At 36.0% G+C, this 138667-nt stretch overlaps 2 protein-coding genes and 1 long non-coding RNA gene across 5 annotated transcripts; 1 reads left to right on the plus strand and 2 right to left on the minus strand.

Moving 5' to 3' along the window:
- The first annotated feature begins 43148 nt into the window (after window positions 1–43148).
- Window positions 43149–102588, plus strand: LOC129738834 (uncharacterized). 3 transcript variants are annotated; one of them, XM_055730140.1, is made up of 5 exons: window positions 43149–43269; window positions 92112–92262; window positions 101404–101562; window positions 101844–101990; window positions 102081–102588. In XM_055730140.1, the coding sequence occupies exons 2-5, from the start codon at window positions 92146–92148 to the stop codon at window positions 102153–102155; spliced, it is 498 nt and encodes a 165-aa protein (XP_055586115.1). In that variant the 5' UTR covers window positions 43149–43269; window positions 92112–92145; the 3' UTR covers window positions 102156–102588. The 3 variants fall into 3 exon arrangements, with proteins under 3 accessions (XP_055586115.1, XP_055586114.1, XP_055586113.1); XM_055730139.1 differs by lacking the exon at window positions 43149–43269 and adding an exon at window positions 77872–78022; XM_055730138.1 differs by lacking the exon at window positions 43149–43269 and adding an exon at window positions 78317–78958.
- Window positions 102589–110775: 8187 nt separating this feature from the next.
- On the minus strand, window positions 110776–120969 carry LOC129760776 (uncharacterized). The gene is made up of 4 exons (XM_055758442.1): window positions 120827–120969; window positions 120635–120738; window positions 111070–111175; window positions 110776–111006 (listed from the first exon to the last, which is right to left on the minus strand). Exons 1-4 carry the CDS (start codon window positions 120923–120925, stop codon window positions 110926–110928), a joined length of 390 nt encoding a protein of 129 aa, XP_055614417.1. The 5' UTR covers window positions 120926–120969; the 3' UTR covers window positions 110776–110925.
- Window positions 120970–134719: 13750 nt separating this feature from the next.
- On the minus strand, window positions 134720–135098 carry LOC129752010 (uncharacterized). Its single transcript, XR_008738840.1, has 2 exons — window positions 134970–135098; window positions 134720–134841 (listed from the first exon to the last, which is right to left on the minus strand). It is a non-coding gene; the product is annotated as an uncharacterized LOC129752010 (long non-coding RNA).
- Window positions 135099–138667: the final 3569 nt, after the last annotated feature.

Raw genomic sequence — 138667 nt, forward strand, 5'->3', positions numbered from 1 at the left:
ATATCATCAAGACATTTTATGAAATTCAAGAGAAAAATGTGTGAAATGATTGAGTAATCATGAGAAACATTTTTTTGGCAAACCAACACCAGCTTTGTTGAATTTATACTCATTAATGGGTAAAAAATACCCATTTACATGATATTTTTAGCTTTATTTGACTATAACTCAAAAAACGGTGCTTTAAGGTGCCTGGAATCTCTTTCATTGTATTTTTAGGACTTTAAACTAGATCTTGATAATGAAAAAAGTATGGGGAAATGCGGGGATTTTTTTTGGCAAGGCTTTAAAGTTTTAGACTTTTGAAAAAAACAATAATTTACTCATTTTTATCATAGATCAATTGAGTTTGTAAAAATTTTGAATGGTTTCAAATGATAGCTTATATAGGTAATGCAATTTTTTTTCTTCATCATATAAATTTTTCAATTTTTCAAAGTCTGATGTCTGTGGTGCGTTCAGTATTCAAGATAATGAGTTGAAAAACTGGGTTATTAACTAAGTTATTAACTAGTAAAAATAAAAAAAAGCGATCCGATAAAGTTGAGTTTTTGACTTTTTGCTGCCTCAAACCCCATAGTGACTTCGCGAGGGTCCAGCAGTGATGTCAATTGAATTTATTGTTTATCAATGCGAAAAGACACACCTCTGTTAAACTGCTAATAACTTATTTGCCTAATAAGATACGAAGTGGAGATCTTCAACAAAGTTGTTCAGCGGAAAATTTTTTTTAGGAATTTTATAAATTGGCACAAAAACCACCAGCTGGCTCGGTTCCACAGAAGAAACAAAAATGATGATGATTTTTCAGTACAAAATATTCAATTTTTCCATACAAACCTAAAAGTTCAAATTTACTCATGTAAACGTTACTCAAAAATTGTTCAAAAAATCATGGTTGAGTTTTGGACCAATACGAAGCTTTTTAGACCCCAGGGTTTGAGAAATTCAAAAATGACCCCAAATCGACTCAGTCTAATATCCCATTGCAATTATCCCAAATATTTAACAGATTGAATTGATTAGGGTCCACCAGTATCTCGGGATTGCTCAAAGCCGATCGGTTTTTTTTAAATCTTTTAGGAAAATACATAAACTTGTTATACTTATATCTCCAAACAAACGGATACCTGAGTTGATATTTGCTAACGCTAAGTTTGTCTGCCAGAACACTGACCTTCCTCTTAATAGTAATCAGTCCAGAGTTGCTAAACCCCATGCCCTAATGTTCCTCCAACTCATCAGTGAACCGGTAATGGTGAGCAAATATAAACAATAATTTAACACCTACCATGACCAGCTCAACAAAATCAAGTTCAACAGAGTCGCTGGCACTTCATAATTGCTAACGATGTTTAAAGCTGAAGATAATGGAGATGAAAGGAAAATATTCAAACAGAGAGAAAAAAAGAATTGTACCACATTGATTCATGCGTTGTTGTGCAACGAGCTCTGTCAGACGTTCCACATTTCCGCCAGCTCGTCAACCTCAAAAGTGGCAGCGCACCTGCAATTTGGGTTTTGTTTTAAGCTTGGTAAACATAAATAGCTGAGATTGATTTGCTTGGATGCTTCAAGCTTCCCACGCATTTTGAGGACGGTGTGATTTTTTTCCCAACTTAATCCTACATTGCAAGAAAACTGATGGATAAGGTGAATGAATATCCAATTATTCAAAGCTTTGGTGGTTTGTCTATAAGCAATTTGGTGACCGCAACCGCATGCTGCTGGTGGATGAGACTTTTAAATTCAATAATCGATCAACGAATTGACAAATATTTTATTCAAAGTTCGATGAGTTTAGATATCGTGTGATGTGCTTGTATTCACTTCTATCAAAATGTTTCTACTTTTATGCGCAAATTTGTCTATAACCAAGTAACAAATTAAACCAGCTTGCTTTAGAATGTTTGACTATGGCATTTTTTTGCACAGTCTGAAAATAAGGAACTCATCCTACGGGCATAATTAATGCAAGAGAAGCGTCAAAATTTTCACTTTCTGAAGTGCTCTCATGAAATTGCCATAAAAGTATTAAGATTCCAGATGCCAATTTCGTCACTAAATACCTACTTTAATTTCGATGCTTAAATTACTATCGCCATGCGGATATCCAAATCGAAGGGCAAAAATATAAGCGAGGTTGATGAATTTCAGAATGGGAAAATTCCGATCCGGCTTGGTTGCCCGGATTTCGTTGAAAATTGCCGGATTTGTTCACTTTACTTGAAAATCAAACTACTTTGCTCAGATAAACCATTATCTTTTTTTTAATTTCTTCGATCAAAAACGAAAATTTTTTGATCAAAATTTATAAAAATAAACATATTCGGTTTTTTGGAAGTCCACCCAAGCAACCAAAAGTCCCATAAAACCGGTACAAAAATGCTTACTCAGCCCCATAATTGATATGAAGTACGTTCTATGCAGCTAAAAATTTAAGTTCTTATTGATACTTTCAAGTTCCAAAACAAGTCTTAATGATCTTCTATTCAGCTTCCAGCGGCCTCTTAATTCAGCTTCAATAAAATCGCAAAATGAGCAAAAAATCTCTCTCTATCTCAACTTAACCCTTGGCTTCGGTTCATATCACCTTCTCTTGATTATTTACTGTGTTCTGTACCGGTGATGCCACGCGCCGGATTCCAAACTCGAAAAATTGCTCAATTGCTTATTTCCTACATTTTCTCCATATATCCCATCAGAATGGTCATTCAATTACTAAATTACTTATTGAAAAAAAAAACTTGCCCGTCTTGGGGGTCGAACCCCGACCTTCGTGGTGAGAATCGAACACGCTACCACAAGACCACGCCTAGATGTTTTTCTAACTGAATCTAAAACTCGAAGTGGTGATTTGATTTTGAAAGCACATCAATGCACTTTTATCTTATCATATCCCGTTTTGAGCACTTTTGTGACCTATATGTGACTTACCAAATCCTGTTTTGAGCACTTTTGTGCCCTTTATGTGACTTAAGTCCCGTATAACGTACGTATAGATCACTTTTGCAACTTTTAAGTTCGATAATGAGTACATATAGTTCACTCATGGGATTTGGACAAAACAAGTCAAATACAACGTACATATTAATCACTTTTGCAACTTTCAAGTTCATTAATGAGTACGTAAAGTTCACAAAAGGGAATTAGGCAGTTGATTCTCTTTGTCAGTCAAAATGTAACTTTCAATGCCTATAAAGGGTGATACGGTCAAAATTTGGCCAATATCAACTTGACGTATTTCTTTCAATTTTACATTTGAAAATCCTGAACACCCCTCATTTTGAAGGTGTGTGTGTGTGTGTGTGTGTGTGTGTGTGTGTGTGTGTGTGTGTGTGTGTGTGTGTGTGTGTGTGTGTGTGTGTGTGTGTGTGTGTGTGTGTGTGTGTGTGTGTGTGTGTGTGTGTGTGTGTGTGTGTGTGTGTGTGTGTGTGTGTGTGTGTGTGTGTGTGTGTGTGTGTGTGTGTGTGTGTGTGTGTGTGTGTGTGTGTGTGTGTGTGTGTGTGTGTGTGTGTGTGTGTGTGTGTGTGTGTGTGTGTGTGTGTGTGTGTGTGTGTGTGTGTGTGTGTGTGTGTGTGTGTGTGTGTGTGTGTGTGTGTGTGTGTGTGTGTGTGTGTGTGTGTGTGTGTGTGTGTGTGTGTGTGTGTGTGTGTGTGTGTGTGTGTGTGTGTGTGTGTGTGTGTGTGTGTGTGTGTGTGTGTGTGTGTGTGTGTGTGTGTGTGTGTGTGTGTGTGTGTGTGTGTGTGTGTGTGTATGTGTGTGTGTGTGTGTGTGTGTGTGTGTGTGTGTGTGTGTGTGTGTGTGTGTGTGTGTGTGTGTGTGTGTGTGTGTGTGTGTGTGTGTGTGTGTGTGTGTGTGTGTGTGTGTGCGTGTGTGTGTGTGTGTGTGTGTGTGTGTGTGTGTATAGAATATTGCTCCTATTTTGATTTTGGAATTCACTCTTAAGTTGTCAAAATGTCACCCAAGGAAGAAGAGCAGTGTATCAAAATTTTGCTCGCGCATCGCGAAAATCCGAGCTACTCGCACGCCAAGCTGGCAAAATCGCTAAAAGTTGCCAATTCAACCGTTACAAATGTAATTAAAGTGTTTGGGGAACGTTTGTTGATAGCCAGGAAGTCTGGATCGGGGGAAAATCGAAAACCGGAAGCCGCTGAGACGACAAAGAGAGTTGCCGGTAGTTTCAAGCGAAGCCCTAACCTCTCTCCTGCATCCTACAACCGTGCATCGAGCCAAAAAACGAGCCGAACTATCGACTTACAAGACGGTAGTGACTCCAAATCGCGATGATAAACCAAATACGACAACCAAAGCGCGATCCCGGAGGCTGTACACGACGATGCTGACGAAGTTTTACTGCGTGGTAATGGACGACGAAACCTACGTCAAAGCCGACTACAACGAGCTCTCGGGACAGGAGTTTTATACGGCAAAAGGAAGGGCCTTTTCCCTTCCTTTTGCCGTATAAAACTCCTGTCCCGAGAGCTCGTTGTAGTCGGCTTTGACGTAGGTTTCGTAGCAGATATTTTCAAGCACATGAAACTGTCAAAGCTCGCGAAGAAATATCTGGTTTGGCAAGCCATCTGAACCTGTCGCTTGAAAAGCAGCATTTTTATAGCTTCCGGGACTGTCAACTAAGAAATTTACGTGAAAGAGTGTTTGAATAAACGTCTGCTGCCTTTCCTGAAGAAAAACGGTTGTTTCGTACTGTTTTGGCCGGATTTGGCATCTTGCCATTACGGTAAAAAGGCCATGGAGTGGTACGCCGCCAACAACGTGCAGGTGGTTCCCAAGGACAAGAACTCTCCCAACACGCCAGAGCTCCGCCCAATTGAGAAATAGAGAAATACTGGGCTATTTTCAAGCGGAACCTAAAGAAGACCGAAAAAACTGCTAAGGACGAGCAGCAGTTCAAGGCAAACTGGCGTTCTGCGGCGAAGAAGGTGGACAAGGTGGCTGTACAAAATCTGATGATAGGGGTTAAGCGTAAGGCCCGGCAATTCGGATTTGGAAAAGCGGAAGCCTAACTGAATATTTTTTCCTGATTTTATACTAATTAAACTTGAAAAAAAAAAAATTAATTTGATTTTTTAAATAAACGATTTCACCGATTTACACGCGTTTTCCCTTGACCAAATTTTGACCTTATAACCCTTTATTCAAGAAAATATGTGACTTTTGGTTGCTTGGGCAAAAGGTGAATTTTAGCTTGATTTTAGTTGAAAAATTCCTGAGTACTTGCCCGGATTAATAGGTGGAAATTTGGAAATCAAATCACCGGATTTCGCCAGGATTTCAAATGAAATAGCCATTCACCCGGCACCTACGAGGAAAGTTTTAGCAACCTTATGTTATACGTATATTAAAAATTGTTTATCGCGGAATTTTTTTATTATATTTTTCCTATCACCAAAATATATATTAAACAACCATATATTTATTCAAACGATATCTTTATTCTATTTCATGAACATTTTACTGAAAACTTGACTAGACAGTAGAAGTATTGCTCAGAATATAGTTTAACGATGGTTAATTATTTATGAAAGTTTTAAACAAGCTTTCAGGGAAGGTTTCTAGAGAAAGGCCAAGTATCCAGATATTCGCTTTTAAAAGATTTTTGGTGATACCTGGATGCGGAATTCCCAGAATTAGCAGATCTAGCAAATAATAAACCTCAAGAAAACTTCAATGATTTTTTTCTCAGAAGTCAAAGTACAATACGGTCTTTGGGAAAGTTGATCATTGAGTTGAATTCTTTTCAACATATTGATAATGTTCTTTTGATTTCCATAAAAGTGCACAAAATTGAATCGTTATTTTTTTCACCTATTTTTGACAGTGATCTCGAAAACAAGAGCTGGTAAAAATACAACTAAATTAATATTTGGAATCAGCGCCCCAAAATTAACCAGAATTATTTCTTATGTTGAATTTTTCGTTTTGTGAACCATCAACAAACAACACTTTTCAACTTTGGCTTTCAAAAAATTACCTATATCCACAGAAGTTTTTGCCCGTTAGAATTTCGGGAGTGTCAATTTGACAATCCTGACTAAAACCGCTGTATCTCTCTTGTTTCTCAACCGATTTGTAAAAAATTGAGAGTTTACTCGTTTCGTAGCTTAATTATGATTGTCAAACAATATTCAGCTGCAAATAATTTTAATTACATAAGCGATATTATACTTTGCAAAAATATGATAAAAAATGTGGAGTACATCGGAATAACAGCAAGCCAGCAATTTTTAGTAGACTACAAACAATCCTGTTTGACAGTCCCTCACAGTACCGATTCCGTTAATCACTGAACGGGACTTTCATGTAACATCTCTGCATACTTCTTAGTAAAACGTAAGTAACCGTTAGAATTTCTGGAGTGTCAATTTGTCACTCCTGACTAAAACAGCTGTATCTCTATTGTTTCTTAACCAAGTTGTACCAAATTAAGAGTTTCAGAAACCTCGTTACGTAACTCGAGTATAATTTTCAGACAATATTAAGCTGCAACTAATTTTAATTACATGAGCGATTTGATATTTTGCAGAAATATGATAAATAAAAATGTGGATCACCGTAAACTCGAAATTTTTGCAGATAATCATCATTAACTAAGTCTGAACTTAAAATATCAGAAAACTGGTTTCTACTTTTGAAAGCGTATAAATTGCAGTTGGAGATTTTTCATATAACTTTAAATCTCATTTTGAAGTTTTAAAATATTTGTTTTTTTTTTCGAAAACTTACAAACAAACACCTCTCTTGATAAAATGATAGCATTTAAAAGCAAATAGGTTGTTTTATATGAAAATTAAACATTTTCCTTTGTATATGTATAGTTTTTCAGTTATTTTTATGCTCATTCTATGATAATTGTTGTATATTTAAAAAAACGGACATTTTTTATAAGATAGGCTGTAGAGATGAAATGAAAACGGTTTAAAAAAGAATAAAGGAAGGGTGGGAGCACCTAGGGAACTGCATGAAGGTAAAATTTCATTTGTTTTGGAGGCCAAAAAATTTTGAGGAATTTTTTTCTCTCTCTCTCTCTCTCTCTCTCTCTCTCTTCTTGGGTATTCAAATCCACCATCAGATTTTACCGGAGCAACTTAGGGAACATCCATAAATGACGTAGCATTTGGAGGGGAGGGGGGGGGGGGGGTTCGACTTTGTGTGACGATGTGTGACGATGTGTGACGAGAGGGGGGTGGGGGTTCAAGTAAAGCTACGTAGCTTTAATTAAATATCGATCGAAAAAAAAAATCAAAATTGTTTTGAGTAATTTTCACTTGCACGCTCCCCTTGGTTGTGCGTTTTCCATACATACGCATACAGTCGCAGATTTTCTATTCTCTCCCTCTATTTTGGACGAAAACGTCAAGTCTGTCGTCGCCGTCGCCACGATCGACGCCCAACACGTGAGAGGCAAAAGAGAAGAAGTGAATGACGGTTTCGGTCTGAGCGATTAAATCAAAAACCGATTTTTAAAAATGGGCGGGGGGGGTGGTTATTAAAGCTACGTTATTATCTAGGGGGGGGTCTATGACTTTGTGACAAAATGCTACGAGGGGGAAGGGGGGGGTATAAAAACTAAAAAAAGCTACGTCATTTATGGATGCTCCCTTAAGTAGTGTGTTATTTGCCTTTTATAATCCAGCAAAAAAACAAGCAGATCATCGTGATAATGATTTTTAAAAAAAAGTTCTATAACATTTTTTTAACATTTTGTGTGATGCGAAAATTTCACAAATATTTTCAAAATGTTACGGAAGTAATAAGCTAAATTTCAATAAAAAAGTGAACAACTTTTGCATACATTAGTCGATCGATCTGAAGTCATCAGCGTTGTTTAACCCATTGTTAAGCTTTTATTTGATGTTCATTTTGTTCAAATTAATTTACGCTCAAGTGATATATGAAGCAATTATAGTTTTTTTTATAAGGTTGTATGAATCAACATATTTATTAAGTTATTTGGTGCAAACGATTGAAAAACATGTATTCTAAGTCAACTAAAAATATGGTTTCATTTATTGTTACTAGCTGATCCGGTGAGCTTTTCTACATCTTTCAAACTCAAATGATATTTTCAGAAATTATTAAAATTTTTCATTGTTTTATTGGCATTATTCTAATTCAAATAATGACATAATTCATAAGCAACCGCTATAAAATGAGAGCTGCAACTGAAGTTTCGAATTGCAACACAAAGATAATTTAAACTAATATTCTGAATCTTGTTCTATAAATTTGTGTTAATGATCTGATAATTTTAATCTGTTTCCTCAAGCTTTGCCCTAAAAAAGGAGGGTCTCAAATTAATCGTACGCAAACATTCTAACTTACATAATATGGTTGTTTTTGCTTGAATTGTTCTGGATTTATGCTGAAAAACTGATAAAAGACCTCTCTACTCTGTAGAGAATATAAGATATGAGTACGAAATATATAAATTTTATAGAAGAGCGATCAATAAAATTATCTATTACCTCATTAAATTTCTAAGATTTGTTATGAACAGCTTTCAGTAGCGCATTCTAAAGCGTGTATGAACGAGGAATTAAATACCAATTGAAAAGGTTCCTCTCAGAGAACGACCTTGGATTCTATTAAGGAATAACTACTACATAGGCCAGCAAACGACGCGACGGTTGCAAAAAAGAACGGTTTCTAAGTGTGCGTAAAAAAAGAGTTAGTGAAGCTTTCTGGAGAGAACAAAAAAGCTTTGAGATATGAGCAGATAGAATAGGAAACGAAAGGCAGTCAGTTAATAGAGAATTGTCGTGAAGAGCAGTTGTAGTGATAGTTCTGTGAAAAAGTGATTTTGTGAACTAAAAAATAAAAGATGTCTAGTGACGAATCCTCCGGACTCGACACTCCCCTGTCCTTCCTTTCACCTCCTGCTGAACTGAGATCGTGATCTTTAATGATCATACCCAATTTTTTTTTGTGCCCATAAATCCTCTTCTATTAAATATACATAGTTCCATTGGTTGATAAGTTATTAAGCTTTACAACAAAGTTTATATGGAGCCCCCTCCTTTCTTCCCCTCTCTACAATGTAAAACCATTAGTAAACCCTTAGTCTAGAACTATCGTAGAAACATATATCGTAACCAAGTACCTTTCCATGCCATTTTTGTTTCCATTTATTGGCTTCGTTATCATAAATTGAGAACTTATGCTATCCAAATTGTACTGGGCCCACCTCCCTCCTCCTATGTACCTACTCACTGAAAGGATTTTATTCTAATAAACAAAGGAGGATGGTGTGTCAGATAATCATAGAATCTTACCAAAATGATTTTACATGTTAAGTTTGGTCCATTTCTCAGATTTTGTAAAAAAAAATTAATGTAGTCTTTCCTTTTCTCTTCCTATATCCTCAATTCTATCCTCATACTGCTAGAAAGGAATTGTTTCATATAGTAAAAATTCTCGTATTGAAATACCATCCCACACCTAATTTGGTTTCACCTACGTAGTTATGCATAAACATGAAAGGAAGTATGTACCATCCCCCTTTCGTTCTCCCCATTGAATGGAGCGGTGAAAACTTAATATATGTACATAAAAGTATTATTCGTACTCAAATACTTTTTGATGCAAAATTAGGTTCATTTGCTCGATCAATTCTCGAGTTATGCATAATATTTATATTGAAGCCCCTCTTTCCCCCTTTATATCTTTCCGCTGAAAAAAGGTGGGGCTTCAATTTATAATAGGATCATTTCATGTATCCAAATACCCTCACATGCCAAATATGGTTCCATTTGCTCGATCAGCTCTCCAGTTAAACTGAAAATTGTAAGGGAGACCTCTCCTCCCCGTTTTCATCCCTCTCTAACAAGGAGTGAGGAATACCAAATATTCATAGAAGCATTTCTCGTACCCGAATGTCGTTCCATGCCATATTTGGTTCGATTTGCTGTTGTAGTTCTCGAATTATGCAGTAAAATTGTATGAAACTCCCTTCCCTCTTTCCTTGCTACCCGCTGAAAGAAGGAAAGGGTCTCAAACAATCATTAGATCATATCACGTTCCTTAATACCTGACCATGCCAAATTTAGTTCCATTTGCTTAATTAGATTTTAAATTATGTAAAAAATTATAAAAGAGGACCCCTCCCCCCTTTATATACTAAAATGAGGGAAGGGTCTCAAATAAGCATAGAAATATTTTTCGTATCCAATTACCCTCACATGCCAAATTTGGTTCCATTTGATTTATTAGTTTTTGAGTTATGTAAAAAAATATGGAAGAGGCCCCCTCCTCCTTTTAACTGGAAAGAGGGAGGGGTTTCAAATTATCATTGAAATATTTTTCATATATGAATACCTTTCCATGCCAAATTTGGTTCCAATATCTTGATTTCTTTTCGAGTTATATGAAAAATTGTAACGTACCCCCCCCCCCTCCCTCCTTCCTATCACCCAACTGAGAGGAGGGAGGGGTACCTAATATTTATAGAAATATTCCTCGTTCCCAAATTCCACCTCATGCCAAATTTGATAACATTCGCTTGATTGGTTCTCGAGTTATGCAAAAAATTGTCTTTTGTTTGGGAGGCCCCTCCCCCGCTTCATGAGAGAGAGATGGTACTCAAACCATAATAGAAACCATCCCCGGTCTTCAATACCTCTACCTGACAATTTTCAAGCAAGTCGGTTCAGTAGTTTTCGAGTCTATAGGGAACAGACAGACAGACAGAAATCCATTTTTATATATTTGTCATAATTTGGGCTTAGAGAAAAACTGTTTTCACAAGAAATCGGCCAAAGGAGTTGATGGAAAACTAGTTTTTCAAGTTTCAAACTTCAGGCTCGTTGAGCGACCCCTTTCCGTGATCCGATCTGGCCTAAATTTGGCATGAGATCTTGCAGTAGGCCTAGGATCAATTTTAGCTTGCAGCGCATAACATTTTACAGGTTCTGAATTTCTCATACTTATTTGGGGTAGTCTAGTGTGCACCATTCTATTCATATCGTCGTACCACTTTGTATTACATTCACGAACATTTAGCAGCAAGTTATATACCCTGATGGGGATGAGTGGTCTAAAATAAGTACCGTAAACTGCGGGAACTTTGATCACTTTTTTCATTTATTTTTGATTATTTTGGAAGGGTTTTCCGTAATACCTTTAAGTTTTAAAACACTTACTGAGGTGAGGCGTATTAAACATGATCATAGATTGCATTAAATTCAAACGACATTGGTGGTTATAATTAAATATTAGTTACAAAACCAGATTTCGAGTTTCGGAGTAACTTTGATTATTATCATTTTTATGGTACCTAAATATCTTCAAAACTACTTTTATGGTGCCATTTAGCATAGAAGGCATAATCATTAATTACAGTATTTTTTTAAGACTTAACTAATTTTTTCAAGGTTTTTTCAAAAAAAAATTATAGTTAAAAGATGAACAATGTTGCTGCATACATCTAGGGTTAAAAATTATAAACATTTCTCAATTTTTTGGCCATCATGCATTTTCTTAGGTCCTCGCATCGTCCCTTTGTTCTTTTTACCTTTAAATTGAATCATTTATTAGGGTTTTAGCCATATTTACTATACGGACTTTCTCATAGAAAATCACAATTTTTTCAATATCCAAAAATTATCAACAAATGACCATAAAAATATCATTTAACTAAACATAAGCAACGAAAAACGTTGAATTTTCACATAAAACAACCCATTTGGTCCTAAATGCCTAAATTGGATCAAGAGAGATGTTGATTGTGAGCCTTCGAAAAACCAGATATCTTAAGATTTAAAAATTGCATTTTAAGCAATATCAAAAATTTTCTAATAAAAACCAAATTTAGATTGTTTGTATCTCAATTTAAAGGCCATAAAACGTGTTTAAAAGTTTTCTGATATTTTTACTTTTTAGTTAGTTAATGATGAATATCTGCAAAAATTTCATCTTGATCAAAGTTACCTCGGTGATCAAAGTTCCCCCAGTTTACGGTACCTATGGAATTAAGTACAACCTATCTTCGACATGGGTCATAAAGCTATTATTAAAAAAAATTTTGGTTCATCGAGTTTAAAAACTAGTTTTTAAGTGTTAAATCATAAATGTGAACATGTTTGTAGTTGTTTAATTCATTACAGTTATATAGAAAACCTCTTGAAAGTTGGCGCCAATAATGGCACGTCCTCCTGAAATGGGCTTGATTCGATCCAACTGTGAAACTCTTTTTAAAAATTTTCTATTCCTTATCAGCTTATTTAAATGGAATGTTAGATATGATAAGAATAATAGCAAGGAGCTTTAACTAAATTACTATATACTTTAAATAAATCCGATACCCTACATAAGTCCGAACGGTAAATGCTCGAACGGCGCGTGAAGGTTAACAATTTTCTATACAGGGTATATCGAAAGCTCAACTGTGTAGTTTCGAATTTCTGAGCAAAAAAGCTTTCGATGGCTTGGAAAGCTTTTGGCTCCAACTCATTCCGGAAAGAAACATTCAGCAAAGCTCCAGCAATAAAGCTTTCTAGCAGCCATCGGAAGTTCCTCGGCAGCGCTTTCTCGATTCATGAGCACGCTCGCACCGGTCAAGCAAACTTAGATAGGTAAGTACCACTTCCAAGTTCTGACTCAGATACCTACTCACCTCCGCTGGCAGTTGGTAAATTAAAATTCATGATGCAACTCAGACGGGTTGGCTCCTTAAGCCAAGCTCGAAAAAAAAAACCCAACGCAAGTTCAGTTGGACCTGTTCGAGCAATCCAATGCATGATGATGACTTAGCGCAAGAATACCAGTTTCAAACCCGTAGCAGCAATAGGTAATGTCTGGTCGATTCGGAATAGATATGCTTGTGGCATATTCGGGCCAGCAGCTAGCGCTTAGAATGGCGGTGGCGTGAACCGGCTTACAGATTGTTTAATTTAAAAAAACAAATTCCTGCCGTTGCGGTTTTTTTTCATCGTCTTCTAACTCGTTGCAGCCTTTTCCCTTTAGTCGTTTGTGGTGGATGGTGGGTTTTTTCCCTTCTACCGACCAATAATGCTATCACGGTAATGTTATGATTGCGTTTTCGGTATGCCCTCAGCAGCGTTTTGATATGCCTTCACATGTGTACGATTTCGGCGCATTCGGGCAAGCTCGGGTTGTTGCCAGTTGCTAGTAGGTATCTACTCAGAGGCTTTAGCACGAGTGCTCAGTAAATGTGTTGCAGTTCCATTTACGGCTGTCCGAAGCCTGGCGCTTCAAGTCCTGCACCGTTGACTTCTCGCCAGTACGGCTAGGTAATTGATAGCGTCCAAGTCGTGTTTTTCCTTCAAGTTTCACTCACGTGTGCTGTGCGTTCTCGGTCGATTCGAGGTATTATCTGGGGGGCACACATCGCCGTCGTTGCTTTGCGTTGCTCTAGTGCCGTGCCGTTGGAAAGGTCAAATCTTGTCTGAAGCACAGCGGACTTCCTGAATAGCGGCGACCGTGAGAAGAAAACTTGTCCAAAGTGATAACTCAGAGGGCGCCAAACTGGATTCGTGGTGCCTCTTTTTTGTGTCTCTCTTTTGAGAATGTATGTGTCTGCAAGATGATAATGTAGCTATTGGTTGCGATTCTCTTGATTCGTGATGCTGTCCAAGTTTAATTGACACAAGTTTAATTGATGAATTATGTCCTGTGCTTTTGCAAAATCTTGAAAACAAGTTTCCCTAAAAAGACAGGTGATAACTCACCTTAACCTTGAAAAAAAAAAATCGAAATTCATACAACCAACTATTTCCAAAAGACTCACCGGCTTTAAATAAACCATTCATTGTTTACTGAATGTGTCCCCTCAAAAAAAGTAGGGATGGCAGTTGTTTCCAGTGACTTTCATTGTCTTTTTGGATATACCAAAATATCAACCCAACCAACTGAATCAAAATTTGATCAGTACTAAACTTAACTACCAACCTCCAAAAAGGAAACATTCCGAAAGTGGGTGGAATTTGTGCTTCGATCAAACTAAGGAATTTACTAATGTTGTTGATGCCGTGTGTCGACTCATAGCTGTAACGTCTATCAATAGTCGGTGGTGACATTGAATTTGATTGCCTCGCGTTTACGGACCTTTGACGACCTGACGAGCTGAGAGCACGTGTCCGTCAGCGGCTAATTCATCAAATGCGGCGCGTAACTGCAGCCTATGCAACTACTACCTACTATTGAGTGTAAGTACCGTAAAATGTGCTTTATTAGAATGATGGAAACTGGATTTTTTTCCATCAAGTGGTGAGTCGATTCAATAAGAAGAAAAAAACATGACGGACTCTGAACTAATTACCCGGAAGCAATTCATGATTTAAAATGTTAATTAAATCAATGACTCCATTAGATTAAAGTTCATTTTGAGAAATAACTTTTAAATTGTTTTCAATTCAATAGAACGGTAGGTTCACATATATTGTTAAATCAAAAAATATAAGAGACATGACATCTATCTATTTGTTCCCCATAGACTCGGAACCTACTGAACCGATTTTCTTGAAACTTGGGTGCTTTTGAGGCCGAAGATGGTTCCTATTACAGTTTGAGAACCCTCCTTCTTACTAGGAAGAGGAGGAAGTCTCCAAAGCAAAAATGAAATGTTTGCATAACTTGAGAACCATTCTAGAAAATTCGGCATGAGATTTGGCTACGAGAAATATTTCTATGAATGTTTGGTACCCCTTCATTTGTCCAGAGGGGAAAAAGGAAGGGGGATGTGAGCTTTCCCACAATTCTTAACATAACTCGAGAATTAGTCAAGTCAAGCAAATGGAACCAGATTTGGCATATGAGGTTATTTGGATACGAGAAATTATTTGAGATCTCTCCTTTCACCAGTGTGGGGATTGGAGGGGGGCTTCAAAACAATTTTCATTGAAATGGATTTCATCAAGGGGTGCACTTTGCAAAGAAAGGCTTAACAGCGACAAGCCACAATTTAGAAACAAAATTTAAATTAAAAATCAACAAATGTTATTGCAAAATTCAGTAACTATTCAAGCAAATGGAACCAAAATGGCTTGGGGGATATTTGAATATGGGAAAAGATTCTGTGATTGTTTAAAATTCCTCCCGATTTGCATTGGGAGGATAGGAAGAGCCGAGGGGGCCCAAATAAATTTTTGCTATACTCGGTAACTGATCAAGCGAGGGAAATCAAATTTGGCATGCATGGTGAACAAAATGTTCCCAAGATGGTTCGAAGCTCTTTCTGCTTTTCGTAAGAGAAACATAAAAGGGGAGAGGGTCCCATACAATTTTTTGTATGACTGGTGAAATAATCGAGCAAATGGAACTTAATTTTGTATGGGTGGATATTTGGATACGGAAAAAGATTCTATGGTTGTTTGATCTCAGTAAACGAATAAAAGGGAAGAGGGGGGCACCACAGTATTTTTAAGATGTCGAGAGTTAATCAGTCGAAAGGCATCGAATTTTTTATGGGATGTAATGTTTCTATAATTATTTGGGAGTCTCTCCTTTTTCCATTCAGGGAGATAGAAAGAGGAGACAGGAGCCTCATATCTTTAGAATTAGTCATACGAAAGAAACCAACTTTAGTATGGGAGCGTTTTTGGGATGAAAAAAAATGTCTCTGCTTATCTGGGAACCCTTCAGTAGGGAGAAGAAAATGGAAGAGGGGGGCTCTTATACATTTTTGCCTAACTCGATAACATTTTCAGCAAATGACGTCAAATGTGTCATAGGAAAGTATATGGAAATAAGAATTTAGACTCCTCTTTTCATTTCAGTGGGAAGCTTGAAAAGAAAGAGGGGTGCTCCTATACTTTTTTGAGCAATTTTGCATGGATTAGGGTACAAGAATTGTTTTCGTGATTATTAAACAGGGGGCTTTCAAAATTTTGTTTTTAATGACTTTGAAAATGATCAAGCAAATGGAACCAAATTAGCTTGGGAGAGGAATTGTATACAAGTAAAATACATTTGTTGTGGCAGAAGTTATGAATAAACAATCAGGAGTCTTAAATAAAGGTACAAAACAATGTTCGGAAAACAAATTTCAGAACCGTTTTTGATAAATAAAAAGAAAAATAAAAAGGATAATACTACTTTAAAAAGATAAAAACAAAATAATCTCTTTGGTTAAATTTCCAGAAATTTGTGAAAGTGTGGCAAAGTACACCGGGTCAGCAGGTTCAAAAAAAAAACAAATCTTTATAAAATTTTATACTCGAATTCCAGATTGAAAATATTTTTAGAATGAAGGTTATTAAATTTATATCAATCATCTGAACTTCACTTTTGTGTATGATATTGTTGATATTAGTGAATCAATAATAGAAAAAAAGGTAAAACATAATTTATTTTCAGAGCTTATTTTGTTTTATCTCTCTTTGTTCTAGACTCGACGGTAAAATTTAAAAGATCTGTTTTTTATGCGCCCTGAATGTAAATAAAAACTAAAGGTTTCAAGTGGTTATTTATCAAAATTGGTTTAAAATTCAAGAAAATATGGTGACCTTAATATAACAGTAATCTTCGCATGTTCATATAAAGAGCAAACACGAAATTATAGCGACACATTCAACAGGCCATCTTTTTTACCATTGGGTAAAAATCAACTAAATTTCTCACACTTTCTCATTGATGTGTATTGTTTACATGCTGTCGAAGTCGAAATCGTGTTTTTCTATCAACGAAAATTGAGGTGAACCAACGCGAGTCGGGAGAACATTTTTTTTCCAAACACCTTGAATTTCCTGACCCGTCGCACCGGCAGTTGGGAACAATGTTGAACATTCACCATTTAACCATCTCCAGAGTGTTGAAGCGGTTCACGTTGAACCACGGCAAAGGAGCTAGAAAAAAAAACCGGGACCGGAGAACCAAAAGGCAGAGGGAAAGGTGAAGCGGATGATTAAAGCAAATCTCATCGTCTCAAGCCGTGATTTGGCTAAAAAGATCGGCATGTCGCAGAGCTAAGTCCAGAATGCAAAGAAGAGAGCTGGACTACATACATACAAGGTACGGAACTACCCAATTCGCGATGAGCGGCAACAATCGACGGCTAAAACTCAGGCACGGAAGCTCTAAGAGAAGATGCTGACAAATATGGTTGTTGTGAGATGGACGACGAAACGTACATAAAAGCAGATTTTACGCAAATTCCAGGGTTGGAGTTTTTCATCGGCAAGAAAATGTCTAAGATTGCCTATAAATATCTCGTTTGACAGGCATCTGCTCTTGCGGACTGAGGAATGAGCCTGTCGTGACAAAGGGCACAGTAAATGGCGAGATCTACAAATCTGAGTGCCTCTATAAGTGCCTTTTGCCGTTCTTGCAGCAACATGACGAAGCTCCTCTATTTTGGCCAGATTTGGCATCATGCTACTATTTCTTAAGTGTCCTGCAGTGGTATGAGGCCAATTCTGTCCATTTTCTTCCAAAGGACATAAACCCGCCAGCTGCCCATTGAGTTTTAATATTTTTTTTTATTTTAGGGTCCAAAAATGATATTTTAGCAATGTCAATCAAACCAATCATTAGCGGTTTGTTGTACGTCTTGAATACGATTTAAAATCTGCTGATGTGTTTGAATGGGAAAAAATATTTTATGATCGGTTCTGTATTTATGTGCATTTTTTTTTTTAACTTAAAACCATAAATCTAGCCTCAAACATTGCGCCAGAGCCACAGGACTAACACAACATGCCCTGGAACAAAATCACAAGTTTAACTTCGAGAACGCATATATTTTAGATAGAGTAGATCAAGAAGGAAAAAGGAAAACAGCTAAAACATTATAAAAAAAAACTTAAGGAAGGAAATGCAGTTAATATCAAACAAGATTCCATTGAAATTTCAAAAATATAATGCTCAATATTAAAAAAAAACCTGAGAGAGACGCCTTAATTCGAAACCAAAAAACTAATCCAAACACGACGACCTCAAACACAAGGATTCCAGCCGACATCACGACGACACCGACGCTGATATTGTTGGACACCAGCTGTTAGATGCGGTTGAAATTTAGGATTCAAATTAAATAAGACAGCCGCTTCGAATGCACGAGGCGATACAATTTGTAAATGCAGAAATGTGAAGAGATTCTAAGATATTGTCAAAAATAAGTGTGTTTATTCAATTTTTTTTTTATTTTTTATCTAAAGACAGTTTTCCTGAAAATGGCTGAAATTGTCCAGTAGGCCGAAACGTAAAGGAAATTGTTATTAATAGATTCGACAATCACCGAAAAATATCAACTTCAAAAGATAACAATAAATGGCGGTGATAAAAACTCGTGAACAAAAAAACTTTAAAAGAAATTGTGAGGTTATTAATTTCAGTCCTTATATGAATGTAATTATGACATCAATTGCTTCAAAGTTTTGAACAGATTTCAAACAAGAGTCAGAGAACAATTTTAAAAACAATAAACTGTTATAAAATTGCTTCAGTAAGTTTTGAATGTTTGACGAAAATTTCAAAATTTCTTTGGATTTGACTGATTGCGGTGTAATTTTACAGGAACCATATTACTTCATGACAATGAAGATATTTGTGATAAATAAACTGTGTTACAATTTTTTTTTACTTGATCAATTTTATAAAATATAATCTTTTTGGTCGAAATTCAAAACAAGTACTCAAACTTTTGCCAATTAAAATTTTGTAGGACATTTGGCCGACCGATAACAGTTCTAGTTTTAAGTAAGGTTTAAGTTGGGTTGGGATTGATGTCTTTGACTGCGTTTGGTAGATTTTCATTAAGGAAAATTGTTGAGCTTGGTATCTTTGTTAGTCCTTAATAAATACATATATAAATAAAATATGATAACTATTATTTTTAAAAGAACAAGTATTAATGCTGGCACGTATTTCATAATTTTCTTTTGTCAACCCGATTTTTCCGAAAAACAAAATGGGGGAAATAAATGAAGTTTTAGGCATTTTATAGAAAGGTTGGATAATTTTTTCAAAAATTAAAACAATTGCTAGAGTGAAGGTTAAACTGTAGACAAAGGGAATTGTATAACTTCTTGTTTTTATGATTTTTAAAGTTTTAGATCGAAAATAACTCGATTTTTTTTCGGTAAATGTTATTTGTATGCAAGCTTTTGTCATTTTTTTTTATTTATTGAAAATGTGGATTATTTTAAATAATCACTCCCCTTGTGATGTTTCAACTCCAAGTGACAAAAGAAGGATATCAAATTTGTTCCCACCTTTTTTCACCTGGCCGCAGCTCGTGGCGTAGAGGATAGCCTTAAAGTCTTCTAAGCCAGCGGGAATGAGATCGAATCCCGGTCACGGCATACATAGTGCACTTTCTGAGGGTTGGTGGTTTTAGCATTTGTAAGATGCTAGCCATCATATCCTCGAAAGTTGTACGCTTAGAGTTGAGAAAAAGGGATCGACATTCACAGCTACAACACTAGAAGAGCACAAGACATCAGACTGCCGAATATTAAAAAAGAGATGAGCAAACGCTCTCTTTTCTACAACGGATTACCGCCGAGCATCAAAGATAAAGCTATGATCATTTAGTATCCGGGCACTTTATTTCGGTGATAGCTACATTACTAGACATCGAATATGCAAAACTTTAGCAGCGTTGAGTTGGTTATGAAAAGGACTATCTTGTCTATTTTTGTCTGATTTTTAAGTTAACGTGTGTTTGAGATATTTACGATGCAAAAAGATATGGTAAAAATAATTTTGCACTAATTTGCGCCTTTTACGCATTTTGGGCCTCGAAAATTCTTCATTGTCGATTTGAAAACTCATGAACTGTTGATTTTTTCTGATTGTTTTTTGGACCAAATGGTTAAGAAGTATTAGGAGTCACTCTAGGATGCTCACGAAGTTCAAACCAAGAATCGGAGTTAGACCCTTGATCTCAAATATGGGTAAAAAGACTATGGTTATTGGGGATAACTGAATGCAGACCCCTTAAATAATGCAATTAATCCATTTTCGGCAGGCCAAAAATTGATGCCTGGCTATAGTCTACTATAGTAGACACCATGTAAATAACTAATAGTGAGCAGTTCAACAGATCGCAATCTGTGCAATCGATTTTTACGCAATGTGACAGATGTGTTCTGATGGACAAAGACATTTTTGTTAAAACCGGATTTAAGAGATCAAATTCTGCGAGATGTCAATTCATGAAAAGGTTCCAACACGATTCCAATTGCTTTTTCCAGGTGACTTTGTGTGAAATATGATGATTTTGCAAAGGTTTTGCTTCTGTCGTAAAAATAATAGATCAATACATGTTTTAAAAAGGTGTGCAAAGATAAAAAAGAGATTTTATGAATAAGTAAGAGAATTTCTTGAAATCATTGATAAATATTTATTTTTATATTTTAACATTAAATGTCATATTAACACCTTCATTTCCTCTATAGAAAGTTTTTCGATCAAATGAATAGTTTCTAAAATACACACGTTTGTAACTGCCCGGATACTAAATGATCATAGCCTTAGTGTGAACATAATCACTTTCAAGAAAATGGCTATACAATACATAAAACAGACTGTTTGAAAATATGACTTATCCTGACACGGATTATACAATGAAAGTGATGGAAATCTGACGAAGATTCAGTTAGAGAATTGTACGATGATGGACATACGCGGGAGTAAAACGAATAAGTCGTACAGAAAAAGCAAATACATGTAAAATATAATTATCCTAAGGATAAAATGTCCCTCCCACTTCAAAAGAAGCGTATGGGGTGGAGGAAGGATCCAAATGGGCCTAGGGACCATCACAAAAAAAAAGAAAAAAAAAGGATCTCTTCGAGAAAACATCTAGTTTCATTGATATCCTATGTGTTTGTATTCGTTTGTAAAAAATACTGTATATGTAATCCTGAAGTAGAGTTCATATGTTTAACTTGAAGATCCGAACCGATAATCATATCTTTCAAAAAACTTATTGTAAGGATGCAATAGTGCAGGAATTTTTTGGCTATGATTGATTTCAACTATATTTAAAATATTAATGCCTACTATCCTTTACATCGAAAAAAAAAATACTGAAAGTGCACACTTACGAAATTCAATTTGAAATTGAGCTTTTCGAAAATCACTCTCAAGACCCCTAGGGGTTAATTGCGAGTGTCAGAAGATCAATGGGTCAGCAACGAAACGACACCGAATGTGACAACATCCAAGGGACTGCTACTGAATGCGATTTGCCGTCCGGACCAACTTAAGTATCCTACCAAGGCTAGAATGGCCTTTGTTGATTACCTCCGTCATTTATCGATGCAACAGATCTCTAAGTCTGATGAATAATAGCCCTCCACACGGCATTTATCGTGGCGTTAGGTTTTGTGGGTCAATACTCGCTGGCTAAAATTGCTGGGATCGAACGAAAGACTGTAATTCTGCGCAGCCGGAGGGTTCTCGCGCAGTTAATTTCTACGTCATGTTGTAATTGTATAGCTTCGTTCGAAACGATCTATGAACCAAAGTGATTGATACTATTTTAGGAAGAGTTAAAAAAAACAAACAAAAACTAACACTAGAGCTAGAACTTATACAAAAGCTTTCCCAGCAAGTTGTTACAACAAATTGTGCTAGTAACTACTACTAATAACTTCATTAATAGCGCACATCACTGTTTCATCAAAATAAATTCAGTAGGCCATCTAATGAGCCACGAAACCTGATTAAATTTCTTTTTTGCCAATCGATGAGCGAGTAATTAAATTCATTTTCGCGTTTGCGTGCGTTTAAGTATGTATATTTGTTTATTGAATTGGGTTGCAACCACCTATCGGTTCTGTTTGTATTTGAATTTCTGAATGTTTTATGCGATAGCAATTTATTAATTTTCCTTCATCTATAATAATATATGAAAATATTTCGATCCATTGAGTTTCAATATCTACTAGACTTTTATGGAAATCCCGACAAAACAAAAAAAAATAAATACAAATTCTAGACGCGAGCCACCCTGTGGCTGAAAACCTCTCAAATAAAGACAAAAAAAAAATACAAACATAAACTAGACTGAATTTACTTAAAAGTGATTTTAGAACCGTTATTTCTTAACATCAAGATTAATTACTCAACCGTTACGAAACATCTATTCAGAGTTATATGCAAAACTTATGAATGTTTTTATTCTTATTCCTTAATTCATACATAACATACATGTGAAGGTAGAACGTGTCTAAGACATAACTTCCGAAGACCCTGGCTATCAGTGCTGTTTAACAACTTTACCGTCTGCTATAAAAGGATACACTTTAAGTGTTTCTGCTTTACTACTATTACTGATGACTTGATTGCAGTCTAGTTGTGGCAAATGCCGGTTAATTACGCACGTTTCAGTCATGTATGTAAATGGTTTAGGATTAGAGAACGATCAAACTAGCTATCTTTTACACGATCTACTGAAATACGCATGGCATATAGATTTGCTTTTATTATCTGCCCGGCAATGGCTCTTGGAATCAAACAGTCGACACTTTAGTTGGTTGACCATACATTTTACTGAATATTGTTTTTTTTATTTGACTTTGAATTTTTCGGTTTTAAATTTCGATTTTTGAAATATAAAAGTAATGTTTTGCATACTATCGTACAGAATTGTATTGTGAATACGATTGTAAAAGCGCTACTGGCTAAAGACTGGAGCTCTCAAGCAAAATGATGCATGACCAATAAATTCAAGCAAAACAAGAAAAACATTTCATGGGATATTCATTCTTTCGGATGATTCATCCCAAAAAAAAAAAAATCAAAGTGAGAATCGAACTCACTGCAACATCTCATCTCGGCTTGCAGTCCGATATCTTACCCAGTGCACCATCTGAATCGGTTTGGAAACGCAAGTTTATTGTCATAATCCTCCTGCCACTGCCGATTACCAAAAATACATTGGCCGTCTGCCGTTTGGACGATGGTTTTTATTTCATCCTCCTTTGTCTTTGTAGGAAAAGGGGTGAAAGTGGGAGGGGAATGGGGTGGAAAGGGAAACTAGAAACTGTTTTCTAATGCCGGCCAGTTTACATAAACACGCACAGCTCATCTCGGCTGGTGTTTTTTTGCCGTCGGTTGGAAGTAGAGAATGCGCTCGTTACACAGTGCTCGTTACATTATTCGACAATATCCTTGCTGGCTTATTGTATCTATACTGCTCTGTCTCGTGGTAGGATATGGTATGTGCTTAATTTGGTTTCTTTCAGACATATACAATACGGTTGCGCTGGGATGACAATACCAGCCAATTATTAGAAAGCTTGTTATGGCCAGTCCGTCATAGCATCTTATACCGATGATTCCACCTCCAAGGAAGTTCACTATTGGAGTAAAATCTGATTTGTGGGTATAGGTGTAAATCGTCTGACTTAAGCCGATCAATTACTTATTAGAACTTCAACAGGTTTTGTTTGAAACCGTTATTATTAATAAAAAAAAATGAAACTTTTGGTGCAATTAAGTATATGCATTTGAAAAAGAACTTTAAAAAATGCTCTTGAAAATTGGTACACAAGCTTAAAAAAGTTCGGGACGTTAAATGGTGGTAACTCCTGTGAAAATATTCAATTTACAGTAGAACTCCGCTAATTCGAGTTCAACTTATCCGAGCTTCCGCGTGGTCCAAACCATCACTTTCATACATAATCCAAATAAAGATATATTTTATACCCGCAATACATTTTTATACTATTGAACGAGGAACGTCTCAGTGTTCGAGCGGTTAGCGTGGTAACGCAGTAATCGCTGGTCCACTGATGGCATGGGTTCGATTCCCATCCGGGTACTGGGTGTTAAATGTTAATCTTAAGTTGTCCACGTCATTTATTCAGTCTGAAAAGTCTAAATCGGCTGAGACGGTGTATGTCTGTTAAAAAACCGAAGTTTATCGCCGAGTTGCTTCAACTTGCAGAAAATAACGATAACATAATAACATCCTTGTATTCCATGTGTAGGTTTAATTTATCCGAGGTGGGTCTTCCTCCAACTAAGCCAAAACATTGAACAAATTTACGAAATCTAAAGATGGAATTCTGAATGCTCGTATTGGATGTTTGTAATTTCTTAACATATTTGTAGCTTTTGATCTCAATTAGAAAAAAAACCCGAATGCTTATAATGAATTTTAAATTTCGAATTATTTTTAAATATGATCCTGAGATTGATATTGATAATTTGGATTCTGAAGATAAAATTTAAATTCTGTCACATTTTATAACAAAAACGAATTTCGAAGGAAAAATTTGAATAGGTATTCGTAATCATTTCCAGCGTGTATCCAGGCCATAACCGTCGATTTTATATCAAAACATGAAAAATCCGGGCTTTTGATTTCAAAATAGTCGATCAAAATCCGAGCAATATCCGGGCAAATTTAGTCAAGCCCCAGGAATCGTTCAACAAAAATCAAGAAAAAAAAATTAACTGAATATTTGTTTCATCAAAAGCTATCAGCAAATTTTTAATCGTTGTTTAGGCTTACAAAAATCCTTTCCTAACTATTTTTATATAACTTGCTCAAAAATTTCGTTTTGGACGCATAAATAAAAAAGATTCATACATAATTTGTTTGGCAAATAATATAAAAAAATCCGGGCGAAATCCCGGGATTTTTTTCAATGAAATCCCAGTCGGGCCGGACTTTTCCCAAAATTTGTTTCAAATATCTGGGCAAACCTGGATAAAGCCTGGCAATCTGGCAAGTTTTTGATAGAAGTAGGCATGTGTTTGAACGTTATTTTCTCTGTAAGTAATCTAATATTTTAACCGTTTCAATATTCAATACAAATAAACTCCTTACATTCTCCAATAGCTCTTAATTTTAACTTCAAATATTCCTGTTGGACTGTTAATTGACAATTTAAGTGTAGTTTTATAATCTGGTTAACACGTTATTTTTGTTCGCGCGTTTTGTTGATAATGGGTATTATTTTATACAAACTCCTACTGCCGTTTGACACATTTCCCAAGGGCTCGAAAGTTTTGGCAAAATAAGGTAGAAGTTGTGCCAAGCTCTAAAGCAGTTACGTTCACATTTAGTTTTGAAAATTTTTTGGAGGACCACCCGGTATTTTCCAGAAGAAAAATAAAAGAATTCCTAGTTGAAGAAATCAAAAAGATTTCTTCTTTTATTAAAGAATTGATGAGTGAAAAATTCTGAATTTTAACGTAGTTTTCGATAAAATTTCTCTAGCCCAGCAAACATAAAATCGCATTCGAAATGATAGCTCAAATCGTTGACAATGTTAATGCGAATCACAACTCCTACCAAATAAGTAAACGGTCGTAAAAATCGTTATTTAAAGTCGGTATAAATCGGATATGATAAAAAGTTCGGCATGTTTCCAAATTTGTTCTCCCACGCGGACTTCAAGTGAGAAAACAACCTTGTTGTTCTCTCTGCGATAAGCAGTGCAACCAGATTGCTGAGAATCATATGGTTCATTTGAAAACGTTGTCCAAAGAGAAAAAAAATATGTACGAAAAAATTGTCCAATGAGAGTAGCAGCTTGTAGCACCAAATGTTGTCGCCGGCAACGGTTTGCATGCATTGAGAGCAAAATTTGCGCTCTCTCGGATACTTTCAGGATGTACGAATAAAGTGTTTGTTGAATATTGTCAAATTAATATAATTAAGCCAGAAGTTAAAAATATGGATGTTTAAATATATCCTCCACGGTGAGTAAATGCTGTTTTTTTCGCGTTTTATGCGATGATTCTATAATGTAGGGGAGAGTGGGGATACTTGATCCCCTTTTCTTATTTTCACCATATCTTTTTGGAAAAATTTAGCAACTCGCACTCTTTTACATTTTCTGACAGCGTGTAACTTCAAGTTTCTATGTTCCTAAAATAAGAACGATACTTGAACCCGTAGATGAACTAGAAGCAAATTGCGATATTTTTGAAGTTAAGGGATACTTGATCCTTTATCCAGGGAGCCCTAATCCATGGAAAAAAAATCTAACAAAACCCCAAGATAGAATGTTAAATGACTATTTTGGTCATGTTTGTTCTCATTTAACAATCTATAATTGTCAGAAAAAAAAATTCTATAGCTTATTCTCAACCCTTATAACATTGTATAGAAAATCAATTATTTTAGCCCTTTTCTTCAGATAATTGATGGATGAATATTAGCTATTGGATAAATATTAGTAATCTCGTAATCAACAATGACCACGATCCACTGAGAAGAAGAATATACCGGGATCATTTGTACCCAAATATTAGGGATCAATTGTACCCAAAATCAACATTTTAGAAAACTTTTTCTGAAAAAAGTTGGGAGTTTTCCATCGCATTGAAAATATTGTATTTTGAAGTTAATTTTACACTCGAAAGATTGATGTATTGGAATAATTTTTTTTTATATTTTTTATTCCATGTAAGGAACATTTCAAATTGATGAAAAAAGATCTTCGAGTCACATTTTGTGAAATTTTTCAAACAGAGTTCAATAACCCAAAAACATATTTTGTTAAAAATTTTTGAGCTTCAACCATTGCTGTTTTGTTCCATTTGGCACATTTTCAAGAACATTTGATCTTTGTACGACATTCTAGTTTGGAGATATAGCGAAGGAATCAAGTATCCCCAGGGATCAAGTATCCTCATTCTCCCCTATATTAAGCTTATAACAAAGCTTGTTGCAAATTATACATATTATACATGCTGAGAGATTTTCATCGAATGAAATGTTCATTTAAATTTTCTAGAAAATCAATCAGTAGATGTTTCAATTTCCAAATATTGTTTAAATAAATACAAAATAAATTCATTCTGTTTGATCTAAAGAAAAATTTTATTCTAAAAATGTCATGTAAGTTTTATAATAATTACTATATTTATAAAGAAATTTGTGCTACAACCAATGTTTGATTAAGATTACAACATCTTCAAAGAAGTAAGATGTGTTGTCTGATTGATTAGTTTATTTTAGTATAAAAATGGCTTAGGGGAAAAGTTCATATAACGCCCCATGTGGCTAATACGCGCCACCCTAGTTTTGAAGAATCTGAAACATTTTAAGCCTGCGAAACATTACCAATTTGTTTTAAATGCTGTGATTGGTCATGGCAAGTATGGCAAGTTTCCTTGAAATGCCCCAGTGTCGTAATAATTTTACAATTTAGGTTTTTGTTCATTTCGATCTAAATTTAAAAACACTTTCAATAAGGTGTCACCAAACGAATAAGACAATATTTTCTGACACATCGATAAAGGAGAATCTAAATTATTATTTTATGCTAAGAAATCATACTGAACTCGCTAAGGTATGGTTTTTATGGGTATGTTCTATCACGGCCCATGCGCTCGTTATAACGCGCCAATCGTAGTAGGCTGAAAAAAGCATTAATTTTTCAAAAAGGCTAATTTTCATTGAAAATGAACAAAAAGTCTAAAACCATATTTTGAGCATTAATTCAGCCCAAAAAATCTATTTTTCATTTTTGTTTTAATTTTGATTAGTCCATTTTGATTTTCTTTTCAGTCAAAGTGTCTGTAAGTATTGGTGGTCTTCGGCTGCTCTCGGGTGTGTTCGGCTGCTAGGCGCGTATTGAATTCACAGCGGCGCGTATTTGCAACACAGTTTTGTTCTGTGGCTTTGAATATGGTTTTTAAAATTCATGTTTTTGAAGCAACTATAGTAATTTGAGTAATAAAAAATCATACGCATTTGTAGAAAACACTTTTCTTCAACGATTACAACCATTTTTAACACAATTTGTACGTGGAATACATAGAAAATCAGCGATTCGCTTAGGTGGCGCATAATAGGACATGTTCCCCTAACTCCGTTTCGGGAATTGAAAGGGTTTGACAGGACATCAAGGCCGTGCAAACGGAGGGGGGGGGGGATTGTTTAGGGGTTGAGCATTGAAACTCTACACTTGACATACAAAAACGCTACATCGTTATAACCAAAACATAATTATAACCAAACAAATTCAGGACTTGAAAATTTTTTACCAAAATTAATTCATTGAACACTAATTTAATGCATCTGCCAGTTGGAAGCCATGCATCATGACTCACGATGGTCATCAGAATAAGCAAATTAAAATCTAAAACCTAGCATTCCTACTTTTATACTAAAAATTTTAATTTACAAAAAAATATGCTGATATGAAATATTCTTCAAGGAACCAGTTTAAGTCTCAATTTATTTTTTTTTTGTTTTTTGTTCTTCTAAGTGCTCAACATCACATTCAAAACTGTTTTGTTAAATTACACAAGGCCACAAAATCAACATCCTTTGAGGTGCAAAAAATTTGAAAGCTAATTTTGACTAATAAGATGCAGTTTTACTACAAGCTTTTGTTCAAAAAGAACAACTTTTGCAAGTATTTTAAAATCGTGTTAGAAATTTCTGCATCATTTTGACATAACTTTAAATAAAAAACACAAGATCAAAAAATAAAGGTATAAATCAATTTTTTCAACATTCCTCAAGACTTCAAGTTATTTCGAATCCTGCGAAAAAGTTAAAAAGGTTTTCAAACTATGTATTTTTCCTCATTTTTCATGAAGTGGTTTAAAACCACGTTGAATTCTAATTAAAAAAAAATAATCGAATTTTAAAGTAAAACTATTTTAATTATACGGAATATTTTTCGTAAGTTTGTCTTCGTTTTTCAAATCTTAATTTTAATGTTCTGAAAACATAGTCTTCTGGCTTTGAAACTACATTTTTAATTAAGAAAAAAAACATAGTGTACACCTTCTGTCCTTTTCAGGACCCAATTTTCCAATTAATAGCGACAAAATATTTAGATCTGGAAATTTTCAACTTAAAAACCAGAAATTTTTTTAAAGTTTCTCCAATTTTCATTATTTTCAATAATGTTTTTATATTTGATGATGATTCTATAAAAGATTTGATTCGAAGTAGCAACTTTAAAATTAAATTTTAATGCACAATTTTAACTAAATTTGTATTAGCTTTGTGCTTTGAATATTGACAACAAAACTTGGAATTCATTATTATTTTATCGTTTCTTATTGATCATTCCCCAATCTGTAATTTGTCAGTATAACTGATCATGTTGTATTAAAAATAGATGTATAAAGTTATTATTTTGAACTTCAGTACATTTTTTACTTTTATTTTAATTACTGAACGAACTTTGATATAAAAAAAGGTTTTATCTTTTAAAATTGTTTCATTAAATTGTTTCATTTTTTATAAAATAAAATTCAGTTATCAACTATTGAAGTTCGAAGTGATTTTTTCCTAATCAAGAATTATTATTCACATTGTAAATCGTGATATTTTTTTACCAAATTCAAGATACTACAGTGGTTTTTTTAATCAATCCTTCCATTGAAAATGAAGAGAAGAAATGTAAAGTAAGATGAATAAAAATAACAATCATAATTATTTTTCTAACAATTTTTTATCATGGTTAATTTTTTTTCGTGATCTTATATTTATTTGAAAATTCAGATTTTTCAAAAATCTGGTGTTATATTTTATGTATGCTAGGGGAGATGGGGGCATAATGGCCACCTTAAGGAAAACGGTTATTTAACCATAGAAAATTGCTATAATATGGAGGTTACATTATTGTTTCGTGTTCAGACACTTCAAAAGCCTATTCCCTAACGGGCTGAAAAGTGAAAAACTAGATGAAAACGTTAAAAAATGCATTTTAAAAATTTTTGCCAAAAGCTGAAAACCAGCCACTGTAGGGGCATAATGAGTACCCCCCCTGAGGCAGTATGAGCACCATTAATCAGGGCAAGATGTGCGTTTTCTGCCGGGGAATCTAGCAGCGAATTCAATTCGATGAAGTCAGGTGAGTCGTAGATTCATCAAACAAAGCAATAACAAAATAATCTAGGTCTGTTTGTAGAATACAAACAATTCACTCACGCTCATACATTATGTGCTTTGTTTGGAGGATGATGCTACTAGCCGTATAATGTAACAATAAAAAAATCGATCATGAATTGTAAATGGAAAAAAAATCACCTCGAACAGAAATCTAACTCTAGTCTTTTGATTACCTCTCCGACACCTTACCAATAGGCTAAATCGTCGGATGAAAACTAGTCAACGTGTGGCGCTATAAATCAATTTTAATTCGCTGCTAGATTCTATGGCAGAAAATGCTCAATATGCCTCGATAATATGGTGCTCTATATGCCCCCAGTCAACAAATTTAAGTAAAAAGGGGTTTAAAAATTGATAAAAGTGAAAAATCAAACATTTTCGGATGGCAAAAATTGAGAAACAATGAGTACATCATGTTGCAGTGCGTACATTATAGATCAAGGTTATTTTAAGATCATAAGAGCTTATTTCGTGGTGCTCAAAAATTATAATATTTTCGTTACATGAGAACCAAGCTAGTTTTTTTTTAAATATCTCTGTAAAGATGATAAGGAGATTCCTTTTTTTGTGAAAAATTAATACTATAGAAAGTACGAAACAAATCCTCATGAAAATTTATTTAAGAAAATACGTACTTTCGTAGAAAAGAGTAGTGCTCATTATGCCCTGGGTGCTCGTTATGCCCTCTTCTCCCCTATATCTGTGCAATAATTCTGATGTCCGAAGCTTTATTCGAAATTTTTATTTGCATTCTTTTTCTGGTGTTTCAGAAATATTGATTTCAAATTTGGCATCTAGACTGCTTAGAATTCATTTTCAAGCAAATTTCTGGTTCAGAATAAAGATCCAAATTTTGAATGATTTATCAATGACGTGCCGGAAATAGCATTGGTTTGGAACAGTCATTTTGATTCGTTTCGAAAAAATTGATTAATTTTATTAGTAAAATTTATTAACTTTTCAGTTTGTGTGATAACTATAAGTAAAAAAATGGTTTAGAAATCAATTCACTTATTTCTTGTGTATTTTTGCTTTTGTTATTATTTTCGGCTAAACTTACTGAAATGAGCCCAAATTAGGCCAGAGTACTGGCCATGCAATATCTCGCTAGGCACCCAGCAGTGATGTCAAATGGATTTGTTATTTTTCAATGCCAAAGACATTCCCCTATTAAACAGCTAATAACTTTTTGCCCGATAAGATACGAAGTTACGGTCTTCGACAAAGTTGTTCAGCGGAAAATTTCCTTTAGAGAAATTATAAATTGGCACAAAAACGATTAGCAGGCTCGGTTTCACAGATAATACAAAAATGATGTTGATTTTTCAGTACATAATATTCAATTTTCCCATTCAAACCTTCTAGTTTAAATTTACTCATGTAAACGTTACTTAAAAATTCTGCAAAAAAACATGAATGAGTTTGGAGCCAAACCGAAGCCCAGGGTTTGAGAAATTAAAAAATGACCCCAAATCGACTCAGTCTACTTTCACGTGTACCGAATAGTTTGAAGAAATTTTGATGACCACCTCCTGTCCCAAGTCAATGGTAACGACCCCCTCACAAGGATGCGTAACGGGTGGCAACTAAAATTTTGGATTTTTTTACGAGGCCCCAATACTCAAACTTAAACGAGCTCAGAAAAAAATAAGAGTGTTTATGTGTTAGCCTTTCTTCTCCTCTATTCGCCTGTATTTTTTTTGTTCATGTTTGCCCAGTTTAGCTCTGGTCAACTGATGACATGAGTTCAATTCCCATCTTGGTACTGGGTTTTGAATGTTAGCCTTAAGTTGTCCACGTTAGTTATTTAGTCTGAAAAGCCTAAATCGGCTAAGACGGTGTATATATCTTTCAAGGCCGTACAACGCTCTGGTTCCGACATCGGAAGCTTCGGCGAATAGCCGGTAACGGACCATTTTCAACTGTTCACAACTTTTTTTTTTCAACAATGGACAATGCACCTTAAATTCCAATAAATTTAATCTTCTTCAAGTACACTTGAATTTTTCACTACTTGAAAGAGAAATTCTCAAAGTTTAGTTGCCACCCTTAACTACTGTGATTGAAAATTGTATCACATTCACCCTAGCATGTTAACATATTAGCTCCTTAAATCCAATATTGTACAAATCCTTTGCCAATACTGTGAAAATATCCTCATGTCATGATTGAAGTAGATCCTGAACTGTGGGTGTACAAATTTTTACCAAAGAACTCCATTATTAGAACAGTTAAGTTTCTTACAGTAAAGCCTGTTTCACATAGAATCTGGTCGCATCTTTTCATTTACCGCAGCGTCCCTAGTTGTCACATCGCGAATCTTTTCACAGTGTTTTGATCCGGATGGTTTGTTTACTTAGCGGTGAAAATTTCATCAAGATTGAAGCAGTCAGTCAAAAGTTATCGACGATGGAACGCGAAAGGCGAGAGGAAATTCTGCACACTCACGTAGAGAAACCGACGTGGTCAGGGATCGCGAAATTCCTGAAATATCACAAATTGACTGTAAATTCGGTGCTGCAACGCTACCGGAAGACCCTTACGGTGGATCGAGCAAAACAAACCAGGCGGAAAAGTGGAACATATGACCGGAAGCTGCGAGCAAAGGTAATTCGATCAGTTCACAATAATCCTGGAATCTCCTTGCGTGATTTGGCGAAAAAGTTCAAGACGAACCACAGTACAGCTCGACGAATTTGTTTGCGAGAAGGCTTGCGGTCGTATCATGCAAGCAAACATCCCAACAGGACGCAAAACCAGGGCAAGGAAGTTGTACGAGAAAGTGTTGACCAAGTACAACGGATCCATTTTTAAGGACGACGAAACTTACGTCAAAATGGATTTTGGACAAATACCCGGTAACAAATTTTACCTTGCGAAGCGTAAAGGGAATGTTACGGGTAGATTCAAGTTTGTTTTCGTAGATTAACTTGCTCGTAAGTTGATGATTTGGCAAGGGACTAAGATTTTCATCACTGGGGACACAATGAATGGAAATGTTTATAAAAAAGAATGTCTCCAGAAGAGGGTTTTGCCATTCATTCGGTCCCACAAAGGTCCGATGAAGTTCTGGCCGGACCTGGCAAGCTGTCACTACAGCCGGGATGTCGTTAAGTGGTATAATGAGAACAAGATCGATTTTGTTGAAAAAAGTATCAACTGTCCGGATTTTCGTCCCATCGAGAAATATTGGGCAATAGTTAAGGGCACACTGAAGAAATGTGGCAGAACCATGAAAAAACTCGCTCAAATGGAAAAGTGGTGGAACAAGATGGCGAATGATGTTACCAACAGTACTGTGCAGAAAATGGTGGGTGGTATCACAGAAAATTCATTCGAAAAGCTGACGAATGACTTTTATGTATTTTTTTTCCTTAAAGTGCAATAAAAACCAAACAAAATGACATTTTTACTTTTGTTGTACGTCATTACTTTGCGGAGAAATGATCTATTTTATCCGACCAGATTCTATGTGAAACAGACTTTATGTTCACATAATTAGAAGAGCTTTAATCAACAAGTAGTCATTCAATTAATTAAAGGCAAATTTTTATCTTTAATGACAACTTTACTTCAATTGTGTTTTGGTCAGGACAAAACTAAATACATAGTAGTGGTCTCAATTATTCTCTCAGCCGTTTTATTGCCATTTCAACCATCAACAACTGTCTCCTGACGAAACTTCGACTTGAGAACAAACAAGTTCTTGATTGACCATTAACATGCACTCGCAAACACTTTAAATCCATTAAACTCCTTCACATTCGTGTGGTCTGAATCGAATCGGCTATCACCTGACCCAGGCACGGCAGGTAAAATTGAGTAAAGGCAGAGGTGGGGGAGGCACCTGATCAACAGATTGTGTGCTACGCTGGGGTCTCCTTTCGTTCTTTCAGGTGTTTTTGTAGCCACTCATGTATGAACGCTACTTAGTTTGTTACTGATATACGGAGAAGGTGCTCGAAACGGATCTCTTTTCTCTCGATCGCGGATAATGATGGCGGTGGCGCATTTCGGAGGCTGTCTGATTACTGAGTGTGACCCATGCACGCGGGTCGAACAAAACCGTCTCAATCTGGTGGAGCCCTCTTCAGTCTAGCTTAAGTGACCAATCGAATCAGAACGCCTAAACATTTGAGACTGGGTTTGAATAATTCTCAACAGGATGAATCCCAAGTTGATCCTTTTGGGATGTGTCGTTATCCTGGTGACGGCTGGATCAGTCAACACTAAAAGAGTTAAGAAAGCGACGACAACAACCCCGGCAACAGTGCCTTCGACATCAGCAGCAGCATCCGTCATCGATGGAACGCAGGATGCCAAAGCTCTACAGGAAGCTTCCACGACCTTGAGCACTCTCAAGAAGGTTCGGGCCAATCTGAAAGATCGAGTTGCCGAAGCGAAGCAGAAAACCAAAATCAAACAACGCCAGTTGCGCATGGAAAGCGAGAAAAAACGCGTGGACCGGAAGCTGGCCCGCGATCAAAAGAAAATGGAACAGGAAATTGCCAAAATGACCCCACGGAATCCGCACAATCTGAAAATGCCAGACTGCACCGTCAATGGAATGATCTACAATGGCCGAAGATGTGTTCCACCAAGCAAAATGAAACTGTGAGGTCTCTCGTTGTTGCTGGTTTTTTTCGAAGGATGTGTCAAATTATTTATTAAAGTAGTTCAATTCGAGTCAGTGTCCATAGTGTAAGCGATCTAGATCTAAGTGAATCGATTACCCGTTTAATGACGTTAGAACAGCCTAGTGATGTAAGTGAATAAATGTGTTCTTTCATTTGTTGAAATGCTTCCGTGTTGGGTTTGTTTTCATTAGAACAGCGTTATTGCAAGCACCGATTTTCCTCTTCTTGCCTTCCTAAGTCTGATTGTTTTTCGATTTTATGCTTGAGTGACTTGCTGCCAGAAAAAATGTTGCTTCTTGGGGGCAGCATTTCTTCAGGAAAGCGGCAACTTTAAGTCAAAAGGAACCAACTGAAGTAAGTGTTTCTCCGTATGTTCTATCTTATGTGCTAATCGAGGCGGTTTATTAGTTCGAACGAAACAAACATTGTGTTTAATTAGCTATACGTTTGGTGCTTTCATACACGTTTGATTAGTTTTGGGAAGACTTTATTTGATGAAATTCGGAAATGAATCAGATTTTTGTTTTGTGTGGATATTCGACAAAACCAACGCACAATGGGGAAAAAGTGTATAAACCATGTGGAAATTCAATATCTTCCCTCTCACATTAACAAAATCTATGAAAATATACATTCCTTTACTAAATGTGAAAATGTCCAGCAAATCGATTGCTGCACGAGCTTACGAACGAAGATATAGTAGATATAGTCCCTTTTTAATTCCCTAGTTCCCTCTACATTTTGGAAATAATCCAGGAAAACACTGGTTTGGACTTTAAATTTTTTAACTAAAACAAGCCTCTCTTGGGTGATTTTTTTTTTCGAATAATTAAATGAAGACTGTTTGAACTACCACACGCAACGGAAAATGGTGTCAAGGCTGATTTTACCCTCGATTCTCCGATACTTTTCAAATAATTATGCAAAAAGTTAGTAAGGACTTAAAAATGTTGAACCAAATCAGACCTATCACGAATATGTGACCTATATGTGAATGTTTTACGAGGAATTGAATGAAGGCTATTTGATCCACCACACGCATTGGAAAATGGAGTTATGGTTTTTTTTAAATAGGTCTTTATTCGTACCAATTCATCATTATATTTATATTATATTATTACATTAAATTAGTTGTTCAGTTCAATGATGAAATTTGCTGAGCGCAATCAAGTATTTTTATGTAGGAGATTGTCAAAAATATTTTAAACTACTTAAACTAAAACTAAAAACAACTACAACTAAAAACTAAAACTATCCTAAAATTAAACTTATTGTAGAGAGAGCGAATCTCTGCCATGGAAGACGGCATCGATTTGCCTCTGAAGTTAGAGACGATATTGTTGGCCATCCCTTCGATCGATTCAATGCCTGCAATCCGATGAAGATCTTTAGTGCTGTGCCAAGGTGGAAGCCGCAAAATCATTTTCAGAACGTTGTTCTCAATCCTTTTCATCACTTTCTTCCTTGTCGCGCAGCAGTTAGACTAAATCGAAACTGCATACACTATCGCTGGTCGGAACACCTGTTTGTAGATAAGCATCTTATTTCGCAAACACAACTTGGATTTCCTGTTGATGAGAGAATAAAGAGATTTAGTGTTTTTATTACGTTTAGATTGAATATCTTCAATGTGATTTTTGATAGTAAGATTCCGATCAAGTGTGAGTCCAAAGTACTTAACGTGATTAAACCATTCTAATGAAACCCCATTATAAGTTATGGAATGATTTTCATTAGGTTTTAAAAAAAATTGCTCTTGGCTTATGGGGAAATAAAATAAGTTGTGTTTTGGAAGCATTTGGAGAAATTTTCCACATTTTCAAGTAATTCAAAAAGGAATTTAAATTTTGTTGCTACTGCATACCACCCGTAAATTCCGACCTTTGGCTGAAAGCAAAGTATCATCAGCAAATAATCTTCTATTTTTTCCTTCTGGTACATCAGGAAGATCAGAAGTAAAAATATTGTATAAAATTGGCCCAAGTATACTACCCTGAGGCACGCCAGCTCAAATGGGTGTCCTTTCAGCATGAGTTTTGATAGCTTAATTGTAAGGTTCGGCTAGTCAAATAATTTCGAATAATTTTGGTGAGATATACGGGAAAATCAATCCGAGCTAATTTTGTTACTAAACCTTTGTGCCAAACACTGTCAAAAGCTTTTTTCAATATCTAGAAGAGCAACACCAGTTGAATAACCTTCAGATTTTCTAGCGTTAATCATATTAGTTACACTCAATAGTTGATGTGTAGTAGAATGTCCATGATGAAAACCAAATTGTTCATCAGGGAAAATAGAATTCTGATTAATGTGAATCATCATTCTATTCAAAATAACCCTCTCAAATAGTTTTCTTAAAGAAGGAAGCAAACTAATTGGTCGATAACTTGAAGGCTCTGAAACACTTTTTCCAGGTTTCAAAATTGGAGTTACTTTGGCATTTTTCCTTTTATTGGAAAAATAAGCCAAGTAAAAACATTTATTGAAGATTTTAACTAAAAAATTTAAAATTTAAACTTTTTTATAAGAATATAGAAAATCCCATCTTCCCCCGGAGATTCCATATTTTTAAATTTTTTGAAAATCAATTTAAATTCATCAATATTTGTCTCACAAGAACTTTCAAACACATTTAGTTTAGAAAGAATATCATCAAATTCTAAGGAAATTTGAACATCAATTGGATTTGCAACGTTAAATTAAAATCATGAGCAGACTCAAATTGTTGAGCTAATTTTTTAGGCTTTTTCTCCTAAAAGCTAAAAGAAGTTCATCTCCATCTTTCAAAGTAGGAATTGGCTTCTGGGGTTTTTTAAGAATTTTAGTTAATTTCCAAAAAGGCTTTGAGTAGGGTTTTATGTCCTCTATTGCTTTTGTCAAATTGTTGTTACGAATGAAATTTAAACGACGTTTGATCTCTTTTTGAAGGTCGCAGTAAATAAATTTCAAATAAGGATCCCTAGTTCGTTGATATTGGTGTCGACGAATGTTTTTCAGTCGTATCAAAAACTGAAGATCATCATCGATCAAAGGTTGATTAAATTTAAGTTTAACTTTAGGTATTGAAGTGGCTTTAGCATTGATTACCCAAGCAACCAAAAGTCCCATAAAACAGGTACAAAAACGCTTACTCAGCCTCATCATTGATATGAAGTGCGTTCTATGCAGCTCAAAATTTAAGTTCTTATTGATACTTTCAAGTTTCAAAACAAGTCTTAATGATCTTCTATTCAGCTTCCAGCGGCCTCTTAATTCAGCTTCCAAAAACTCGCAAAATGAGCAAAAAAATTTCTCTCTATCAACTGAACCATTGGCTTCGGTTCATATCACCTTCTCTTGATTATTTACTGTGTTCTGTACCGGTGCCGCCATGATGCCATGCGCCGGATTTCAAACTCGACAAATTGCTCAATTGCTCTTTCCTACATTTCCTACATATATCGCATCAGAATGGTCACTCAAGTACAAAATTACTTATTGAAAAAAAACTTACCCGGCCTGGGGATCGAACCCCGACCTTCGTGGTGAGAATCGAACACGCTACCACTAGGCCACGCCTAGATGTTGTTCTAACTGAAACTAAAACTCGAAGTGGTGATTTGATTTTGAAAGCACATCAATGCACTTTTTGTGACTTATCAAATCCCGTTTGAGTATTTTTGTACCCTTTATGTGACTTACCAAATCCCGTTTTGAGCACTTTTGTGCCCTTTATGTGACTTAAGTCCTGTATAACGTACGTATAGATCACTTTTGCAGCTTTTAAGTTCGTTAATGAGCACATATAGTTCACTAATGGGAATTGGGCAAAACAAGTCACATACAACGTACATATTAATCACTTTTGCAACTTTCAAGTTCATTAATGAGTACATAAAGTTCACTAAAGGGAATTGGGCAGTTGATTCTCTTTGTCAGCCAATATGTAACTTTCAATGCCTTCACTCAAGTAAATATGTGTTTTTTGGTTGCTTGGGTATTGAAGTTGTCAAGAAAAATCAATATCTTCAATTGAATTCAGTGGAACGTTTACATCTAAATTACGTTCAATAAAATTCCTTTATCGCTCCCAGACAGCTTTTTGAAGGTTAAAAGTTGATTTTAAAGGGGTTTCAATGGGACTTTGGGATAAAGAAAAAGTTACTGGAAGGTGGTCTGAATCGAGGTCGGTGAGTAACAAATTGACTACAACCAAAGATATTCTATTCTATCAAGATACCCGGCTGGATAGTTTTTCGAACAAGTAGTCTGGGACATCAACTTTTTGTTTACGGTGCTGCCACCAGCGAAAACGTCTTCAAGCTTCCAGCTTGCATTCAAGCTTGAAAACACTTAACTTTTGCAGTTTTATTTTTCTGGTTCTAACAGATTCTTGCATCATGTGTTAAAAAACCGTGGTCCGAACATTATCCTATTTGGATGTGATGACGAACTGCAGCTGTTCTGTACGAATATGAAAAATCAAATATGAATGAAATATGAAAAATTAAAATATAAATATTCTATCTTCAATTTTGATATGCCAACTGTTAAAGACTGTTCCCACCATTTAAAGGAAAGTTCTCACATATAAATTCAACAAAGAAGGAATTAAATTTTTCAAAGATTTTACTATCGGACACACATTTTTTAGCTGGTTTTGTTAATTCTGATCACTAGTTTCGTGCACGTCTCGGCATATTCCGGTGGTGGAATTGTGAAATTGCTACAACCCAAGCAACCAAAAGTCCCATAAAACAGGTACAAAAACGCTTACTCAGCCCCATCATTGATATGAAGTACGTTCTTTGCAGCACAAAAATTTTAGTTCTTAATTATACTTTCAAGTTCCAAAACAAGTCTTAATGATCTTCTATTCAGCTTCCACCGGCCTCTTAATTCAGCTTCCAAAAAAATCGCAAAATGAGCAAAAAATCTCTCTCTATCTCAATTGAACCCTTGGCATCGGTTCATATCACTTTCTCTTAATTATTTACTATGTTCTGTACTGGTGCCGCCATGATGCCACACGCCAGATTCCAAATTAGACCAATTGCTCAATCGTTTCTTTCCAACATTTCTTACTTATATCGCATCAGAATGGTCACTCAATTTCTAAATTACTTATTGAAAAAAAAACTTGCTTGGCTTAGGGGATCGAACCCCGATCTTCGTGGTGAGAATCGAACACGCTACCACAAGACCAAGGCTAGATGTTGTTCTAACTGAAGTCAAAACTTGAAGTGGTGATTTGATGTTGAAAGCACTTCAATGCACTTTTTGTGACTTACCAAGTCTCGTTTTGAGCACTTTTGTGCCCTTTATGTGACTTAAGTCCCATATAGCGTACGTATAGATCAATTTTGCAACTTTCAAGTTCGTTAATGAGTACAATAGTTCACTCATGGGAATTAGGCAAAACAAGTCACATACAATGTACATATTAATCACTTTTGCAACTTTCAAGTTCATTAATGAGTGCATAAAGTTCACTAAATGGAATTGGGCAGTAGATTCTCTTTGTCAGCCAATATGTAACTTTCAATGCCTTCATTCAAGTAAATATGTGACTTCTGGTTGCTTGGGAATGCTCGCCTAAATCCGTAAGAACCTAATCAATTGTTGAGGGATTTCTAATTGAAGAAAAACAAGTATGCCCATTAGGATATTCAACAGAGCCCTTCGACCGATCTGAAAAGAAATCTTCACATCTTTGACGAAAGTGACGATTTCTTTTCGAATAGCATTGAAGTCTGAAATCGTTACCGTAATTGGTGGAAACTTTTCATTTTTATGAGTATAATAAGAAGAAGGTCTCTTAGTACTCTGTTCTGGAACGAACAGGTCGCCATGAACCACACTAAGAAGCGAAATGACCGAGTAGCAACATGGTGATGCTGCGCGCATTAACGGCGGTAATGCGCGCCAAAATCATCGGTTTTCTTCGGACACTAAGGGGTTTTTCCGAAGGATCGAGCCACCGTCGATCCTTGACTCGGTCTCTTTTCCCAGCCAACCACCAGCGGAGACGATGACAAAATCAGAGACCTAAGTGGCCAGAGTCAGAGGCCGGAATGGCCAGTGTCAGAGGTCCAAAGGGACCATTGTTTGTGAGAAGTCCATCATTATAGAAGTCCAAGTCTATCGGAGAAAAATACAGTCCACTTTTTTGTAATGTTTTGTGAGAATGAGTTGGTGAATTTATTTATTCGGTAAAGAAAGCTATCGATCCATGCCATCAGGGGCGATCCTGAACATGCTCTTATCAGCAAAAGGTTAGATTTCTCGAAAGAAAACATCACAAACATAAGTCAATATTTCATTTTAAACATAGAAATACCATAGTATTATGGATTTTAAACGATTCAAATAAACACATTAATTTCTCATATGAATGTCTTAAATTTTTTCCTCATTAGCACATTTTTCAGCAGCAAAATTGTTAGATTTTTTAGTGTTTACCTAAAGCTGACAGAAAAAGTTGGAATTGCACAATATAGGTTCTGAATTATACCCTTATGAAAATTTGCGCATTGAATAGTTAGTATTGAAAAAAAAAATGATGTCAGATCTAGAAATGGAACATCATAGTCGAAAGAGTCCTAGTTGTGGACCCTTTACCGATTTTCTGGGTTTCCCAATGACTTTATATTTAAAAAAAAGGCTCCTATTTCTTTTCACATTCTCATTTTTTCCTTAAAATATAACCAAATTGCCCGGATTTGCCAGCCTATATACGTGCTGGAAAAATTCTGGCAACCTTATTCTAGGTCAAAGCTAAAAAGAAGGCTCTTTTAGTTTTTCTATAAGACTGATAATCTCTTGAAAATTCTATCAACTGTAGTGATTTAATCATACTTTCCGTGTTCGGAATTTTTTCCAACGTTACAATAATTTTAACTGATTTTTCTTTTATATCGACTTGCGACTTGAAGATTTTTGTTTTAAATTTTTAATGGTTAACGGCTTAGTCAGTCATATTTTTGAAAATCAAAACGAATGATTTTTACTACTGTCCAGTCATTTCGGCTGTTTTTCTTATAGCCTACAAAAATTAGCCGAAACGTCTGGAGAGTAATCAAAATTATTCGTTTTGATTTTCAAAAATATGACTGACTAAGCCGTTATCCATCAAAAATTAAAAAAAAAATTGTTTGTGATTTCCAATGGTTTTTTTTTTTCAAAATCGTTGTGAGACTGCGAGATAATTGCTAAAAAGAAGATAGCGAACTAGATTTAAAAAAGTATGAAAAGCCCAACATTTCAGCAACTTTAAATTTTCGTTGTAAATTTACAACTCAACTGTTTATATGTCTTAAAGATTGATCTATCGTGCTGACTCAACTAAAAAAGAATGAACCATCGAAGATACAAACAAACAAACCGTTAACAGATGCATATCGATTGCGCGAAACGAATGTTTTACTATGCATCTAAGATTGGTTGGCACTAACCGTTATTTTTCTCACGACCCACTCCTGATAACGTTTTCGCTGTTCGTGTTGCATGCCTAATTAATATGCTTTTAACTGGATTTGATACTTGTTAATCTATTTATGCAGAATCATTTACATGAGCATCGCAGAAATAAATCAATTTGAATATCTCAGCTTCTGTTTTGGGGCTGAACAGTGGATGAAAATAAGGTTCTCAAGAAATATTGTTTTTCCCTGACTTGCAACGATTGTGATTCGGATGGGAGTTCCCTTCGCTTTTGAATTGTTCTAGTCGTATGCACCGAAGTGAATGTTGGGAAATGATGCCATTCACCAAATCCCACCAGGGCCATTGATGACCTCCAAAATTCTCGGCTCAATCGAATCAGAAATGGGAAAATAGATGCAATCGGTGAAAAGGCTGCGCGATGTTTTGGATTAAGCTTGAGGCTTGGGAAACAGATTTTCTGTTCAGTAAAAGATAATTTCCCTGAGTTCGAAGGAAACCTTAACATTCAAAGATAATCTTCTCAATAGTTCATTTAGCGATGGCATTTTACAAGCGCGATCTTCAGCGACTTGATAGAATCCTTCAAGCGCCTTTCCTTCGAAAAAAGAGAAACGCGAAAAAGAGCGCAACGAACGCAAAAGTAAAGCCAAGGTCGCGACATTCGCTTAACCACATCATGATTACCATCATCAGCGGCAGCATCATGAATGAGACGCCAACTCAGGCTGCGGCACCCTGCTTGAGTATGAATTGGACGTCGTCCATCGTATCACCTTCTTCTCGATCGAGGTGGTTCACCTCGAGGTGTTTTGATCTTCACACGTCGGCATTTTTCCATCCATCGGAGAGGCTACAGTTTTGGAAGAAGGATGGCGCTCTTGCATGGAAGGTTCCGAATTTCGAACGGAACACAATCATCGCGAGGAGATTGCAAAATATAGTAATGGCTGACCTTCGCGCGGTTCAGCAGGTGCTAATTGGGATACGTACTTGAGAGGAATCTGTATCATTGACCGGAGTCTACAGTAGAAAAACAGGCAAGGCTCAACCCATTAACAAGCTACGGCTTTCGAATTATGACGAACGAGATAGAACATAACAAATCTTGCCTTAATCTTAGTCTTATGTCACAATTTACAGTGATCTAATAAGAGTGCTCAGTTCATAACCCTATAGATAAATCATAACCGTCTAGAACTTGTTCCCCATTCCAGTTCTAGCGATCTCCAAACGTCCAGTTTCCCCGTGTTATTAAGTAAGCTAGTCGTTAAGTCACCTGAAGCTACGCGCACTATCTCCATATCGTGTCTCGTAATTACCCATTAGGCTGCCGGCTTCTGACTGGAGGCATCCGTCCATTATCTCTACACCCCCATGAACTGCAATCGTTGGGACTTCGAGGTATGTACGCTGCGGTGACTACGAATGCGTAGCTCATTCAAACGAAAACTCTAAGCTAACAAGCTTTGGCTTACGTTTCAAAAAGACTGAAAGCATTTTTGATTTTTTTTTGTTTAAAATAACAAAAAATTCGCTTACATGTATATTCCAGTTACAAATTTCAAATTTTTCTATTCCATCTTCGACCTTTTGAAAGACTACTCCCTCGAGTGATCGTCGCTCATCGCGTTTCATTGTTGGTGCGCGTCCATTGATTGACGGTGCCAAGACGATGCCTAACACTGCACTTGTGCGTTAAAACCGAACGATGGAGGAGGATGTCGTCGTTAGCTTAGGGTAGTCATTGTAGGTGCCTACAAGTGTTGATTGTGATCAGTCAGTCAGTCAGACAGTCGGTCATTCAGCTATTCCTTCATTGAACTAGGTAAATGGGTGTGGGAATCAGTCGTGGATTGATGGTTGGTGGTAGGTAATTGATTTCGGTTTCTTTCCGTCCCGGCACCCATCCACTGTAATTTACACTATCGCATGATTCACAGCATTAGAATAGCTTATTATTGATTAGTAATTGGGAAATATCAAATTTTACTTTTTACGCGCTCTGAATTAAAAGTTCAAATTTAGCTTTTTTTAAGGTATTGTTGAGAGAAAACAAGTTTTCTTTTGTGTACTATATCTTGAAACCAATGCACAGTGGTGCAGAACATAAATCTAGCTGTACGAAATTAATAGCGCCCAGGGATGAAGAGATAGACATTTGATGTCTTCAGCAACATTGTTCAGTTTTACATGGAGCATATTCTAGTATCAAAATTTTTGCCGAGGGGTCCACCGATAGCGAGATAAAAATGCTAACTTTTTTGTTTTTCAAATTAGGGCTTTGATGTCTTCGACAAAGTTGTTTATCTGATCAGAATACATAAGTTTGTTGAATATGTCAAAGTTCTATCACATCACCCTCAGGAGTTACAGTTAAAGTAAAAAAAATCTCTTGAAAAAACAGTTTCTTGAACCTGACACGTTGTCGATTGGATAAAATGGTTCGCTGTCTTTGAAACAAAGTTGTAACAAGCCACGATCTACAATTGTTTCATACATTATGATGGGTTTAGAAGTTGCTGAAGCTCTATAGAAAGCATTTAGTGTATTTTATTGGCAATTTTGGAAGGCTCGTCCATCGAAAAGTGCACATTTTCGCAACACCCCCTTTTTTGTGATTATTTTTGATGATAAGCGGAACCATTTCCATATGAAATTAGCGGGGAAATCGGTGGAACTAGTAGAGATTTGAATGATTGAAAATACACATTTTATGTAAAAATTACCTATTTTACTTATAGAAAAAACGTTAAAACATTTAATTTATTGATTAAGTGTTGCAGTTTTCATTTATACATTTTGTTTTTTAAAAGGCATTTAAATTCGATTAAAACTTATGACTAAACGAATAGACAAAAGAAAATTGCTAGTAAGATTGAAACAGTTATATTGTAATAGCCAAATTCTATTATTTATTTATATGATATCAAATACTAATTTAGTGCTCTACCAAGTTTAACAGATTCGTTAATTTTTTTGGGGTTTAAATGATTTGAAAAATCAAATTTAATGTCTTTAAATCAAACAAAATATAAAAAAGAAAACTGCAACACTTTATCAACAAATTAAATGTTTTATCGTTTTTTTTTTCTATAAGCAAAATAGGTAATTTTTACATAAAATGTGTATTTTCAATCATTCAAATCTCTACTAGTTCCACCGATTTCCCCGCTAATTTCATATGGAAATGGTTCCGCTTATCATCAAAAATAATCACAAAAAAGGGGGTGTTGCGAAAATGTGCACTTTTCGATGGACGAGCCTTCCAAAATTGCCAATAAAATACACTAAATGCTTTCTATAGAGCTTCAGCAACTTCTAAACCCATCATAATGTATGAAACAATTGTAGATCGTGGCTTGTTACAACTTTGTTTCAAAGACAGCGAACCATTTTATCCAATCGACAACGTGTCAGGTTCAAGAAACTGTTTTTTCAAGAGATTTTTTTTACTTTAACTGTAACTCCTGAGGGTGATGTGATAGAACTTTGACATATTCAACAAACTTATGTATTCTGATCAGATAAACAACTTTGTCGAAGACATCAAAGCCCTAATTTGAAAAACAAAAAAGTTAGCATTTTTATCTCGCTATCGGTGGACCCCTCGGCAAAAATTTTGATACTAGAATATTTATTATTTATTTATTTACATAGTATTCCGTCTCACGACATAACTTGACGAACATAATTCCTAAAATTCACTCGGTTCATAGCAACCGTTCTCCAATTTCTCGGGCACCCCACGTTCGCCAGATCACGCTCCACTTGGTCTAACCACCTCGCTCGTTGCGCCCCCGCTCGTCTTGTTCCTACCGGATTCGTAGCGAACACCTGTTTTGCAGGACAGTCGTCCGGCATTCTCGCAACATGTCCAGCCCAGCGTATCCGGCCAGCTTTCACCACCTTCTGGATACTGGGTTCGCCGTAGAGTCGCGCGAGCTCGTGGTTCATCCTTCGCCTCCACACTCCGTTCTCCTGTACGCCGCCAAAGATGGTTCTTAACACTCGTCGCTCGAATACTCCGAGTGTACGCAGGTCCTCCTCGAGCAATATCCATGTCTCGTGCCCGTAGAGAACAACCGGTCTAATAAGCGTCATATACAGGTTACACTTCGTACGAGGGCAAAGTCTTCTCGACCGCAGTTGCTTGTGGAGTCCATAGTAGGCACGACTTCCGCTGATAATTCGCCTCCGGATCTCACGGCTGGTGTCATTGTCTGCGGTCACCAGTGAGCCGAGATAGACAAAGTCTTCGACTATCTCCAGCTCGTCGCCGTCGATCATGACCTTGTTATTACTGGACAAGCGGGTTCGGTCGGTCTCGGATCCGCAGGCCAGCATGTACTTCGTCTTGGACGTATTAATCATCAACCCAATCCTTCCTGCTTCGCGTTTCAGTTTGCGGTAGATCTCCTCCACCGCCGCAGATGATCTGCCGACTATATCAATGTCATCGGCAAAGCAGATAAGTTGACTGGATCTGTTGAAAATCGTGCCCCGCATTTCGCCCACCGCTCGTCGAATAACACCTTCTAGCGCCACGTTGAACATCATGCAGGATAGACCATCACCTTGTCGAAGCCCCCTGCGCGATTCGAATGAACTCGACAATTCACCCGAAATCCGCACACAGCACTGCGTTCCATCCATCGTCGCCTTGATCAGTCTGATTAGCTTCCCGGAAAAGCCGTTCTCGTCCATGATTTTCCATAGCTCGTTACGGTTGATCGTGTCGTATGCGGCTTTGAAGTCGATGAATAGATGATGCGTAGGGACTTGGTGTTCACGGCATTTTTGGAGGATTTGCCGCAATGTGAATATCTGTTCCGTCGTAGACCGTCCCTCCATGAAGCCAGCCTGATGACTTCCCACGAATCTGTTTGCTTGTGGCGTTAGGCGGCGGAGTAGGATTCGGGACAACACTTTGTAGGCGGCATTGAGGACAGTGATCGCTCGGTAGTTCTCACAGTCCAATTTGTCGCCCTTCTTGTAGATGGGGCATATTACCCCCTCCTTCCACTCCTCCGGTAGCTGTTCTATGTCCCAGATCCGGACTATCAACCGGTGTAGGCAATCGGCCAACCTGTCCGGGCCCATTTTGATGAGTTCAGCTGCGATGCCATCCTTCCCAGCCGACTTGTTTCTATTCAGCTGGCGAATGGCTTCCTTAACTTCACTCATCGTTGGGAGTGGCTCCTCTTCGTCGTTGGCTACGCCGGCGATGTACTTTCCCCCACCGTCTTGATCTCCTGCATGTGCGCCGTTCAGGTGTTCATCGAAGTGCTGCTTCCACCTTTTGATCACCTTTGCGGGATGCGTTGAGTTTCTGATAGAACTTTCGTGTTTCTTGGGAACGATGCAGCTGCTCCAGCTCCTCGAGCTCCTCCTCCTCCAGGCGGCGCTTTTTCTCCTGGAAAAGTCGGACTCGCTGCCTCTTCCGCTGTCGGTGATTTTCCACATTTCGACGGGTGCCTCTCTGCACTACTGCCGCCCGCGCGGCATTCTCTTCGTCCATCACCCTCCTACACTCCTCGTCGAACCAGTCGTTCCGTCGAGATAGCTCCACATAACCGATGACGTTCTCCGCAGCACTGTTGATGGCTGTTTTGATGGTATCCCAACAGTCCTCGAGAGGGGCTTCGTCAAGCTCGCCCTCTGCCGGCAGCGCTGCTTCGACCGATTGCGCGTAGTCTGCCGCGACCTCAGGTTGCTTCAGTCGCGCGATATTTAACCGAGGCGGGCGCCGGTTTCGCGTGTTGTTCACTACGGAGAGTTTTGGGCGCATCTTCACCATCACCAGATAATGGTCCGACTCGATGTTGGCGCCCCGACAGGATCTGACGTCGATGATGTCCGAAAAGTGCCGGCTGTCGATCAAAACGTGGTCGATCTGTGATTGAGTTTGGTACGGTGATCTCCAGGTGTACTTGTGTGGGAGGCGGTGCTGAAAAAAGGTACTACGTACGGCCATTCGTTTGGAGGCGGCGAAATCAATGAGTCTGAGGCCGTTTTCGTTGGTCAGCTGGTGCGCGCTGAACCTTCCAATTGTCGGTTTAAATTCCTCCTCCTGGCCGACCTGAGCATTGAAATCCCCGATGACGATCTTGATATCATGTTTTGGGCAACGGTCGTATTCACGCTCCAGCTGCGCGTAAAATTCGTCTTTGTCGTCACCGGTACTTCCGAGGTGAGGGCTGTGCACGTTGATACTAGAATATGCTCCATGTAAAACTGAACAATGTTGCTGAAGACATCAAATGTCTATCTCTTCATCCCTGGGCGCTATTAATTTCGTACAGCTAGATTTATGTTCTGCACCACTGTGCAATGCAATTTAAATACAAAATAAATGATTTTATTTTTTTTAAAATGATAAAAAATCTTATGAAGATCATTTTATCAGAACATATAAATACTTTAAAATCATAAGCTTTCTTGTAGAAATAATATTTCTGAAAATTGGACAAAAATCTGTCAGTGAAGCTAGATTAAAAAAAATAATGCCCTGATTGGGGAATAATAACTATTTTCTTGCTACTCTAACCGATTTGCCGTCTTCGGCAAAGGTGTACCCAAAGAATTTCAGGTAAGCTCCAAATATTAAAATTTCATTTGCATTCCACGAAAATAAATTTATTTTCAAGAAAAACAAAAAACGACATTCTCCGAACACATTTTAACTTTTATTCATACTAAATATTAAATCAAAATATTAATTTAAAGTCTGCAAAAAATCTGTCGTTCGTTTTGACCAAAAAGGAAATTTTTAAGATTACATGGTTTTGAAATCCGAGAAAAGTTGCATTTCGACCTACCTTTATGTTTAATCCTTTGCCAACTGGCTTAGTATATACAATACATGGATGTCGGAATACCTGTAAGTAACTAAATAGTCCACCTGCTTGACTAGTTCTTCAGACATATTCTTACATCCATAGACGCAATACATCCTATAAATGTTTTTTTATAATACGTAACGTCAATTTCAATCATTTTATGAGTTCAATATTATTCTATCATTCTGAATTTTTGATTCCAACATTAATTAACTCGCGCTTTTAAGTTTACCTGAAATATTTATGAGAAAATAAAAAATAAAAAATGGGGCTGCTGTGAACTGCTTCCAAAAACACTTTTTTGTATTCTTTCAGTCATAAAGATGATGAAGCTTACATAAAGCAAGGAAAATATGATTACTTTTTTAAATAATAAACAGTTGTTATACAATTCGCCATTATTGGCCATGAAAATGGCAATAATAAAAGAAGAAATATAAAAGTTTTTACTTTTGTAAATCATTTAAAAGATTTTGATAAATACGAAAAATCTAAAGTACAAGCACCTTATGAAAGCTTTATAATTCAAAGAATGTTGGCAATAGATGATTAAAATAATTAAACACAATTTGTCGAATTACTCAAAGTTTTTTTTTATTATATAAATAATTGAAATTGTGCAGCAAGCCCATCCTTTTTTCTGGCGAGCGACGAAGTCAATTTAATCAATTGTTGTTCCTCTTAGATGTTAAAAAACACTTATTTCTCCTTTTGCCACCGCAATACATATTATTGTTTACATTTTGATCGGATTCTGCATAATTTTCTTATATATACACTTTAGTTTGCCAAATGCCTCTTAAAAGATTTATTTGGTCTAAATCGGGATTTGTTTCATATATCCGGTTTTAAGAGGCCACATTCAGTTTTTAAGTTACATTTCTTAAATCGAAGCTACTTGTGAAAACTATATATGGAAACGAATACTACGAAATAATTTAAAAAGGCTTTTATAGATAAAAACAAATTTGTAACTAGGTATATCATGACTTTTTCAAATGTTTTATGTTTTCATACACAAAAATGTTTTAATTCAGGGGGTGAACAACCTTTTGAACCGATGGGCTAGTATTGATTGAAATCTTCTCGGCGGTCCGCACTCATGTAAAATATCACTCGTCAACTATTTGCTGAACTCTCTATAGATAATATCAAAAAGATTTGTTAGGTAAAAAAAATAAATCGGGATATATACAAATTTTAAGGCATTTTATTTTTATGATCAATGTTACCTATTTCAAGGTTTTTTGAAACACAAGGTTCTCCGACTTTCACAGTTAGTAGGCTAGGAGTGAGCAGGGCTCTCAAAGAGTTTGTTTACACACATAAGATTATTTGCACTGCAGCTTTTCTGTGGTTTGTTGGTAAACATACTCCATGAGTTGCGCAGTTGCATAGCCAAAATTGCTGAATTGGGAATTTGATATACGGTGACACCTCGTATATATACACACCTTGACCTATTTCGCATCTTGAAAATGAAATTTTACTTCGTTTTTATACAATACAAACCGGACAAAATCAGCCGAATATGATTAGGCACGTGACTAATTGAAAGTCAAGGTTTGTTTTAGTTTTGTAAAACATTGATTTTTTTCCGATCAACTTGAATTTTATTGCAAACATTCGTTCTTCCAAACATGGACATCATTTGCGTCACATTTTTCCATAAAAACGAAAACTTTTTAAGATCTTTCTTAAAAAACATTTAACATGTTTTCATTTAAAATTTTTTTTTTTTATTAAATTTGGTGGTACCTACTGATAACTTCCACTCAAAAGTCTTCTCGAGCTAAGTATGTCATATCAATAACCATTAATAATGGTGAAAAATCCATTTGCCTTTGCCGACTCGCTATAAGTTAATGATAGGGAATTTAAAAACCTTCACGAAAAATAAGGGAAATTGTAATTCAAACTTAAAAAAAAATCTCCAATATTACGTTTCTGACCATAATATTGCACTTATTCCTTTTAAAAAAAAATGCATTGCATGTTAAAATTTCGGGGAAAAAGTTACAAATCAAAATACATGTGGAATATGATCAAACAAAAACACGTGAAGTACATTAGAAAACTTTCGATTTTTGTATGAAAATTTTAAATTTACACATTTTAACACCTCCCATAACTTTTAAAAGTGGTTTTCACTGCCAAGAACAGCAATTATCAATTATTGAAAGCGATTCATGCAGTCCTGAATTAGCGCATCAAGTTTTAATTTATATGGAATTACCAATATTTTTATTCAAAAATCGCCATAGATATACTGAAAACTAAAATAAATATGTCTATCGATTTTGAAAATTCCTCTATTCTAGCAGTAGATCCCGAGCAGACTTTGATGCCTGAATCAATAGCAAACAGTAACCAAAATAAGCTATCAATGGCAAAATGATAGCATAATTTAGTATCGCATATTTCCCGATGGCTAAATTAGGTTTCATTGAAGCATCAATATATTGAAATTTGATAGTAAACCAATACCTGAATAAGACATTGAGACCAAAATGAAAGCATTATTTGGTTATGTTTTTCCAAGATAACAAAATAAGGCATCAATAAGGTTTCATTTATTATGATAAAAGTTAGATCAAAATGATACCATAATTTGGTATTCAATTTTCTGTGATGAAGAATCCGATTTATTTAAGTGTCAAAATTAGTGTTTTTGAGTGTTAATTTTACAGTGATTGCAAAAATAGGCATCATTTAAGTATCTTTATTTTAAAAACAAAAAATCATTTTTATAAGTGCTGAAATTCAAATTTAACTAAATACAAACAATGAACATTACATAGTGCTCGGATTGCTTTGTGTTGATTTCTTTTTCATAGTAAAACTAAACATCGCTATAGCTAAAGTAAACATCGCTTATAAGGTATTATCGAATAGGTAAAAAATAACAATTAAATTCAATCTTACGATTTTGCTTCCACTGAACGTTTTTCAGTTAGCAATTTTAACAATTTCAAACACTATATATACAATTAAAACTATTGAAAAAATGTTGATTTTTTGGCATAATTTTATTAGTTATAAATAAATAAAATTATTACAACAAAAAAATTTTTTAGATAAAAATTAAAACCAAAATCATTATAACTACTATACACGGTCCAACATTTGGTCTTATTTTTTTCCTGGGTTACAATCAATTCATTTCTTAAAAGGTCGAATTCAAATTATTATTTTTTTGTTTTTTTTAAGGTAAGATAATTTAAAAAAAAATGATGTTCCATTTTCGGCGATCAAAAAAAGGTGAAAAATTTCAAATTTTAAAGAACTGAAACAAACACACAATCAAATCGTTACCAGCGTAGTGCACCATTAGTTGGTTTTGATTTCAGAGTGATTTGAAAACTAGGTGGCATAAAGGTACTGTCATTTTCGACGAAAAAAACATTATAAGAATCAATTTAACTACTATTCTTATTTTAAAAAAATCCTTTGTTTTCATACGAAAGCAAGTTGAGACAGAAACAAAGGTTTAAACGTGTAAAAATAATAATTCATAAAATTCAATGATGAACTACAATACAATTTCCATAAAGTTTGATTGGTAATTAAGTAAAACTAACCAGTCATGAAATGTGAAAATTTTATTGATTTTTGATATGAGCCTATAAAGGGGGCAAAAATGATTAATTTGAAGTTAATAATGGCCAAAGCTCATTGTATTTAAACCATAGTGGTTGGCAAAGTTTTCAGATTCAGACTTTATTGCTCGAACGAAAACTGCAACTTATTGAAGAATCAATGAATAATGGAAATAGCACGACTAATATACTTAGATAAAACTCCAACACAAATTTTGTAAATTATGTTTTTAAAAGTAGCCACACGTTTCCGAGATGAATTTTAGATAGTGTATTTTTTAAACAACAAAGGACAAAGATGTTTTAAACCGCTTGAAGCGAAATCTTTTCTTGAGATGTATATAATAAAAACACAATTTTTTATTAAATTTGCATGACTGACAGATGGCTTATGGATTCAAACATCATTTTCAGGAAATTGAATAAATTTATTGATTAATGTAAAGTTTCTAAATATGAAACTACTAAGTTGCATAGATTTGATGCTATTCAAAATTAGGATAACCTGCATGCATTAATTATTCGAAGCTGCTTCTCCGGTTGAAATTTAAACAAATTTCATATAAGCCAGTGAACCGTGTTCCGTTTGTTGTTGTTAGGTTTTTTTAAGCGTGTATATTTTTCCAAACAAATTCAACGCGCGCGTAAAGATTTTTGGGGGGGGGGGGGGGGTGGTTAGCTCAGTCAGCTAGCCGGTCTGATTTTCAATCAGATGATGAGAGGTTCGATTCCTCACCCCCCTAACAAAAAAAGTTTGCCTTAAGTTAAGTTAACTTAAGGCTAAACAGAATAAAGTCTTCGGACAAAAACCACAAGAATAAGAATGTCTCCGGACGAAAACAAGAAATTGTAAACTCTTATGAGTAAAAAATCAGAATTAGATGAAGGCTTCGGCCAAGAAAACAGACAATTGTAAACTCCCTCGGAGTATAAGCACAAGAACACAATCGGGCCTCGCCCACAATAACCGCGAAGAAAAATCATACTCACGATAATGATGTTAACGAATGACAAAAATTGTAAACTCCACGGAGTAATCAGAAGAAGATAGGGCACATAGCCAATCGACTACAAATAATAGCTACCGATAAAGTAGACTCGAATTCTAAAAATAGATTGATCAACAAACAATATCTGAATACAATACCATTGTAATATAGAACACATACAGAGCCAAGTTGGACCATAGTGGTCTTAGGCATAAGTCGTGTAATATATGCGCAATCAAATAAAAAAAAAAAAAAAAAAAAAAAAAGATTTTTGGCGATTATTTGCATCATTTGGCTTTATAAACAAGTTTATTCGTAAAATTGTCAAGATGGACCGTCCTAGCCTTAGCTTTCGACAAATACAAACAAAAGAAGAACAAAACAAACTGTTGCGGATTGGCGGCTTTGCCACAAATTTGATTCAGTTATTCTCATGGAAACTCGGAAATGCAGTGAAGAAAGGCCCTCTATTACGAATCCATCCCGTCCACTGGAGGAGATGATAAGCCGGCGCAACGATATTGACAAGAAAAGAGGCCACTGGGAAAAATTTACGGAATAAAAAGTTGTTCGGATTTTGGTTTGTTGAATTGCGGGTTTCTGTGGCTGTTAAGTTCTGGACAACACGTAATCAACAAAAAAAAATTAGTACCAACAACAGTACGCACGCCGAAAAACATCCGGCTGGTACGGTCCATCCATGGAACGTCACTGAAAACCGAATTTCTGTAGGTAATTTTTCATATTCAGTGTCTGTCCATTTAGAGTAATTCATTCCCAAAACATGAAAATTACTTACTTATTACGTTTGCAGTTGATCATCGTGATAACCAACGCTGCCTAGAATCTTCTCACGTCTATTTAGAACGGAACGTCTATCATTGTAGAACGGGAACAGAGGCCCTACGAGGAATCCACCGATGTCACTTCCGAGGTGCACATCCATAAGTTATAAAACTAGAGCTTGGACTTTAAATCGCGCACGATTTGTGCTGCCCCGGAGTTCTTCACTGCAAAAAGCCAACGAAGCTTTTCGCGTGGTTTTCGAAAAGACGGATCCAAGCGAATTGTAATATAAACGAAACTTTCCAAAATTGATTCTCCTTGTTAGTCCCGCTCCAATGGGCCTCAGTTTGGAGCTCTACTGCTAGATTGGTCGGAATTTGTTCAAGGATTAAAATAATATACTGGAGTACATATCACATACGCAATCGAAAAAACAAAAATTGGTAAATAGGTGAGTTAAGTGCGATTTTTTTTTAAACAAGGAAGAAGTTCCTATTATTATTTTTTTTTCAGAAATGAGGGGAACCTCTGAACAACGTTTAACATGAGCAAAGTAGCTATTAAACTTTACAAGTTTATATCAAAATCATGTGCCAATCACTGCCAAAGTCGCGTCAAGGTTTATCAACGAGGCAGACTGGGACCGTAGTACGAGAAACTAATTCCAGGAGAATTTCGGTTGGATAGATATCGGCTAATATGGGGTCAATAGAACCATGGTGTTACTGGTCGTATACTTCCGAGGGCATGACCAACGAGGATTTTTATCAATATAAGGGATTCTGATTTATGGCGGGAGAAGCGAATCATGACGGAACAAAATCATATGGCCAATGTTGCAGAATTGTTTCGGGTGTGTTTTAAAGTTATCTTGTGAAAACCAATTTTAAATTCAGATTGATAATTAGCTTTGATTCATTTTACAACTTTTAGGCAATCTACATGTAAAATAATAATCGGAACAACTTAAAGGAAGACGATATCCGAAGATCCTGGGAATAGGACATCGACAAATCAAGCTAGGTCGTTTTAATCCTAGTACTGAAATGGAAGTGCTAACGAGCATGAGAAGTTCCTTGTGGCAGAGATCACGGAGTATCACTAGATGCTGAATCCCAACATCTGATACGGATATTTGCCAAGGTCCTCGAAGTTCGGTCACACTGGGTTCATTTAGCAGCGTTTACTAAAGGTGACATAAGTTGGGCACTGTTTGGAATTCGTTGTCATTAACATCCAATTTTCTAAACGTATTTTAAGAGAAATTCAGTTTTAGTTTGTAAGTGATGAATTATTTTTTATGTGTTTTATTAGTTTGATGATGTGCCTAGGAATTCTCTTTGTATTAAAATTGTTGTATTTTTTACAATCGCCTCGATTTATGCAATCATATGTGATTTTGAGAACACATTGCGATGTTTTTGTCTTATACCTTTTATGCATATTGCATATTGTAATTTTAAGAAAACATTAACTAAAATAAATTTATCTCGCAAAGTTTGAATATTTTTGAGTCATTTACAAAACATTCAAGATTGTAAAATAATTAACTTTACATTTTTTTTTTGAAAAAATACGTTTTTAGAATATTGTAGTTATTTGCAAATTCTAACAAAGTTTTTAGTTTTAAGAAATCACTGCATGCACTGAATGATTAAGGTAGCGATTGGTAGGAATTTCGTTTTAATCGTTTTGAAGTATAATAATAATTATAAAAAATATTTCTTTTTTTCAATTTGCATTAAGGATTGGAAAACTTTAATATCAGATTTGGTTTGATGTACACTCTGGAGAATTTCTCTTATATGAGTTTTTCGAAATAAAATTATATTATCCTAGTGCAATAGTAATTATTATTATTATTATTGTTATTATTATATTATTATTAATGTTACATTTTGTCCGTTGATAGAAATCCGAATGCTTTAGATCCGATTTTAAGATAAGTAAATAATTCGATCAATAATTTAAAAAAAACTCAAACTAAATTTGTAAAGTGCTCTATCATTTTTTTTAAAACTGCAAACAAATTTTCTAACGTTAAAGAATTAGGAAGTGCATTCCAATAGCTCACCCCTCTAACAAAAAACGAATTGCTGCAAAGCTTGGATCTGTGACGAGGAATGACAAATTTTAATGCTCTATTAGAACTTCTTAGTTGAGATAATTTAATGTAAAGATAAGTAGGCTTCTTACTATGGAACAAATTGAAAATAAATAGGCAACTTAGAGCTTTAATATTGAATCCTGTCTTTTTATGCCTAATTTGTCCAACTTATGATTCACATAAATTAAGGTTGAAACGGTTCACTGATTTCATTTAAAAAAAACTTTTTTGTTTTAGATCAATCAAAAATCGAGCATACCTTTATGGGAAAACGTACCAAATTTTGCTATCATGGTCTGCTAGAAAGAATTGGTATCATTTTGTGAGAATAATGAAGGCTCATTTTCTACATACGGTAGTATAGTTCTGCGAATTTTTTGTTTCACTGATAGTGTTTTGATACCTCGTTTGGCCATCCATTTTTCCAAATAATTTTGAATGCACAACGATACCAAATTTTGGCTGTAAATGATACCTAAAAGTGGCATCATTATGCTCTCAGAACTCCTTTAGAAACGTTGGCTGAACAAGGCATCATTAAGGTTTCAGTGAAACTTACACTTGGTATAATCGAGGTATCCATATATGAAAAGTGAGACCCAAATTTTGGCATTGTACCACCTTTATTCGGGCAAAATGATACCTCATTTTACTTTCCAGGCATGATAGCAAAATAAGGTATAATTTTGGCATAAAAGTCTGCTCGGGATTTCATGTAAACAAACCTCAAACCTAACTATAACCCCAGAAAAATATACGATGTTTTGCAAGAAAAACTATTTTAATTTTTTTTTTTCATTTAAGCGTTTCTTTCAGCTCATTTTCAAACTGATTGACCGAAGGATTCAAATTAAAAATCGCAAAAAACACTGCTTTGCAAAGCCATTAGAGTTTGTAGACTTAAAAACAGAACTTAAAATTTTGAAAGCTCTAGGTAGCAAAACCTGCAGTTTGAAAAAAAATAGTTTTTTTTTTTATTTTTAAATGGTAATGGTTTGGCAAAACCAATAAGTAAATTAAAACTTCATGTGAAGCTTCTTTTAATTTTCAGGATGGGTTAATACGCAAAAATTTCTTTTTCCATAAAAAATTCCATACAAAACTGAAACGTGTTGCGTTAATTCAGGAATCAACCAAATCATCTCAAATTTGACATTTTTTGCAGCAGTCTAGAAGTACGTATTTTAACAAGTCATCGACAAATAAACTATTTCAGGTTTATTGACTAAACATGTTATAATAACCAAAGATCTATCACAGGAAAAATTTGTGAAAATAATTTAATTTCAGAAAGACTTTGCGGGCCGCGTTTTGCTCACTCCTTAATAAAAGCATGTACCAAGTGCTAAATAAAACATGCAATCATAAAATTTATTGCTGTTTCAAAACTTGTCTTCATAAAACGCTTGTTGCTTTCCTGGAGAGAAGTTGTGAATAGGTTTAAAAAAAATCATTTAAGAAAAGTTTACGGTATCACTTATATTCTTATAATTCTAATTTTGTTTGCTACTTGGGTATATTTATCTCAGTCATTTTTTAAACCATTATTGATTTAATTCGGAAGATCATAAGCAATAGTTTATTTCATTTTGGTCAAAATTATGAATAATATCAAAAGATATATATGTCATAAGTTTACAAATAAACTTATCAGATACGCAGCACGATGATTGATTGATGACAGAGATTCATTAAAGATAAAATTGCATGATTTAGAAGACGGATCCTAAATTTTGGGCCAATAAGCCTTACTCCGGAGTGTTCCCAAAGTTTTGATTGATAAATTTAGAAGTTATTTTATATTGTTATAAGTATTATTCAAGAGAAAATTTATATCTTTGGATAAATAGTGAACAAGAATTCAAATGCAACTTGAGTTTTCATAATTTTCCCACCTTACCCTGAAACGAAGGGATTTGAATTGCCAAATCAGTAACCTCTCAGTACTTCCAAAGCCAGTGTGTTATTGTTCTTCGTGTCTTTGTTCATGTTATTAATAATATTTTTTGAGGACCGCGAAGAAATTTAAACCGAGAAACACCGAAATTTGGCGCTCGACATCTCAGAAACTCTGGACCAAATTCAACCAAATTAGTACCTTTAAGTCAACAAAAGTATAGCCTTAAACTCGACAAATAGTTTCATTATTAAATTTATAACATTTGAGGTATGTGTCTAGATAAAGCACACTAGTGGTGAGCGCTGGGCTGGACATGTTGCGAGAATGCCGGACGACTGTCCTGCAAAACAGGTGTTCGCTACGAATCCGGTAGGAACAAGACGAGCGGGGGCGCAACGAGCGAGGTGGTTAGACCAAGTGGAGCGTGATCTGGCGAACGTGGGGTGCCCGAGAAATTGGAGAACGGTTGCTATGAACCGAGTGAATTTTAGGAATTATGTTCGTCAAGTTATGTCGTGAGACGGAATACTATGTAAATAAATAAATAAATAATGGTGAGCAGAAAAACACATATATAACGTATTTTTGCCGCAACGTGTTAACATCAAAACGATCAAAAACATAAACCGGCTGGGCCTACCATGGAGTAGAGATCGAAGACACATCTGGAACTGGAACACAAAAACAGAAGAAACGTGGACAACAAGTAGGTACCACGCGTTTCAGAGGGTATCGTTGAAGGCATTCTAAGAAAAATTCTACGTTATGAAAATATCATACCTAATGTAGGTAGTTGTGGCTAGGAATGAATCATCCCTAAGAATGAAAATCCCAGGAAAATATAAAAAAAAACGTAATGTTAAGTTCCTTCTCCAATCACTATTACCATTCTGTAGGAAATGATTTATTTAGTACATAAAAATCACGAAACCTGAAGAATCTGATATACCAGATATATCTGATATTTTCATGGCTATCAGTATTGGACTTTAAAGATGAAATAATTGATGTTTACTCCAACGTTTCAATCGTTATTCGACCTTCTTCAGAGGTTTAAATGTATTGCTAATTTAGTGCAAACCCACTTCAAATGTAAATTGATTCTTACCGATAAAGTGTCATTTTCTTGTTAAGTTTGATTCGGATTATCTTGAACTGCTGTCATTGAGTTTCTTTGTTGGATATGCTGGTTATAAATTGGTGTTATATGAATTGTCAATCGTTTGTCTGTTGAATTTAGGATGTTCTTAAAATTTTCTGCATCGGAACCTTGCACTGTGAACTGTTTTGGCCTTCGAGTTGTTTTTAAATATGGTGTTCATTAATTTATGATGGTGTATTTTATTGATTGTGATGTTGTGTTATAAGCATTTTTATTTGCTTCTTTTTTTTGTTTTTACAATTGTTTGCATAGCTTAACACATTTTTTTTGAGAAAATTAAGATAGAGAGGAAAATTTAAGAACATAAAGAATTATAAACGTAAGTCAATAGCTTCTAGAAAAAGGTATATTTCGAACTTGTAGTCCAAGTCTATCCACAGCCAGCACATCTTTCACTTGAACATAGGGTGGTTTTCCTCGGGCCCGAAGGAAATCTATGAAGTTCGTTCTAGCGACAAGATGGACTTCACACAACCAAACAATATGCTCGATGTCATGATAACCTTGGCCACAACCACATAGATTGCTGCCAGCGATATCAAAACGATAAAGTACCGCGTCTAATGATTGGACATGAGACGGGAAAATATACGAAAAAAATCCCGACTCAGGTCCAATCTATTAAACCAGGGTTTAAGGCTTACCTTTGAGATAATCGGGTGGAGCCATCGAGTTGACAAGAGAGTTCCTTCGAACCAGGAAGTAAAATTCATTGAAGACGATTTCACGGTGATACGTGTCGCCTTTTATCGCCCCCAACTTTAGCCAGAGAGTCTGCCCTTTCATTGCCCATTATCGAGCTATGTGAGGGGACCCAAACAAAGGTGATGGCAAAGCAACGTCTTGATGAAGCACTCAGAATATTTCGTATCTTCTGGAGGAAATACGGTGAGTGCTTTCCCGGACTTATTATCAGATCAACTTCAACAGAACTGAGACTGTCTGTCATAATATAGTAGTGTCCTGCTGGCAGTGAACCGACGCTATCCAACGCCAAATAAACGGCTGCTAACTCTGCAATGTATACAGAGAATGGTGAATGGAGGCTATATGAGGCGCACGACGACATAACTTGACGAAAATAATTCATGAAATTCACTCGGGCACCTCACGTTCGCCAGATTACGTTTTACTTGGTCTACCGCAGTTGCTAGTGGAGACCATACTAGGCACGACTTTAACTGATTATCTGCCACAGGATCCCACGACGGCTGGTGTCATTGTCTGCGGTCACCAGTGAGCCGAGATTGACGAAGTCATCGACTATCTCCAGCTCGTCGCCGTCGATCGTGACCTTATCATTACTGGACAAGCGGATTCGGTCGATCTCGGATCCACAAGCCGGCATGTACTTCGTCATGAACGAATTAATCATCAACCTAATCCTTCCTGCTTCACGTTTCAGTTTGCGGTAGATCTTCCACCGTCGCAGATGATCTGCCGACTTTATCAATGTCATCGGCAAAGAAGATAGGTTGACTGGATCTGTTTAAAATTGTACCCCGCATTTTGCCCGCCGCTCGTCGAATAATACCTTCTTGCACCACGATGAACATCATACAGGATAGACCATCGCCTTGTCGAAGCTCCCTACGCGATTCAAATGAACTCGACAATTTAACCGAAACCGTCTTGATCAGTCTGGTCAGCTTTCCGAAAAAGCCGTTCTCGTCCATGATTTTCCATAGATCGTCACGGTCGTGTCGTATGTGGCTTCGAAGTCGATGAATAGATGCTGCATAGAGATTTGATGTTCACGGCATTTTTTGAAGATTTGTCGTAATGTGAAGATCTGATCCATCGTTGATCGTCCCTCCATGAAGCTGGCCTGTTGACTTCCCACGAATCTGTTTGCTTGTGGCGTTAGGCGGCGGAGTAGAATTCGGGTCAGCGCTTTGTAGGCGGCATTTAGGACAGGGATCGCTCGGTAGTTCTCACAGTCCAATTTGTCGCCCTTGTTGTAGATGGGGCATATAACCCCCTCCTTCCACTCCTCCGGTAGTTGTTCTGTGTCCCAAATCTGGACCATCAACCGGTGTAGGCAATTGGTCAACTTGTCCGGGCCCATTTTGATGATTTCAGCTGTGATGCCATCCTTCCCAGCCGACTTGTTGCTAGGCGAATGGCTTTCTAAACTTCACTCATCGTTGCGAATGGCTCCTTTTTGTCGTTGGCTATGCAACTTCCCCCACCGTCTTGATCTCCTGCATGTACCAGGTGGCGCTTTTCTCCAGGAAAATTTGGATTCGCTGTTTCTTCCACTGTCGATGATTTTCCACATTTCGACGGGTGCCTCTTTGCACTTCTGCCGGCCGCACGTTATTCTCTTCGTCCATCACCCTCCTACACTCCTAGTCGAACCAGTCGTTCAGTCGAGTTCGCTCCACATGCCCGATAACGTTCTCTGCAGCACCGTTAATGGCTGTCTTGATGGTATCCCAACAGTACTCGAGAGGGGCTTCGCGCGTAGTCTGCCGTGACCTCAGGTTACTTCAGTTGTGCGATATTTAACAGGGGCGCGCGTCTGTTTCGTATGATGGTCACTACGGAGAGTTTTGGGCGCATCTTCACCATCACCAGAAAATGCTCCGTGTTCTAATAATGCTGATTACTGCCTCAAAATTGATATCTCGTAATCCTGGCCGGCGACCATGCATAACTCGACTATCTCCCAGAACAGGTCTAGGCACGTGGGAATATGGATTGATAAATCGATTCAAACGTTTGAAAACACGACTTTACTACTTATGTTCTTTCGTTCTTTGATTCCTCATGTTTCTCTAATACTTTCCATCACCTTCGAAAAAAAAAAGTTTGAAAACACTTTTTCGTACTATTTAGTTCGTTTGGGATATATGTTAAGTAGGTCTCGGTGGTCGAGTGGTTAGCGTGATAAGACAGTAATCACTGGTCCACTGATGGCATGGGTTCGATTCCCATCTAGGTACTGGGTGTTTAATGTTAATCTTAAGTTGTCCACTTAATTTATTCAGTCTGTAAAGCCTTAATTGACTAAGACGGTGTATGTTTTTTAAAAAAACGACGTCGAATGAAACCATCTCGTGTCCTTATGATGCTCAGTGACTTTATAACATCGTTGGATTCGTGGGAGTTTCGTAGGCTATATTGAGGCTTTCCTAATTAGCGATCCTTAAAATTTAGAAAACTGATAGAATGGCGCAGTCATGCTGGGTACAACGGGGCGGAGTGGGAGTCCTGGTTTGTGAGCCTTCGGTTGGCCGTAGATGCGGTGGCATACAGATTTGTTATATCGTTGTTATTGTCATATCGTTGTTTTTGGTCTAGAAGCCTGAGGATTGAGTCGCGCCATCAACAAACGAGGAAGCACTGCACAACGCAACGAACACACACGAACCGAAGGGATACTTTTTCAAAGCCTTGTTCCTAAATTCGCCCTACCACACAAAACACTTCATGAAACTTCGATTTTCCACCTTATCACCAATATCGAATCCATCATCCAAACACACAACGATACCATCATCCAAGAAACGACCCGATGTAAAATAGCAAACAACATAGAAAACCATACTCACAAAAAACAAAACACCGGCTACAGCGACCAAAAAATGAAACTCCTTAAAACAGCAGAAATGAAAACCAAATGCAGACCAAATACGAAGTAGAAGTAGAAGTATAACTCAAACGTAAAAATATCAGTACTTAAACTCTTCTCAACAAAATTAAACACAAAACTTTGTGTCACATGAATATATTTAATTTGTAAAATTTTACTCAGATATACATAGTATATATAGACATAGATATAGATATAGAGTGCCGCAAATTGGTGCTTTCCGGTTTAGCTTTTCTCGCGGTCTAAATGAAGATTTATTTAAAAAAAAAACCACCACTATTATAAATCCAATCAAATGCGTTCTGGCTCTCAATTTTTTCAACGCTTAAAACAATAACACACTCTGAAGCTCGCCCTTGAAAGTAATGGAATGCCACCCGGTTTGCTGCCAATAATAATCGAATCAAAACCAGGTTCGTCTCTTGACAGCCCAGCAAATCACCGGCCAAGTAATTGCAAATAACTATGTATGACGTCGCTGCCCGGCCACACAAACTCATACCAACCCATACTAAAGATCCTGTCACTCACATGCCGAACGACTGCATCGAGTGCCCGTGGTCTGACCGAGTGTCGTTAGTAGCTAGCTAGTGGCCAAGTTCTCGATTGCCTTGAACAATTTTGCATCACAATTACCTCGCCTCAACTCTCGGATCATTCATTACCGAAGGCTCGCACTCTAGCACGTTCTCTCGCTGGATCCCCTTCTAGAGATAGTTGTAAGCCGGGAGAATGGATAAAGTGGTTCCGTGCAGCTTAGAGGAAGGAGCGACGGAAGGTCCGGTAATCTTAAAAATAAAAGCTGCACTTCGACAATCAATATTTAAAAATGACCTGTGCCACTCGCAATAACTCATCTTCAATGACCCGAGTTTACCCTGAAGCTAAGAATTGCAACAATATTTCAAACTGCTCAACACGACGACGACGATAAACCCCTCCTAAGACATTCTTTTCACAAAAGCTTGTTACTTCCTCCCCTCCCTGGAAATGGTGGAAAGTGCCTGATTGAGCATACTTGTACTTGCTCCGACTCTTATCCAAACACTTTTTATGGCCCAGCTTCAAGTGACCATCATCGCTTGCTAGAGCTAAGCAATATTTGCTTACCATGAACGTTCTCTAGGCTCAGCAGCGAAGATAAGCCAGCAACGAGTGCAAACACCGATGCATGGTGATGGATTGGTTTAATCTACATGGCTCTTTGCCAGCCACCCTTCTGCGGGTGACCTTCTAAGATCGATTCTCTCGAACAACCCCAAAAAAAATCTATTCACAGCGCATGTATTGAACTAAGCGTCTTTCGAAATCCGTATTCTTAGTCAACAAACACTAGGTGTATATGGAAACAGCGTGATTGTCCGAAGATATCGACGGTCGTATTTGCTGAACCTCGACTTTTAGTTTGGAATTTTGTTTGAACTGAAATGAGTAACTCCTCGTTGAAATTTAATGAACATCTCATATCAGGAAAAATCCATCACTGTTTAAATTATTCAAAGAAACATTTTTAAGCTATAGTAGATCCATATAATTTCTTTTTCTCTAAATTTATCTATATATATAAAAATGAATGTTTGTCTGTCTGTCTGTTCCCTATAGACTCGGAAACTACTGAACCGATCATCGTCAAAATTGGCATCTGAGGGTTTTTGAGGCCGGGGATGGTTTCTGTAATAGTCAAAACTCCATCCGACTTAAGGGAAGGGGGGCTTCCATACAAAATTTGTAGTTTTTCGAAACAAATGAAAGTCATGACATCCATTTTCTTGAGATTTTTTTTTTCCTTTGGGCGGTTTGTTTTTCGTCTCTATGGTCGAGGCGTCGCGAGCCAAAGGAAAGTAACCCAGGCATAGCATACTGATCAGTAGGAATATTTTGGCGCGTATTTCTCAACCAAGCATATTTTCTTTGAGGGGTTTGTTTTTCGTCTCCATGGGCGAACAAACGTCCTCGCAAGGGGATAGTAACCAAAGCACACTGTTCATTGATTGCTGGAAAATTTAACAATAAGGCGCCTGTTTCTCAAACATGTTGGGGCGATATGCAACATAGATGTGTTTTTTTCTTGCTTATTTGATTTGTACACAGCACGTGGTAATAAATGACGCCTAGATGTGACACGGATTGATATTTTATCAATCGAATCAAAACCAATTGAAAGATTTGCAAAAATATATACTTCCATATTTAGTTCGTGTTAATGTAGGCAGCATTCGACTTTTCATTCAGGAACATTAAAACATGTTCAAACGTTCAACTTTTTCTGTTAAAAAAATTAAAAAATATGTTTTCTTCTAGAAATTGTTACTTCGGCCCAAATACACAATTGAAACGAATTTAGAAATGAAAATGGGAGCTTTTTATTTTAAATAATTCTGAAAAAACCATCGTACTTTTTGCTTACATACCAATTCAAGTACCGTAAACTGGGGGAACTTTGATCACTTTTTTTCATTCATTTTTGAATATTTTGGAAGGGGCTACTTTTTCGTAATACCTTAAAAGCTTTAAACCCCTTACTGAGGTGAGGAGTATTAAACATGATCATTGATTGCATTGAATTCAAACGACATTGGTGGTTATAATTAAATGTTTGTTACAAAACCGGATTTCGAGTTTCGGGGTAAATTTGATCACTATGGTTTTTACGTATCTCAATATCTTCAAAATTATTATTTTGATGCCATTCAGCACAGGAGGCTCCTAACATCGATAACAGTAATTTTTGTTTGGACTCAATTGAATTTCTTAACTTTTTCTTTCAAAATCAAATATACAATTAGTGGCAAAAATTATAAACATTTTTCAATATTTTTTTGCCTCAAAAACAAATGAAATTTTACCTTCATGCAATTCCCTAAGTCCTCGCACTGTTCCCATGTTCTTTTTTTCTTCAAACTAAACCATTTGATAGGGTTTTTAGCCATTTTTTCTATACCGGCTTTTTTATGGAAAATGACCGTTTTTTACAATATCCAAAAATTATCATCAAATTACCATAAAAATTACATACAACCTAAACCAAGAAAAAAAGTTAAATTTTCTCATTAAACAATCCATTTCCTCCTAAATGCTTAAATTTGATCAGGAGAGATATTTGTTTGTGAGCCTTCAAAAATCCAGATATTTTAAGATTTTGGAATGAAATTTAAATTAATATAAAAAATCTGCTTACAAAAACCAAACTTAGCTTATTTGTAACTCAATTTACAGGCTTTCAAACGTAGTAAACAGTTTTCAGATATTTTTACTTTTTACTTAGTTAATGATGATTATCTGCAAAAATTACATGTTGATCAAAGTTACCCCGCTGATCAAAGTTCCCCCAGTTTACGGTACGTACTTAACATGAAAAGTGTTTTTGTGTTACATGGCTGCATAAAAGAGACTTTTGATCCGCTTCGTTTTTGAAAAGCGAGACTTTAGAACTGATATTCAACTGGACGCAAAAATTTTAAGAGAAATTTTTAGTATACCCTTAAAGTGTTAAAAACAATATTCCCTTCTGTCAACTTATACGGTGGGGCAAGGGCAAACGTCGAACTTTTAAGAAATTCATTTTCAAAATGATTCAATATGTTGGAAAGACCAGAAGGGGTATTCCGAATGTTGAAAGTGCAGCGGATATTGAACAGCATTCGTTAAAAGTGGAGTAACCAACACAAATTTATATTGCAGGAATACTGCAGATCGATCAGTGAAACTTGATAGAACAAAAAACAGGAATTCGTATTAAATCCATTTGAAAGCCATTACTCTGACGCATCTGTAAATAAGCTTTGCATTGACACTTGCCCCAATATACGAGACAAATGTAAACTTAGAAATTTGTTTTTGCCAACATTTTTGAATATTTGACTTTCAAAGAGAAAATAAAAAAAACACGCTGAGAACTTATTTAGTGATGCAACTGGTATTTTTTTTAAATATTTATATGTTTACCGTAGTAAGTTTATTTAAAAAAAAAAAGAAATTTGCACTGTATTTAAAACACAACTAATTTAATATATTTTTCAATACCATGATAAGTGCTGTTTGGGTATCGAGCCGGTTAAATTTGCCTACCTTCTTCAAGCAGTGGGGAAAAGATGGGAGAGTTCCCATGTAAATTTAAGAAAAAGAGCTTTTCAAAGAAGGGACCATATTTAAAAAGGTTTTTTTTGGGTACAGAGTACAAATTTCAGATCTTGAAAAAAGAGTTTAGAGATCAAGTTTCAGTAAATAATATATACCATCTTTGAATTGCAATTCAGAACTGCAGCTGCAGCTCTCATTTCAAAGTTGTTGGTTCTGAAGTATGATGAGGTTTGATTTAAAAAAATGCTCTCTAAAATCTAAATTTGAATAAATTTTTACAAATAACATTTATTTCCAGAAGGTGTAGCAAAGCACAACGGGTCAGCTAGTAAGTAATAAAATAAGAAAAAATGTGAAAAAAACGAGTTTGGCTCTTTTAAACCTTAAGGTATGATCCGTTTAAAATAAAGCATTAATTTAAATTACAAAAAAAAACCTATTTATGAACATTTGAAAGGTTACGAGTTAATGAAATTTAACTGTACTTTGAGCCTACAAACTCTTGAACCGTTCGGTTTTTTTTCAATCATCATATGTGGAAGCAGATCAAAGGACGTGAAAAATTTCATACTGTTCGAAGAGCTATTGAATGTATCGATCTTGTTTCGCAATTTTTTTGCCCACAAGCCCACAAAAAAAACAAGGAGTAGAGTGGTTTGCAAATGTTGCACAGCTAAGCACATAATTTTGGTTTTGATGCGGTACTATCTAATCCAGTGTGCTTTGCTGCACCTTTGAAAGTTGCTGTGAGTTTTGAATTGCAAAACAAAACAGAATTCAACACAAAGGTGATGCAAAAAAATTGGGATCCTATCTCCTCATGGAAGGGGGGAAGGGTGTTGAAAAATCAAAGAAACACAGGATGATCAAAGACAGGTGATTGAAAGAAAAGTGAATTTTCGATTAATGAAAAAAATCCATTTTGAACTATGGAAAATTTATTCCATATGGTTGATGGTTTAATAAAATTTTATAAAAAAAATATTATTATTTCAAAAATGCCAGTGATCGAAGTCAGAGAAAAATAAAAAAAAATCCAGCAGTTATAAAAAACGGCATGAAAATTCAATTTTTTAAGTTCAAAATATAACCTTATGTTCAATTATACTGACAAGGAAATGTTGTGAAATGCGTAATTCCGTGAATGATTAAAACAACTGATAAAAAATTGAAAATAAGGAGTTCAAAGTTTTGTTGAAAATATTGAAAGCACACAGCATGTACAAAGTTAGTTAACATTACACATTAAAATTTAGTTTTCAAGTTGCTACTTCAAATCATGATTCAAACTTTTTAAGATTAATTTATAAATAAAGATCGATTCATAAAACATGATTTTAAATAAAAAAAAAAATCGAAAGATTTTAAATTTTCAATCACAGGTTTTAAAGATTAAAGTTACAAGTTCTGAGTATTTTGTCACTTTCGATTGAAATATTGGATCCTGGAAAAAAACAGAAGGTTATAACTATGTTTTTCTTATTAAAAATTTAGATTTGAGGGCTTATGTGTCAAGAACACAGATATTCATTAATTAAGATTAATCACCGTGATTTATGTTTTGAAATTAATTTTTACGGCCTTATCGGTGAAAGTTATGTTCTCATAGTGAGAACATTTCGTTCGCACTGCAAGTTTCGCGGTGCGAACCACGCAAGATCAACTATTGTGTTGTGTTAGACTCAACCCTGTCCGATTCTAACATTTCAAAATAGTTGATCCGTGATTGAACAAAAGTTAAGTATGTGGTGAAAATGCTTCTTAAAAAAATTCTACCCGCTCATTTCAACACCTATAATTTTCTTCTAATCTTCTTCTATCCATCTATAATTTTCAATTCTTGAAATGTTCTCACTATGAGAACATAACTTTCACTGATAAGGCCGTAAAAATTAATTTCAGAACACAGATATTCAGAATTAAAAATAAACACAGATTTGTTAAAAATATTTTTGAAATTTAAATAGCTTGCTATAAAATTCGGCAAGTTTATTTGAAAATTCAAAAAAACTGGTCTTTAAAATTCGGCAAATTTATTTGAAAATTTAAACAAAATATGAACATGAACAATAATTTTTTTTAAAAAACATTTCAGAAGGTTTTTTTTAATAAATACGTTTCACCATAACCATTTACAGAATTTAGTTGATAACTAAAGGCAACAGCATTTTGGTGCTTATTTTTTTAATGATTGACTTGGTAGATTTTGGCGTCCTGAACTCGAATCTTTTGCCAAATTTGGTCGCACACATTTAGTTTTGCTGATAAGCAAACTTAAAATGTATCAGTTTTAAGTGAAATAAATCATTGATATTGATTGACTATAAATCCTTCATTTATGAAAAAATAGGGGCTTGCGATATATGGCAACTTCGTTACCACCTGAGCGTCCGCGATGTCCGCGAGTTCGAGCTCAAGAGTAAACATCGAACACAGTTGTACCGGATAAGTTTTCCAATAACTGTCCGCCAACTGCAACGTTGATATAAAGTCGCGAATGCCATAAAGATGGTAAAACGACTATAATCGAAACAAAAAAAAATATGAAAAAATATGATTCTGATTCTGTTTATCATACTTCATCCAATTAAGGCATAATATTATGATAGTAATGATGCATGATCCAAAAAGGTAAAATTCAACAGTTTAAAAAAAAGGACAGATATCATAACAAGTATTTTTCTGCAGAAAATTTGATAAATTAGATTTCATTTACCTTATTTGTTAAAACTTGCAAAAAGATTACATTTATGCATGAAAATATCAAAAAATCAGTTTGGTTAAATACATCTTAAAAATTAAAAAAATGAGAAAAAGTAAAAAATCATAGATCTCAAATAATTTTTTTCGCAGAACTCAAAATTACTTGAAGTCTTGAGGAAAGTTGATAATTCATTTAAAACTTTTATTTTTAAATAATATGTAAAAATTTGAATTTTTATGAAAAAAGTGCAGAAATATCTTAAGCCATTTGAATACCAAAAACTGATAAGGAGTGTATCGAAAATTAACTATAAACATATTTCGGCCTTCTACTTACTAATGCGTGAACGCGCACAACTGTGCTCACGTGTATGTAGCATCTTGATCTGTCAAGAGTGAACCGGCGCTTTGTTTATGTTTGAAACATTCGTTTCTCCCAAAATTTCGCGAATTAAAAAAGAAGTTATAATTCGTGTGTTGGACACTTGGATGCGAGAGAAGGGCATCTCGATGAATGAAGTGGCGAAACGTTTCCGCATTCATCCGGCGAGCGTAAAATCCATCATCCACAAGTTCGAAGAACACTATACGTTCGATGATTTGCCAGGAAGAGGCAAAAAACCAGGACCATCTGACCCAAATCTGGACCGTAAGGTAATCAACCTCATCAACTGGAATCGAGCGATGTCCATACGGGATTTGGCGAAAAAAGCTGGGACATCGATCGGAATGGTATAGCGGATCAAGAAACGGAACAACCTGAAGACATACATGAAGCAGAAAGTGTCCAAACAAACGGCTGAACAATAATCACGTGCCAAAACCAGAGCCCGGAAGCTGTATCATCGGATTTTGCAGAAGCCAGATGCGTGCATTCTCATGGACGATGCAGCTTATGTAAAAGAGGATTCCAGTACTCTTCCGGGACAACAATTCTACACTGGATCTGAGTGACCACGAGAATCGATTGAAGAGGAAAAATTTGACAAGAAAGTGCTTGTGTGGCAGGCAGTCTGCTCTTGTGGATTGAAGTCGGCGAGTTTCTTTACAAAAACAATAATTGCCGATATCTACCAAAAAGAGTGTTTGCAGAAAAGTTTGCTGCCACTATATAAGAAACATACGACTCCACCTTTGTTCTGGACGGATTTGGCGTCAGCCCACTACGCTAAATCTACTCTTAGATGGTTTGAGAATAACGAAGTAGATTTCGTTGGGAAAGATATTTACCCACCAAACTGCCCCCAGCTTCGCCCCATAGAACGATATTGGGCTATATCATCAAGAGAGTTTTCAAGAAGGATGGTAAGGCCAACAGGACCATGGCGGTTTTCGAGAAAAATTGGAATGCTACGGCCAAGAAGTGTGATCAATCGAATAAAACGCGTCAAGTCGAAAGTCCGAGAATATTACCAATAATTACTTTTGTACTTGAATTTTTTTATAAACTGTAAGAATAAGCATTTTAAAACACTTCCGAACTGTTTCTTTGTTTGAATCATCAATAAAATCAATACAATGAAAAAAAAAAATGTGTTTATAACTAATTTTCGATACACTCCTTACTTGTTTGACAATTTGTTTCCAATTTTGGTTCGAAATGAATAAATTTTCGTTGAAACAAAAAAAAAAACAAAAATTTTAGTGAAGATTTTTTTTTCAGTTTGATAAGGAAAACTCCTGCAGTAATAAAAGTTTTTTTTAAGTAAGTAGATCTAAAAGTGTGCTATTTCGTACAGGTGGCAGACAATTAATTAAGTAAGTTTTGGATTCTTTTAAACCAGTCGATTTTATAGAAATGACAAGTCTTGCAATAAATGACATTTCACTGATTCAAAAATAAATAAGTGTTTACGTGAAACAACCATCTTATAAGTCGGATAAGACAGACATCCTAATATAGAATCTCAATAAAACATCAGATACTGGTTTTTTTCATTGCAATTTTCGTGCAGATGGGCAGTTTAGGTTGTTTGCTATCGCATAAACCTTTTGAATTGTATAATTTCATTCATTAAGACTGATCTATAGCAATCTAAAACATGCTTGCAGAATACACTTTTCAAAAATGGTAAGGAAAAACGGACACTGCGTAGAAAATATAGGTTTAAATTTCATGATTCCTAAAATCTAAAACCAAATGCCTTACCCACGATATTCAGGTGAAGACGTTATGGTCTGTGTGCAGAACATTTCTAAGGAATATAAAAAGTATCGAGTTGCCTGACTCACCTAACATTTCATACATATGGAGAAGTCCTAACAAATGAAAATATTCTGCATCGACGCGAAGAAACGAATGAAAAGGGAATCGTGAACAAGGCAACAAATATATCACACTTTTGAAACAAAAGAAAGAAAAAGTCAATTTAAATGAACATTACCTTTTTTTTCGTAGGTGATGGAAAGAATTTGGGAAACATGAACTATCAAAGAACGAAATAACATAAGCCGTAAATATCACGAATTTTTCGGAAAAGATACAACGGCTCACCGGCAGGACTTGAACCTGCAATCTCCGATTTCCATCACCTAAGAAAACGTCATTATTTTCAGGTACAAAGATGTACTAAGCGATTTCATAACATCAGTATTGAACATTACCTATTTGCTGTTTTCTGTTTCTTTATCTTTAAGTTTAGATTACATTAGTTTATTTTTTAAGTTCTATACATTACTAGAACTGATTTTTTTTATAAAACAAAAAAATTATTACTGTTAATCATCTTAATTATTATGTTTTGTACTTGTAAGTGAAAACCATCTATTCATCGACTTCAAAGCCGCATACGACACGAACGACTATGGAAAATCATGGACGAGAACGGCTTTTCCGGGAAGCTTATCAGACTGATCAAGGCGACGATGGATGGAACGCAGTGCTGTGTGCGGATTTCGGATGAATTGTCAAGTTCATTCGAATCGCGCAGGGGGCTTAGACAAGATGATGGTCTATCCTGTATGATGTTAAACGTGGCGCTAGAAGGTGTTATTCGACGAGCGGTAGGAGAAATGCGGGGCACGATTTTTAACAGATCCAGTCGACTTATCTGCTTTGCCTATGACATTGATATAGTCAGCACATCATCTGCGGCGGTGGAAGAGATCTACCGCAAACTGAAACGCGAAGCAGGAAGGATTGGGTTGATGATTAATACGTCCAAGACGAAGTACATGCTGGCCTGCGGATCCGAGACCGACCGAACCCGCTTGTCTAGTAATAACAAGGTCACGATCGACGGCAACGAGCTGGAGATAGTCGAAGACTTTCCCCCTTATTCTGCGCCGCGCGTGAGGTGACGATGTCGAGTCGAGTCGAAGTCGTGTGAGTCTTGTCACCTTATTCCCGAAACCGATGTGACAGAGCATACGATTTTTCACTCACGGTGACTACTAGATAAGGATAATAACTCAAAAAGTTAATTCTAAAAGACGTTTCTTACCTAAAGCGACTACTGAAATCGGGTGACTCGACTATCGTCACCTCACGCGCGGCGCAGAATAAGGGGGTTTGTCTATCTCGGCTCACTGGTGACCGCAGACAATGACACCAGCCGTGAGATCCGGAGGCGAATTATCAGCGGAAGTCGTGCCTACTATGGACTCCACAAGCAACTGCGGTCGAGAAGACTTAGCCCTCGCACGAAGTGTAACCTGTATATGACGCTCATTAGACCGGTTGTTCTCTACGGGCACGAGACATGGATATTGCTCGAGGAGGACCTGCGTACACTCGGAGTATTCGAGCGACGAGTGTTAAGAACCATCTTTGGCGGCGTACAGGAGAACGGAGTGTGGAGGCGAAAGATGAACCACGAGCTCGCGCGCCTCTACGGCGAACCCAGTATGGCCGGATACGCTGGGCGGGACATGTTGCGAGAATGCCGGACGACTGTCCTGCAAAACAGGTGTTCGCTACGAATCCGGTAGGAACAAGACGAACGGGGTCGCAACGAGCGAGGTGGTTAGACCAAGTGGAGCGTGATCTGGCGAACGTGGGGTGTCCGAGAAATTGGAGAACGGTTGCCATGGACCGAGTGAATTTTAGGAATTATGTCTGTCAAGTTATGTCTTGAGACAGCATATTATGTAAATAATTGTAAGTGAAAAATCGCCATAAACTGCTTACTTTCAATAAATTGTTCACTAAATTCATAATCCGTGTTCATAATTACCCCCTAGATAGTGGAATATATATGAACAGACGGGGTAACCTTATGAACAAACGTCTCAAAAACATACGCACGACCAAAAAACGTCGCTCAACAAAATTAGGGAGAGCACTGAAACATTCGCTGATTTCCAAAATTTATGATAAGAAATAAACAATTGGTGGCTGTAAGTGTCCTAAATGTTGAAAAAAAATTTCATGATTTCCTCACTTTTCCCTACATCGCCAGAAATCTTACAAAACTAAATATTGGCCCTGTTCTAGAAACGTCCTCATGACGGTTTTTTTATTCTTCGACAATTCATGTTGTAAAATTTTGATCACCAAAGCTTTCATAAAGCTTTGTTAATACATGTAATCAATTTTTATTTATTTCGTGAGATCTCTGAGTTCGCTTCTAGAGCAAAAATTCGCGGCAAAAAATCCAAATACAACGATTTATGAGTTCTTTTATAATTTTTTCAGCAAGCATGGTGGTTTATGAATGATGATTGCAATATTGAGAGAGATATAATCTGGTAAAATTTATAACAAAAAATCATCATTCCAACCATATTATGAGCATCTCTTCTACCGCCAGTCAAGATTTAAGGTGAAAACTGTATGATATATTTAGTATTTTAAAATAAATGCTCTTCGTCAAACCTGAGAATAAGGAAATTTTTTTTGAAATATATCAGTAGAATAATAGCTAAAACTTTTGTGAGTTTACTTAATTGTAGTTTATTTTCGTCAAGCTGACAGAAAAAATTAGAAATGTTTATTATTGGTTCTAAATTTCACTACAATGAAAAATTCGCACCACAAATGTTTTGTTGGTATTGAAACACAGTTTCGGTGATGTCAGGTCCAAAAATGGATCATCAAAGTTAAAAGTCTCCTATTTGTGGACCCTTTACCAACTTCCCGGAATTTGCATTGATGTCCAATTATTTTTGGAAAAATAGGTAATATGTTTCATATTCTTCACATTGCGAGTAATTTTCCTTTTACTTAAGCTGGATCAGTGAAAAAAATGTGATTTTTCCTTATTCACTCAGATTTTTCAAAACTGTATGATTAACCATTGGTTAGGAGGTACATTTTTAAAAACGTTGAAAACTTTATAAGAAAGACTTTTTATGATAAAACGCAGTATGATAGGATTGAGGAAAAATAAGAGTTCACTGTGTGCATAGGAGTATCTTAATCCTATGCTATTAAAATGAATTATTTAAAATTTTAGGCATTTTAGAACTTAATCAGGCTCTAGGGCCAAAGTAGGAGCACTCACCCTACTTGACGTCGTAAATCCATCAACAAGTCATCATTTTGTGCCCTTTGATTTGCTACTAATGTGACGTTAGTTAATTCAATGTTCAATAGCTTTATTTTGGTAAGATAAATGGCTCTTTAGTTTTATAATGGTTTTATGAGAGCCATATAAATAGCTAAAACTTGAAGTTTCTCTTGCAAGCCAACCAATTACACGCGTATTTAGGATGAGTTCCTCATTTCTGAATTGTTAATCATTAGTACAATAAATGAGGACAGACTTTTTAATGAAACATATAAAGATTGGTTGTGAATATCCACTGAAATGATATCATGACTGGAAGTCGAATTTTATTTTCTGGCGTCATCTTGAAATCCATCATATTCATACATACTGGAAGAATGCAAGAGAGCACATGTTTTTTCTCTCAACTCATGCGAACCGTTGCCAGCGACAATATTTGTGGATTCTGTCATTGGACAATTCTTGCAAATACACTGTCTAATTTTAAGCTATCTGTTTGCACTGATAGTCGCAGAGAGAACAACCAAGCTGTTCTCTTACTTGACACACGCGGGAGAAAAAAAAATGAACAAAATCGTCTTCAAAATCTGCAAACAAGGCAGACTTTTTATCATATCCGATTAGAACCTTTTAATCCGACTTCGAGTAACGATTTTTACGACCTTTTACTTGCGTTAGAGCACCTGCAACGGTTCAGGCGTAAATATTGGTTTTAAGTACATATACCAGTTTTAGCAAAATTTGAAATTTTAGAATCGGCTAAAACACCCACTCCCCACCGGTGTAGGAGCAAATTTAAAACGGAAAAACTTTCATTGCAGACACTCAATAATTGAGAAGAAAAAACCCATTTTATTAGAAAAATTGCATAAGTTTTGAGTTTCACGGTTAATTGTCTTAAAATTAATTCTACGAATATTCTTTTGACAGAACAATGATTTCAACTATTCTACCAGGATTTCATTAATTTAAAAGCAAAAATGACTACACAACGAGGAAAAAAGGTCAATTGAAACAATTCTTCAATTAATTCAATCAAATTGCTTTGAATCAATGGAATAAAGTTTTGTTAAAATGGAATGAAAAAGCTTTTTTTTTTAAGTTATTGCTGACATTGATAAGGAAACGAGAAATGTTTATCCCCAAGTCAAAGGACATTTTCCCTTGATTTGTCAACATTTTTGTTTGACAAAAACTTGTTTCACTATTTGCAAATTTATGTTTGGATACAGAAAAATATGCTGATATTGACGAAAACTCCGAGCAATCCATACGAAACTAAAAATCTCTCAATATTAAAAATAACAATAAACATTTATTTTACCTCATCGAAAAAGTATTAAAATTTTCTTTTCGTTTATTTTTTCAAATTTTAGAACGCTGACTGGAATAACTAATTCGTCGAGCCCTAATGAAAAGATTCTTATTTATTTATAAAATCGAGAATAATGTGACATCTATTATTTATACTTGATATGGTTTTTATTAACATCTATTCTCAATTTATGTTACGTATAGGGTGGTTGAAGCGAAAAAAAAAACATTCAAATAATATCTCAAAAAGAGACTATTATCACACCCAATGTTACTCAAACATGTGTGAAAGAAATCATTGTTGGCTAAAATTTTCTCACCGTGAACTAAATCAGTCTGTCGTATAATTTGAAATCCTGTTCCAAATTTGCATGAATTTGGAACAAAGGCACATAACTGTTGGGAATTTTGAAATCGATAACTGTGCTAAAGCAGCAATTTACGCCACCGGTGCCAGCCGAAATGTTTTAGCGTGGTCGAAAACCGTGTTTTGCATCTACCGTTGGGACAGCCCTTAGTTGGAATTACGATTCGCAGTACCGTTTTAAATTACTTGAGTTATAATTTGTGATGCGATTTTTCGTTTGCTGGGTTATACATCTGGTTGAAAATAACCGACCCAAAGACATGGGAAGCATTAAGCTTTTGTATTTTTATCAAAAACTCAATAGAATATTCAACTGAATAATCGATCGAGTATTCTTTTGGCCGAAAAGTTGAAAAGGCAAATAATATTCGGTATTCGGCAGTTGGCCGAATACCACCGTTCGATACATCTCTAGTACTAGTACACTACCAGTACATTAACGCAAGTTCTTTATTTAGTAATAATGAATCATAAATAATAAATCACATGAGCATGGCATGTTGAAGTTTAACGTTGGCTATGCATTAATCACAAAAAACGCACACCGCTTGTTTATACATGATAATGAATATTCCCGCCATAACCGATGGCAATAAATTCATTCATACCATCGTCAAACCGATCGCATCGCATCGCCACTCATGCTGCAATAATGAATGTGTGCAACTCTTTCGAGTTAACTGTTGATGTGCTAGGTAGGTTCAACTATCTAGAGAAAAAAAATTCTTTACCCCACGACGATATCCAGTCAATCGTTGTCGATGTTTACGTCCGCACGTCGTCCACTCCCTCGCAAAATCTGCCACCTTGTTCATCGTTTCTCTTCTCCGCCCTTCCGAAAACCTAGCGCGATTCCACTTTTACTCTCAAGTAGGCAGCTATTGTTGTTTACACTTGGAGGCTTATTTTTCGCTCAGTTTTCGTGCTAATCTGGCCAGAGGCGTAGAGATCGAGAGCTTGTGCTTGTGAGTAGCAAAAACTTCTAAGCTGCCTAAGTTTCTCGAGCCGGCTTGTTTTCAAACATATGCACGCCTTTTTGTCACGTTCCTTAGCTCGATCGCGCCTTTGTAGATTCTCACCGCTATGCTGGCAGCAAAAGCAGCTGTGGTGAGCGGACGCGCAAAATCAACGGCAGAAACAGCAGCCAGATTCATCTCAGCTCGGGTCCGAAACTATGGAGACGTTTAGTAACGATCCAGACCGTTGACCGATCTACAGCACAACAAATCGACTACGCGAGTGCTCGAGAATTTGCTCGCGGTGAGCCCGTTACGCCTAGATAGAGTTTTTCCGTTCCGTTCTAGCTGGCCAGGAAATGGTGAAGGGGTAGAGGATTCGAAGTTTCAGAGTTTCGGTTCAGCAACTCCTGCTGGACGACCTTTAGCTGGTTGTTGTGGTTTCATTTCGAGGAAGTCCTCTGCTCGAAATCGAAGTCGCAGACCGTGCCTGATTGCGTTCTTTTAGTTCGATTTGCTTAAAGTTTATTCACCGTCCACGCGTTTTTTTCGTGTTCGATTTTTTATCAGGTCAGAGCGTTGAGTTGAACCTGAAATTTCATACTCGTTGAAGGTACACAAGCAGCCAACAGCAATCATCTCGAATGACATGGTGTGCTGGATCGGACTAATTGAGCCGAACAGAAAAAAAAGTACACGACGGCCTCATTCTTTACCTGGGGACAAGTTGACAGGTTGAAGATCAAGATCAGCCCCGAAGAAGCGAAACAAAACAGCGCGCGAGAGCATGACAAAAACAAAACGAATCATTAAGGGAAAAAATCGAGCGTCAAGTGATTTAGTGGCACACATTAGTGGTTGATTACCTTTGGCCTGTTCGTTCACCTATAAGTTGGTGTGATTTCAGCCAGAAGGAAATAAGATCATAAGAAAAGTGAGCTCAGTTAACGCAAAAGGAAATAGCTTAGCGGAAATTAATAGCCCCTGGTGGCAGTGAATATCATCAACCGTTGTTATTGCGCCAGAAGAGAAAAAAAAATAAGCTTCTGATTGAACTGTCCAATCGCGCCGCGCCGTTTGAAATCGCCCCTCAAGGACGTCCAGGATTGGTTGATCTAGCTCCGAAATGTTGCATTTTGCCATTGGATCAGTTCGATTCGGGCAGCAACAAGTAGCAGTGCTGGTCGTTCAAAAGTGACAATATTGCGAGATTGGAATACAGCGGAAGGAGATCAATGAGGTTCGGTCCGGTTCAGGAAATACCTAAATGTAAATTACAGTCAGTGTCGTCAAGTGTGGTCAAGTGAAAAAGTGAATACATACCGACCTAACCATTGAAAAGTCTCCAGGAAGCAAACTGGAGGGCAACCAGAATTCTAAGTTATGTCGATAATGCTAGGTTGTGCAATTTTATGGGGCAAGAAAAACCGGAATTCAATATCCTGATTGCGAAAATAGTGTCTCGTGATAAAACGATTGTGCGATATTTAATTATTGGAGTTATGTGCAAATAATGCTAGCAGAGAAGAACGATTTTTTTTGTTATGAAAATTTACTTGAAATCCGGGAAACGTATCTGGTATCAATCAATGATATTTTGCGACTGAGACAATAATCTCGTACATCCACCCAACTCTCGAAACCATCCGTTTTTCGGAAAAACGACTAAGTCGACTAAGACGACCAAAAATAATTTTTCAAGATAACACAAGATCTCACAAGATTTAATCCTTTTTCAGACATTTGAAATCACCATTAAAATTTTGATTTTTCCAATTTGCTTTGGTCCCCCTTAAGTCAAAGATGCCATCCATCCCGCTTTATTGTTGAATTACCAACCATCCCGCTTTTTCCTCCTTTGGCCACCTTAAGGAGGATGCTTATTTTACCGTAGAAAACTACTATAATATTGTTTATTTAATATAAAATATGACATGTTACATCATTGTTTCGTATTCAGACAGTAAAAAAGACTCTCTCCTTACTGGCTGAAACTGTAAAAAGTAGATGAAAACATTTTAAAATGCATTTTAATTTCTTTGGCCGAAAGCTGCAAATAAGTCACAGTAGGGGCATAATGAGAACCCTCCCTGGGGTAGTATAAGTACCATTAATCGGGGCCCAATGAGCGTTTCTTGCCGTAGAATCAAGCAGAAAGCTTAATTCGATTAAGTCAACTGTTATATAGAGCTAAAGCTTGACTTGTTTCTTCTGACGATTTGGCCTTTTTTCGGAGAGATAATCAGAGGACTCGAGCTCGATTCCTGGTCATGGTAATTTTTTTTATTTACCATTAATGATCGATGCATTTTGCACTAAACGGCTAACAAAATAATGTATGTTTGTTTTTAGAACACAAATAATTCACATACACACACATACATTTCTGGTGTTTTTTTTTTGCGAATTATGCTATTAGACTAGTGGTCGGCAACCTTCTGGAACAAAAGTGCATTAATTGAAAATTATGAAAATTTCTTGTTTACTATCTTTTTTCACATAATGCGCCTTACATTTTATATGCTTGATTGGCGCACGGATACAATTTTTTCTGCTATACCAATATATTTTTAAAACAAGTGTAGCTTGGGAACAATGGGTTTTTTGTCGATTTTATTCTGTGACCTTATCAAATCTATCATTTCGAACCTTGTCGCATTTCTTTACGAATACTTATTCTTAGGTTCGAAATAGGCATTCGATGTGTTCTGTTGAAAAAAAATAAAATAAAAGTTTAAAATCATTACTTTTTAAGCACAAACTACAAGCGGTTTCAAAACGAGATTTTGTACTGAAATCACATTCCGAATAATTAGATTTGTAATATATTTAACTCTTTCAATTAACTAATTTTTAATAACAACAAATAAGCAACGAATATGTCTGTTTTTTTATTTGTTTTAAACATCCGTGAAAATCCAGAAGAATGAATTCGTATGTTTTGCGCAAAACAATGTGTCATTTTAAGAAGAGAAATATTTTTCGTATCTAGAATATTCGAATCTACAAATTTCAATTAATAAATCCCCTTTATCCGGAATAGCAACTTGAAAAAAAGAGCCACAATTTGGCAGAGTTCGATTGTGAAATTTTGTTTGATAATACAGTTAGGTATAAGGTTTCATTGAAAAAATCCTAAAAAGAAGTCTATCATGAATTCTGAATCGATTCATTATTCAGATTATTCATAAAAAAACAGATACTTAGATTCTGTTTTTAGATTATAAAAATCTGGGTTAAAATTCTCAGTTCTTTTGAAATCGTTACTCTTTCGAGTGATTGCTTCTAGATTCAATCATCGAAATAGTGTCTCGACCTCTGAGTCTCAAATGTATCTTGAATTCCTATTGATCTTTCTATAAAAGCTTTTATGAATTTTAATCTCGAATTCAATATTTAAATGCTAATACAAATAATGCTCTGATTCTGAATTATTCTTACAAATTTTCAATGCTTTCATTATAGTTTCTGAAATAAAATGTAAAAGTAGCATCTCAGTATAAAAAACGATAAATATTCATAGATATTCCAAATGAAATTCCCTAGTAAGGTCCAGCGCTTAGTTTCTGTTTAACAGTAAAATTTGTATCCAAAACTTGAAATTTTAAACCAGAGTTTTCTGAATTCATATTCCAAATCAAAGCGAAGACTAATAATTTGAATTTTTGAACATTTGTGAAAAGTTTTCAAGGATACTAAAAGTAAAATCAAGAGTTGGAATTCAAAATTTGGAAAATAGAAAAACAAAAAGTATTCTGCAAATATATTCATAGGGATTAAAAATATCATCTGTATTGGGTGATCGTAGCAAAAACCACCAGAAAACACCATTCGATGTTCTTATTTCATCAGAACGCTGTTAAAGCAAATTGATATTAAAACACTCAACTCTAGAAAAAAATCTCTGCTTCATAATCTCAACAGTTCAGATTTTATTTACATATATGACGATCAAACAATGCTTTTTTTTATTCAATTTGTTTTGAAACCTCCAAAGAAAAAATGCTCCAAGCTTTCAAAGGCTCTATCAGACTTTAAAAGAAACTGATTTCCAAATCTCAACTTGATATCGGACTGGCGATAGTGCAGTGCTTTTGACAAGTTGCTATTAGCCCTCTAGAACACATTTTTTTTTTCGGTAAAAAATTCGCAGTAGTTGTATTCTGTGATTCAAGCAACTTTTTTTTCACAGAAAATCATATGGATGAAAAATATTTGATGTATCACACAAAATAATTCTAGGCAAGCTTTTTATTTCATCATTTTGAATCAACTTCGGTTATTTTTTTTTTTTTTCAAAATACTAATTCAGTATCTTTGTTACATTTAAGGCAATAGATTTATAATTTTTTTTCAAAACGAAAAACTAGGTATATGAATCTATTTTTTCTGAGACCATAAAATGATGATTCTTGGTAAAATGGGCGATTTATTTATTTATTGAATCATTTTTATTATTTGGTGAAAAAAAAACTGAAAAATAACAATTTAAGTAAACTCCGCCAAAAGGTGGCTACAAGGTTAATTTGTTCTATAGTAGTTCTATTATTTTTTTTGCCTTTCTAACAGAAAGGTTTGGTTATCGGTCGATTTGAGAGATCATTAATTATGGGTCTTAGACATACCTTTATAGGTACCTATCGACTCAGCTCGACGAGTTCTGTTGATGTCCGTGGATTTGTATGTGCCATTTTAAAAATGTCTAGAACGTTTTTGCGAAACTGGGCTGCACAATTAAAATGATTTTAGTCTCAAAAGAATGCATTTTTTTTCTACACAACCCTTTCAAAAACGGGAAAAAAACAAAATAGTTGAAACCGTTTTCTTTACCAAATACATATCATACTTATTATGGCATAAAAAAAAGTTGCTAGTGGCGCCTCGAAGCAGCAGCACCAGCAATCATTTATAAATTGAAGATAATCAAAATAAAAAAATAATATTTTTATTAACTCGAGAATTGAACCAAAACCCTTCAGATCCCAAGTTGCAAGCGCTATCCAATAAACCATCGGCACGCTTGATTGAAAGCGGCTCAAACTCAAATAGGTAAAAGGCATTACTAAGACGCACCGTGGTCTGGGCAGTTTCTCAGTCTGCTGGGGCAAATACGGCAACAGTGTTTATATCTTACACTTCTTGCTTTTCAATGCAGCAAATGGCGGATGGGCGTTTCCTTCAGAGTCCGCCATGCCTATAGACATTATAATTTCATTTATGAAATTATAGTGTCTAAAGCCATGCCGGGTGTCAACAAAATGCAGAGCCGTACAGGAAACTGCGTTGGGGGGGAATTTATATGAAGATCTTATGACCCTCGTTTTTTTTACTCGTGTTGAAGAATGAATTTATGTTTTTTTTTTCATTTCTACATACTCATACATAATTTAGATTCAATTTCAGATGCAGAATTCAGATTCAGTTTTCAAATTCAGGATACAGGTTTAGGAATCAGAATTCAGGATTCAAAATTCAGAATTCAAAATTCAGATTCAGAACTCATATTCAGATTCAGAATTTAGATTCAGAATTCAGATTCAGAATTCAGATTAAGAATTCAGATTCAGAATTCAGATTCAGAATTCAGATTCAGAATTCAGATTCAGAATTCAGATTCAGAATTCAGATTCAGAATTCAGATTCAGAATTCAGATTCAGAATTCAGATTCAGAATTCAGATTCAGAATTCAGATTCAGAATTCAGATTCAGAATTCAGATTCAGAATTCAGATTCAGAATTCAGATTCAGAATTCAGATTCAGAATTCAGATTCAGAATTCAGATTCAGAATTCAGATTCAGAATTCAGATTCAGAATTCAGATTCAGAATTCAGATTCAGAATTCAGATTCAGAATTCAGATTCAGAATTCAGATTCAGAATTCAGATTCAGAATTCAGATTCAGAATTCAGATTCAGAATTCAGATTCAGAATTCAGATTCAGAATTCAGATTCAGAATTCAGATTCAGAATTCAGATTCAGAATTCAGATTCAGAATTCAGATTCAGAATTCAGATTCAGATTCAGAATTCAGATTCAGAATTCAGATTCAGAATTCAGATTCAGAATTCAGATTCAGAATTCAGATTCAGAATTCAGATTCAGAATTCAGATTCAGAATTCAGATTCAGAATTCAGATTCAGAATTCAGATTCAGAATTCAGAATCAGAATTCAGATTCAGAATTCAGATTCAGAATTCAGATTCAGAATTCAGAATCAGAATTCAGATTCAGAATTCAGATTCAGAATTTTTGTAAATTTATTTTCGGCATATCGGTGAAAAATTTAGATTCATGGAGAAAGAATATCAGAATTAAAAATTGATGAAGCTGGATGTTGCGAGGTAAAGTATGGTGTACGTTAATAAATTTTCCTTGCAAAAATGTTCTTTCGCTCTTTTCATCATCCGTAAAATTTCTCCTCACTTTATCAATTTTCAATTCTGGAATTGTTTCTCCAAGAATACCAATTTGCACAGTTTTTGATAAATTTGCGATGACTTAAAGATCATTACGCATGAAAACACGATTTTGTTTTGTGAAAACTTTTTTTCACAATTTTTCTGAAATTAAGTTTGCTGCATACTTTTAGGGGTAAAACCATACTATTAAAAGTTGTAAAATCCGAAATCATAAAAAAAAATTTGGATGAAAGAAATTTCAATGTTGAAAACCGTGTGATGCAAAACAATCAAAATGAGATTTACAAGATTAAGAATTCAGATTCAGAATTCAGATTCAGAATTCAGATTCAGAATTCAGATTCAGAATTCAGATTCAGAATTCAGATTCAGAATTCAGATTCAGAATTCAGATTCAGAATTCAGATTCAGAATTCAGATTCAGAATTCAGATTCAGAATTCAGATTCAGAATTCAGATTCAGAATTCAGATTCAGAATTCAGATTCAGAATTCAGATTCAGAATTCAGATTCAGAATTCAGATCCAGAATTCAGATTCAGAATTCATATTCAGAATTCAGATTCAGAATTCAGATTCAGAATTCCGATTCAGAATTCAGATTCAGAATTCAGATTCAGAATTCAGATTCAGAATTCAGATTCAGAATTCAGATTCAGAATTCAGATTCAGAATTCAGATTCAGAATTCAGATTCAGAATTCAGATTCAGAATTCAGATTCAGAATTCAGATTCAGAATTCAGATTCAGAATTCAGATTCAGAATTTAGATTCAGAATTCAGATTCAGAATTCAGATTCAGAATTCAGATTCAGAATTCAGATTCAGAATTCAGATTCAGAATTCAGATTCAGAATTAAGATTCAGAATTCAGATTCAGAATTCAGAATTCAGATTCAGAATTCAGATTCAGAATTCAGATTCAGAACTCAGATTCAGAATTCAGATTCAGAATTCAGATTCAGAATTCAGATTCAGAATTCAGATTCAGAATTCAGATTCAGAATACAGATTTAGAATTCAAATTCAGAGTTCAGATTCAGAATTCAGATTGAGAATTCAGATTTAGAATTCTGATTAAGAATTTGGATTAAAGATCAACCTGGAATTTGAAATTGGAACTTATATTCAAATATTAGACTAAGTGTTGTAACTCAAAATTCAAACTTTAGAATCAGAATAAGATTTCAGATTTAGTTTACAGAATGAGATTAATCATTTAATAGTCATATTACTTTCCCCTCCTTTTGTGGGAATTTTTCCTCTATGCATGGTTGAGCTCTTAAAAAGGTATCATGCTAGGGCACGCGTCACGGCTATCCATCAATATTGTAGTTGGTTTTACTTATTCAGTAAAAAAAAAGCATAAAAAAACAGTAAGATTCGAACCGTGACCAGCAACGTGAAAGTTCTGGTTGCTACCACGGCACCATTTCAGCGTGTTATAAATCTTGGAAATTCTACTGTTTAAATACCATTCTTTCCATACATAAAATGAGCTCCTTACATACCAGTTCGCTTTTCCCCAAAAAAACGTATCAGGCATCATTTTTTGCCTTTCTAACAGAAAGGTTTGGTTATCGGTCGATTTGAGAGATCATTAATTATGGGTCTTAGACATACCTTTATAGGTACCTATCGACTCAGCTCGACGAGTTCTGTTGATGTCCGTGGATTTGTATGTGCCATTTTAAAAATGTCTAGAACGTTTTTGCGAAACTGGGCTGCACAATTAAAATGATTTTAGTCTCAAAAGAATGCATTTTTTTTTCTACACAACCCTTTCAAAAACGGGAAAAAAACAAAATAGTTGAAACCGTTTTCTTTACCAAATACATACATATCATACTTATTATGGCATATAAAAAAGTTGCTAGTGGCGCCTCGAAGCAGCAGCACCAGCAATCATTTATAAATTGGAGATAATCAAAATAAAAAAATAATATTTTTATTAACTCGAGAATTGAACCAAAACCCTTCAGATCCCAAGTTGCAAGCGCTATCCAATAAACCATCGGCACGCTTGATTGAAAGCGGCTCAAACTCAAATAGGTAAAAGGCATTACTAAGACGCACCGTGGTCTGGGCAGTTTCTCAGTCTGCTGGGGCAAATACGGCAACAGTGTTTATATCTTACACTTCTTGCTTTTCAATGCAGCAAATGGCGGATGGGCGTTTCCTTCAGAGTCCGCCATGCCTATAGACATTATAATTTCATTTATGAAATTATAGTGTCTAAAGCCATGCCGGGTGTCAACAAAATGCAGAGCCGTACAGGAAACTGCGTTGGGGGGGAATTTATATGAAGATCTTATGACCCTCGTTTTTTTTACTCGTGTTGAAGAATGAATTTATGTTTTTTTTTTCATTTCTACATACTCATACATAATTTAGATTCAATTTCAGATGCAGAATTCAGATTCAGTTTTCAAATTCAGGATACAGGTTTAGGAATCAGAATTCAGGATTCAAAATTCAGAATTCAAAATTCAGATTCAGAACTCATATTCAGATTCAGAATTTAGATTCAGAATTCAGATTCAGAATTCAGATTAAGAATTCAGATTCAGAATTCAGATTCAGAATTCAGATTCAGAATTCAGATTCAGAATTCAGATTCAGAATTCAGATTCAGAATTCAGATTCAGAATTCAGATTCAGAATTCAGATTCAGAATTCAGATTCAGAATTCAGATTCAGAATTCAGATTCAGAATTCAGATTCAGAATTCAGATTCAGAATTCAGATTCAGAATTCAGATTCAGAATTCAGATTCAGAATTCAGATTCAGAATTCAGATTCAGAATTCAGATTCAGAATTCAGATTCAGAATTCAGATTCAGAATTCAGATTCAGAATTCAGATTCAGAATTCAGATTCAGAATTCAGATTCAGAATTCAGATTCAGAATTCAGATTCAGAATTCAGATTCAGAATTCAGATTCAGAATTCAGATTCAGAATTCAGATTCAGAATTCAGATTCAGAATTCAGATTCAGAATTCAGATTCAGATTCAGAATTCAGATTCAGAATTCAGATTCAGAATTCAGATTCAGAATTCAGATTCAGAATTCAGATTCAGAATTCAGATTCAGAATTCAGATTCAGAATTCAGATTCAGAATTCAGATTCAGAATTCAGAATCAGAATTCAGAATCAGAATTCAGATTCAGAATTCAGATTCAGAATTCAGATTCAGAATTCAGAATCAGAATTCAGATTCAGAATTCAGATTCAGAATTTTTGTAAATTTATTTTCGGCATATCGGTGAAAAATTTAGATTCATGGAGAAAGAATATCAGAATTAAAAATTGATGAAGCTGGATGTTGCGAGGTAAAGTATGGTGTACGTTAATAAATTTTCCTTGCAAAAATGTTCTTTCGCTCTTTTCATCATCCGTAAAATTTCTCCTCACTTTATCAATTTTCAATTCTGGAATTGTTTCTCCAAGAATACCAATTTGCACAGTTTTTGATAAATTTGCGATGACTTAAAGATCATTACGCATGAAAACACGATTTTGTTTTGTGAAAACTTTTTTTCACAATTTTTCTGAAATTAAGTTTGCTGCATACTTTTAGGGGTAAAACCATACTATTAAAAGTTGTAAAATCCGAAATCATAAAAAAAAATTTGGATGAAAGAAATTTCAATGTTGAAAACCGTGTGATGCAAAACAATCAAAATGAGATTTACAAGATTAAGAATTCAGATTCAGAATTCAGATTCAGAATTCAGATTCAGAATTCAGATTCAGAATTCAGATTCAGAATTCAGATTCAGAATTCAGATTCAGAATTCAGATTCAGAATTCAGATTCAGAATTCAGATTCAGAATTCAGATTCAGAATTCAGATTCAGAATTCAGATTCAGAATTCAGATTCAGAATTCAGATTCAGAATTCAGATTCAGAATTCAGATTCAGAATTCAGATTCAGAATTCAGATTCAGAATTCAGATTCAGAATTCAGATCCAGAATTCAGATTCAGAATTCATATTCAGAATTCAGATTCAGAATTCAGATTCAGAATTCCGATTCAGAATTCAGATTCAGAATTCAGATTCAGAATTCAGATTCAGAATTCAGATTCAGAATTCAGATTCAGAATTCAGATTCAGAATTCAGATTCAGAATTCAGATTCAGAATTCAGATTCAGAATTCAGATTCAGAATTCAGATTCAGAATTCAGATTCAGAATTTAGATTCAGAATTCAGATTCAGAATTCAGATTCAGAATTCAGATTCAGAATTCAGATTCAGAATTCAGATTCAGAATTCAGATTCAGAATTAAGATTCAGAATTCAGATTCAGAATTCAGAATTCAGATTCAGAATTCAGATTCAGAATTCAGATTCAGAACTCAGATTCAGAATTCAGATTCAGAATTCAGATTCAGAATTCAGATTCAGAATTCAGATTCAGAATACAGATTTAGAATTCAAATTCAGAGTTCAGATTCAGAATTCAGATTGAGAATTCAGATTTAGAATTCTGATTAAGAATTTGGATTAAAGATCAACCTGGAATTTGAAATTGGAACTTATATTCAAATATTAGACTAAGTGTTGTAACTCAAAATTCAAACTTTAGAATCAGAATAAGATTTCAGATTTAGTTTACAGAATGAGATTAATCATTTAATAGTCATATTACTTTCCCCTCCTTTTGTGGGAATTTTTCCTCTATGCATGGTTGAGCTCTAAAAAAGGTATCATGCTAGGGCACGCGTCACGGCTATCCATCAATATTGTAGTTGGTTTTACTTATTCAGTAAAAAAAAAGCATAAAAAAACAGTAAGATTCGAACCGTGACCAGCAACGTGAAAGTTCTGGTTGCTACCACGGCACCATTTCAGCGTGTTATAAATCTTGGAAATTCTACTGTTTAAATACCATTCTTTCCATACATAAAATGAGCTCCTTACATACCAGTTCGCTTTTCCCCAAAAAAACGTATCAGGCATCATTTTTTTTATATTGAGATTGGAATTTTTCGTGTTTGAATATCTGAAATCATACTTATATGATTCAGAGGGAAGGAATCTATCATGTATATTCTATATTATTTTATATATTTCCAAATATAATTTAAACTCTGTTAGAAAGGCTCCAATCCACTGTTAAGTGTATTAAATCGGGTTTTTTAATTCTGACAAAATCTTTATCTGCCCAGGAGTACAAGTGATGATCTATCCGTTTATTCTAAAAATTAGAAAAATTTTCAAAATTTCCACGTATTGAGCTAAAGAACCGAAATTTCACATCCAAAGAGCCTCAGGTTGCCGACCACTGTATTAGACGTATAATGCCACAGTTAAAAAGAATCGATCATGAATGTAAATGAAAAAAAAATTGCCACAAAGGAGCAGTTGTTTAACCCTTCGTTTCATAAAGTAACAATTAATGTATGGAAAAATGGAAAAATCGTATTTTATTTTAATTTTTTTTCTTGATGTACACATAATTTCCAACTGTTTAAAATAATTTTTGAGGAAAAATAAATAATCGTTAAACGAAGGGTTAACCTTTAAAAATGGTTTAAATATTTTTATCTTGTTTCTTACACTGTTTATACTATAAAAAAATAAATTTTGTTTTTTTTGGCATAAATATCTAAGCCAGAGGTCAAGGAAACTATTCCCATAAACATTTTTTTAACAGAAAATTATAATTCATGCAATAAAGGACTTATAGGCGTTGAAAAACATATTCCTAAATATAAGCACACAGAAAAAATGTCAAGTTAAAAACACAAGCAAACTGGCTTTAGCTTTCAAATTTATTAATTCGAAAATTTTCAAATTTCATTTAGTATTCTGCTTAAGAGAAAGAAAATCTATTGAAGTGGAAAATGTTGAGTTCATGTTTAACAAAAGGAGTAACGAAGCATTTTGGAGTAGGTATTCAACTGAAAATGATAGAGCGGTCAAATTCCTGTATTGTAAAAAGCAATCATTCATGAAAATTTTTCCAATACCTTTTCATCTGGCAAATTTTGTTTGACGACCATCAAACTTTGTGCATTAAAGTGCTTTCATTTTTATTTACATAAAAAACTGTACCTTTGAAATCAAAGCAAAGCTGCTGGCATCTAAGAAATTTAGGATTACATATCAAAACTTGAGTTGAAATTATTATTCAACGCACATATGTTTATCAAGGTTGCCGAAATTGCAGAAAAATCCCTAATCTCACAGAACTTTGAGCAAATTTTCAACACAGAATATGTTTCGCAGAGCACAACATTTTTTATATATCCACAGATTTCATAGATTTTTAAAATTGTGTACGTTTTACCAGGAAGAAAATTTTTAAATCTATAAAATTTTAGGATTTTCAAGGTTTTTTTTTCTCAGGGTTTTTAAACATTTATCCAATTGAAAAATATGTTTAATTTGGTAATTTTAACCGGCTTACCTGGAGTTAAATGTAAAAAGGATCCAGTTTTTCAATCATATTCATGAAAATAGCATCACAGAAAACCGAAACAGAACTTTTGAGTAAAATCACAGAAAGTGGGAACATGTTCTCGTAAAAACACTGATTTTTTTTGGAAACCTTGATGTTTATATTCAGACTAATTCTTAAATAAGTTTTCAAATAATAAATAGTTTCCAATATGATACAATTTAAAACATTGTGTTTTTGGTAAATAAGATAATTTAATCTATGTATTCAAATTCATAAGTCTTCATTAAAATATTTTTATGGAATCAATAGGTTTTTATGAACGTGTTTATTGGGGAAAAGCTTGGGAATCCATTTTGGTTGAATAAAAACCTATTAATAATCTTCAAAAATAAACTTTTATTTAAATCAAAAAATGATGTCCTCGCTGTTTCTGGGCATTTTCTCATCCGAGGACTTTCCATGATTTTTTTCATTAACGTAATTACTTTCGATTCTTTTTCAATGATATTCTTTTGCAATGATATTTCTTTTTTTAATAAGATTTTTAAATATTTCAGAAACAGGCCCAATTATTTTAGCATCCTTATTTCATCGAGATCACTTCGAAATCGTTACAATCGTTAAAAAAAAAAGGATCTAGTGTTTATTTCAATGCATTTTGTGTATTTATTTTCTGAGTTCGAGCAAAACCTGTTTTATACTATTTTAAGTTTGAGATACAATTCCAAGTGAAGAATTTTTTTACCTTTTTTGAAAAATAGATTTATAATTCTCAAGTAAGAAACAAAATTGATATTTCCATGGAATTTAACTCAGTTCAACACGATTTTCATGAGTTCATTCTTTTAAATGAACCGCTTCTATGCTGAATTTCGTCAGAATAATTTGTTTATTACTTGGAAAATAATTCTATACTGAAATTCTTTTATTTTTCGATTTAAGTCGCTTCATCCTTGTGCAAAAGGTAACTTTTTATCAACGATACAGTTAGCGGACAAGCATTGAAAACCTATTCGGTACAACTGTGCTCCATTACACTGGATACCAAAATTTAAAAAAAGGAAACAAATCGAAACAAAATCGCGAATATAAAAATTCAAATAATTGGAAGCAAATTTATCACCCTTTAATATGCAAAAAAGAGATGTCAAATTTATGTTCTGCAGTCCAAAACATTTGAATCTAAGTAAAAGTACTTTTTTGCAAAATTTCGTATTTGAAGCATAACTCGAAAACTGTTCTACTGAATGACATTTGCGGATGCAGTGCCCAATTTAACATTAAAAATGATCGTCAGTTTACTCAGTTCAAAAATGCAAGTTTTCTGCCAACTAAGAGAATGTTGAGGCCAATTTAGGGTTCATATTTTAAAAAAACTTAAGATATTTATTTTAATGAAGCATTTATTTTATTATTATTATTTTTGAGCAGCTGTGAACTTTTCATTCGATTGCTTATTCCAAAAGGATTTGAAAAAAGTTCACTTGCGATAGTTGTATTCATGGTAAGAAATTAAAAATTAAGAAATTACGTTCACTCTCTTTCTTGCAGCCCTCGACCCCACTTCCCCATTCCCCGCTCCAGAATGCTGCTACCCCTTATAAGTTCCCCCTGGAAGTTGGGACTAGTGATATTCCTCCTGGTGGCCAGTTGTACCCAGGCAAACATAGACCACCCTTCGGCCAAATATAGCAAGAAAACGGTAAGTTTTCGGTAGCAATTTGTGGTTTGTGATTGCCGTGTGAAGTAAGTTCTTTGGTTCTAAGTAGAAAGGTTCAAAGTAGATTGGTTCTAGATGAATTATACATGTAAATATTAGGTAGATGTATTCGTTGCTCTAGTAAATGATTTTGTTGATCAAATTGCAAAAAATTGAAAGACATGAATGAAGTCTACCATAAGTATTGTAACCGTAGGTTGTATGCTTTGCGAATTGTATTACAAGACGCGCAGAGCGACAGGATCTTTCCAGTTAGTTACTTTAGAATTATGGGTTATCGACCGCAGTTGCTTTTGGAGTCCATAGTAGGGGAACATGCCCTATTATGCGCCACCTAAGCGAATCGCTGATTTTCTATGTATTCCACGTACAAATTGTGTTAAAAATGGGTGTAATCGTTGAAGAAAAGTGTTTCCTACAAATTCCTATGATTTTTCATCACTCAAATTACCATAGTTTCTTCAAAAACACGATTTTTAAAAACCATGTTCAAAGCCACAAAACAAAACTGTGTTGCGAATACGCGCCGCTGTGTATTCAATACGCGCCTAGCAGCCGAACACACCCGAGAGCAGCCGAAGACCGAAAACACACCAATACTTACAGACACTTTGACTGAAAAGAAAATCAAAATGGACTAATAGAAATTTAACAAAAAATGAAAAATAGGTTTTTTGGGCTGAATTAACGCTCAAAATATGGTTTTAGACTTTTTGTTCATTTTCAATGAAAATTGGCCTTTTTGAAAAATCAATGCTATTTTCAGCCTACTACGATTGGCGCGTTATAAAGAGCGCATGGGCCGTGATAGAACATACCCATGAAAAGCATACCTTAGCGAGTTCAGTATGATTTTTTAGCATAAAACCATAATTTAGATTCTCCTCTATCGATGTGTCAGAAAATATTGTCTTATTCGTGTTTCTCTGCTTGGTGACACCTTATTAAAAGTGTTTTAAAATTTAGATCGAAATGAAGAAAAACCTAAATTGTGAAATTATCACGACACAGGGGCATTTTAAGGAAAAATTCATACTTGCCATGACCAATCACAGCATTTAAAACAAATTGGTAATATTTTGCAGGCTTAAAATGTTTCAGATTCTTCAGAACAAGAGTGGCGCGTATTAGCCACATGGGGCGTTATATGAACTTTTCCCCTAGGCATGATTTCTGCTGATCATTCGCCGCTGAATCTTACATGGTGGCATTATCTGCGGTCACCAGTGAGCCGAGATAAACAGTCTTCGATTATCTCCAGCTTGAGGCCGTTGATTGTGACCTTGTCATTAATGGACAAGCGGGTTCGGTTAGTCTCGGATCCGCAGGCCAGCATATTCTTTGTCTTGGAAGTATTAATCATTAAACCAATCCTTCCTACTTTGTGTTTCAGTTGGCGGTAGATTTCCTCCACCGCAGCAAATGATCTCCCGATTATACCAATGTCGTCTTCAAAGCAGATAAGTTGACTGAATCTGTTGAAAATCGTACCCCGCATTTCGCCCGCCGCTCGTTTAGTAACACCCACTAGCCTAGCGCCACGTTGAACATCATGCAGGATAGACCATCGCCTTATCACCCGAAATCTGCACACAGCACAGCGTTCCATCCATCGTCGCATGGATCAGTCTGGTCAGCTTCCCGCAGAAGCCGTTTTCGTCCATGATTTTCATAGCTCGTCACGGTTGATCTTGTCGTATGCGGCTTTGAATTCGATGAAAAGGTTGTGTGTAGGAACTTGGTGTTCACCAGGCATTTTTGGAAATTTTTTCGTAGTCTAAAGATTTGGTTCGTCTAAGACCGTCACTCCATGAATCTTCGAACGAATCTGTGTTCTGTGACGTTGGGAGGCGAAGTATCAACCGATTTAGATAATTAACCAACTTGTCCAGGCCCATTTTGATGAGTTCAGCTGCGATGCCATCCTTCCCAGCCGACTTGTTGCTATTCAGCTCGTTGAAGACTTCCTTAACTTCACACATCGTTGGGCGTTAGTGGCTCCTCTACGTCGTTGGCTACGCCGGCGATGTACATTCCCCCACCGTCTTGGTCTCCTGCATGTGCGCCGTTCAGGTGTTCATCGAAGTGCTGCTTCCACCTTTTGGTCACCTCACGATTGTCCGTCAGGATGCCTCCGTCCTTATCTCGATACATTTCGGCTTGCGGCACGAAGCCTTTGCGGGATGCGTTGATTCTCTGATAGAACTTTCATGTTTCTTGGAAACGATGTAGCTGCTCCAGCTCCTCGACCGACTCGTTGCATCTTCCGCTGTCGGTGATTTTCCAAATTTCGACGGGTGCTTCTTGGCACCACTGCCGCCGGCGCAGCATTCTCTTCGTCATTCAACCTCGTACACTCCTCGTCAAACCAGTCGTTTCGTCGTGTTCGTTCCACATGCCCGATGACGTTTTCCTCATCAATATCGATCGTTGTCTTGATGGTATCCCAGCAGTCTTCGAGAGGGGCTTCTTCTAGCTCTCGCTCTGTCGGTAGCGCTGCTCAGAGCGATTGCGCATAGTCTGCTGCGACCAAAAGTTGCTTCAGCCGTGCGATATTTAACCGAGACGGGCGTCGGTTTTTTATGCTGTTCACTACGGAGAGTTTTGGGCGTATCTTCACCATCACTAGATAGTGGTCTGATTCGATGTTGGCGCCTCGACATGTCTAACGTCAATGTCTAACGTCAACGTACTTGTGTGGGAGGCGGTGCTGGAAAAAGGTACTGCGTACAGCCATTCGTTTGGAGGCGGCGAAATCTATAAGTCTGGGGCCATTTTCGTTAGCCAGCTGGTGCGCGCTGAACCTTCCAGTTGTCGGTTTGAATTCCTCCCCCTGGCCGATCTGAGCGTTGCCGCAGCTCTGGTAGATGGCATGACCATCTTCGTACGTTTGTACCGTGGAGCTCTTCCAGCATAACTCCTGCAGCAGCAGTGCTACGATATCGTATTTGCAGCTCTTCAATTCGTTGTAGAGCACGTGCGTACTGCCCACGAAATGTAGAGATCGGCAGAACCAAGTTCAGAATCTCGGAGAGCATCTAGCTCTCAACTGTTGCAATTTTCGTCCACAAATCTTCTCAGTTTGACTGTTGCCATTTGTAGCTTGCAAAGATACGGATGAGCGACCCCACCATCAAAACTTCCCAACGAACTCCGTTGAAGACCTTTTTTCACACTCAGGTTAACCACCCCACAGAAGCGATCCCCTCTTCTTACGGTTAGCCTAGCTGAATGTCACAATGATAGAACTAATAGCATAAACTGTGCGATAACTGAATCAAAGCAATCGAAAGATTCCTTTTAATTCAACCGCGGTAAATGAAAAGTTCATATACCAGTATATCGATAGCAACTTACTACCTTCTTCAGTGAACGTTTTCGATTCGATCGAAAACGTTCACTGAAGAAGGTAGTAAGTTGCTATCGATATACTGGTATATGAACTTTTCATTTACCGTGGTTGAATTAAAAGGAATCTTTCGATTGCTTTGATTCAGTTGAATCATTCAACCAAGTAGGCTCACAACACAACAGAGGGTGCGATAACCTCTAAGGAAATCGATATGCTCTTGGAGTTTCAGCTTTGACTCTCAAAGCTTCCTCTATGTACCCAAGCAAACAAAAGTCACATATTCACTGAAGTGGCTTTAAAAGCCACATTTTGGCTGACAAAGAGAAACAACTGCCTAATTTCCTTGTATTCATCATTGAAATTGAAAGTTCCAAAAATAATGTACGTGTGCGTTGTATGTGACTAATTTTGTCCAATTTCCGTTAGTGAACTATATGAACTCATTGATGAACTTGAAAATTACAAAAGGGATTTCTATATTGTTGAAAGGGAAAAAGGGCAGAAAAATACTCAAAGCGAGATTTACGAAGTCACTAAAAGTGCATTGAGGTGCTTTCTCCACGGTTGTCTGATAGGGCGGGTGCGCTTGCAGGTATGCTTTCAAATCATATCACCACTTCGAGTTTTAGTTTCAATTCAAACAACGTCTAGGCGTGGCCTTGTGGTAGCGTGTTTGATTGTTACCACGATGGTCGGGGTTCGATCCCCAAGTACGGCAAGTTTTTTTCAATAAGTTATTTGATTACTTGATGGACCATTCCGATGCGATAAATGTAAAAAATGTAGGAATCATGCAATCGAGCAGCAATCAATAACAACTTAAATTATGAGCAGTATAGATCATGCATAAGATTACTGATGGGGCTGAGTAAGCTTTTCGAACCTGTTATATAGGACTTTTGGTTGCTTGGGTAGTCATATAGAGTTGATCAAAGTATTTCAGAGGTTTGCAGCATTCTCTCAAATCTTTATCTGGAAAAGTGTTTGCAGTTGGAAAGAAATATCGATGTGGCACAGTTCGTCTACCAATACCCGATCACGTCACCACAAGTAATCAGTCAAGGAAGAATGCTGATACATGCTTTTTTCTAGTGTCTGGCGTTAAATCGCTAATCGCTAATTAGTCCGCTACTTTTTTGTGGACAAATTTATTTTCTTACGGGATTTCAGTTGAAAAAAAAAATGATAAACAAACTCTACTAGGTGCAATTATTCAAGCAGGAATGCTGATAAATGTTATTTTCTATAAAGTGATGGAGTTTTTTGAGCCGTAAGTTCTCCAGAAATAAAGTTAAAAAATGAATATTAAAACTAAAATGTAGCGGACTAACTAGCGAATAGTGTTTTATTGCCTACCTCTGCTAAATTGATCAACATGCACCGACTCTCATAATCCGGAAGATTGATGGGGTCGTTCCACGGAAGTGACCTGAGAGCGTAACGAATGAAAGCTCGCTGTACTCTTTCGATTCGAAGACTCCGAAGATGTATGGTAAGGAGCCCACACACAAGCGACGTACTCCAATCAGATCCCTGCAACGTTACACGATTTGTCTATGTATCGTGTGACCAACATCTTTTAAAGATGTGCTCGTGAATCTCGTTTTTAAGCTTTTTTTTCCTCAGATTTAAGCTTTTTTTTGCCTTGAGAGCATAGGAGAGGAAAGCTTAAATGTGAGAAAAAAAGCTTTAATCTGTCAAAACGAGGGGAAAAAAAGGGGAAATCTGAGAGATGTGCTCCACACGGTTTGAATAACATTGCCGGGAAGTGACTCCAATACACTTCTCACCAAGGAACAGTCAGATCCCTGCAACGTTACACGATTTGTCTATGTTTCGTGTGACCAACATCTTTTAAAGATGTGCTCGTGAATCTCGTTTTTAAGCTTTTTTTTCCTCAGATTTAAGCTTTTTTTGCCTTGAGAGCATAGGAGAGGAAAGCTTAAATGTGAGAAAAAAAGCTTTAATCTGTCAAAACGAGGGGAAAAAAAGGGGAAATCTGAGAGATGTGCTCCACACGGTTTGAATAACATTGCCGGGAAGTGGGAACAGTACACAGCTTTAAGAGAGTATACATCATGAAAAGATTGTAAATTGCGCCTCACGAATCCAAGAATAGAGAAAGCCTTCGCTGTGATGGCACTGATATGGTCGCTGAACGTTAATTTTTTTTATCAACAATGACGCCCAGATTGTTCATGTAGCTGCAAATAAAAAATACCCCAACGTGATGCATTGATCTTGACAGACGCTTTTCGATCAGTCGAATACATTTGAAGCCGTTCGGTCATCCAAGAAGGAAGACCCATGTGAACCAGATTTTCAATGGCAAGTCGATACCGTAGGAAACTTTCGTTGAACGATTGAAAAGCAGACAGATAGGCAGCTTAAATGATTCTGCACGTTCAGCTTTTCCAGCTCAGATAGGACATCACGTTACGTATAGTTTATGGATGGTAGCGTAATGTCATAAATATGCGTAGGAATACCCTGTCTACTCGCATTATAAAGCTCAGGTGAATTAGGATTGTTCACGCTGCTGAAGAAGTCGGCGAACAGGTTGGCCGATTCCTCAATATATGTAGAATCTGCAGACAATTCGCGGTACTTCATTTGCTCAGGTATACAAAGGTAACGTCCAGAAACTAGATGGGTTGTCCTTCAGGTTTAATTCCATTCGGTCAATATAGCTACGAAATGATGCGGCTTGGCAATCGTTGTATCTAGTTTCGAGTTGTTTTAGATTGTCTTTATCCTGTTGGGACTTGGAACGTAGAAAACGGCATCTTCGAGCCTTGCGTACAATATTTCGAAGATGCCGAAGTTCAGAAGACCACCACGGAAGTTTGGTTGTGTTGAGACGTCTCCACTTACGTGGGATGATCCTATTCATGACATCGAAAAACTTTTCGTAAAACAGCACCGTTGCGTCATCCGTTGATTTGTCACCGAGTAGCTCAAGCCAGTTGATCGAAGACAGCCTTTGATTCAATACAGTATAGTCATACTTTGCAAAGTCGAGCTCTAATTCACCGTGGTTTGTTGAAGAGTGTGCGTCACAGTTATTATTAATGGTAACACAGAGCACGAAAGGCTTGAGGTGTGCATCTGGTCTCAAAAGACTTGAAGGAGGCTCAATCACTTCAACGTCACAAGTGTCACTAACGAGAGCGAGATCAAGAATACGGTCATTGACTAAGTCCAGTAATCAACATCGTTTCAGTGAATGTTGACTCTGCTTCGGTCAATGCATTGGTTTATAACAGTTTAGTATATGTATGTATGTATGAAAACCCACCAGTGGCTGATAGGTCTTTCGACTCGAGTCGGTACGGGAAGTCTCGATCGCACATTCAAATATTGTTTATGCTTAACTCATCAACAATATTTGCAACACAACCAAGGGGTCTGTTACCACTGGTTTGGGATAGGTTTGACTCATCTCACTCCCTTCCAACTGTTCGAAACAAATAAAGAATCCTGAAAAGGTACCCGAGTAACCTTCTCATGATTCTAAATTTGCCGAGATACTCCGGCTGGCTTGAACCCACAATCCATTGTACATCAGTCTTTTTTATCGTTTGATGACCTATCCAACGCCCCACAATTCCCCTTTAATAGAGTTAAGCTATTTGTATTTGTTCTCAATGAAAAAGATCGATTATATATACAACAACAAAAAATTATGGAACGAACTCACCAATCTGAAGTTATTTAGCTGAATTCACGATCAACATCGTGCTATGAATGCATATTTAGTGATTCAGCGGTCCTGTATCATCCGGCTTCTTTGCAATGTAGATTGATGGCACTTTGATACGCGATGGAAACATAAAAAAGGATTCCTGACTTTAAGCCTGGTACGATAAATAAATTCTTCGTTTTTCTTCTAAATTACACATCAATTAATTATTCAAACTTCTCTAGAAAAACCTAAAAAATACGCAAACAACAAAATCACATTGGTTTATAACAGTTTTGTTCCTCGTCATAAACCCAAACAAGTCCCGGAAGATTATAGTCCCCCAGAACAACGATTGTGTCGTTTTCAGAAGAAAGATTGCAAATCCCTTGAACAGCCAAAGCGTGCAACGAGTAAAATTCAGCAGGAAAAGATGGCCGTATGTGGATACCACAAAGATAAATCGTGGATTCCGGTAGTTTCAAAGTGACAGCCACTTGTTCCAAGGGGCTGGAATCACTCAGCGTGACCGATGAACAATACAAAGACGACTTAACAGCAATTAGCACACCTCCAACCCGAAGAAAGGAACTAGTTTGAACGTTACGGTCACATCGAAATACTGAATAGTGCGAAATGAGCTCAGAGTTAAGAACGTCGGGGCGTAGCCAAGTTTCCGTTAGAACTATAATGTCGTAATCGCGAGCAGCCGCACTGAGATAGAAGTCGTTCATTTTCGTTCTCATACCTCGGACGTTCTGGTAGTAGATTGTCAATTGGTGCCGGGAAAAGGTGGAAGCCAGTTGCACGGTGCGTTCTGTTTGTTTTAGAGGAGCAGTTGATGTGAGTCCGACAATTGTAGTACACCCGTCAGGCTGCGTCGATGTTCTGGTATAGGTGTCTCTTTCGGCGCTGGATTCTCGGATGCAAGCGATGAACGTTGCTCTACAGCCATCAAACTCACTTGATAAAGGAGCTTGGGAAATCCCTAGACAAGGTCCACACGCAGGAGCGGGGCGACTTTGACTGCTGGAACAAGATGCGTGATTCTTTAAAAGACCGGGTAAAGCTCGACTGCGGTGGAGGGCCCAGGGACTCCCATAATACTTGGCTGCAGGCACCCTGCTGATGTTGAGCACGAAAAAGTAGTTGTTGGATTGGCAAAATCGTCTGTGATATGCATGCTGAAAACCGGAAATACTTGAGGCAGGCGATTGGGATGATAGTTTGGATACTTGCCTGCGAGTGGGATTCGGAAGACCCCTTCCCGTTCCACAAAGACAGGACCGGGATGACTCTGAAGGCTGCAACAAAATGAGTGTGGAAAGCAGCTGTTGATGATGGACGGCACGACAGTTTTGGGAGGGTAAGGGTCTTCCTTATGACTTCCGCAGGTGCATTCCGGTAGAGGTTTGGAGCAGGTGGGGCTGGTGCTTTCATTCGCATGAACATTGCTGGCATCGTGATACGACATTCGCTGCAATCCGAAAGTGCATCAGGGAAAGGAACAGTTGAACCCATTAGATTTTGATACTTTCCTGCGAGGAGAGTTCGAAATACCGGAAACGTTTCTCTTGTCTGACGTGATTGCCCTGCCAAATGCAGATTTTGCGTTGAACAACCTCTCCGTTTGGGCTTAGCCCACTGGAACTCCGGCTTTTATTTCCTCTATACTCTCAATTTAAATAAAAAGTTATTCTTCTAGTCGATGTTGTGGTCACCCATAAGGTCACATGCTTTTACATTCGAAATCCTGGCCCGAAGCTGGAGCAGCGCGGAGTCTGGTACGAGGCATCTTTTACCGACTTAACTTGCATGGTCACTACAGAGGTGGAATTATACTTCTTTTCGGCTTTTCGGCAAATGGAAATGAAAGGGATATAAAATATTTATTTCTAAATCTTTTATTTATAGTCTTTTATTTTAATTAGATCTACTTTTAAATTTACATGGTGTATCATGTTGATTCTAACTAAAGTCATCCATAAGATCATACTAACACGTGTGCGATTTGTGACGATTTTTTTTTCTTTTGTTTTCTGGCTTTGTTTTGGTTCTGTATTGGTGATCAACTTCGAAAACTGAACAGCTTTCTCGACACACACGTGCGCTTGGCTTCTTCCAGAAGGTTGCCACCATGGGCAGGCTACTCTATCAGCAGTACAACGACACCACCTGGACCCTGCAGAACGTGTACGACATCCTGAGCAACGAGTTCACCGACACCTACACCACCACCACCCCCAATGTAAATTGAGCTTGAGTCCTCCTGTTCTAGGGAAAGGATGGCTGGATTAAAATGCGTATCAGAATATAACAAAACTTTTTGCAAACCAATCAAAATAATGACTTAGGTTACTCTTTTAGAATCACCATCTTTCGGAATTGGTTTGCAAACAGTGTAATCGCATACAGAATTTTAAACATTAAATAATAACAACATTAAAATATTAGTTCAAAGTTGAAATTCTGTGTGAGATTTCTAGGCTTACATTTCCTTCATAACAAACCGATGATTCCTCATTTTAGCCACGGCTACCGACGACAACGGTGGATCCATCGACGAGCACCACTCCAAAATACCGAATTAGTCGTGCGGAACTTGGTCGAATTCTGAACCGGAACTACCGAGGCCTTCAGAAGCTGTTTCGATTAGAGTGGAACGAAGCGTGGAATGTGAGGCGTCATAAAATTTGTCACTACTGACTGGGTAGTTCCCATAAGTTTTCTATTTCATTTCTGTCTTTGTTTTTCTTGTTTTTTTAGAACACCAAGTATAACATCGAAGCGTACCGGAGAGAGCTGAAAAATCCGGTCAATGCAACCACTGCTAAACCTTAAGGCTCAATCGGAATAGTTCCAAAACTGTTGGAATCCAAACATTTCAAGTACCTCATATATGTAGTAAAACTGTAGAAGCTGTCAAGAGATAGTTCAGGCTCAAGTGTTCCATTGGAGAAAACAAAACATTCGTAGTTAGTATGAGAATTTTAAAGGGATATCTGTGATAATACTTTGAGTAGGTGTACATTTTTTTAATCGTAAAATGTGGTGAGTATTTTGGTTGAGTTGGGACAATACTATCTATTGTACATGGTAAATATTCACTAATGCTAGGGATTTTAAAAACCGATTTGCTCAAATTTTAGGTAGAAAGAAGGTGTGTTTCACTTTAACGATGAGCTCAATCGATTAAACTAACGGATGTCTGTTAGATTTCTCGGAAACTCATCGACTAACCTTAAGCATCCTAGTGCAAACTGCCATACAACATCAGTGGAATAAATATTTTTAAAAACATTTGTTCTCTTTTTGTATTTTTCATTTTTTCCGAAATTTGTATTCCTTTTTTATATCTTCCGATTTCCGAATGAAAAATTAAAAAAAAAAACAACTGAATCAACATAAGCTCAATTACATCTCTCCTCGGATAGATACAAAAACAAAATCTCCCAAGATGATTGCGTAATTGCCGATTTTGGAGGCGCCGCAGTCATTCGTTCGTTCGTTCGTTCATTCGTCGATGCCATCAACCGTGAGACAAGGTCGATCGATCCGCAGCCAGCCATCAAACCGAGAACACCACTTGATATTGACATTGAAAACCTCAAGTTTTTTGAATGCGTCACGATTTGTTTGGGAAGTTTGGTCGGCCGGACGGCTTCAGGCTTCAGGTGCCATTGATGATTTCGGTGATGTTTTCTCTTCCATTTGTTTGCATCTTGATGGAACTGAATGCCGCCGCTGTTGGTGGAATGCCGCCGAAATTATTGACCTTTTTGGTGCAGTGATTTGTATCGTTTAAATATCAAGGGTGAAAGAAAAGATATTGATTGTATATCTTCTATTAGAAAATCAGATTTTCGTAATCTTTTAGACATAAGAAAATCAATCAATAAAAACAAAAATGTATCATTTTGTATCGCTGTTTTTACAATTTCACGTGTTTCAATATAAACCCACAAGTCTTCTTTTAGATTTATTACTGACGGATTCCACCGAGAGTGTTTACAGATTTAGTCAAATGTCTCTTCCTGATGTAGCCAACCATAAACAGGCTCTTTTTCAAACACTCAATAACATGAATTGGAACTTTTTTCCGGAGAATGATTCAGATGTACAAGTGGAAATATTTAACTCAGTTTTACTGTCGCTCTTTGATACTTAGGAGAACTGGGTACAGAATGCGCAGAGCAGGTAGATGCGCCACCATCGTAGTTCACGAAACAAACATTTTTCAACATGTCTGAAAATGCCAGTCTGTTCAAATTACACTTTTATGCGTTTATAAACATTTGTGGACATTCTATGTTTTCTATATTACGTAAATTTGACGAAAAACAAAAACAAAACTGTTTAGAAGCTTTTCTTACAATTTTTCAACATCTCTCGTAAGGAGTTACTACATCTATCAGCAAAAAAAAAAATACCTGGCCTCTGTTCCAATGATGAACATTGGTATTGATAATCATCACACAATGAATAATTTCCGAATTCAATTTTTTTTTTCTGTTTTTTAAACGATTTTTAATAATCATGTCTAGGCAGGGCAAAACACGCCATTTCCGTTTATCATCTATATATCTATATATATAAAAATGAATTTCTGTCTGTCTGTTTGTCTTTCTGTCTGTTCCCTATAGACTCAGAAACTACTGAACCGATTTACGTGAAACTTGGCAGGTGGGGGTATTGGAGGCCGGGGAAGGTTCCTATTATGATTTGGGACCCCTTCCCCTTACAGGAAAGGAGGGAGGGGCCTCTCAAACAGAAGACAATTTTTTGCATAACTCGAGAACCAATCAAGCAAATGGTATCAAATTTGGCATGGGTTGGTATTTGGAAACGGGGAATATTTCAATGAATATTAGGTACCCCTCCCTCCTCTCAGTGGGGTGATACGAAGGGGGAGGGGGGCTACCTTACAATTTTTCATATAACTTGAAAATTAATCAAGATATTGGAACCAAATTTGGCATGGGAAGGTATTTGGATACGAAAAATATTCCCCTCTTTCCAGTAGGGGGATATAAAAAGGGGAGAGGCTCTCTTTTTAATTTTTTACATAACTTTACAACTGATTAACCAAATGGAACCAAATTTGGTATGGGCGGATATTTGGGAACGTGACATGTTCTAATTAATGTTTGAGACTCCGTTCTTCTCCCAGCGGGGAGAAAGGACAGAGGGAGGGAAGTTTCATACAATTTTTATTGCATAACTCAAGAACTACAACAGCAAATGAAACCAAATTTGGCATGGAACGATATTTGGGTACGAGAAATGCTTCTATGAATATTTGGTATCCCTCAGTTCTTCAAAAAGGTGGATGAAAAGGGTGAGCCCCACCTTTTTTCAGCGGAAAGATGTAATGGGGGAAAGGGTGGGCTTCCATACAATATTTTTTGGATAGCTCGAGAATGAATAGAACAAATGAAATAAAATTTGGTGTCAAAAAGTATTTGAGTATAAAAAATATTTTTTTTTTAAACTGCGACCCAGACATGGGTTATGACTCAAACATTCAGTCAGCGAAACTTTTTTCTTGTAGAGAAATGAATCCAACTGTGTTAGATGAAATTTCAGGGACTAGATAAGAGAAAAATATCGATTTTCTTTTATCGAAAAAATGGGTATGATTATTAAAAATCACGATCTCCATTCAGCAGAAGGGGAAGGAAAACACGCTCTCTTTTCAGTTTTTTTTAGCATAAATCCAGAACATATTAAACAAAAACAACCTTATTTTATCAGTTGGATTGTTTGCGTACGATTAATTTGAGTCCCTCAAATTTAGGACGAAGCTTGAAGAAACATATTAAAATTATCAGATCTTTAACCCAAATTTACAGATCAAGATTCATAATATTAGCTTAAGTTATTTTTGTTTTGCAATCCGAAACTCCAGCTGCAGCTCTCATTTTGTATCGGTTGCTTATGAATTATGTTATAATTTGATTTAAAATAATGCGAACAAAACAATACAAACTTGAATAAATTCTGAAAATATCATTCGATTTTGAAAGGTGTAGCAAAGCACACCGGGTCAGCTAGTATATGTTTATAAAAATGTTTGTCTGTCTGTCTGTTCCCTATAGACACGAATACTACTGAACCAATCAAAGTGAAATTTTGTTTGCATGAGTTTTTGGGGTCGGAGATGGTTTCTAAAACACTTTCAAACCGCTCCAACGTGAAAGAGGAGGGGCTCCCATACAAAATTAATAATAATATAACACTATTAGAACAGTTTTCGGATACATCTGAGCCGATCCACGTGAAATTTGGTTAAGAGTCGTCATCAAGACTGGAACTGGTTTCTAATATTCTTTCAAACCTCTCCAAATCCAAGAAGAGGGGGCTTTCATACAAAATTAGCAAAAAATTGACACGATTCCAACAAATTTCGAAAACTATTGAACCGATTGACGTGAAACTTCTTAACTGATCAACATAAAATTTCGTGTGTGGCCACTTTCAAGACCGGGAATGTTTTCTTAAATACTTTGCAACCTCTCCAAATCCCAAATGGGTGGAGAAGGGGGACTCCCATACAAAATTGACAAAATTTTTACAGAATTAGAACAATTTTAGAAAACTACATAACCGATCAACGTGAAATTTGATGTAAAACTATTTTCAAGACCGGCATCCGTGTCAGGTTTTGGAGAGAATTCCTTCAAAAGGAGTGGACTCATCGAATACGGAATTTATATATGTAATTTGAAATTTGTTATATGAAACGTAACGATTTTCACAGCACTGTATATCATTTTGTTTTCCCTCATTCCCTACACAGCAATTTTTTTTGCTGGAAACCAGCAAAATTTTGCTGATTTTCGTCCCGCTGACTTTCCAGCAAAATTTCCAGCAATTTAAAGTCTGCTTCATTTAATATTGGAACAAATTCTTTTGCTCATTGTGGCGCTCCTAGTGGACGGACTTGGAAACTTTTTTCACCCACGTGTCGGGAAATTCATTACCTTTCACCATGTTTTTATGTCATAACACCAAACGATAGCATATTGTAAACAACCGCCATGGAAGCCGAACGGAGAGATCAAATTGTGCACAGTTTTCTTGAAAATCAATTGTTGTCGGCATCGAAGCTAGCTAAACAGCTTAAAATGCCCAGAAATACCGTATGACGTGTTATCAAGCAGTACAAGGAAACATTGACGACGGCTCGGAAGCCGCATTCGAAGCGTCGGAGTGGAACTGTCGACCGGAAACTGCGAGGGAAAGTCATCAAGGCCGTCAAGAGGAATCCCAATCTTTCAGACCGCGATTTGGCCAATAAGTTCCAGGCCGCTCACAGTACGGTGCGACGAATTCGTCTCCGGGAAGGAATAAGGTCATTCCGAGCCAGCAAACAGCCAAATCGGACGCTTAAGCAGAACAATGTGGCCAGAATCCGTGCTCGAAAGCTGTACGACCAAGTGCTGGCCAAGTTCGACGGATGTAAAGTCTGCTTCATTTAATATTGGAACACCAACAATTGCGTGTAGTTCAGTCATTTATTAACGAATTCATAATTTGTTTTTCATACAAATGTAGCATTTTCTTTACTCTTTCATAAAAAAAAATTAAAAAAATTATTCATTTTAAGCTGTTAGGTAGCTTCGATGCCGACAACAATGGATTTTCAAGAAAACTGTGCACAATTTGATCTCTCCGTTCGGCTTCCATGGCGGTTGTTTACAAAATGCTATCGTTTGGTGTTATGACATAAATACATGGTGAAAGGTAATGAATTTCCCGACACGTGGGTGAAAAAAGTTTTCAAATCCGTCCACTAGGAGCGCCACAATGAGCAAAAGAATTTGTTCCAATATTAAATGAAGCAGACTTTATATTGCTGGAAAAAACAGCAAACGTTAAACAATTCAAATTGCTGGAAAATCAGCAATCCAGATTGCTGGAAACCAGCTTTTTCTTTCAACACAACCGGCCGTATTTAGTATCAAATTTATATTTCAATTCAAAATTAAATTGAAAATATTGGTTGTGCATATAATTAGCAATAAAAACAAATATTTTCTCCCATTTTTTCAATAAGGGATTTATTTATTTCGAGAAACACAATTTTTTACAATTTTCTAACATCGGCTCTGGGGTGGCAGCTTTGTGCCAAAGTTTTGATCATCCACCACCTATGAAAAAAAAATTGATTAGTATCTTCTATGGAATATCTACCTGTCTAATAAAAACTCACCCTTGACTTGATGCCTGGTTGCTAGAATATAAAGGAAAATAAAAAAAATTATATTAATCCGACCAAAATTCGTAAAATAGAGTCTCACCTTGTTTCAGCGTAAGAAAACAAACAGACTCCAATTTGACAACTCGATTGCTGATTTTCCAGCAAACTAGATCAATTGCTGGAAAGTCCAGCAATTGGAAAACCGATTGCTGGTTTCCAGCAAAAATTTGGATTGCTGAACGTTTCCAGCAATTTTTTTTTGCTGGAAATCGAGGCAAAAATTTACAGTATATGTTCTTGTTTCCCGCCTAGACCGAATGAAAAAGCAACGTGTTGCTTTTCAAGACCGGGAATGATTTCTGTAATACTTTCAAACCTCTCCGAATCCAAAAAGAGTAGGCTCCCATGCAAAATACACAGCTCGACAACGTGAAATTTGGTGTGTAACCGTTTTTAAAACCGGGAATTATTTCTATAATACTTTCAAACCCCTCCGAATCCGAAAAACGGGAAGGTTCTTATACAAAATTTTAGCAATCCACAAAGGATTTTTGTTTAAAATTGATGAACGTCAGCGTTTTGACAGAATGAGATGATTTATTGAATTCATAAATAAGTTTTTTCAAAGTTAGATGATATGTTGTATTGATTGACGCTTCCCATTTTAATGAATGAAAATTCGCGTATTCAATAAATGTTTGGGCAAAGGAATGTATATATTTGGCTGTATCCAACCGAAGAAGTCCTCCCGCTTGACAAAGGGCGATTTTATCTTTAAATTAAATTGATTATTTATTTTATTGAATATTCCTCCAATTTTTTTTACTAAAGGGTAGATCCTTCAATCTTCAAACCTTGAGACTCAAGAACATCTAGAAACTCAGATGCCGTGAAAAATACTTCGCTTTTGGATAATGTTGAAATTTCATCTAAAAAAATGTTTATTTTAATTAAAATTATTTTAACGTACTTAATTTTTTCCATGAAAGGGGTAGCAAAGCACACCGCCCAAGCAACCAAAATTCCCTTAAAAGGTTTCATAGAAGCTTAATCAGCTCTCGATTCTTTCTGAAGAAAATGCCAATTATCCCAAAATTTAAGTTCTTAAAGCTACTTTCAAGTTCGTTTAGGTGGCTGTAGAGAATGTTCTTTTAAAAGAATGTAAAAAAACTTCTACGCGCCGAAAAAAATCCGGTTGACAGATTGCTCTGACAACCAAATGAAAGACTGCTATGTTGCCGGTCTATCATGGTCTATCTAATTGATTTTAATTATATTGTTTTGATTACAAAAGCTACTTAACGCCTAGAGAATTGAACCGCTGGTCTCTTGGTTGCAATCAAACTCACCAGCCTCTCGACCAATCCAGCAATAGTTCATTACCACTGTAATAATTAGTATTTAAACTTAATGTCATTTGAGATGATTGAATGGGTTGGTCAATAGATTGTACCTTATTTCGTTCACAGGACTTTCAGTACATTTTATTAATGATATCCAGAATTCTCATCATCAAACATCTATTCGAATATCTTAACATTGATAAGAAAACATCGAAAAAATCTTGAATTCCATTTATAAATATCAGTGCTGATATAAACAAAACAAATACCATGACAAGTAATTGACAGACATTTTTGACATGTCGCCTAGAATTCCCAAAAAGGTTCTTTAAAACACCTAGAAGTATCTTAACGGTGCGTTAGAAAGTGTTGAACGAACGTTATCGACCTTCTGAGTTCCATCTTTAAGTGAAATCGCGACTTTTGGTTGCTTGGGCGGGTCAGCTAGTAGTTAGGTATAAAAGTTCAACAGAAGTGAAATATTATTCAGTATTTAAAACATAATTGTAACAAATCGAAAATAATGTACAAATCTTATTTTACATGATTAAAACGAATGTTTATTACTAGGGGAGAGTGAGGAATCATGGGCCACTTTTTTTCTATGATCCGTTACTTTTTTATTACAAAAGATACAATAAAAAAGATAAATGCTATGGTTTTAAACATTTCTAACGTATCATTAATTTTTTTTTTAATTTAAGTAAATTGTTTCCCCGAGTTCTGGCTGTTCAAAATATGTATTTTATTTTATTTTTGAAAATTTTGGGAATCGTGGGCCACTATATCTAAATTTATCAAATAAAATGCAAAGTTTATGAGTTGACCCAAATCATAATTCAAGTTGTTATTTCAAAGTATTTTCAGGTGAGGAAATAAATAAGAGAGCTGTGTATCAAAAACATTATTAAAATTCACAGAATATGTTTTATATCTCTTCCTTTGGCACGAGCAAACTTTACAGATATGATAAATGTATTTTAAGTTATGAACATGGATAAAAACACCAAAATATAAGTGGGCCAAGATAACTCACATTATGTGGCCCACCATTCCCCACAAACTTTGTTTTGTAAATTTCTTGTATTTGAGTGCCTTATTGATAATTTATGGAAAATTCCTTTTCCATGTGAAAGAGCATGACAAAACTAAGACCATAAGCATATGAGCTTGTTTTTGTTATGAACTTTAGATTTCCCAGCAATGAAATTTGGTGTCAACAACATATGGAAAAATATACTAACCTAAAGCTACGACGATGACAGTTGGATTGGGATTTTTATCTCAATACACAGCTGAGATATGTTAAGCGGTCTACATCGGACAAATATAATACAGACCCCGTTCGATTTTGGCAACAGGTCCGAACATTTTTTGATGCCAAAATCGAATGTTGCCAAAACACGAACGGTTTCTCGCAAAAAATGTTGAGAAAAAAAATACAAAACAAACCCAAACACAACCGTTTCAGAGATGAAACATTTTTACTCAAAGCACTACCATTGAACATACCTATTAAATTTATGTATATATACAGTGAACTTGCTATAAAAGAAACGCCTAAAGGTATGCCTTAAAATTTAAATCATCGCATCACAGCTTCAGCTAAATATGTGCTGCCACATCTGACAGCAAATATAGAAGAACACGTCGTATGAAACAAAATGTAATCAGAGAGTTTTATTACGAAAAAATACAAAAACTGACATAAACTAGTCATAAATTCTTCCATTTAGAATATTTGTAGCCTGGACAACATATTCGATATGTAAAATACACATTTAAAAATGGTTTTGATAACTTTTGCAGCAATTTTCTGCGAATTTTCAAAATGTTTCATACGAAGTAATGAAAGCTTACACGAGAAATGCTTTTAAATCTGAACCTGAATTACACTATGGAAAAAGAAAATAACTTTTAATTAAATGAAACTGTTTATTGTATCAAATTTACAATTATTTACCTGTTAAATAAGTAACTTTCTTAATTATAATATTTAAACAATACTTAAAAATACACAATCACTCAAGAATCTTAAAGGTTTTAGAGAACGAAATGACTGAGATTATTTTCCAACAGCTTTGTAACCGGCCACTACCGGAAGAGCTTTCTCGGCTGCTTTGAACACACGTTTGCCAACTCCTTCCTGTGAATGGAATTCGAAATTATTAGTTTGGTAACGAAGTTTATTGAAATTTTTTAAACTTACCAATTTCTTGCCCAGACTTTTCAATCCGCCCGCCTCAGTTTGTCCTAGCAGAAGGAGAGCAGCCAAAACAACGAAGGTAAACAGTTTCGTGAAGTTCATTTTCAAATGATTGAATTAGTACTAGGTACGATCGGTAGTTACAACTAACTACTAGAGGATGAGATCTTCTCGGAGAGCGTTCGTTTCGTCACTGATGATTGCTGCTAGCTCTCTTGATCGTTTTTATACGACCATACCACATCTAGAGGCCCAATTCTCTGGGCTGTCGAAAGGATTTTTCCCGATCTCGGGGGAATCACACAATCGATCGCTTGATTGCTTGCGAAGGAGCACGGGGATTTTTGCGAAACCAACCGCACTTTCTTCGGAAGATAGGGCGAAGTATTCATTATGTAAAGACGAAGGGTTCTTTCTTCGGTAGAATCTAATAGGTGGGCACGATGAACTTTTGTAGGTATGATGTCATATTCATTTGTATAGATTTTTACCGCATCAACAGTGCGTTTGTTTCTTAACATAAAACTTTGTTGCAACATTTGTTATCGAGCTCAAACCGTTAAAGATCCATGTCTCATAAAAAATGTTTGTAGAATACGAATGAAATTATATAAAGATAATTTTTTTCGTAATAACACTACCGTATCCCAAGTAACAATATATTTATACCAACCTTCACAGCTCCCTTCAAACTATTTCCTAGAACTACTTTATAAGCCAAAGCGCATACTATGCATTAGCACAACTACTTTAAAGTTAACATATGGACTAATTGGTCCTGATTTGTTAACGTCTTTAAAGCTAATTCTATAAGCTTTAATAAAACATCCAAAAGAATAGTTATATTCGACCTTACAGACATAGCTTTAAGAAACCTTTCAGAGCTCTCTTAAGACTATCCACAGCTCTTTTAAAACTACGTCATCCATGACGTTTCATGAGGCTCCAACCTGATTGGAATTTTACTGTTACTGTTATGATTATATCCCATTTACCCGAAAACTTTTGCCTAGAATGATTTTTTTCCAGAATGACAGATACCCGAAATCCAACCTCAGAATGAACCATTTCCCAGAAAAAAATTCCCCAGAGTGCACCATTTACCAGAAATTTTTTCCCAGAATGGACCATTACCGAGAATTTTTTCCACAGAATGGAACATTACCCAGAATGACACAAATCCCAGATTTTTTCCTCTAGTATTTTTATTTGTTTTTTTCTTATGAATTCTTGTTAATTTCATATGATTCGAAATTTATTTATTCAAAATGATTTTATGAATGAAGGCCACCTTGGATTTGGGAGCTTCGGCGGCTTTGTGCCGCCTCGTCCCCTTCATCCTCGTTGATTGCGGATGTGCCACAAAAGAATAGAATTATGGGAACCCAATTTTTGTGGAAAAAATCTATTTTAATTTTTTGAATTTCAGGTTGGATAAATATATTAAAATTTCTGGGAAATGGCTACCCAAGCAGCTTTCAAATTCAAATCACCACTTCGAGTTTTAGTTCCAGTTAGAACACCATCTAGGCGTGGTCTTGTAGTAGTGTGTTCAATTCTCACCACGAAGGTTGGGGTTTAATCCCCAAGCCAGGCAAGTTTTTCTCAATAAGTAATTTAGTAATTGAATGACCATTCTGATGCGATATATGTAGGAAATGTAGGAAAGAAGCAATTTTTCTGAAGCTGAATTATACGGCCGCTGGAAGCTGAATAGAAGATCATAAAGACTTGTTTTGGAACTTGAAAGTATCAATAAGAACCTAAATTTTGAAATGCAAAGAACGTTCTTCATATCATTGATGAGGCTGTGTAAGCGTTTTTGTACCTGTTTTATGGGACTTTTGGTTGCTTGGGTATTCTGGCGAAATGACCACATTTTTAGCATTTTTTTAAATTAATAAATAATAATTTAAGAAACATAATAATTTGCTCAAATGCTGCAATTTTTGTTTTGCATTAAAATTTATTACCTATAAAGCAAATAGTACCGCAAACAATGTCAAATTTGTTGAAATGTCCAGTTTTAAGTATTATAATATTATTTCCAGCAAGATGGCTTCAGTAATTTCGATTGAATTCCACAATCAACATGGCGTTTAGTAAGTTATTGAAAATCTTAAAGTAGTTGTAAAACGGTTTTATGCCAGTTGGAAAAAATGTTGTAATAAAACAATTTCAATAAACAGTTTTGAAATAGTTTTAAAAGACCTTGAATCACAGCTTTGTTTGACGTTTCTCTAAATGGAATACACGTTCCTGATGGATTTATCCATTTTAAGTAAGGTAAGTTTGTCACAATAAATTTTCATTTGTTGCTAGGCGAAAGGCATTTATACAACTTTTTGTTTTGTTTTGTCAAACGATATTCGATCGATTATTCTGTTGAGTTTGAAATACTTCTATTTTTACTGCTATTTGTAATAGAAATCTTCTTTTTCTACCATCTTAATGTCCCTCATGTTTTTATGTCGATTATTTCCAACCAGATGAATCAGATCTTTCTTTAAGTAGAGGTCTCTCAGCAATCATGAAATCGTTATACAAATGGTAATCCAAATCGAATATTTAGCCATTTTCAATAAGCATCGTATACACGTTAGTATTAGCTAGGTGTTTTTCTATCATTCAATAACGACAAGCTGTGCCTAAAAAAGTTGAATCGAATAGCAGTTTGGTCAATTCTTAAATACAGACTCTGGCAATTAAACTGCTACATTACTTCAACAGTAATTATTTTGTTGCACACGAAACAGTAGGGGAGAGTGGGGATACTTGATCCCCTTTTCTAATTTTTACCATATCTTTCTGGAAAAATTTAGCAACTCGCTTTTTTGACATTTTCTGACAGCTTGTAACTTCAAGTTTCTATGCTCCAAAAATCAGATCAATACTTGAACCCGTTGATGAACCAGAAGCATTTTCGTGGGAGTAAAAAAATTGCGATTTTTCTGAAGTTAGGGGAGACTTGATCCCTTATTGAAGGAGACTTGATCTTTTATTCAGGAAGCCCTAATCCTTGTATAAGAATCAAACAAAACCCCAAGATGGAATGTTAATTTACTATTTTGGTCATGTTTGTTCTCATTTCACAATTTATAGCAGACATAAGAAGAAAATTATATAACTTTGTCTCAACGCTAATAACATTGCATACTTAAAGGCGCTATTTTTTATAATTAAGAGATTTTATTTACATAGTATTCCGTCTCACGACATAACTTGACGAACATAATTCCTAAAATTCACTCGGTTCATAGCAACCGTTCTCCAATTTCTCGGGCACCCCACGTTCGCCAGATCACGCTCCACTTGGTCTAACCACCTCGCTCGTTGCGCCCCCGCTCGTCTTGTTCCTATCGGATTCGTATCGAACACCTGTTTTGCAGGACAGTCGTCCGGCATTCTCGCAACATGTCCCGCCCAGCGTATCCGGCCAGCCTTCACCACCTTCTGGATACTGGGTTCGCCGTAGAGTCGCGCGAGCTCGTGGTTCATCCTTCGCCTCCACACTCCGTTCTCCTGTACGCCGCCAAAGATGGTTCTTAACACTCGTCGCTCGAATACTCCGAGTGTACGCAGGTCCTCCTCGAGCAATATCCATGTCTCGTGCCCGTAGAGAACAACCGGTCTAATGAGCGTCATATACAGGTTACACTTCGTGCGAGGGCTAAGTCTTCTCGACCGCAGTTGCTTGTGGAGTCCATAGTAGGCACGACTTCCGCTGATAATTCGCCTCCGGATCTCACGGCTGGTGTCATTGTCTGCGGTCACCAGTGAGCCGAGATAGACAAAGTCTTCGACTATCTCCAGCTTGTCGCCGTCGATCGTGACCTTGTTATTACTGGACAAGCGGGTTCGGTCGGTCTCGGATCCGCAGGCCAGCATGTACTTCGTCTTGGACGTATTAATCATCAACCCAATCCTTCCTGCTTCGCGTTTCAGTTTGCGGTAGATCTCCTCCACCGCCGCAGATGATCTGCCGACTATATCAATGTCATCGGCAAAGCAGATAAGTTGACTGGATCTGTTGAAAATCGTGCCCCGCATTTCGCCCACCGCTCGTCGAATAACACCTTCTAGCGCCACGTTGAACATCATGCAGGATAGACCATCACCTTGTCGAAGCCCCCTGCGCGATTCGAATGAACTCGACAATTCACCCGAAATCCGCACACAGCACTGCGTTCCATCCATCGTCGCCTTGATCAGTCTGATCAGCTTCCCGGAAAAGCCGTTCTCGTCCATGATTTTCCATAGCTCGTTACGGTCGATCGTGTCGTATGCGGCTTTGAAGTCGATGAATAGATGATGCGTAGGGACTTGGTGTTCACGGCAGTTTTGGAGGATTTGCCGCAATGTGAATATCTGGTCCGTCGTAGACCGTCCCTCCATGAAGCCGGCCTGATGACTTCCCACGAATCTGTTTGCTTGTGGCGTTAGGCGGCGGAGTAGGATTCGGGACAGCACTTTGTAGGCAGCATTGAGGACAGTGATCGCTCGGTAGTTCTCACAGTCCACTTTGTCGCCCTTCTTGTAGATGGGGCATATTACCCCCTCCTTCCACTCCTCCGGTAGCTGTTCTATGTCCCAGATCCGGATTATCAACCGATGTAGGCAATCGGCCAACCTGTCCGGGCCCATTTTGATGAGTTCAACTGCGATGCCATCCTTCCCAGCCGACTTGTTTCTATTCAGCTGGCGAATGGCTTCCTTAACTTCACTCATCGTTGGGAGTGGCTCCTCTTCGTCGTTGGCTACGCCGGCGATGTACCTTCCCCCACCGTCTTGATCTCCTGCATGTGCGCCGTTCAGGTGTTCATCGAAGTGCTGCTTCCACCTTTTGATCACCTCACGATTGTCCGTCAGGATACCCCCGTCCTTATCCCGGCACATTTCGGCTTGCGGCACGAAGCCTTTGCGGGATGCGTTGAGTTTCTGATAGAACTTTCGTGTTTCTTGGGAACGATGCAGCTGCTCCAGCTCCTGGAGCTCCTCCTCCTCCAAGCGGCGCTTTTTCTCCTGGAAAAGTCGGACTCGCTGCCTCTTCCGCTGTCGGTGATTTTCCACATTTCGACGGGTGCCTCTTTGCACTACTGCCGCCCGCGCGGCATTTTCTTCGTCCATCATCCTCCTACACTCCTCGTCGAACCAGTCGTTCCGTCGAGATCGCTCCACATAACCGATAACGTTCTCCGCCGCACTGTTGATGGCTGTTTTGATGGTATCCCAACAGTCCTCGAGAGGGGCTTCGTCAAGCTCGCCCTCTGCCGGCAGCGCTGCTTCGACCGATTGCGCGTAGTCTGCCGTAATTAAGAGAAAATTAATTATTTTTGCTCTTTTCTTCAGACAATTGATTGATAAATATTAGTTTTTGGATAAATATTAGTTATTTCGTAATCAGCAATCATAACGATCAATTCAGAAGAAGAATATGCCGTTTGAAAGGGGGATCAATGGTACCCAACTCTAGGGGTTCAATTGTACCCATAATCAACATTTTAGAAAACTTTTTTTGATAAAAGTTGAGAGTTTTCCATTGCTTTGAAAATATGGCATTATGAAGTTCATTTTAGGCTCGAACGATTGATATATTGGAGCAAATATTTTTTTCATAATTTTCCCATGTAAGGAACATTTTAAAGTGATGAAAAAAGATCTTCAAGTGTGAAATTTTTCAAACAAAGTTCAATTACTCAAACAATTATTTTGTTAAAAATTTTTAAACTACAAGCATTGTTATTTTGCTCATTTTGGCACATTTTTCTAGAACATTTGATCTTTGTAAGACATTCCAGTTTCGAGATATAGCTAAGGAATCAAGTATCCCCAGGGATCAAGTATCCTCCTTCTCCCCTATTGAACGACCCTTCGTCGCTTTGTTTACATCAAGTCTTATCTATCATTGGATGTGATGTATCTAAGTGTTACTTTTGTAATCAGCTGTTATTCGAAAAAATGGATCTCGAACAGAAACGTAACGCCGTGGTTGCCTTGTTCCTAGCTGGCAAACGACAGAAGGACATAATTCGTGAGCTGACCGATATAAGTGCGTGCAGAAGTTTTGTATACCGTTCAGTTAGAAGATACCTGGACCGGAAGTGTCTAAAAACGGTATGGTGGGGGACGCCAACCTACTGTGGTGACACCTGCCATGGCGAAGATTGTCAAGAAACGCCTTAAGATAAATCTTCGTCGTAGTGCCACTAAATTGGCAGAGGATCTCAACATATCGGATCGAAGTATCCGTCGGATTTTGAAAGATAAGGTTCAAGACCTTACGGTGAAGCAGAAACAAGAACGGGTAAAAAGAGCGAAGGCGCTGCTGAAGAGGGCCGCGGAAGGAAGGTTGAAGAATTTCGTGTTTACCGACGAGAAACTCTTCACCGTACAGCAGTTCGTGAATAAGCAGAACGACAGAGTTTGGTTGCCTGACAGATCACGAAACCATGTCGACTTGCTGACGGCCTCCCGGCGACAGAAAACAGCATCGGTGGTGGTTTGGGCTGGAATCACCTGTGATGGTCGGACTCCGTTGGTTTTTCTCCCTGAAGAAGTGAAGATCAACCAAAATACATGTCGGAAACTAGTTCTACAGAATGTCGTCGAACCGTGGGCACGTCGACATTTTGGTTCCAGGGATTAGGTTTTCCAACAGGACTCGGCGCCGGCTTACAAAACGAAGAAAACCCAACTTTGGATTGCGGAACATTTTTCAGATTTCATTTCGAGCTCCGAGTGGCCGGCGAGTTTGCCAGACCTGAACCCTATGGACTTCGCTGTTTGGAGTATGTTGTAGGCCAAAGTCTGCTCTATGAAACATGAAGGTGTGGAGGTCCTGAAACGACATCTCGTGGCAGCCTGGGATAAAATACCACAAGAACACCTGCGGGCCTCATACGATGCGTTCCTCGACCGTCTGTGGCGAGCGGTTAAACTCAAGGGCGAACAAATCGAACTTTACTAGTGAATTTTGAAAAAGTAATCTGTTTTCAAGAGAAGTTGAATGAGTTTGAAACAAAAATTTGTTGTTTTGATCAATTTATATGTTAATTTCAATGTAGCACTTCAATTGTATGTCTCCAAAAAGTTGAAAATATTCTAATTCGACATTAACGATTTGAGTTATCTAAATGTGTACTGATTTACGATACAAGGGCGGTCCTTCAATTGACACTCTATTCGGTTTCTCATATTCTTCCTTTGACCGGTTTTGTAACAAGAAAATCTCACTCATAGAGCTATAGCATGAATCATATCAACTGATGAGTTGGCATCGTGGTAAGATATCAGACTGCGAATTCCGGGAACTGGAGTTCAAATCTCGGTTGAGTATTTTTTTTTCGTCTACTCAAATAGCATAAATTCGTTTTTTTTGTATTTGTGGGGAAATCGAATCGTTGGAATCTTGGCATTGTATAAATATCGCCTCCATTTTTTTTTATCATTATTTACAATCTTTTCATCTGGTATATTTGTTTGAATTATTCTGTTATTTCTGTGATAATTCTTCTTAAATGTTTGCTGTGGTAAAATTCATCCATGATTAAATTAGAAATTTGTAGTTTGTAGGTTTATATGAGAAAATTGATTATTTTGTTTGGAGAAATCAACATAATGTTTGTTTCTTCTGCAGAACGGAGTCTGCTACTGGTTTTTGTGCCTATTTTTAAACCCTTCAAAGTAAATTTTCCGCTGCACAATAAGGAAATATTAAGTGTTTGAATGCAAACGCACTGTGTATGCAGTAAAAATCTATATAAATGAATACGACATGATACCTATGAAAGTTCATCGTGCTCACCTATTAGATTGCACCGAAGAAAGAACCCATCGTCTTTACATAATGAATGCTTCCGAAGAAAGTGCCGTTTGGTATTTGCAAAAATCCCCGTGCTCCTGCGCAAGCAATCAAGCGATCGATTGTGTGATTCCCCCGCGATAGGGAAACATCCTTCGTCAGCCCAGAGAATTGGGCCTCTAGATGTGGTATGGTGGTATAAAAACGATCAAGAGAGCTAGCAGCAATCATCAGTGACGAAACGAACGCTCTCCGAGAAGATCTCATCCTCTAGTAGTTAGTTGTAACTACCGATCGTACCTAGTACTAATTCAATCATTTGAAAATGAACTTCACGAAACTGTTTACCTTCGTTGTTTTGGCTGCTATCATTCTGCTCGGACAAACTGAGGCGGGCGGATTGAAAAGTCTGGGCAAGAAATTGGTAAGTTTAAATTATTTCAATAAACTTTATTACCAAACTCATAATTTCGAATTCAATTCACAGGAAGGAGTTGGCAAACGTGTATTCAAAGCAGCCGAGAAAGCTCTTCCGGTAGTGGCCGGTTACAAAGCTGTTGGAAAATGATCCCAGTCATTTCGTTCTCTAAAACCTTTAAGATTCTTGAGTGATTGTGTATTTTTGAGTATGGTTTAGTTGTAATTATTAAAGGAAGTTATTTATTCAACATGTGAAAAATTGTTTTTATTCGGAAACCACTTTAAGACTTATAAAACAGCGTTACGGAATTTCCAGCCTGTAATGAGAAAATAAAAGAAAGAACATTTCTAACGGATGTTTTGGCATCAACTTGATTTCTGATACTTAACTGACAACGTAATATCAAGAGAAACTGACATTGATGTTTAATATGTGTTTGAGTTTTGATATGGGCATATGACTTAGTAATTTTTGAAGGCTCTATTATTCTATTTCAAACTTCGATCAGTCAAAATATGTTCAGTTACTTCCTCAGAAGGCATTTTGAGTGGATTAAAGAAATCTCAATAAGGAAAAGGAATATTCCAGAATCTCTTTAAAAGAAAAACTGGATAAGTGAGAAACCTCTTGAGGCGAGAAAAATAGTTTGGACTCTCGCTTATCCAGGTTCGACTTTGATACCAAAAGTTGGTTTGTTCTGCCCAAATTTGTCTGTTTTATTGGCAGTTTGAAGCTGTCATTCCAATGCACCAGGTATGGTTCTGTGGTAGCGTGCAAGCCTCTCAATCTGGAAGTTTGAGAATCGAATCTCCTATGGCTGTGCCTCAAAGTTATCAAGAATTGTTCAAGTTGGAAACAATGCATAAAAATTTGAATACAAAGCAAGACAGTTCAACAAGCTTTCATGCAAGATTTATATTTTTGAATGTTTTGGGTTGCGTAAATCCTATCTGATTGACTTCTAACCTGCATATAATGCTATCAAGAGGTGATAAAATTCAGTTATGCTTGCCTTGACATCTTGTTATTATTTGAGAAATTTTTACTTTTATTTTATTTTTTTCAACTTGAACTAAAAATCATGATTTGCTCTATAGTTTCAATATTTCTGAATACTCACCAAGAGATTCTATCCGAAAATTCCTTAATAAAAATTATTAACTTGTTCGCAACAAAGCTCGATACACAAAAAAAAACCAAACATTAAAAATGGCAAGACAGTAAATTTTTATATTAAAAGGAAATGTAATAGAAATTATTCATGAGAAAACACTTCGAAATAAGAAAACTCAATTGTTTCGTTCAATCACTTTTATTGACCTGTTCATTCATTCCGTTCTATTTACTTTCCGATTCCGAGAGCCTTGAATCGATTGATAATCGGTACAACCTTTTCTGCAGCGGTAACTACTCTGGTGCCAGCAGCCAGGGCTTTCTTGCCGACATTTTCCTGAAAATAAAAAAGAATTGTTTGAGAGCAGGAAACTTACACCCTGACTATATTGCGATACAGTTTAACTCGATAGCTTTTGACTTACCAATTTCTTGCCCAACTTCTTAAATATATTGGCTTCAGTTTGTCCCATTACGACAAATGTAGCCAGCAGGACAATCACAAATAATTTGGTGAATTTCATTTTTTTTTTTCAATTTTTAGGAACTTGATGTAGTTGATGCTACTCTCTCAACACTGCTATTCTTGATTAGAAATGATTGGTTTTTATACTATTTTCACCAAAAAATTTTCAACGATAGTTGAAACGAAAGTTGAAGAAAAAAACTATCTGGTACACATTTGATCAAACAGAAATATTTTTAATTTGTTCAATTCAAAATACATTCCAGTTTCTTGATTTAGAAATCGAGTAAGTTCTAAAAATCAGCAAAAATATTTGTACAATTGCTGTGCCTTATTTTGAAAAAAATAAAAACTCAAGGCCAAAGTCTGTTTGACTTTTTTTTCGAAAGCGTTACGCAATCGAATGTTTTTCAAACTGTTTGATTGAACCGAAGCAATCGAAAGATTTCTTTCAATTCCACAACGGTATTGATTGGATCAAAAGGCACGATTCGATTGCACTGATTATAATTATTCAACCAGATAGGCTAACCACGCATATTAGAGTGAAATTTTTGAAGTTTTTCCAAGTGTTCTACCGCATAAATGTTATCCATTTAAAAAAACAAACATTCCACATTCCAAAAAAAAAATTCTATAACCTAGAAGCAAAATTTTTGATTTATGAAAGTAACTGACGTAATTTTGAATTCTCCCGCATTCATTTCGAATGGGAACAAAATGATTTAGTCTGAAATCAGATTTAAATTCAGAATTTCGAATCAGGATAGGAATTTTCAATTTTTATTTCAAAAATCAAAAATCATCCATAACAAATCACGCGAAAATTTGATAGGAACCTTCAAATTGAATAAAATTTTCTGATTCAGAATTCGAACATCCGATATTGGATTTAAGACTCAGATTTCACATTTCATTTTTCGGATTTATTTTGAGATTCAGATTTCAGGTTCAAATTAGATATTTATTTTTTTAAATTTGGATTTCAGATTCAAATTCAGATTTCAGATTCAAATTTCAGATTCAGATTTCAGATTCAGATTTCAGATTCAGATTTCAGATTCAGATTTCAGATTCAGATTTCAGATTCAGATTTCAGATTCAGATTTCAGATTCAGATTTCAGATTCAGATTTCAGATTCAGATTTCAGATTCAGATTTCAGATTCAGATTTCAGATTCAGATTTCAGATTCAGATTTCAGATTCAGATTTCAGATTCAGATTTCAGATTCAGATTTCAGATTCAGATTTCAGATTCAGATTTCAGATTCAGATTTCAGATTCAGATTTCAGATTCAGATTTCAGATTCAGATTTCAGATTCAGATTTCAGATTCAGATTTCAGATTCAGATTTCAGATTCAGATTTCAGATTCAGATTTCAGATTCAGATTTCAGATTCAGATTTCAGATTCAGATTTCAGATTCAGATTTCAGATTCAGATTTCAGATTCAGATTTCAGATTCAGATTTCAGATTCAGATTTCAGATTCAGATTTCAGATTCAGATTTCAGATTCAGATTTCAGATTCAGATTTCAGATTCAGATTTCAGATTCAGATTTCAGATTCAGATTTCAGATTCAGATTTCAGATTCAGATTTCAGATTCAGATTTCAGATTCAGATTTCAGATTCAGATTTCAGATTCAGATTTCAGATTCAGATTTCAGATTCAGATTTCAGATTCAGATTTCAGATTCAGATTTCAGATTCAGATTTCAGATTCAGATTTCAGATTCAGATTTCAGATTCAGATTTCAGATTCAGATTTCAGATTCAGATTTCAGATTCAGATTTCAGATTCAGATTTCAGATTCAGATTTCAGATTCAGATTTCAGATTCAGATTTCAGATTCAGATTTCAGATTCAGATTTCAGATTCAGATTTCAGATTCAGATTTCAGATTCAGATTTCAGATTCAGATTTCAGATTCAGATTTCAGATTCAGATTTCAGATTCAGATTTCAGATTCAGATTTCAGATTCAGATTTCAGATTCAGATTTCTGATTCAGATTTAAGATTCAGATTTCAGATTCAGACTTCAGATTCAGATTTCAGATTCAGATTTCAGATTCAGATTTCAAATTAAGATTTCAGATTCAGATTTCAGATTCAGATTTCAGATTCAGATTTCAGATTCAGATTTTAGATTCAGATTTCAGATTCAGATTTCAGATTCAGATTTCAGATTCAGATTTCAGATTCAGATTTCAGATTCAGATTTCAGATTCAGATTTCAGATTCAGATTTCAGATTCAGATTTCAGATTCAGATTTCAGATTCAGATTTCAGATTCAGATTTCAGATTCAGATTTCAGATTCAGATTTCAGATTCAGATTTCAGATTCAGATTTCAGATTCAGATTTCAGATTCAGATTTCAGATTCAGATTTCAGATTCAGATTTCAGATTCAGATTTCAGATTCAGATTTCAGATTCAGATTTCAGATTCAGATTTCAGATTCAGATTTCAGATTCAGATTTCAGATTCAGATTTCAGATTCAGATTTCAGATTCAGATTTCAGATTCAGATTTCAGATTCAGATTTCAGATTCAGATTTCAGATTCAGATTTCAGATTCAGATTTCAGATTCAGATTTCAGATTCAGATGTCAGATTCAGATTTCAGATTCAGATTTCAGATTCAGATTTCAGATTCAGATTTCAGATTCAGATTTCAGATTCAAATTTCAGATTCAGATTTCAGATTCAGATTTTAGATTCAGATTTCAGATTCAGATTTCAGATTCAGATTTCAGATTCAGATTTCAGATTCAGATTTCAGATTCAGATTTCAGATTCAGATTTCAGATTCAGATTTCAGATTCAGATTTCAGATTCAGATTTCAGATTCAGATTTCAGATTCAGATTTCAGATTCAGATTTCAGATTCAGATTTCAGATTCAGATTTCAGATTCAGATTTCAGATTCAGATTTCAGATTCAGATTTCAGATTCAGATTTCAGATTCAGATTTCAGATTCAGATTTCAGATTCAGATTTCAGATTCAGATTTCAGATTCAGATTTCAGATTCAGATTTCAGATTCAGATTTCAGATTCAGATTTCAGATTCAGATTTCAGATTCAGATTTCAGATTCAGATTTCAGATTCAGATTTCAGATTCAGATTTCAGATTCAGATTTCAGATTCAGATTTCAGATTGCGAGGGTGAAAACTCTTGGTTAATCCCTCGTTAAATAAAACGTACAAAAAAAAAAAAAAAAATCAGATTTCAGATTACACGATTCAGATTTCAGATTCAGAATATTTTTGTTCAGGTTAACTAATTCAACAAATTTAATTGCTATGCAGTCGAAAACGCTTTGATTGAAAAAAAAAAAATACATGTTGAATTTTTTTTTTGAATATCATCGAATTTCTCTTCTGGAGTTAAAGTTTTTTTTTAAGAGATTAATCACCGATATCTATGTATGCTACTTAATTTTATCGGCCTTTTCGGTGAAAAGTTATGTTCTTTTTAGATAGAACATCCAAAGATTAGGAATTTTTAAAGACGGATAGAAAGTAAGAAGAAATAAAACTTGTTGAAAATGAGCGCGTAGAATACATTAGAGCAATATCATCACATTCCAAATTTTTGTTCGGCACGATATAAATTTCGTTTACATGAAATGTACTGAAACAATCAAGGAATATTTTCAATCCAAAGATTTATTTTTAGGATCTTTCAGTACACCTCTTTCAGGACTGAATGAATCGCTTCCAAAATTTTTATTGCATTTTGGGGCATTTAAAAAAAACTTAAAAAAAGTTATGGGAGGGAAAAAAATGTAAAAATTCGAAATTTTCATACAAAGCTTACAGTGGTCTAATGAGAAATCAAGTAAATTTTTAACATTGTACCTACCACAAAATAACAACTTTGTTAATATTTTCCGCTTTTTCGATGGGTTTTATCAATGGACGTCATACCTGTGTCTTTCCTTCAATTAAAAATCCCCGTGCTCCTGTGAGATCGATGGATCGAGTGAATCCCCAACGGCAATCCTTTAGGTGCACCGTAGCGAGGGCTTTGATACCGAACGTTGTTCAATCGCATGGTAGCAGGAAAGTGGGTATAAATTAATCTCAAGAGCGAACCGCAATCATCAGTGACGAAACGAACGCTCTCCGAGAAGATCCTACTTTCAAATTGAACTGGTCGAACATTAACCTACTTAAAAAAAATCAAAATGAACTTCGCAAAACTGTTTGCCTTCGTAATTTTGGCTGCTCTCCTTCTGCTCGGACAAACTGAAGCTGGAGGATTGAAGAGTTTGGGCAAGAAATTGGTATGTTAGAATAATAACACCTTCAGACTGTATAAAAATGTTAACTCTTATTTCAACTAACAGGAAGGAGTTGGCAAACGTGTGTTCAAAGCAGCCGAGAAAGCTCTTCCAGTCGTGGTCGGATTCAAAGCCCTAGGGAAGTGATTGCTATTTTAGTATTTTCATCATTTGTTTAGGTTTGAGACTGTTGTAAGAGTGTTTAATTTAGAATAAATATTAAGAATCATTATTTATTTTCATTTAAAAATTCAAATATATTTATATCACAGAACCCTGCAAAAAATGTTTTTTTTAAGAGTGTTACCGTTAGTAACATTTGTCTTGTTGCATGTTAGTTTTTGTTTCTTTTTTCAATGTTAATTGTTTAATTTAATTATTTATTTTAATGGGTGTTTAAGTCAGGCAATTGATTTCAAACTATTTCGAAAAATGGCTAAGTATTAGGGCTAGTTTTAGACACAATACGTATAACATCACAAACATGAACATCACAAGGTGGCGAATTTCAGTTCAGTAGGTTTAAGGAAAAACTCAGGGGGCTGATCGAAGAGAGAAAGCCGAGAGATGATCTCTTTCGGATGGTAACTTCGCGCTGAACGCCTCGTATGCGCCCGTTGCCAGCTTGTAGGCGCTTTGTGACTCGTAGAGTGCCGGTTAAAAGTTTTCGGGCAAGAAAAGTAGCCCGGATCGTAACTTGTGCCGAAAATAAGCACACGGACCAGGCTTCCGAAAAGTACTGGCGAACGACAGTATTCTTGCGAATGTCGCACATGCACCTCGATGAAAGCTTCCCGAATATTTCTTCCCCGACAGTTTTAAAGGAGCGGTCGGGCGATGTACAGCGATGGCTTGTTTTTCCTCATGCGAGAGTTTGTTCGTGGGTATGAAAGTTTTTTAAGCTTCGTGACAGTTTTGGGAAAATTTTCGTGACAGTTTTCAATGCGTTGAATTTCGCATGACAGTACTACTCACTCCGTCCGACTGTAGCCGAGATTCGCTCGAGCCGAGTTATTTCGAACGAACGTGTTTTCCCTTTGCTTGAACCTACTGCGGGTGGTGATCACCCCAATCGCCCTCCCCACCCCTTTCCGCCTAACCTGCACCGGCACCACACATCGCGTTACACCTCGGTCGTATGCTGCTGCTTGGTGTGAATATATGGCTCGTTCGATCTATTCGATCCGAGCAGCAGCGCATACGATCGGGCATGGGTACGGTATGGGCACTACAGTCACCCGTGACAGTCCTGCAAAAACTGTCACGCCCTGCAGCCGACAGTTAGGATGAAATTATTTTCGAAACAGGAGGATGGGGGGATGAAAACCGAACTGTCGGTTGGGTTCGCTACAGCTTAAAGCACAACACTTTCGGCAACGCATGCTTTGAGCAGATTGTTCAGATACAGCCTGCACCCATAGAAGAGGTAACAGAAATCCAATGCCTTTTTAGCAAATCTCTGTGCCGATAATGCTCTGAAATGTGCACTGTGCCGAAGACGGTATGTTTGAAAAACCGTAACTGGCATAAGGACTCGGCTTCCAACCAAAATTATGCATAACCACTACATTCAAGCGAAACAAGAAAAACATTTTATGGGATTTCGTTCCTATTGGATAATCCATCCCAGAAACAAGAAAATAAAATTAATAACCACTGCACCGTGGGGAGATTCGAACTCTTATCACCTTTCAAATCGTCTTGCCATTCCGACGTCTTAACCAGTGTACTGTTTGAGCTTCATGCAGGACGAGGGCTGTTTGTCATAGGCTTTCTGCCACCGATCAATCATAAAAAAACGCACGACGGAGGCTTCCCGGCGTTTGGCCTCCTTTCAAGGCATTCCTTTGTCTTGCGATGGAAACGGGAAAGGGAACGGGAGTGAAGGAACGGGAAACCCATTGAGTGAGAACTGTGTTTGCTTACTGCCTGCTATTACATACACACGCTACATATACACAGCTGCTAAAGCCGGGCAGCTTGGCCGATGGTTGTTTGCCGGTGAATTGAAGGAATGTTTTTGTTGTTGCTTTTGCTACATACACACGCACAGCTTAGCCGTGGTTGTTTGCCGGTGGATTGAAGCAATGTTTTTTTGTTGCTTTTACTGCATACACACGCACAGCTTGGCCGTGGTTTGCCGGTGCTGGTGGATTGAATTAGAAGGATATTTTTGTTTTTGTTTTTGCTACATTCACACGCACAGTGCTCGGTTCGCTGGCTGCCTGGTGTTGGCCGGTATTTATTTCCATCCTTCTTCGTCTTTTGATGCGATAGGGAGGGACGTGCAAACGTTTTTATTTTTTTTCTTTCAGACATACGCAATTCGGTCATCTTGGGAGATTAATGCCAGTGGGAGCAAATCGAATCAGCACCGGTCGCGTTATCTTCTTGTACCAATGATGCTATGTAATTGACTACACGCCATTGGCACAGAGGCTGAATTTTGGGTGTGGGTTCTCGCACGTGTGCGATGTAGCCGAAGCATTACGATTCGTTACCGACGGTACAGCAGCGAACCGAGTGGTAAGGAAAACCGAGACAGTTTGTTTGGCAAGAAAAAAGCTGTCATAGCAAAGCTGTACTTTTCGGAAGCCTGACACGGACATCGCAAATTGTGTCCCGAAGCCGATTTACTTGCCCAGGTAACCAGAACAGTCCACTCGAGGTGTCCTCGGGGGACGTCAGCCCCGCGGCACGTGGTGCAGCACTTGCTCGCCAATCCGACCGGGCAAGCCAGAACCATTCCGAGTGTCGATCAGAGAGCCCCGAGAAGTCCAATCGTGCCAAATCACCCCGAAAGAACCCAACAAGCCGGCCTAGCTCAACGTATGGTAATTTCTCGCCAAGTAACGCCCATTACGTTGGTCAGCTTCATTGGTCAGCTTCCCTCAAGCCACAACCAGCCCCAGACGACCTCCAGCCATCCACCAAGTCATCTCCGAGAATTCGCCAGTCCATCACCAGCCCCACCGCCCAAGAGAACGTTCCGACGCCGCTGGCCTGCACAAAACGGTGAGCGTCTCGCCCCACACAAAGTACACACACATACACATCTCACACACCACACAGAATTATAACACGAAATAAACCACGCACTTAAATCTATTAAATTGTCCTTTTTTGAACACAATCACATCCGAGTCTCGGGAGTCCAAAGTAGGCACAAAGCCGACCTTGAGGTCCTTTGCGAGATCAAGATCGAGCTAGCCAACAAAAGAAGGTCATGTGTACCCACCCTCACTGATCCCCAGAGGAACGACCAGGGATCCGAGGGCTTAGACCCCGTCCCCTCTGGATGTGTGGTAATAAATTGGCGCCCAACTTATAGTTTGCCGAAAAGGTTTTCCAAGACACACACACGAACACTTGCCATTGATTGCTCTAGTTTGGATACCGTGGGGAAAGAATCAGATTCTGCTTGCAATAACACAAATGCGAATTCAGTTCTATTGCCATTCCCACCTACGCTTTATCTTAATTTAGCTTACAGTGTGCGCATGTTTATGAAGAGTTCGTTAAACGCGTCAATTAAAGATCAACTGTTGAAAGGAAACGTGAGTGACCGATTATAAAAAAAATCTCTTTTCAAAAAGTTTGTTAATTGACAGCTTTGGGGTGGGCTTGTTCATTTAGTGATTGAGTAGTGAGCTCACAGTCGCCAAAGATGGATATTTATTCGCAGTATTTGAGATAGAGTATGAATTACTTATCAGGGGCATAAATTTTGCTCATAACGATCATGAGAGTGTAAAAAGACGCAAATTAAAAGATCAGTCGGAAGTCGGAAAGGGAGAACGGTAGCAGTTCAATTTCTAGTGGGATGACTTGGCGGACCACGAAAGACGAAATCGGTGTAGTAGTCGCGAAATTAATTGCTATTGCTTCAAGCCTAGAAGCACGTAAAATTAACAGAAGAAGTCGGGAAAAATTAAAAACGAGATTGATGCATTACAAAATACACAATGCACAATGCATCTGATTCCCATAAGTTCACGAGAGAGATTGCCAAACTCGAGCAGGAAGTATCGCGAATTCAGGATATTTATTTTCCCATCCTTGATAGCATCCCCGAAGTGGTGGAAATTCAACAAGAAGTAGGTCAAGCATTAGAAGAGGACCGCTCGGAGATAAATGTTCTGAATCAGTCCATCCAGGAAGACGAGGAAGGAGAGGGGAATGAGAGGAGTAGGAAGAGGGAATTAATTAGAGAGAGGGAAGTTGAATTGGAAGCATCCAATAAAAGAACAGAAGAAATTTTGAAAGCCTTCGAAGAATATGAAGAAGGAAAAGTTGAGTGCTTCCCAGAATTGTTGAAAGCTTTCAAAGAGTTCGCAATTCAGACAGCAGCTCAGGACAAAATCAGGCGGCAAAAAGAATTTGAGCGGCAGGTAGAACAAATTCACGAAACCGAACGTAAACTAAAAGAGAAACAAAAGCTTGAAAAACTATTGCAAAATCTGACCCAAAGTTTAGATAAAACAATCATCAAGGGAAACCCGAGTGTTGCTACTCAGAGCGACACAGGAGCCATAAAGAAGTCAACAGCTTTTAACACGCATAGGTCGGTCGATCAGTCTGAGCATAAAAGCTCGATTAATGAAAATCTAAACTCAACAACATCACGGTTGAAAAAACTCCTAGCAGACCCTGTTTCGACAAGACGATTGTCAACTGAGAGCTCGTCTGCATTCCTGAGTTCGCATAGCTCGGAATCACAGACTTCGTCAGAAAGCTCAACGGAGAGCGAACTCGGTTACCAAATCACGAAAAGAATGAAAAAGGAAAATCGTTAAAGCTCGTCGGAAAAGATAATTCAAACATAGTAAACTGTCGCGATCGTCGGTTGAGTCGGAAACATCGTATAGCTCAACAAGTGAGCATACTCTCTCTAGTTCAGAGTCATCTCTTGAGCATGAACAACATAGACGACATAGACAAGACATATTAATTATTTACTTGTTTTCAACAAAACTCGATAAGCAAAAGAAACAAAAAATTAAAAAAAGGCAAGAGAGTAAATTAAAAAATCGTAATAAAAAACTTTCGTGAGTAATCGCTTCAAAATAAGTTAATTCAATTGTTTCGTTCAATCACTTTATTCATTCATTCACACTCACTCATCCTGCTCTATTTACTTTCCGATTCCGAGGGCCTTGAATCGATTGCGAAGGTCAACAACCTTTTCTACAGCGGTAACTACTCTGGTGCCTGCGGCCAGGGCTTTCTTGCCGACATTTTCCTGAAAATAAATAAGAATTGTTTGAGAGCAGGAAAATTATACCCTGATGATATAGCGATACATTTTTAGCTCGATAATTTTTGACTTACCAATTTCTTGCCCAACTTTTTAAATATGTTGGCTTCAGTTTGTCCCATTAGGACAAATGTAGCCAGCAGAACAATAATAAATAATTTAGTGAATTTCATTTTTTTTAAATTTTAAACTAAGTGTATTTGATTCTACTTTCTCAACACAACTTTTATTGATCAGAAGTGCAGTGGTTTTTATACAATTTTCCCTTTAAAATTTTCAGCGACAGTTTAAAAAAAACCTAACTGGTACACATTTGATCAAACAGAAACATTTTGATTTGATCTATTCAAAATACATTCCAGTTTCTTGGTTAAGAAATCGAGTAGCTTCTAAGAATCAGCAAAAAATGTTTGTCCAATTGCTGTGCTTTATTTTGCAAAAAAAAACCTCAAGGCCGAAGTCTGTTTGACTAAATATTTTATCCAAAAGTGTTACGCATTTAAATGTTTTTAAAATTGTTGGACTGAATCGAAGCAACGATGGTATCTTTCGATTGCTTTGATTCAGTACAACACATATGGCCTGGATTCGACCAGACCGAACTGAACGCCAATTTGAAAAAAAATGAGTTATCTATTGCAGCGGATGCGAAACATGATAAACTACCTGTCCAATGAAAATCAGAACATTTTTCCTATTTTTTCTGATTTTATTAGAAAATTTCAATGTTGTAGACAGTGAAAATGGCAAAAATGCGTTGCGCCAAAGTGAACTGAGAGCCACCTTAGAGGTAAAGACAAAATGTCTGTTTTGGTCAAGAAAACTAATTTTGTGCGAAATAATCTTATGTGTGTTGGTTTTATCGATTCAAAACAGTTCTTCGGCTCGTCTCGAACTAATATCTGATAAATTGAATGATAAAGAACGTTCCCGTGGCTAAAAACTTTTATTTCGGATTTCAAGCATTTGTAAAAATTTCGCTCCGCCAGACTGAACCGAATCCCTTGAGTATTGTTTTCCAATTTACCCAAGAGGATGTTAGAATTTTTAACATTTAACGATAAAAGATACTTTATTTTATTGCTCACTGTCGTTCAGAACGCAACCGGTAAGTAACAATCAAAGATATTTCGGACTTCAAAAGTGCGAAATTTGTATGGCTCGGTTCACTCTGGCTCAACGAAAAAAAACATTTTCCAAGCATCAGCCATACTCGTTGGGTGCTGCTCGTAAAGCGCCTATTAGTAGGCTCCTACGTTTAGAACAAATTGCCTAGTCAAATGATAGCGCATGGTAATTTTTCAAACATTTTGGTTCGACCAGAGTGAACTGGGTGCAAACATATTGCTATAAAAATTCAGTTTACGGCTTATTGTGTAATCAGAAATCGGCCAGTATATGCTCGACGGCTTTATAAGAGTCTAAATGTGATAGTAAAATGATTAAATGAGATATCTAATGAAATGGTATCAATTGGTAGGGCTGTGAACTTTGAACTCGATTTTCTCGAAATCAAGTTTATGGCGTTCAGTTCGGTCTGGTCGAATCGCGACCATATTAGAGTGAAATTGTTGAGCGTTCAAACAAGTGTTCTACCGTATAAATGTTGTCCAGTTTATAGAAAAAACATTCCACATTCCTAAGATTTTTCCAAGAACTTGAAGCTAACTTTCAGATAAAGGAAAGCTTCAGGAAACCTCCATAACTGACTTAACTTTGGATTCTCGTGCATTCATTTCGAATGGAAAATAAAAGAACGGAAACTGAAACGGAGTGTAAAAGCGGAATTTAAATCGAAAATTTAAAATCTGAATTTTTAATTAAAAAATTCTGAAATCTTCTACTGCGAAACACGATAGAAACCATTTTATTAAAAAAATCTTCAGATTCCTGATTACAAACTTCCGATATAAGATTTCAGATGCAGAAATCAGATTCAGATTTCAGATTCAGATTTCAGATTCAGATTTCAGATTCAGATTTCAGATTCAGATTTCAGATTCAAATTTCAGATTCAGATTTCAGATTCAGATTTCAGATTTCAGATTCAGATTTCAGATTCAGATTTCAGATTCAGATTTCAGATTCAGATTTCAGATTCAGATTCAGATTTCAGATTCAAATTTCAGATTCAGATTTCAGATTCAGATTTCAGATTCAGATTTCAGATTCAGATTTCAGATTCAGATTTCAGATTCAGATTTCAGATTCAGATTTCAGATTCAGATTTCAGATTCAGATTTCAGATTCAGATTTCAGATTCAGATTTCAGATTCAGATTTCAGATTCAGATTTCAGATTCAGATTTCAGATTCAGATTTCAGATTCAGATTTCAGATTCAGATTTCAGATTCAGATTTCAGATTCAGATTTCAGATTCAGATTTCAGATTCAGATTTCAGATTCAGATTTCAGATTCAGATTTCAGATTCAGATTTCAGATTCAGATTTCAGATTCAGATTTCAGATTCAGATTTCAGATTCAGATTTCAGATTCGGATTTCAGATTCAGATTCAGATTTCAGATTCAGATTTCAGATTCAGATTTCAGATTCAGATTTCAGATTCAGATTTCAGATTCAGATTTCAGATTCAAATTTCAGATTCAGATTTCAGATTCAGATTTCAGATTCAGATTTCAGATTCAGATTTCAGATTCAGATTTCAGATTCAGATTTCAGATTCAGATTTCAGATTCAGATTTCAGATTCAGATTTCAGATTCAGATTTCAGATTCAGATTTCAGATTCAGATTTCAGATTCAGATTTCAGATTCAGATTTCAGATTCAGATTTCAGATTCAGATTTCAGATTCAGATTTCAGATTCAGATTTCAGATTCAGATTTCAGATTTCAGATTCAGATTTCAGATTTAAGATTCAGATTTCAAATTCAGGTTTCGCGTTTAAATAAGAAAAAATAAATAAAAAAAAAGGAAATTCTACCCGCTTATTTTCACCATCTTTCATGTCTTCTAACTCTCTTTCCGTTCTTTCTAAAGGTGGCATCACTTTTCACCGATGAGGCCGATAACAGATATGTAGAATATTTTAGTGCAAGTTTCAATAACTCAAGAGCTATTTTTCTGAAGAAAATATTCTGATCCTGAGTGGAACAAAAATATGATCTTGAGTGGAACAATTTTGTAACGACAACATGTTCCATTACTATCAACCCTATTCTTCATTTAACTGTGTAAACTAAAATTAAGTTTTTCCTTTAAAAAAAATATGTTTTTAACTGACAGAATCTCAACCTTTCAAAGTTGAAATATTAATAATAATTTTACAAAACATCCGAAGTTTCTATGTCACAAAAAGTTTGCATCAAACAGAAATTAATTCATTCTTCAGTCCACTCAAAGTTTTGAAGAGGTCAATTTAGTTAGATGGGATCAGCTTCTTTTTGCTTCGATGAATTTACGGCCTTCCACATCTTGGGAAGTTGGCTTTCCAAGTCAAAAAACAATTCTGTTTCCATGTTCACCTCTCCGGTTTAATTTTAGTTTCATATTTAAAGTGGTCTGTGGATAAACAAACTTATTATGCTGCATATATCCAGGGGTAAAACTGGGTGCGTGTTTCGATGAGGTTAATAAATATCCGTTGCATATATTTTGAGAAAAGTAAATTGTTCCACCCAAGATCAATTTTCGGCTAGTTTCACTATTATTCAAAAAAAAAAAATCAACAGCAGCCTTAAAACTCTGCGCTTTCCAATCGAATTCGTCTTTTCCACCGGAGCATCAGAAACAAACAGTCGTAACAGCCGCTTTGAAAATCTACGCTTTCTGTGCTTATTCTACCAACAGAGCCATCGACGAAATTTTATGATTCTTACTCATCTCAATTCGGAATTCTACAACACGGTATGTGACGTTGATTTGAATCCTTTCTAAAAAAATCTAAGCATGTTTCTATTAGGAAAAGTGAGGAGACTTGGGGTGACTTGATTTATCAGCTTTATCTTGTTACCGGAGTTTCTCACAAAGATCAAATGTTCTTGAAAATTACACCAAAGGAGTAAAACACCTATGCTGTTCGTCCACATTTTTTTTATCTTTGGTTTGTTTAGATTCGATTGGTCAAAAAATATAACTAAATGTGACTTAAAGACCTTGTTTTCCTTATTTTCAAATGTTTCCAGTATAAAATATTAAAATGTGTACAGTGAACAATTCCAATTTATGGCAAAAAGTCTTTAACTATAATCGCATTCAAAAATTATTTATCAGATTTATCAACGACGAACGTATTAAATTTTCCTTGGGGAGTCTAATTTCGGAAACAGAAACAAGACTTTGTTTGATGCTTTTATTTATTCAACGATCACTTTCCAATTGGAACACCATTAGCTTGAAGCACGGCAACGACCTTTGCTACTTTAGCGCCAGCTTGAACAGCTTTTTTACCAAGATTGCCCTGTAAATTTAGGAACGAAATTAATAAAATATCAAAAATTGGTTTAAGGATGGATTAATTACACCTTGAAAAAGCATTTAGAGTTTATTGCTTTTTTGTAGTATTCTTCAGAATTGAATTGAACTTACCAGTTTCCTTGCAAAACCCTTCAGTCCCCCTGCTTCAGATTGGCCGAGCAGAGCAAAGACAGCAATCAGGACGATTAGAAATACTTTGGATAGATTCATTTTTGTATTGAGCTGCTTCCTTCTGTAGAATGATGAATCTTGTGTCGGGCTAATCGCCTTTTGTACAATTTGAGATTCACTACTACCAGTAATTAACTTCTCTACAACTGACAATTTGATTCCATTAAATTGAACACGAATTTATTATTGACTCCACATCTTACGTCAATATCATTTTCGCGTGCTGAAAAATAAATATGTACATATATGTAAGACAAAAACAAAACAGAAACCAATATAGAATCAGCTGCTCCGCAGTATTTGGAAAAAAAAACTTCTTGAGTTCTCAAGTTAAAAACAAATAAAAGCTATTTCAGATAAATTTCCCAATTATTTCAACACAAACTATTCGGAGGCTTTCAACTTATTTTTCGAATCAGTTTCTTGAATTTGGAATTGATTTTAATGTCATTTGTTACTCACTGCATTACCTTGAAATCCGACGATTATGCATTCTTGCCCTAAATAATTTTTTTGCAAGTGATCATTGCATCTAATCTTATGTCTTTAGAATATCAAATTGAATGTCAATATTGAATTTTCATATGAAACACAAAACGTGTTCGTCAAGTTATGTCGTGAGACGGAATACTATGTAAATAAAATAAATAAAATGAAACACAAAACGACAATTCTGACTTGGAATTTTGATTTTTAGCCTCAATCGTAGTTTTTCTCTCCTTAATTTGAAGATGATTTTTTTTTGCATATTCATCTCAAGAAGTTTCAATGACCAAAAACATACAACGCTCTCGGTCTTTTTGAGGTTTTTTTTTCCAAAAATGAAAAGTCAGTTAAAAGTACAGACATGTCACTAATTCATCTAGCAGTACAAATATTATGGAAGATTTTTTTAAATGTAATGAAGGGTACATCACAGAAAATTTACAATATGTCAGAATTGGAAGATTATAAACGGATAGAAGATTAGAATAAGGTGAATAGTGTTGAAAATCATAAGTTTAAACTATTTGTAGTAGATTTAAAGAAAAATAATATTGTATTTCGAATTCAATGATTTAAGGTGGAGGCAGTGGATGTGTGTAGTCAATCAAGCTAAGCTAAGCTTAGCTAAAATTCAATACTGTCAACTGAGGCAACATGCGAAATTTTTAAACTTCAATGAACTTATATTCACAGTTAATCCTACCCCTTTTGCTTTTTGGCTTCTTAAGTTATTTTTAATTTTCTAAAAACATGTGATTGTCACCCTCCTTATAAAATGGAATAACTTGCAACAAACTTTGTTTCTAATGAAAAATCTTATAATTTATAATTTTTAATATATTTGCGATCCCTTAAAGATTATTACGCATGAGCCCTAAATATCTGCGCTTCTAACGCCAATTCCGTCTTATTTCACCGGAAGGTCAAATCAAAACAATCAGCAGCACCAGTTAAAAAATGTTTGGATGAATGAAATTTCATTGTAAAAAAAAGTGTGATACAGCACATGGAAACGAGATAGCAAAGGTCGTGTCCGTGCTTCAAGCTTATGGCGTTCCAATTGGAAAGTGATCGTTGAATAAATAAAAGCATCAAGCAAAGTCTTGTTTCTGTTTCCAAAATTTGACTCCCCATGGATTTTTTATATGATCGTCGTTAACGAATCAGGTCATCAACCTCTTAATGCGATTATTGTTAAGAAATTTGTCTTTTTTTGTCTTTTTTGTCTTTTTTGTCTTTTTTGTCTTTTTTGTCTTTTTTGTCTTTTTTGTCTTTTTTGTCTTTTTTGTCTTTTTTGTCTTTTTTGTCTTTTTTGTCTTTTTTGTCTTTTTTGTCTTTTTTGTCTTTTTTGTCTTTTTTGTCTTTTTTGTCTTTTTTGTCTTTTTTGTCTTTTTTGTCTTTTTTGTCTTTTTTGTCTTTTTTGTCTTTTTTGTCTTTTTTGTCTTTTTTGTCTTTTTTGTCTTTTTTGTCTTTTTTGTCTTTTTTGTCTTTTTTGTCTTTTTTGTCTTTTTTGTCTTTTTTGTCTTTTTTGTCTTTTTTGTCTTTTTTGTCTTTTTTGTCTTTTTTGTCTTTTTTGTCTTTTTTGTCTTTTTTGTCTTTTTTGTCTTTTTTGTCTTTTTTGTCTTTTTTGTCTTTTTTGTCTTTTTTGTCTTTTTTGTCTTTTTTGTCTTTTTTGTCTTTTTTGTCTTTTTTGTCTTTTTTGTCTTTTTTGTCTTTTTGTCTTTTTTGTCTTTTTTGTCTTTTTTGTCTTTTTTGTCTTTTTTGTCTTTTTTGTCTTTTTTGTCTTTTTTGTCTTTTTTGTCTTTTTTGTCTTTTTTGTCTTTTTTGTCTTTTTTGTCTTTTTTGTCTTTTTTGTCTTTTTTGTCTTTTTTGTCTTTTTTGTCTTTTTTGTCTTTTTTGTCTTTTTTGTCTTTTTTGTCTTTTTTGTCTTTTTTGTCTTTTTTGTCTTTTTTGTCTTTTTTGTCTTTTTTGTCTTTTTTGTCTTTTTTGTCTTTTTTGTCTTTTTTGTCTTTTTTGTCTTTTTTGTCTTTTTTGTCTTTTTTGTCTTTTTTGTCTTTTTTGTCTTTTTTGTCTTTTTTGTCTTTTTTGTCTTTTTTGTCTTTTTTGTCTTTTTTGTCTTTTTTGTCTTTTTTGTCTTTTTTGTCTTTTTTGTCTTTTTTGTCTTTTTTGTCTTTTTTGTCTTTTTTGTCTTTTTTGTCTTTTTTGTCTTTTTTGTCTTTTTTGTCTTTTTTGTCTTTTTTGTCTTTTTTGTCTTTTTTGTCTTTTTTGTCTTTTTTGTCTTTTTTGTCTTTTTTGTCTTTTTTGTCTTTTTTGTCTTTTTTGTCTTTTTTGTCTTTTTTGTCTTTTTTGTCTTTTTTGTCTTTTTTGTCTTTTTTGTCTTTTTTGTCTTTTTTGTCTTTTTTGTCTTTTTTGTCTTTTTTGTCTTTTTTGTCTTTTTTGTCTTTTTTGTCTTTTTTGTCTTTTTTGTCTTTTTTGTCTTTTTTGTCTTTTTTGTATTTTTTGTCTTTTTTGTCTTTTTTGTCTTTTTTGTCTTTTTTGTCTTTTTTGTCTTTTTTGTCTTTTTTGTCTTTTTTGTCTTTTTTGTCTTTTTTGTCTTTTTTGTCTTTTTTGTCTTTTTTGTCTTTTTTGTCTTTTTTGTCTTGTCTTTTTTGTCTTTTTTGTCTTTTTTGTCTTTTTTGTCTTTTTTGTCTTTTTTGTCTTTTTTGTCTTTTTTGTCTTTTTTGTCTTTTTTGTCTTTTTTGTCTTTTTTGTCTTTTTTGTCTTTTTTGTCTTTTTTGTCTTTTTTGTCTTTTTGTCTTTTTTGTCTTTTTTGTCTTTTTTGTCTTTTTTGTCTTTTTTGTCTTTTTTGTCTTTTTTTGTCTTTTTTGTCTTTTTTGTCTTTTTTGTCTTTTTTGTCTTTTTTGTCTTTTTTGTCTTTTTTGTCTTTTTTGTCTTTTTTGTCTTTTTTGTCTTTTTTGTCTTTTTTGTCTTTTTTGTCTTTTTTGTCTTTTTTGTCTTTTTTGTCTTTTTTGTCTTTTTTGTCTTTTTTGTCTTTTTTGTCTTTTTTGTCTTTTTTGTCTTTTTTGTCTTTTTTGTCTTTTTTGTCTTTTTTGTCTTTTTTGTCTTTTTTGTCTTTTTTGTCTTTTTTGTCTTTTTTGTCTTTTTTGTCTTTT

Source organism: Uranotaenia lowii, chromosome 1, assembly GCF_029784155.1.
Source record: "Uranotaenia lowii strain MFRU-FL chromosome 1, ASM2978415v1, whole genome shotgun sequence".
NCBI lineage: Eukaryota > Metazoa > Arthropoda > Insecta > Diptera > Culicidae > Uranotaenia > Uranotaenia lowii.

Bases quoted from the DNA above. Each gene is read 5' to 3' on its own strand.
- LOC129738834 (XM_055730138.1), top strand. The intron at 92,263-101,403 runs GTAAGTTTTCGG...AAAACTGAACAG, and splicing joins CCAAATATAGCAAGAAAACG to CTTTCTCGACACACACGTGC. The intron at 101,991-102,080 runs GTGAGGCGTCAT...TTGTTTTTTTAG, and splicing joins AGTGGAACGAAGCGTGGAAT to AACACCAAGTATAACATCGA.
- LOC129760776 (XM_055758442.1), bottom strand. From the start codon at position 120,925: ATGAAATTCACCAAATTATTTGTGATTGTCCTGCTGGCTACATTTGTC. The intron at 111,176-120,634 runs GTAAATAGAACG...CTAATTCAATCA, and splicing joins AAGGCTCTCGGAATCGGAAA to TTTGAAAATGAACTTCACGA. The intron at 111,007-111,069 runs GTAAGTTTAAAA...TTCCATTCACAG, and splicing joins AAAGTCTGGGCAAGAAATTG to GAAGGAGTTGGCAAACGTGT.